The sequence below is a fragment of the Cygnus olor genome, chromosome Z, assembly GCF_009769625.2.
Source record: "Cygnus olor isolate bCygOlo1 chromosome Z, bCygOlo1.pri.v2, whole genome shotgun sequence".
Taxonomy (NCBI): Eukaryota; Metazoa; Chordata; class Aves; order Anseriformes; family Anatidae; genus Cygnus; species Cygnus olor.
Window position 1 is genome coordinate 18,858,761 of NC_049198.1, and position 144,179 is coordinate 19,002,939.

Consider the following 144,179-nt stretch of genomic DNA (forward strand, 5'->3'; position numbering starts at 1 on the left):
GGGCACTGAGTGTGCTCACACAGCTTAACTCACCTCCAAAGGGTGGTCAGAGTCAAGCTGCCCCTGGGACGGTCACCAGCATGGGCTCACCCTGCTACTGGAACTTGTCTGCCACTGCCTGGGCTGTCAAGAGCCAAAATGTTACAGGCTTAGTCTCAGGCCTGCTCTTGTTCTGTTCAGTTTATTCACACAGATGCCCATTTCTGAACAGCTCTAGCCAATACACTGGGATGCTTCTGGCTTTGTTCCAGGCAGTCAGTTAGGGCATGTGCCTGGGAGCACACCACAGGACTGTGGAGAAATATTTTGTCTCAGACCATGTATCTGGCTTTTATACAGACAAAAGCTGGAGATTCACATTTTGATAATTGCAGTGCAGTTGCAGTGCAAGGATGACAGCACTTACAATAGGTCAGCTGTTCCCTCAGTAACCTGCCCATTGTCCTGTGCCTCCAGCCAAGGCTACCACTGCTGCTCTGTGGTGATTTCATCTCTTCATGCATGTGGCCACCTGTGTAGGTCTGGAGGAGAAGCCCTTTGCTAGCCTCCCTACCCTCTCTTCAGCCTTTTTGCAGCTATTCAGGAAAAAAAAAAATCAAGTGTCTGCTTGCTTCTTTGAATCTGCTTCAGTGGAGGGCATTCCTCCCAAGTGTTAAACCCCGAAACCCAGTTTGCAGGGAGGAGAAGAGGTGATATGCCCAAAGATGCCTTTTTGAGGAGGCTGAGGGACATAAAGGAGGGAGAAGAGGAGGAAGGACAACTCGGGACAGTGAGACAGAATTGTTTGTAAAGGTAAAAGAAAAGATATGGTAAAACTTAGAAGTGGAAAATCTGCTGAAAGTCAGGCTAGCCACAGTAGCAACGCTCAGAGAAGGTAAATTAATGGAGGGTAGAGGTTGCTGGAAGGGCAAACAGAACTCTGCTGTTGTTGTTGTTGTTTTTTAATGCAAATATTGTTTTATTATTTAATGGCATGTTCTGCAGCTAGAGCAGGCCACAGTTTTACCAATGAATTCCAACTCCTGGCTTGCAGCAATAGAGGAGAGAGTCAACGTAACCCTCCTTACAGGATGCCCTTGGTCACCTAGCAGAAAGAAAGAGAAAGAGAGCAAAAAATATGTTCTCCAGTGAAGATGATGAGAAAGAGATGTGGTCAGACAAATAGTGTGTGCATTTTTGTTTTAAGATCCTGTCCAGATATAAGGTCAAAAGAGTGATAGAAAGGCAAAGTGTCTGAGGATGCTTGAGGTGGTAAAAAACCACTGCTAAAGAAAAAAAACAGAAGTGAAGAGAGCAGAGCAGAACTGGATGGCTGGAGAGAGAAGAAAAAACAAATGTGAAAGATGCACCTGGGAAATTCACAGCACTTCTGCTTGGCAGAGCACGACCATCAGCAAAGAGAGGGTGGGACTGTTCAAGCACGTGGAAAAACAGCAATGGGGAAGCACGGAAAATGGCTGAGCGTGGAGATCCTGGGGACAGAAGAGAAGCCAGTTTCCTCAATTGAAAGCTGCACAAATGACATGTTTGCACCTGTGCATTAGGCACAGCTCAAGCTCAAGCAACCACGTCTCCGTGCCAGCACTGTTTATTCCTTGTTTCAAGATACAGGGGGTTGTGCAAGGTCGGCATGGGCTGATCTCCATGTTAGGGCCTGGGAGGGTGCCTGTGCTGGAAGTAGGGACAGTGGGCATGGTGTGGGTGCTGCTGCTTCTCCATGGGTTTAGCAGTTTTGCAGGGAAAAGTCTCTGGAGACTGCCAAGGCTGAGGCCAAAAACAAAATTAGGGGAGGTTGCCAAACCGAGCACATAAGTTCTTTGGGAAAAAAAAGTCAGCAGTTCTTAAACAAATATCTTTCATAAACAGAGTGCCGGTTGGACTGCACTGATGGGAGTATGTGTGTGTGCTGCTGCCATTAGCTCACGTATTTGACTTTCACAGATTTGGGGAGATTTGTGCTACATGGGCCTGGACTTGAAGGGTGCTAAATACTCTGATCTTGTGGCTGGCAGCTCCAGCAGGCACCGCGTCGTCTGCAGGGTCTGACCACTGCCTGGGCTGGCCTCACCAGGGCCGGAGCCACACATTTCCAGAGGAATAAAGGACACTGCCTTAAGAGCAGTGTGCTAATGTGGTGAGTGAGAAACGGAGAATTATTACAAGCATTCACAGGTTATGGTTTTGTTATACAGGACCCTAAATCACAAAGCAAGACCCCAAAATCTTAAGTGGCTTAGGCCATGAAGTGGCCTGGCATTTCTAGAATAGCTTGCCTCCACTCCCTCACATACTGAGTGACATACTCCTTGCATGCCCTCAAGTAAATATATCTAGATGCATAAATATTAATACAGCCTCTGTTTTGAGATGGTCTTTGGAGCACATAGTCCCTAGACATATAGTTTGAGCTACTGTAAAAACGATCCCCCTTTGTCAGCTTGCTGTAACCTTTACTGCTATATCACAGTATATACTAAAATGGAATGCAGCTAAGAAGGTTAATGGAACAACCTTTTTTCTTCCATCATTTGGGACATTTCACTCTTACAATCAGATTATCTCTGTTTGCCACTCAGCATATCCTCCCTACCATGTGCTGCTGAACCTCATTCCTGCTCACATTGGCCACAGCCAATTTGGTCACATCACACGAGGTGCCGGAGGCTCTGCACCAAACAGTTCTTCACACCGTGAGTTTCTGCGTCTCGAGGAAGCAGTGCCTTCTCTGTGGGCTGGGATCCTCACTGAGGTGGGTGATCCGGGTGCATTGCTCAAGAATTAGAGGTTCTTCTGGTGAACTAACGCTTTTCCTGGAGGTCTTTATTGCACAACCCACAGTGATTAAGGCTTCCATGTTCTCAAAAGGAAATGAATATTTTGTAGGCTACGTAAGGAAGAATTTGGGAACTTAGAAGGCTAGGAGGGACAAAGTACAAAAGAATGTAATTGGGTGAAAGATGAAACACTTCAAAAATTGCTTCAAAGGAAGGAGAATGAAAGGTGGTGAAACAATTTCAGTTAGCAAATTCACTGAAAGCTGTAGAATGTGGAAGAAACAATTTGCAAATTTTGACTGGAATCAGCCACCATTTAGAAAACAGTTGTTGTTGTTGTTGTTGTTGTTGTTTGTTTTTCAAAAAAGTTTATGTGTTATGAAGACTTTGAATTGTTGTCTTTCATTCAAAAAATGAAAATAAAAAATCAAGGCCTGGTTTTTCAAATCTTGAAAGCTTGTTTTTCCACTTTTTATTTGGTAAAGGTCCTTTTGAAATAGACCTAAACATTAAGAAATAAGATCGAAATATAAACATGCAACTTAAAACTAAAAGAAACATATCAAGTGAAAAGAAACAAAGCATATTTTTTCCAGGAAAAGTGAAAAATTCCATTTCAGGTTGATCTAAGTTACATCAACACCTCTACATCCATCAGTATGATCATCAAGGCAAAAACACTGTAGCTCTAATGAGTTACAATAGTGAGCTCCAATTTGTTCTCAGAAATAGCCTATATAAAAGATGGATCAGTAGTGTGAAACCCCGTTACTAGTGTGAAGTATGCTTAGTACCAAGCCTTTTAGCATACCTTATTACCTTTGGCAGACCTGTTGCACATTGTTGTGTCAATAATGTTATTGAAAACAGAAAGAATGCAACTTGGCCAGTGTTTTAATAGCCAAAACTAATTGCTGAGATTTGACCCCAGTAGTGGGGTATGGCAAAGCTTCCCATAATATTAATGCTTAAGAAAACATTTGTCTCATTCGTTTTCTTAACAAACTATAGTTGAAATACAGCTTCATCTGTTAAGAACACATACAATGCTTACAATCTTTCAACAGATCATTTCTCTTATCACATTAAAAACACATACTGAAAATCCTGTTTTTCTTCCTTTTACAAGCCTTGTAAGGTGGTGGAGTATAGATAGGAACACAGCACATCTAATACAGCTGAGGATTGATCCTGTTATCCTCTTTCTGACTATGGTACAGAGGTAGCTTGGGCACAATAACAGCTCCTTTCTTAAAATAGTCCATAACATATTGGCTAGAAAGATCAAGGAGGAGGAGCTCAAGCTTTTGCTTGAAATTCTTCATAATAAGTACCATTGTACTGCTCAAAGTTTAATGAGGTTTAATAGTATCACTTGAAGGAAGGGTGTTTCCTCCCTCCACAGAAACTGCCTTGTGAATCTGTACAGAAGTGTCCTATTCTTCCTCCAGTGAACTGAGGCTTTGGTTAAGATTGGTTTCAGCAGTGCATTTCAGGGATGAAAAATGCACATTAATTTGCTGCTGAACATGCTGTGAAAATTTTGCTGGAAAATTCCTTCTTTGATGATACTTCTGTAGCTGCACATGAAAATCTTATTAAAGTATGTTTTATTTATTAACTTCCATTTTGAAATAGAGAAGATTTGGGACCAAGAAACTCATCTCATAAGTGATAGAGGGAGGAGGTACTTGATCTTAGATAGGCTCATATTACCTTTAATTGTGATTATAATGCAGATAATGTAATCATGGGGGTGTCACATGATGCAGAAATGGATACACTAAAACTGTATTTAAATGAATATCTAACTCATCACAAATATTAGAGAGGGGGCAGAGACAGCATGTTGAAAACAAAAGAAATCTTCAAAGAGATGTGGGAGTTTAAGGCATGTGAGACATGTCTGAAAGATTACAGACTGTTAATTTTGAGGTGAGAAACTGGAAAATGTATAAATATCTGCCTAGGTTGGAAAGGCATACTACAGGAGTATGTTAACATTTCCTATAATGGAATTCGTATCTAAGAAATGGAAGGGCAACCAATTTTAAATGTAGGAATTGGGAAATTGTCTTTTTCCTTATCTTTGCCTTGTGAAATTCACAGCTGGAAGATATTACTGTAGTCAAAAATTAAGCAGGAATTTAGTTTTCTTCATTTATCTAGGAAAATCACTTAACGAGAGGCAAACTACCTAGGTTCATGCTATAAATCAGCAGATATGAATAAAAGGGGTGGTTAGTTGTCAGACATATTTTTCCTACATAAGTTTTCTTGCTCCTTCCTGTGAAGCACTTATACCTATTCTCTCTTAGAAGCAAGATGCTAGACACGAGAAGACATCCAACTGACTCTGTGTTAGATCCTATTGCCCTTCCCCCTGGAAAGAGACAGTGGATACAGCACACTTTTGGGTGGAATAAAGAGCCAAGATAACTTAGAAAATGTTGGCCTGCTGTACGTGTGAGATATAAATATTCCCTCATCATGGCTGGAGGTTTGGGAGGCTTCAGACTGGCTGGAGACATCATGTTGTCACATGCCAGCCCGTTGGAAAACAGCTGGGAAGTCACCACAGAACAAATTACTATTCACAAGGCAAAACCCCTAAACAAAGCTTGTCCTTCAAATCCTGGTGTCTGAGTAGGACACAGCACGGTTTAGGACACTGAGGCATCAGCTGCACAGCCGGAGGACCTCCGTGGCCTGTCGCCAAGAGCCCGAGGGCCATGTCTCATTTGCATGTGCAGGGTCAGATTTTAATCAGAGCTCAATGCACACAGTTAGAACCCTGCAAGTGAACACAGCACTTCTTCAAATCCAGAGAGAGAAAGGGTATGCACCTTGCTTTAAGAAGCAGGGGGACAGGATGTGTCAAAGGAGAGACAGGCATAGGGCCCACCCTCTGAAACTCAAGTTTTGTTTCTGACACAATGCACAGTGGTTTCAAACTGTCAGGTGAGCGTGTTCTCTGGGCTTGTGCAGACCTGTAATAGGAAATGCCTGCTCACAAATACATAAATATTTCCAAAGAGCCTTGTACAAACAGCAGCACTTATATGTAATCATCACCACCTAGGCAGCTATACAAATTCACCATGCTTTCTTGCCTGTTTGGACTACAGCACCATTATTCGATCAATTTTGCCTCTGTTGCCCAGATTATCTTGGAGAAATCTGGTAGAAGATGCTTCCAAGTCAAGGAGAAAAATTGCCAGAATAACTACTGGGGATAGAAGGAGTGTGACACTGCCCAGTGCTCGCTTTGAGGTCTCATACAGAACACGCTCTTCTGATCTAATTTCTTATGCACTATGGAATAGGTGGAGAAGTCCATTGGGACTGGACATCCCTTTTCTACCCACACTCTAAAGGTGACCCTCAGCCTACTGGGGAGACCAGCAGAACTTGTATTCAGTGATGTTGTTTGGGGATCAGCAGCATGTGGGGTAATTGCAGCTTCTTGTATATCTTCTCCTTGTTTACCCATATTAATCAGTGGGTTTGCAAAGAACTTGAACAGCTGAAAAACTCTCATCTTAAAAGAAAATAAGGAGCTATTTCATTCTCAATCTTGAGTTTACATACTGAGTTAATTTAGATACAGTATCAGGCAAGCTGGTAGGATCAGAGACACCCCTAATGTTCAGAATGCCAACATAATTCTTCTCATATACATATCAAAATACTGAGATATATGATGTACTAGCTAAAACCCAGTGTGTATGGTACATTATTCTACCAGTAACTCATTCAGGGATTGATTGTATTATCTATATACTTCATATCTGTATACTCTTCATATTCTTCACCTTTTGTTAGCTAACTGGAAAAAAATGTGGATGAGGTGACACGTAATTTTGTCTTACCAAAGACAAGGCAAATTACTAGTGTATCTTAGCATGAGATTTGCTAAGATCTGTGTGTGGAATAGTCACTGATTTGTTGCTCCGGTTCAGGACCCTTTCTCACCTGCAGCGACTGATGCATTATTTCACCCAAACTCCAAGCGTGAAGCAATATGGTAACTTGTTCTTGAAGAAGGAAGTTGGCTGGTTATCAATATAAAAACAAAACGAAACAACAACAACAACAACAACAAAAAGCACATAACAATAATCGTTGCTTTGATTAGCTCCAGTTTAAAACAAGACAAGAGATTTTCTTGAGCAAATTTAATTTATGACCTAGCTACACTCATTTTAGGCTTCCTAGACTTCGTTCAAGACAGAGTCACTTACCATTACTGTCACAGGCAGCTGCTTCTTTCCTAAGTGAGTTCACTTGGAAGATTTTATGGAGATTTTTTTCCTACATAATTTAAAACTCTTCAAAAATTAAAAAGATATAGGCTAAAAACAGGACATGGAAAGCTTAGAGAGCATTTCTGTGCATGGAAAGTACTGGGGGTAGCTCGAAAAGACTGCAGGAGTGCCACAGTTAATGCAGAAGTTTAATAAAGGCCTGAGCTTCATACGAGTGAAGGAGGCTCTTGGGACTCTTACTCTGAAGCATGACAGCAACCCATGGAAGCAGGGCTGCAGTGCAGAAAGCCCTAGAAAACCAATAAAATGCTCTGAAATAGCACTTAAGGAGAGCAGGGATTCTGAATGAGGATGTGGAACGACAGATGGGGAATGTGATCTCCTCTTCAGTGACTTGGAAGGAAGGAACTCCTTGAGTGTCTCCCCATGTAGTCCTTGGTCACTCTCAGTGCTCCTCTCTGAGCCATCTTCATGGCTCCAGCATCACTGTGAGAGGTGTATGGCTATTCAGAGAAGCAACCACTCCAAGAAAAGCTACATTAGTACCAAACATAGATAGTGGCACAATCTGCCTTGTGAAGGCAGGTAACATTTTGGCACCCCCTCCCATGGCTTCCTCCAGCCATCATGAATGGCCTGTAGATATGGTCTTCCCCTCCACACAGCCAAGGAACCACCACATTCCTGGTGTGTGGAAGAGGAAAGGAAGGCCACACTCTGCACAGAGGTTGCTGATTTGTTGTCCTTCCCCTGTCTATGGCCATGACTACAAAGCTCATAAATCCTCTTGTTCTAATCAGAGAAGCCCCATGTAGCTGATTGTCTGCAAGACTTTCCAGCACCTCTTCCCAGTGGTTGATTTCTTGTCCTGTAAGCCTAGTTTGCATTTGTGCCCAGACATATCGTCTTAGAGTTGGCTTTTCTGAAATGCACATTGCTTTTCTGTGGCGCAGTGTATCTCCATCCCATCTCTCTTCCGCTTCTCAGTCTTTACGTCAATTGAAAAATTAATTTTTTCAGGCCATTGATCAAATTATAAAATGGAATAGGACTCAGTAGAAGTACCTTTAATGAGTAAATACTCATATGCAATTACATTTTTGACATATTAAGTAGAGTATTTAATCTACTTAATGCTCTGATGGTCTCTTGGCACTTAAATAAAAATATCATATGGCACCAAATAATTTTTTTTTGTTTAATGTCAACTACACTATAAGCACTCAATGAGCAATCTCAAAAAGAACAGCAGCCTACCCTAGGAAGATGGATTTACCACAACCCTTTGTATCTTGGCTTTAGTTATATTACCATCGCACAGTTTTTGTTAATTGAAACCTATAACAAAATTATTTTTCTTAAGGTCATGAACAGGATAAGTCCTAGAGTTACTTATCTATTTTCTTTTTTTAATGTTAGCTCAGCAGTACCTGCCTCCCAGTTCTTTGGAATTTCTCCAGGGCTCCAAAAGGTATTAAAAGTCAACTGTATTGATCTACAAGCCTTTTATAATGTTCAGGTATAAATAGTCTTGATTTACTGACTGACTTAAGACTTTTTTATTAGCTTCACTTCTGTATTATCCTTTAATATCTTTGCAATTAAGAGTGTTTCACTGCTATTATCAAGTATGAATATATATTTTTAATATGTACTGAGCAGTTGTGATAATCCATCATAATTATTAAGTTCCTCTCTTTCAATCCACAATTTTGTGAGTTCTGTCCCTGAATATCTGCTGCTACCCATTTTAGATTTTCTTTTTTTTTTTTTTTTCCATTCACTATTAGTCATTTGCAGCATTTTTCCTCCTAGTTAAATATTCATTGGCATCATTTTTCCTTGTTTCTTTGAATTTTGTATTTTAATCTCTTTCCCTTTTTAAAGTTGTTTTAAATCAATGTAAGTTTCTATTCTGGTTATAGATTGTTGCTTTTAAGCTACGTGTATTTGTGAATAAGTTTCAGCTGTTAGCTACAGTTTCCTATTTATATTCTTTCTTCTCACTGGTTATTTTCAAGTTTGCAAAATAGTTCTTTGAAAAGATTATATATATTTATTATTTGTTTATATATGCAAAACATACCATATACACATACATTTGTTACACATAAAATGGCAAGATCATGTATCCTAATCACTTTATTATTAAAAAACAAACAAAAATTAACTTGCAATTTTATATGCAATTTTTCTTTATCTGATAATAAGAGAGGTCTAATACAGAATTCCCTGAGCTGGATATAACCTGTTTTGAGGCATTCTTAAAATTCCAAGGATACTGAAACACTGTCAACATGAGACCACCAAAAAGTCAACAAAAGTTCACTGATCTGTACGGCACAGGCCAAATGAAAAATTTATCATTGTCATTTTCCTTCTTCAGTGGAATTTGATCAATTCCAGAAATTATCATGCTTGGAAAAGCTAGTAGGTATGTAGTTGAAGTTTAGCACATGCTGAAGAACTTTACAGATGAGCCTGAATTTAAACACATCTTCAAATTATTCCCCAGTACCTTTAGCATCCACCTGAAAAAAGCCAGAAAAATAGAGCAGCTGCAACTGCTATTAGTAGATATAATTCAATTGCTTAAAATTAAGCATATACTTTATATCACTCCTATGCTGCAGTAGGTGACACATGACTGGTTTGGCCTACAGCTTGTTGTATGCTACATTATAGCATCCATGGGTAATTAAGAGGTCAAATATATCTACATCTTACAGACTCACATCTGAGAGTGTGTAGATGAATGTTCATGACCTGCTCTCCAGAGACTTGATCCAGCAATGTACAATGGGATCTTCAGAATGAAAAAAAGCAAATGATCCCACTAAATCACCGGGCTACAGCTATGTTTAAAGGCCTTAATTACCAATTTGGGACTATAAATAGCAGAGTAGCACTGTGAGTTCTAACCTTCCAAATTTCCATCACTAAAACCTGCCATCACTCTTTCTGAGTTAACATCTGTCAGAACTCAACAGTGTCCTGGTTAGCACATCTACAACTGCTTAGCAGTCTTGTACTGAAACATAGTTATGCACTGAAAGTGTGCCCTTGCTGAAATCAAAAATGGCAGCAAATCAAAACATCAGCTGCAGCAATAAATGATCCTTGGCTCCTGAAAGGAGTTTCTGGAGAAAGGGAATGAAAAAGAAAGCACACATGCAAGCCTTGCTGCAGAACCACAGATATGCTGAGCTTCACCTGGAGAGGGAAAACCATGCATGTGTTAGTGCCCAGGGCAAAACTCCTCTTTCTAGCCCAATGAATATTTAATTACTTACACAGTGTGAATGAACTGCAGTGGGAAAAGGTTTCTCCTAAACGAAATCCCAGTATGAATCAGGTGAAGCAGGGATTTGAACCTAACATGTCAGAGTTATAAAAGTTATGTGCTGCAGCCCCTCTGTTGCAGAGTTATAGGAAGGACTGCAAATTAAAAGGATACTGTCTCTATGTGTATCTGAACTTTTGAAGAATGTGAAGATAAGGAGTAGAATGAAGAGCTGATTGAAAAGCAGAAGCAGATGTAGCCCTGACTGAAGTAATGGAACTGTGAGTTTGCAACCACACCACAAAAGTGAGAGCATGTGCAACAGTACCTGTGCTTTGAGGGAAGGGACTAAAACCCCAGACCTCTCCTCTTCCTCAGATCAATTGCACTCTTGCTCAAAGCAAGAAAGGGAAGCAAGAGCTAGCAGTATTTTTGCTTTTGTCTTCTCTTCCTTGGCTTGTTTTAGATAAATAAAACCAGTGGAAGAAGTGGTGAAATGTTTGCGTTCCTGCTGGACTTGTTTGGCCTTGAAAGCAAAATGAAAGTAAGGATCACCTAACCCATGAAGCATGAAGTTTAATGGTACAAGGAGCTGGACCCTGCCTCTCTGTCAGCCACCTTGCAACATTAGTGCTTACAAACACATCTGCTATAACACCACCACCAAGCCCTGCCTCTTTCAGGGATGTTCTGTATCTCCAAATCACTCAAAAAATTCAGCCTAATTTGAGGAATGGTCGGTGAAATTAGTCAGTTCCAAAGGCATGTGAGGTACAAATGCATGGTGAGCCAGGATGCTTATGCAGAAAATAGCAAAAATCTATATCATGTTTAAAAGCAAGCCCGAGTAAAAGTGTTTGCGGGTTTCTCTCTTTAGAAAGTGCAGATAGTTAAGAGCAGTTAATACAGGAATTAAACAATATTTACTGTTGGTTAAGGAAGGACAAAAGTTAAAAACCGATTTGCAGTGTCCTGTTGCAAATACCTAGCAGTACTCCTAGTTGCACCCCTTTGCTCATCAGCCAACCCCTTGAGTAGGGTTGCTCTCCTGAGCTGTGCGCTGGCGCATCCAGGCGCTGCCAGCTCTGGAATGCCGCACTCCCACCGCTCTGTTTTCCCAGTTGTCAGCTCTGTTTATAAATTGTCTCTTTATAGAAAATCCAGCACCTGCTATGGACACCTCAAGCTGCCAAGTGCTTGAGTATATCTCAAAGTGAGCCACTCCACACTTTAACAAATTATGCTCAACCTTTTATTAGTTCTAAAACAGCTCCCCAGGATTTCTGAGAGCAAGTTCAGGCCGTTGTGAATGACCTGAACAAGCCATTAGAGTTGCAGAATTAAGACTGACAGTGTTCCTTCTCAGAATAAAACAGCAGATCTGCTGGGCCTTGAGCATATCATACCATTGTCTGTAAGCCTGGTTACTTTTACCATTACATAGCACTTAAAGATGAATCCAGAATATATTTTTTTAAAAACCCATTGAATCTTGTACTGTTTATTTCAACTGATTTGCAATTTTGGTATTACTGGAATAAGATGATTATTCATGGATTATTACCAGGTGGAAAATATCAGATGCCTGGCTTTGTTCAAACTTGTTCCTGTCTTCCTTTAACCACCCTCCCTCACCCTAGAGGTGTTCAAACAGCAAGAACCAAATGCCCTGTAACACAGTAGCAGAAAATGTAAAGGATATGTGTCAGCCTTGCTGCTCCGCTGCCCCAAGCACAGCCCAAAACACAGGCTGTCTGTGTAGGAGTGAGCAAGACCCAGCTCTGGCTGCAAAATCAAAGCAACCCCAAGGGAACCTCTAGCTGCCAGCCTGCAAAGGCAGAGGTCCCAGAGGCACTAGTAAGCAGCCTAGGAGGGAGCTGGGGCTGGTGCATCTTCATTTGAGGGAGGGATTTGGGGAGGCTGCAGAGGTTCCTCAGTCATGGAATTCACTCCTCCTCCCTTTGTACAGAAATAGCTCCAAATTCTTGACCTTCAGGCGTAGTATAATCAGTCCATTTATTAGTCTGAGCTTTCGGGGAGGCTTCAGATGTGCAAGGGGTTACTGGGCTCACAGATTAATGATTTTCTTGGGGTGGCTGCTTTTCACTGGGGTTAATGATTTGCTTCTGCATTTCTTACATTTTATGGGGCATAACTGGAATAACTCGAGGCTGTCAGGGTATGACATGAGCTTTCTTCATGTAGCCAAGTCAGAACTGATACAAAGGTGAATGAAATGTGTCCTTGAATGTTATAGATTTCTGATTCTCTCTGGACTGTTCATACCATTTGCTCCAGTGCAAAGTGAGCACAAAATGCCAGTGAATAAAAATTCTCCAACAATAATAGCCTTTTACCCAGGTCAGGCTGATTGTACAACTCGCCAGTGACCCTGACCTATGAGCACTGTGGTGCTCACAGCTGGACTACACTCACATAGGAAGGGTCTGCACACCATGAACAAGGTGGTCCTGGTGGTCTCTCTTCAGGAAAGCTGGCACCCAGTGATGCTGAAGAGTGACAGCCTAGAACCACTTTCATAGTCTGGGAAGCTCACTACCCCAGGGTAAAAGGAGGTCAAGTGCTCGATAGTGGTCCAAATAGATTACCTTCTGTGCTGCTCCTGCAAACTTCTAGTTGTACTTGATATTCAAAGATGGTAGCAGAGAAACCATAAGATTTCAAGACATTTTCTAGCCATTCCTGGAGGAGGGAGAGAGAGAGAGACAGACAGACTTTATTTGATTTCTCAGAAGCATCTGGCAAACCTAGTAAAAGAGAAGAAGTCGACCAGAGGGACATCACTACCATATGACCATTTCCAAACACTTCCAAGGAGCTGTGCACCACAACTTGCCAGGAGCTAAGCACAGGGGCAGTAAACACCACTGCAGCTAAACAGAGTCCTCACCATCACTGCTGCTCTTGGGCCTGATCCAGCACAGACGTCCTTACAGGGCAGCTCCAGTCTCCTAGCCATAATCCCTACTGGTCTGAGAGACGCCTTGATTATCTTATGGAGTGCTTCAAAGAAAAAGGATGCACAGGCATATACCCTGAGCTTGGTTAGCCCAGGAGGTGCCAAGTGTGCAAATTATGAGCAAAATATGAAGGCAGAGTTTTGGCTGGATGAGGCTGAGTGCAATGAGGATGTAGTAGGCTGGATCAACTGGCAGCAGTAGCCCCAAACGCTTACACCTCACAGGAGCCAAGAGCTGCATCCCAACCCTTTGCTCTGCTGCTGAGGAAAGGCTAGGAGTCAGGAGCTGCCTCCTGACTTGGTGCATTTCTACCACCACAGCCCTGCCTGCAGCCCCAGGCTCAGACACATACCCTCTGGGGGGCTCTGAGTTTCCCCGAAACATTGTTAAAATGCTTCGAAATCCATTGGTGCAGACTGTTATTACGGGTTTGTTCCTCCCCTCTGAAATCAAATAGATTTGTATATAGTATGGGGAAGGTATGCAAGGAAAACAGTATTTGTCAGGTTTCCCAGATATCACTTTAAATACTGAGATAACATTGTGTTAAGCATATGACCTAGACCTTAACACATAATTTTGAAATATGCTTCTTTCCTCTATATTTATTATGCAGAAGAAATCTAAGAATAAATTCAGAGACTTGAAGCATACATTTAGACCCTTCATGCTCTAAATCGACCCATGTCTAATTTTGTTCCAGTTAATTTGAAGAAGCTTTAAATTGAGCACATTGCCTCTAACTTTAACCTGAGTCACTTTTGCAGTTCTGTTTTCAAACAAAGGTATTGTAAGGACCATAACAAGCTCACTGGCAGTCCAATCCTTCACACCACAGATTTGCTTTTCAGACTTCAAAAGTCATTTTGAAGCACTTAAAGAGGTCTAAAAATGCATTACTTTTTCTGAGTATGGATTAGCAGTGAAGAGAGTTTATGCAGATCTAAATTTGTATACTGCTACCAAATATAGGAAAAAGGGAATCTTTGAAGCCCAAGAACAGCTAAGAATAATTGCCAGTAAAGAGATGGAGTCACGTGGATGGGAAGTAATACTCACATTGCAGCTTAAGGCAACTTTCACACTGAAATAAGAAACCAGAAAATACTCACTTTAAAAAAACACTTAACTTTACTAACATACTTACAGTACTTCTATGCCTGTGGGTCATCTCATATGAACTGCTTTCTTTTCTTTTGTTTTAGCATTGGTAAATAAAATTTCTTCCCCAATGGAATCCTGAAATAATACAATGTATACCCATACAATGTTGTTAAATCCTATTCATCAGTGAAGAATTTCAGAAAATGACCATTGAGGCATACTGATACAGGTAAAAGAGCTAGAGCTTTGAAACCACAATTAAGACTATTTTCAAATCATGAGGTTAGCTCTCATGTGCCCATTAACATTTACTTCCGGATCTTCCAGAGAGCTCAAAAAGTTGTGTGTCAGGAGAGCTTTTTGGAACACAGCCATCAGTTCCACGCAGAGATGGTTGAGTGAATGCTTTTTTAAGTGCTTGAGGGCTGCATGCTGGAAAATGTGACCTACTTTGAAAATCTGGCCTACTGCAATAGGGAGAACAGAAAATATGGTGACTGTCAAAGAGCTCATTTAGTTATCAAGCAATACACTTCTACACAGACTACTGTAAACATTTACTATTCTGAAAGTTATTATATTGGGATGGATTCATAGTAGAAATATATTGAGGAAAGTGTTATATCTGCCTGGATTTTGGCAAATCATGTCCAACAGGTATCCACTGACAGAGAACAAATAACTGTTGCCAGACTTGAGGACATTCAAATTTTCAAGGTTAATCTTTTGGAATGTGTTTGGATATTAGAGACGACAGTTTTACTTGTCACATTGTACTGACATGACAGATACCTGTATTCATGCCACACAGCTTGTGCAGGCATGTAGTCCTTAAAAGAGGCTGCAGCTTTTGGCTCCAATCAATAATACGTGCATCTTGACACGTTGCTTTTGTTTAGGGTCTTGGCTGAAAGCCTAACCTTTGGGTCACTGAGTCAATGCTGCACAGAAGATATTTTCCTGTATTTGGTAACACCAGTTTTCCTCACAAACAAGCCAGTAGTGCTAAGTGCACACTTTATTTTTCTATTTCATATTTTCATACATATGTCTCAGTGGATGGCATTGCATACTGTCTTTGCATGTTGACTTGCAATAGCTCCCACTGACCTCTAGTAGCTGTTCAATGCCACTGGTAAGGAACTAGATGATGAGCATCTATGACTGTCCCATGACGTGCACCCTCCAGTAGTGATGTTCCATGCTGTGCTGCAGAGCATGTTTCAGACCACGCTTTGCAATAGGTAGTTCTGCTCCACAAATCTCCTGGAATTTGCCTGAAACATTTTTATCTGCAAGAATTAATATCCATATCACCATAACTTGGGCTTCCTTTTCTGTTACTATAATCAAATTCTATACTGTATGATATTCTCTCATTCAGGCTACATGGGAACACTACTTCTAATGATATAAGACTACTTTCCTCTACTTTCCTCAAATCCAACAGGGAAAAATCAGGCCTAAGTTTTGCATACAGAATGGAGATAGCCAAACTGTGAGCAGTGTACTATGAACAATACACAACAAATCTTAAAATGCCGCACAAATTGTTCCCATGCAGCTAAATGTCTCTTTTGAAGAAGTAGGGAAATTAAAATTGCAGCAAATGTACAAAATAGAAGTCTTCAGCAGCTTCCCTTCTGTGCAGTGCTCAGTTTGAATACAGAAAGAAACATCACAAGTACAGCACAAGAATTAGTATAACTGTACCAGGCTAAATCCTACCATGTTAATTCACCTTTTCCAGAGTCTATTGTTGGATGCACCTCAAGAAACCTAAGCTTTCTTACATCTGCCTTGGCTAGCACCCTTCTGGGCCACCTCAGACAAAGCACCATACATCCCTGTGTTTCAGTTTCACCATTTCTGCAATAAGACTAGCAATGTTTCCTTGTGGAGCTTGATGATCAGATGTTGAGAAGAGGTATTTTACCAAGATTTAGGAAGAGTCATGTAGCAGCATTGTGGGAGCTTTGCACAAATAAGGAGAAGGTGGGTACTTTCCCTGAAAGGGGATGATATCACAGGATGTGATATTTCGGAGGCAAAGAAATACCATTTTCTCCCTACTACTGTTAGGGAACAAATCACAGGCTCACAATGCTGGCTGAGCATGTATGTCTACCATCCATGACATCCACACACAGCCTCACCAGGCACCTGAATTCCCACCATTGCCCTGCTGTAAAACCACACTGCCTCACAGCAGAGTCTGTGATCAAAGCCTTGAAGGACCAAAGCAAGAGTGAAAATAAACATTCCCTGTTTAGGTGAGCTAAGGGCACAGTCAGGCCAGTGGCTTAACAACTCGTATGGGTGAAAGGTTAGGAGAGATGATGGGCCTCTCAGTCCCTTGGTGTGGCTGCTCTTTTGTCTGACTCACCACGTATTTATTGGTGAGTGTAGATGCTGCGTACCTGAATGGTTATAGGAGCAGGCTGAGATGACAAACATCGATACTAGGGTCCCATCTGAAAGAAAACTACACAGAACTATGCAGTTCAGAAGGAGTCACCAGCCACATTTAGTTTTCCAAAGTAGAACATGGAAAATATGAGGTCAGGCTATCCATCTGAATCAGACAGAAAAAGGACTTGAACTGAAGTCTCTCACATAAGTAACCTACAGCTGCCTATTGTGTCTCAGCCATAGGGTGGAAATACTGGAAGGAAGGAGGGAAGGAGGGAAGGAGGGAAGGAGGGAAGGAGGGAGGGAGGGAGGGAGGGAAGGAGGGAGGGAGGGAGGGAGGGAAGGAAGGAAGAAGGAAGGAAGGAAGGAAGGAAGGAAGGAAGGAAGGAGGGAAGGAAGGAAGGAAGGAAGGAAGGAGGGAGGGAGGGAGGGAGGGAGGGAAGGAAGGAAGACAAGCTTCAGAGAAGGCAGCACTTCCCAGCAGATAACTGGTGCTAGAAACAATGTTCCTCAGTGCTTCTCAAACAAGGACTCACAAATACAGCATGCTGACCTTCATGGGCTTCCTTTTAGGATGACCTCTTGTACTTTGGTCATCCTAAAAGGACGGTCATCCTAAAAGTCACTTGTCCTTCCACTTAACTCAGATTTTCCCATTACCTTGTAGAGTGTTTATGTGGATTTCCCAGCGCACCTGAGGAACACATTCAACAGAAGGATAAGAAGTCATAAGAGATAAAGAGAAAAACTTTTTTTTTTTTCCAAAATTCTTCAGCTTTCTGGCTATTCACAAGTAGTCAGAAGACCATCTTCCAGGAGTAAGATATTATAGTTAAATCCACCGTACAGCTCTAAAAATGCTGTAGATATAAAATCATTCTTGGTGAGTCCTAGTTACTTGGAAAAGGAAAACAATGTTATGCCCCACAGCATGGTAAGCAAAACATATTTCATTTTAAAGTAGACTACTATAAAAGTAAATACTAAAAATTGTTATATAAAGACCTCAAGATAGTCCCCAAAGCATTTTCTGACTTTTTTTTTTTTTTTTAATAAAAATGGTTGTGTTTTTTCCTTTTATATAGAGTCTACACTTTCCTTCCTTAGGGGTGAATCTGTGAATCTTTGCAGGAGGGTTAGAGTTTAATATTAAGCTTATTTATTTATTTATTTATGGCTAGATATACGAATGGAACTTGGTTGTATTATTTCCTCTGACTGTAAGTAATCAACATTTTTGTTTCATATACAGCATTTCAGTCTTCCTTTAGGAGAGTTTGACAATAGTTTAAATGCATCAATATTAGCAGATATAAGCATACCCTGAAATAAATGCACTGAGGTGCAACATACGTCTTGGTCTCCCTTTAATTCTAATTAAAGGTTTAGTAGAAACTCTCCTACAAGGAAACATAACCTCTAGCAAACTATTTTAATGCTGTGAGGACAAACAAACTCTCAGGCAAAGCTAAACACAGCTCACTGTAAATTACAGGGCAGTCCTTCCCCAAGTATGAAGGGGTATAAGTAGACTAAATCGTCTCTTTCCACGCTCACAAATGAGGAAAAACCTGTGGCAGAAAGAGTAGCCATTTGTCTAATCTTAAAATAAAGGTACCCAAGATAATGTTATAATGACAGTTTTGTACATCCTAGGTATTACTTCTCTGTTTTATGCATTAGCCTCTGCCCATCCTTGCAGACTGCTCTCATATGTGCAGGTAAAGGTGACAGGAAGCTCCCTCATAAAAAGATCTGCCAAGACTAGAGAATATGAAAAATTAGAGGAAGAGGAAAAGCTTACCTGCAACAGACCTAAGAGTAGGTAGGGATGTGACAGAGCTGTAGCATGACAAACATCACACCTAGCAGAGAAAGCAGACCCTGTAGGACAAATATTTTTTCCATAAACAGCTACTTTTGCATTCTGACCTCTGGGCCCAAGATTTTCTTGTTTAAGTTCACAGGGCAAATGGAAGAAGTGAACATGGCCTGGCAGGTTTTGAAGGAGAAACGCCTTAAATACATGGAAACAGATTGTTTTTCTGCCAGTGGAAAGCTAACTCTGCTAGTTAGGCTTGATGTAAACCATCCAGCTTCAGAAGAGCTTTCCCGTTTAGTGCTCATGTACAAGACAGTTAACCAAACTGAAATCACGTGTATTTCATTAATAGAAGTTGCTGCTAAAATGAAACAGATTTCCTGCATTCTTTTAAATAAAGCTTCCAAAAATAGTCTCAGACCACTGCCTGAAAAGTGAATGCAGTCCAAATTCCCATGGAAAGCATCAGCATGTGGTATTTTCTTCAGCTGGTATATAATTACTGACAAAATGAAATGTCATGTAACTCACCTGGAGTCCAGGAGCCACTGCTATGGTCCATAAAAAGAAGGCTGTGTAGCATGCTATTCCGTTCTTCATTTAGCTGTTGAAAGGAAAACGATTATAATTACGGGGCATTTGCATCAACATTGTATTAATAGGGTCATTACATATATCAAATAGTAAATATACACTGTCCTGAAAAAATTGGTAATGGCTGTACATCAAGACTAGGAAAAGTTGCAGTAATACATGTAGAAAGCTGAAGTTTGAAGGCCAAGTCTTATGAGATACTCACTTTATGAGTGGTCTCACCTTGCTCAGAGTACTAAGCATTGTTTAGTCTCCATAACTACCCTCAGTAACTCAATGGAGTAACTCACGTTGCCAGGTCAGAAAGTTTAACATAGATTCTCCTTAGCCCTTCCTTCCTTAGGGAAAAAAAAAAAAAAAGTCTTTTTTTTGTGTATTTTTAACTGACCCATACCTTTGGTTTACAGTTAGGGGACATTAGAGGACATTAACTCTCAAAATCCCTCTCCACCTGATTTTCAATATAAGTCATCTTGGGGTCCTTTATATGGACCCAGATGGCCTTGCAAGCTATTCTAAAGATCAGTACTTAAGGTTAAGCTGGTACATTCAGATATCTCTGGTAAGCTGCAGAAGTGTAGCAGTTATTTTCTTTGAAATAGGACATGATCAATACCATTTCAGTTGTGATTTATTTATCTATCTATCTATCTATTCATTTATTTATTTATTGTGCAAGATATGTAAGAAACTTTTATCCTTAAAACTATATTCATGCAACACAACATATTTCATTGTGACAGGAAGCAGGAAACACTATGGAAACTGAGGATGATTAATAATTAGAACAATGTTAATTATGTAGTGAGAAATTAGCTGGAACAATGTTTCTGAATTTCTTTCTGTTTGGAACCCCCTAAAAATCTGTCAGTGGGTGCAAATCACCTTTCCAGGAAAAAAAAAAAGAAAAGCTTCTTGCTAAAGTACTTATGTTTGGGTTGTCTCATGTTAATCCTTTAGAGAAGTAACTGCTAAGCTATGACATTGATATGGAGGCTCCCTTATAAGAAATGCTGTAGGTTCTTTATGATGTATTGTAGAGAGTACCTCAGTTACTAGGATTTTAACCATTGAAAAGATATTTCTCTCAGCAAGAACATGCTCAGGCACCATCTTTGTTTTGAGCTGATGCAAAGAAAAGCAATACTGGTATCTTCTGAATTTATTTGGATTTACCTTGGCTAATTTCTGTAACACTTTAATAATACTTAATTTAATATTTCCTGTGGTCATGGATTGAGATGAAATACTTCAGACAGAGGCATTCTTAATTCCCAGTGTTCCTAGCTTTAGTTCTAGTGCCTAATGGTTACACAACCATGACCTTGCTGAATGATGTAGTATAATGTGACAGTACTTAATGAACGTTTTATATCTTAGAATATTTATTTGTTCAATAAGATATATTTTTTTTTCAAATATATTTGTAAAATATGAGGGGCATATATTGTTGATTTCTACCTTCTGTTTTCTTCTCATAGTTTACCTAGTAAAGGTCCTTTCTACATTTCATCTTTCTGTGCATCTGAAGATGAAGTAGCTAAGGCTTCTCTGGGATATATCACACAGATGATAATCAAAATATCACCTATAATCATTCCCAACTCAAAACATACCCTTGATCAGTTTGCTTCTCTTCTCCTGTGTATTTGGAGGACTAGACTTCTAGGATAATTATCTCACATTTTAGAAGGATTTTAGGCTCCAGTACTATTTAAGAACAAGAAGCATCCACACTGTAGGCATTCTTTCTTCTGCAAATATTCAGTAAAAATTCATTTCTTACATACATACACCAAGCTTGTAAGCTTGAGAAATTGTTATTCCTTCACAAGGTGAATCACAATAAGAAGTTTCTTGCTAGACTGAATTTCAACAGAAGAGCCTCTGGCCTTCAGCATTAGTAATCAAGCATGGTCACTGAAATATTGGTTACTTTTCAGTTAATGAGAAATTTTGAGGTTACATTTGAGTATAAGTTTTTCCATTTCCCTGTATCATCATGTTCTTAGCATGTTTTTATTTGCAGTGTATCAACGTTGGTTAGAGAAATTGCAAGGGAACAAACTGGAAGGCTTTTAGTATGTAGCTACTTTGTTACATAAAACTGTTGCATATAATTCTGTGGATCATTAAAAAATTAAAACACCTAGTGTGGACAAGCTACATACGAATATTTTCTGATGGCCTAAAGTCTGCATCCATTAAACAGCATTTGGTTTTTGCTTGGAAATATAATTTGATTATTTACTGTCATTTTCAGTAGAAAAAGAGTAATTTATATTTCCTGTTTAGCTTCCTCAGCCTCAAAATTTAAAACATTGCCCCAAACAAAGAAAAGAGAAGAGGCAACTTGGCATCACAAATTGACACTTTTTAAAAAGGTGTTACAACATAGAAACATTTTTATGCTCAATTACATATCCCCAGTGTGAGAAACAAAGTTGTGGTTTTGCAATAGAAGGTGTTTTTGCAGTGGAAAATTCCACTAACCTTGCATATTCAAAAGTGATTGTGCGGGGTAGCGATGGGGAGTATGTTAAGCAGATAAAGGGAAGGTCTCACTGTCCCAAAATAAGGAGGATAGCTAAGATAAACAGGATGAGCCATGTGAAATGAGTAAAAACAAAAATCACGGGCCCTCTAGTCACAAGAGAAGAAGGAAAAAAAAAAAAAAAAAAAAGGAAAAGGAGAAATTAAAGGTTGGTCAAATAAAATTGTATATATATGGTATAGAAGGGCATCGAGTAAGTTGTGAACCTGTAGTACTCAGTCAATGAGGAAACAGGAGAGAAATCAGGTGTCAGGTAATAGGGAATATAAGGTTATGATATGTTCTACTATGCGCTCCTATTTGCAGGATGCCCACCATTGCAATCGCAAATAAAATAGCTTCACAAAAGATCCTGTCCAAAGAAAATTATTGAGATTTTTCTCACACCAGGTTTAAATGTGCTTACACAGACTATCCAGTTTTGGTTTGGAAATCAGTTTGCCACAGAAACTGCCCCAGTTTCTCCTTACACCTTGAGACTTCATTGAGGTTATAGAAAGGGATCACGATTCTTCTGCTTCTGAATATTCACATAAGCATGTATCTTGATAGATTTCAGTTTGTAACAGACAGATGCATTTTTATTTGCAATCACCATGGAGTTTGGTTTTCCAGCATGATGACATGCAATAGAGAGGTTGAAGGTAAAAGAGCAATCGGCTAGATTATTTATCACAAAATACAGTGTCCTCCTTTGAACTCAGATTGTGTTGATTTTTTTTTGACAACTGCTAAAAGGCTCCTTTTGATTCACCATGCAGAGGTTTTAGTGTAACCATGTTGATGATCTAGGATATGAACTGAGTGGATACATACAAAGAGAGTAGTTATGAGATCTTTCTTCATGTGGAAAAGGTCACATTTAAAGAAATGGCTCCAGAGAACAGAAACCTAAATCTGAATATCTCCAGAGAAATAACTAACCAACAAAGCAGCTGATGAACTTAATGAGTCATCTGAAGACTTGAGATAAGAAAGGTAATTTCTTAGAGGAAGAAAAGATTAAAGATGGCATGTTTTAGGAAACAAATCATGTTCAGAAAGTTAGTGAGAGAGAAACAATCCCAAACTCTTTAGCCAGTAGCAATCCTGATCTTGGAGTGCTGAACCCAAATTTGTAAAAAAAAAAAAAAAAAAAAAAAAAAAATAGTGAAAGAAGTTGTTTGATTTATATACTTTCTTAAGCCATCTGGTGTGTTATGTGAGTTAGCTGTTGTTTGTCTGAAGAAATAAAGCAGTGAACCAAAGCAGATACTTGACCAGACTCCTAGAAAGCCTGGACTGCAGAGATGAAGGATTAGCACGGCCTCTGAGATGTGAGGCATCCAGACCATGGGGTCCTGTTAACCTGCAGGACAGAGAAGGACATCCAGAAAAACTCAGCTCAACCACCCTGAGATGCAAGGAGCTGAGGATTTAGCAGGGGGAATACAGACAGTCACAGCCCTTGTAGCCTTGCAATTTGAGATTGTGGGTAAGCACATGCAGTGGGGCATTGATTGCCTCATTGGTTTTGGATAGCACAGTGGGACTCGAATCTCAGCTGGAGCTCTCAAGTACCACAATAAAGCAAATAATGACATTCACCACCCATAAAGCTACAGAACCCCTGACTCTCTTTCAAGGAAGGCACCAGGGTTATTAGTTCCTGATTGGGTAACGAGCCTAAACTCTCATAATTTATTTTGCTCTTTTTTTTTTTTTATCCTTCCTTCCTTCCTTCCTTCCTTCCTTCCTTCCTTCCTTTCTTTCTCTTTCTTTCTTTCTTCCTTTCTTCCTTTCTTCCTTTCTTCCTTTCTTCCTTTCTTCCTTTCTTCCTTTCTTCCTTTCTTCCTTTCTTTCTCTTTCTTTTTTCAGCTGATGTTCTCAGTTAACTAAAACTGCATTTTCAGCAGCTAAATACAAAAAGTGTAGTTTTTATTAAGAGTGAATTAACTAATTCTATCTTTACCTCTGTTTTAAATGTACTTGGTCAGAAGGGAGAGGTCTAAATAATGTAACCTTGCAGAGTTTGTCTCTAGGGCAGAGAAATGCAAATTACAGTCTAGTTGTACATGCCTGAATGAGAACTGGGACTGAGCAGACTAGCCTATATTAACATGTTAGGATACTTGAATCAAAGTAGTATTACAGGCTTAAATCTAACCAAAGGTTATCATGGATTTTCATGTTATGCATAATCCCATCTAGTTCTTTAATAATGAGCAAAACATTTGGAAAATAATCTATTGAGAGTTTTGTAACAGAGTGATTTTAAAAAACATTCTCTTTTCCTGTAAGATATGCAGCTTACAGGCTACTGACTGTGAAGACCAAATGAACTCATTTCTAAAATCAGGCTACTTATTTAATTGCTAAGGTTAAGATTTAGGTGCATGAACGTAAATATGTATTTGAAAATCCTAAGTCACACGGCCTTTTCAGATATGGATCAAAATGTGGTCATGCAGTCACATGCCTCAGTTAAATTCAGCAGTACATTTGACACTGAAGAAGGGCTTAAATAGTCCAATACGTACATGGGGAGGGAGAACAGGTACTGCACAGGCTTTCATGCCTTGCGTTGTAATCTTGTTCCCCAGGTTTGACTGAGCTGTGAAACTGCTACTAGTTCAGTGCCTGGATATGCTTGGGGACCATCTGTGGACCCACTTGTCTGACAGTCTAAAGTTTCTGATAAGGGCTGAAAGCTATAGCTGAAAGTCTTCTAGTGGGCTCCAGAGAGTGAATAGCAGGCTTTCACCTGGGATTTACCTGTATTTCCATACTTTATAATGTCTTTCAGTCCTATTTTTTGTGTCTTGCAGTTATTGTGTTTATGTACAAAACCTGGCTTCCCCAAAACTACTTTTAAGGGGACTACAAGTTATTATTTTCACCTGACTGATTACAAGAATGACTAATAAATAATTATCAGAACTTCTTCATGTCCAAGCATTTTAACAGTCCAGCTGTACTGATGTTGGATAGACTTCTCATGTTATTTCTGTTTTGAAGCATGGCCCTGGATCATGTTTGTTGTTGACCCAATTGCTGCTGTGAGGCCACAGGCCCCTGTCAGTTCCAGGGGTCAGACCCTAAGAGGTCCAGCTTCATGTCTAATATCAAGTAAAATAAGAGATGTTTGGGGTTTCCTTAAGGAAATTACAGGTTTGCAGTTTTGGTGTGGTATGTTCTCATGCCATACCTCATTCCTTAGGATCAGGGAATGAGCACTTCAGCAGCTTGTGCTCTTAAATACAGAGAGGTACAAAGTCAGTTTTTCTCAAATCATAAGTCTAAGGGATAGAAATAGATGTCATGCTGTTGGATGCATCTCACTGACAATTTCCAGTTGTCAGAACATTTTCTATCTGTTGTCTGATGAAGTGCCATTAACTAAAAGACAAACATGATGCTTTTCTGAACTAATTTAAAACTTTCATTTTTTTATTGGGTGGAGAATTGAAGATGACATTTTGAAAGACAAACGTCTTTATTTTTCATCCTGTAAAAGCTGGAATGTTGTTTTTTGAAGTGTACAAAATAATAACATATGGTGCCACTTTAACAACATGTCTTTTCTATTATTGGTCATGCAACATTATTTTATTCCATTTACTTTTGAGGCACTTGATTTAAGTACTGACAGCTCAGGATGAGTGTGAACTCATTTCTTTTTTCATAGCACAAAAATATTCTCAGAGAAGTGAAACACAAGGCTGTCTCCATTTTGTGGGGCTGCTTAGCTTCCACATCTTAAAAAAAAAAAAAAAAAAAAAAAGCAAGTTATAGTTTCTACTGTTATAAAATTACTACTACGGTTCTTGTCTCTAATTTAATGTAAAGATGCAGAAGGAATGGCCAGAGGAAACCCAGGTGTGTAGCTAAAATTTCCACTGCCTGTCACAGCAACACGAGAAAATTCCTGCTTGAAATACTTGGACTGTAAAATTTCTCACACTAAGCAGATCATTCTTGTCAAAGAAGCTGACTTAAGTGACTTAAGTGAAAAGAACAAACATAAAAGCTTTAATGTTTTGACATCCCTGGTAGTTTATGTTGTTTTCTCATATAATAAAACATTTATAATTAATCATAAAGGTTGTTCATGTCATGCTTTGTAGCTCTTAGGGCTTTCACTGCAAGCACTCTTATAAGAAAAGATTCTGACAGCACTTACATTTTCTAACAGGCTTTCTGTGAGTTCTGACTACAGTTTAAAATAAAGTATGATGATCGATCTTCCTGCTAAATTCTAGGAGAGGAAATGTTTAACAGTTTTAGCTGCATCCTATGATCAATCAAAGGAAAGCTGTAAATGGGTGTGTGAGTAAGATACAATTTTACACTACCATCACTTTTCTGTTTTGTTAGTATTCAGATTTGTTCTCCAAAATGTGGGCAACAACATCCCATATTTTGTAAACTTATGTTTGTGATCATGGTCCACAGGTTCAAAGCATGCAGAAATAATGTGTGTTCTCTGTAAAAGATAAAAATCAGACTTTTGGTCTGCCTGCTTTCTGTCTCCAATTGTGTATTCTTGTTTATCTCTCTGATATGTTATCACCTCAAAGTCTCCATTATCTGTGCTGTGTTTTCTCCTCATTTTCTTTCTTCCCTCAGTTTTGATTTGGACCTGAATGGCCTTAGGGCATTGAAGGCTCGGAGGTAACTTCTTGTCTAAGGACAGCATAAGATGAATTGCAGAGCACAGCACAGTCACGCAATCCTGCAGCTCAGCATAAGCCCTGGTTTGCAGGGCTATCCTGTCTGTGATCAGTGCACAACATCCTAGTAACTGTGTAAGACGCTCTTGCTGCAACCTTGCATCTTCAGCAGCACACAGGTTTATAATCATGCACATCTTAAATCAGATTTTCCAGTGTTCAGGTTCACAAGCCCACAAGAATATAATCTGAAGTACAATTTTGTAGTAGATATCATGAACTTGCATCCAGATAACTTTTTCGTTGCATATATTGAAATGCAAATGCGTAGGGTTTTACTCCAAGTCAGCTAAAGGATTGATGATATTTCAGCATGCATGTACAGCAAGTAAGTTGGAGTCCCTGAGAGCAGCTCTGCCTCTCTTGGCTCACAATTGCTAGGAGCAGTTTATGCATAGAGACATCTGAAGTACTAAGCAGTGCTTTGAAAAAAGTAGGTTCAACCTGCTGGGAGTGATGTTTCCTGAAAGATAAAATGGCATTGAAATTTCAGCTAATCAGACATCCTTTAAATCATGTTGAAGAAATTCAGATACAATGTGCTCTGTAATCCCTCAGGACATGAAGATGGAAGTCCCATCACCGATTCATAGACAAATTTAAAGATTTTTCGGGGTGGTGTTAAACTCTCCACATGCTTACATGATAAGTACTTCCTTAGTAACTATGATAGGTACTTTCATGGCCAGTCTATCCAATGTTCCCCAAACAACAGGATACCAGGATACCATGAGCACCAGCTAGTTTAACTTGTTCCAACAACACAAGGCAGAGATAAAACTTTCCGTAAGCCATCTTCAATATTTTGCAAAATACATCTTGACCAAGTGGCAGATTCTGAACTGTTTATTCTCTTTTTCAGTCCAGGAAAGTATGTTTCACCTTGAACAATCACATTACTATAAAAAATACTTAGATTAAATACCTCTGCCTTTTCACGTCTATATTCATGTGTTACTTTTTGTTTTTAAAGGAAAAACTGTCTTTAATATAAGTGCCGTAAGTATATGCTTTCACATTTTCTCCAATGTATATCGTATTCCAAACATTGTAATGAGGATGAATGTTCCATAATTCTGTCCCCTTGGCCTCAGCATTATCTGGATATTGTAGAAGAGTGGAGCTGAGGCCAATATGGTCTAACAATAGAGTTCAGAAAAGGCACCCCATGCTGTGCAGCAGCACTGTGCTGTAAGAACAGTCTGATCTTATATAAATTGTAAATTCCTTTCCCTGAACATAATTCTTTCTTGTGCATTAAACTGCCTCAAAAAGAAAGTGCTTTCAAGTGTTTTCTGGAGAGAGAGGTGGGGGCTTTCTTTGATTATTTTAATTTTTTCTAGACATGAAGATAATTATTCCCCCCAATTTTCTGTTGGGGTAATAGGTACAATAAGAAACAAGTTGTGAAGAGTCATGCATTAAGCTTGAAATTTTCCCTGATATGCCAGAAAGCCATACATGGTTCGGCAGAAAATAAACCACTTAACTTAGACTCCAAGTATATTTTTGATAAAGTTGTTTCAGCCTTTAATAAAGTTTTCTGTTGTTATAACCGGAGAAACTATGAAGCTCCCTTATCTAAGTGGCTCATCACAGGTTAAAATACAAATAGTACCAATTTCTGAATACAGTGCTACTGATGCAACCCTTTCCTGCCTTGGGAGTCTCCTGACCTCTCATCTAGAAAGATGATTTATTCTCATGATCATTCTTTTGCCTTCGTTTGTGAGCAATACAGCAGTAGAGACGTGGATATTTAGCTCTTAAGAAATGGAAGAAGTTGGACATATAGAAATCCCATAAAGTAATTACTACTATGATCTACTCCAGAGCTAACTACAAATTCTTCTGACTATTAACCTGATCTAATTGTCCGCAAAATCATCGATACTTTTTACTTTGTATTTTCTGACTTGGTCAATCATCACTGACTTTTGTCTAAAGGTTTAATTTATTGACTATCTCTGTATGAAGCTATAAAAGAAGAACATTAATAGTAATTCAAATGCATTTGTGGAATGCTTTTAAAAATATTTTTCCCTGATCTTCTTATACTAAGTATTAGAAGGCATGTCACCTTGTACTTTCTGAATAAGGCTTAAAATATTACAGAGCTCTGAATGCTGAAAAAAATGAAGTCAGAAAACAATGCAGAACAAAACAAAACAAAACAAAGAAACCTCACCACTTGTGTCAATAATCTTTTATTTACTTTTAGAGGATTTGATAGGGAAATCAAATTAGGGAAATTAGGGAAAATCAATAAGGAAATTGATTTGCTAATTAGGTAGTTTTGAGTGATTTGTGTGAGTAAATCACATATTATCAACCCCCTTGATCATTTCTTTCACACAGTGAAGTTAGTATCTTTTGTAGACATGGTCTTCATTCTCACATGCTTTTAAACATGTGTTTTGCTTTCATTTTACACTTCCAGGAGAGACACAGCACCCAGCTGATGAATGTTGGTACAGATCATATAGATTTTAGCAGACTTTAAAACTAGTTTAATTTTAAGAAGAGCAAACCCAGAGTGTGCATATCATAGAATCATAGAATCATGGAATCATAGAATGGCTCGGGTTGGAAGGGACCTTAAAGATCATCTAACTCCAACCCTCTGCCACAGGTAGGAATGCCACCCACTAGATCAGGTTGGCCAAGGCCCCATCCAGCCTGGCCTTGAACACCTCCAGGGATGGGACATCCACAGCTTCTCTGGGCAGCCTGTGCCAGTGCCTCACCACCCCTACAGTGAAAAATTTCCTCCTAAAGTCTAATCTAAATCTATCCTCTTCTAGTTTAAGAGTATTCCCCCTTGTCCTATCATTATCTACCCAAGAAAAGAGTCCTTCTCCACCCTTTTTATAAGCCCCTTTAGGCACTGGAATGCTGCAGTGAGGTCTCCCCAGAGCCTTCTCTTCTCCAGGCTGAACAACCCCAGCTCTTTCAGCCTGTCTTCATAGGAGAGGTGCTTCAGCAATTTGATCATCCTCGCGGCCCTCCTCTGGACTCACTCTAGCAACCCCACATCCTTCTTGTGTTGGGGGCCCCACAGCTGGATGCAGCACTCCAGGTGGTGCCTCACAAGGGCAGAGCAGAGGGGGACAATCACCTCCCTCCACCTGCTGCCCACCCCTCTGTTGATGCATCCCAGGATGCAGTTGGCCTTCTGGGCTGTATACCTTTAAACCAATTTAATCTTTGTGGAAAGCAGTTATGAGGAGAGGCTGAGGACACTTGTGTTGTCCAGTCTGGAGAAAAGAAGGCTCAGAGGTGGCCTCACTGCTCTCTGTAATTTCCTAAGGAGGGGAAGCTGAGAGGGAAGTGCTGGCCTCTGCTCCCTGGTAACTGATGGCAGGACACAAAGGAATGGCACAAAGCAGCACCAGGGGAGGTACAGACTGGATATCGTGAAAAATTTCTTTACTGCGAGGGTGGCCAAACACTGGAACAGGCTTCCTAGAGAGGTGGTTGATGCCCCATGCCTGTCAGCATTCAAGGGGCATTTGGATAATGTCCCCAGTAACATGATTTATCTTTTCGTAAGCCTTGAAGAGGTCAGGCAGTTGTACTTGATCTTTGAAGGTCCTTTCCAATTGAACTTTCTCCTCTCTCCTCTCCTCTCCTCTCCTCTCCTCTCCTCTCCTCTCCTCTCCTCTCCTCTCCTCTCCTCTCCTCTCCTCTCCTCTCCTCTCCTCTCCTCTCCTCTCCTCTCCTCTCCTCTCCTCTCCTCTCCTCTCCTCTCCTCTCCTCTCCTCTCCTCTCCTCTCCTCTCCTCTCCTCTCCTCTCCTCTCCTCTCCTCTCCTCTCCTCCCACCTTCACTTGAGCTTGCCTACACGAGATGTTACCTTCACACATTACTTTCAAGATACTTATTGTTCTAGGGAACTGTAATACATATTTCCTGTCAGAACTTTGAATTCTGATCTCCAAAAATGTCTCTGGTAGAACCACTTTTACTTTACAGGTTCTGATAATATTCAAATGTATTGTAACTGAAAGAAGAATGAAATTTGGCATGGCCAGTCTGCATTTACAAAATACACAGCTTTCACAGCTAAATACGTGCAGTGCTGTATCTGTATGATCATGATTCATCTTCTCTGTCTTCCTCAGAGAAGTCCCTGCCAAGTTTCACTGCTGGCAGTTTTGTAAAATAAAAAGATTTGAAATCAGTATGTGGTTGGCAATAACTACAGAAATAAGTTAAAAGATCCCAGTGTGTTATTTATTTTTAAAGTGTCTGGACAGTTTTCTTTCTCAAGTCAGTAGCACAGATCACCCTTTTTGTGTCTTGGGCTAGGCTTCTTCCAATTGCTGTTTCACAACTACAGTTTCACAACACTGAGGCAACAGACAAACTTGTCTGCCTTGGAGACAGTCATTGCTACCAGTTTACATTTCCTTTCAAATACTGCTGGAAAATTAGGGTACAGGGGGGTTGCTACAAAAATACTTGTCAGTATCATTAGTGTTTAGTTAGAGATGAGACTAAACCTTTGACTGCATTGCAAGAATTTTGTATGAAGCATCATGGATAAATCTTGATTCTGCTTCAAATGTCTCACCATTTTTTAGCAAGTACAGCAAACTTGGGTTTAGCCACTTTGTGGGAGGCTGACAGGATAGCTCAGGTAATGAGGACAAGCTTAGCTGACAGTGGGCATATCATTAAGTTGAAATCTCAAAGAAAGACAGACACTGCTGCAAAACACATGTCCTCTGCCTGGTGTATCTGCCCTGCCAAGAGGCTGCATTTTCCTCATGGCTTCCCGGAATAAAAGAATGGCTGCTGTGCTGTGCTGTGGTACTGGTGTCACAGGCTTGCAGTGGGAGGTGGCTTGGGATGTCTGTTGCTGTCAGTATATTTATAGAAAAGACTTGCCCATCCTTTGCCTGTGCCCTGCTGTGCTGTGCTGGCCCATATGGTCCTGCTTCTCTTAAGGACAGAGGATTTCCTGTTTCCTCAAAGCAGGCAGGTACGGTGATCTGTCTGCAGACATTAAATTGGCTGTTTTCTCATTCCTTTTGTTTACAAACGGCAGCATTTAAAGTCACAAATATGAACAGAATTGTGGTGACAGTCATCTGTACTGCCTTCTTCAAGGTCTTTGATGTTGCAGTCCCAGATAAATTAATTTCCTCTGTGCATCATGTCTTCAAGTCAGTAAGACTTTGAACTATATTTAAATACATGTAGTCACAAAATTTATTTACGTGGTTCAGATCACAGGGAAGAAATGCTTCTGGTTTTGAAGACTCTGCCACTGTTCTATTGCATATACGATATGCTTGTATGCGACTGGTTCATAAAATGCAAGCAAATTCTGATTCTGTTTCTTACTCCTGTTTACTGGTTCTTGTGGTAGGGTAGAAGGAGGCTTAGAAGAGGCTTGGAGAGAAATGAGAGTGACGCCTCAGTGTGTCCCGCAGCTCTCTTGCAGGATAAGCTGGGCTGGGTCCAGCCCTTCTGCCAGCCTGTGTTGGCTCAATTCTCTTCAGAGGCAAGGGACCTGGCTACTTAACATGCTCCATGCCAGCACACCCTGCTCTCAGCTGCCTTCAAACCCTGCCCATCCAAATTTTCCTAGCCAGGCAGCCACGGCAGGCAGAGCTGGGTGTCAACATTTGCAGGGACAGTCTGGACGATTTGCCCTGGAGAGCATATTGGTGTGGGGTGAGGAAGGTTATACAGAACGACCAGAAAAATCAGAGGTCCCCCAGGCCTCATCCCAATGGTTTCCTACTGGACTCCACTGGGGCTCAGTTGTGCCAGGGTCTCCTGTATTTGCTATCTTTTGCACACACATGCTGTGGACAGCAATGAGGTTTTCATTGGGAAGATCTGCAGAGGATGGGAATGCTTGTAGAACCCATCTGACAGAAGGTGACATTATTACGGTTGGGACAGCAAGGCAGATCTTCCTGTAGATAGCAATGACTGAGTACATATATAGGCAATAAATAGACCAAATGTCATTGTTGTATTAGACTCGGGCTGTGGCTGTACATCAGGACCTTGTCAAGAGATAATGCAGCTTTAAAGGTTATCAGCCAACTCCCCTTGTTGCTGCCTCCTGGGCTAGATTCAGCTGCCTCCTCTGTTGTGCCAGTAGCTGTAGCTGTGGCTGTTCCTTAAATTCAATGTGTTTACAATCTGACTCAAAAATCAAACAAACAAAAAGAGTGACCTTTAAAAAAGGTTCTGATTCACCAGGGGAAATAGCATACTTCAGGATAGCTGACAAGGCACTTATTGACAATTTTATTGGCCCACTCCCCAGCTGTAGGGATGGCTGAGATGCACATGAACGAGCTGCTGAACCAGTGCAGTATACAGCAAGATTTGAAGGTAGATGCCACTTTGTAATCTGCAGTTCTTGCGCAGCTGACCTGTGAGCAGCTCAGCAACCCGTGTCTGGAGAGCAGTGGCTTGAGTTGCCATCCTCAGCCATGCCTCATCTGCTTGGGAATGAGCACTCTTGGCAGAGGTTGCTGGGATTTTAAGCAGGGTCATTGCCTAACTTCAATTTAGACAAGCCATAGAAGAGACAGAATAGGCACAACTGTGGGGACAGAAACTTTTGAGATCCTGAGACTAAGCTGCTGGGCTCAGACGTTTGGTAATGTTTTGAACAGATCTGCTCCCAACAGATTAGTCATGTGCAATGGGAATCCATTTGGACACAGCGATAACCCAGATCAGAGTGCAGGATATGAGTATGACACAGCTTGTGATTCAGAAAGCTAAAAAAGGAGAATATATGTATTCTCCAGTGCCAATGTTTGGAGGTTTATTCTTCCAAATCTTTCTGGACTTTATGCAGTGGAAAAACAAAACAAACAAAAAAAACCAACCACCGCTGTGCATGGAAAAGAAACAAACACAAAAACAAGAACAAAACAACACAAACTAACTAAATAACTAAGTAAAAGAGACTAATAAGAAACATTAGTTTCTTAAATTTAGAATGAAAAAAAAATAGCTTTCTTCATGGACCAACACTTAAGGAAACATTAAATGTGAACAGTTATAAATCCATGGCCTATTCCTGCAAATACTTATTTGTGGTAAGTCCTTCCTCATGTATATCTGCATTTCCTGTACTGCATTCTTCTTTAAATATACATTATCACAAAGCCTGCACTTCCTTATCCCTTCCGAAATAATTTCAAAGTATTTTTCGGATATATCAAGCCATGTCAAATTCATGAGCTGACAGTTTCCAAAGTGTTCTTCATTTGAGGTTACTATGTGCAGTTACTTAAAAAGATTAAATTTTATTTTTGTAGTGACAAAAAGTCTTTGACTTACAGTCTTGAAAAAATGCATAATATCTATCTGTTGCTACGTATATCATTTTATTTTTCAGCACAAAAATCCCAGAATTTTCAATATGTCTTCTTCTTAGCATCTTGCTACTTTTTTATGTCTGAGGTGATGACTTCTAGAGCTGTAAAATAACCACAATGAATCCATGCTTAAGGAGAATTCCGAAGAATGCATGTTAAAGTTGTCTGCTCCTAACTTTTTGTTGATGCACACATATTTCTTCTAGTAAGATATTTTTCTGTGAATGAGCTTATAAGGAGACACTGAATAAATACCATTTTCTTTCACTCTAAGCAAAATAACTTTGATAGCTTTGATAAATGTCCGTCCTAATTTGGATTTATTTTTGCTCCAACAACTGTTCATCATGCTGAGTAACTGCTCTGGGAAAACAGAGCAATACACAAAGATTGGTCGCAGTTGTATGGAGATAGATAGAAATGTTTGAAACTGAGTATATTTTAGGTGCTTCCAAATAAGCACCTCATCTGGTTTAAAATGATTTTGCCCAAAGGTTACTGCTGTGGTCAGAGTAAAAAATCCCTGTGACTTAAAGGGAGCCAAGACTTCACTTGTCTGTAAGTGATCTCCAGAACCTTGTGAACATGACAAGTAACAGAACTGAGCAAAGGTATTCCGCCTGCAGAAGGATTTTCTCATTTCAAAATTGGGCTCACTTTTGAATTTGATTTTCTTTTTTACACTTCATGTGAAAAATCTGAGCAAAAATTCACCTGAAATCAAAACAAGTATTTTGTGTGGATGAGATGTTTCATTTCAGGTTTAATTGCTATGTGATTAATTTACATATTATAATATAAAATAAATAACTTAAAATACACAGAAAAAATAATTTAGAAGACAGAACAGGACATTTACACCTTATCAGAATCCTTAAAGGCCTCCTTTACTCAAATGAAATTCAGACAAACAACCGTGCCAAACACTATTTTGGATGTGATTAGACTTCCGGTTAGAAAATGGTTCCCTTAACTCTTTCTGCTGGCTCTAACTAGCAGTAATGCATGGTATGTATGTAAAAATGGTGTGGTAGCTTCATGTTAGCTATGCCCCACATAGCATATAATATCTTCTTTTGTTCTTGCTTTTTCCCTCGGACCAAAAAAAAGTGTCTTCCCAGTTCCGGTAAGGTATTGATAATAAAATGAGACTGTGGTTCCTTACCCATCTTAGGCTCCTTCTGGCAACTTGGTAGCCTTTAAATGTACTGGACAAAGGGTAAGACAAAGAAAAAGGTTACAGATCACAGTGCCTGTGCTGATCTTCAATTTCCCCACATTTTTTTTTCCCAAGGGGAAATAAGAATACCAGAATCCAGAAAAGGATGAAGTATTATTTGTAACAAGAACTCAGAAGAACTCAACCTGTTCATCTGTAAAACTGTGCTAATGACTGTGACCTATTCATAAATTGCTTCAGCATGTCCTTCTATATAATATTGGCGTTAGCTAATCCCCCCCTCCAAAAAAAAAAAAAAAGACACTGAATATTTTTTCTCCTACTATAACAGACAGTAAACTGTAACAAATCAAGCATTTCTATTTTTCTTAGATCATGACTTTTACTAACTTGGCAGTTATGCAAGATCATCCATTCTCAGGCTTTTTCAGATGTTACAAGCCAACCCAAATGCAAGACCCATTGCATTCACACCAAGTATAAAATTGCAGGACTGCTGAACTGTTGTTTGGAAGGACTCTCTTGAGGTTATCTAGTCCAACCTCCTGCTCAGAGCAGGACTATTGCCAGCATTAAATCAGGGTCAGCTACGGTGCGGTCTAACTGAGCCTTGGGAACCTCCAAGGATGGAGATTTCACTGCACCCCTGTATTCTGTTCCAGTGATAGAGGAAGATGGTTTAGCATCAAACAAACAAACAAACAAACAAACAACAAAAAAACCCTGCTAGCAGTCCAGTACCTGATAGCTCAGTGTTAGTACAGCCTCGCTGAAAATGTAAGCTAAATTTATCTCTGTATCCTGAAGGAAGGATGGAAAGTGGGGTGATGTTTCTATACTTGCTATGCGATCAATCATTTTTATTGCTTTTTGTTAAATGTGTTGTGTGCTCTTACTTTGGCTTATTTCTATTCTGCTATAGTGCTATATTTTGGCTGCTGGATGGTATATTGATCATTTGAACGAAACTTCGGGTTGAATTTTCTATGGCCTTAATGCGATGGGGGAGAGAGCCTCAAGGCATTTTACAGATGCTTCCAATACCAATTTCACAGGCAAAAAGTAAGTTCTTAGAGATAGAGACTCTATTAGAAGCTATCATTGTATAAAAACATTTAAAAGTGAATCAAATAAAACTTTTTTTTTTTTTTTCTCCAAGTTGATTCTGATTACTCTGTAATCAGTGTAAATCACTGGTACATCATTACAAGGTTAGAAGAAATGTGATCCTCAAAGCACATCCACAGCAGGACAACTTGGAAAACCCATGCGGCTTTGTGGCTAAAACACTGAATTGGGCAGACACAGATTTTTATTCCCAGCTTTCTATTTGCCCACAGTAGGCAGACCATTTCATCTGTTCTCCATCTGTGAAACAGAGTAAATGGCAGTGACCTACTTTATAAAATGCTGAGATCTATTGATGAAAAAAAAATAAATAAACAAGAGACTTTGATGATACTAAATGAAAGTGTTTTGTGTTATCTTTTTTTACTTCCTTTTTTTTTTCCCCTGGGAATTACTCAGTGATGCTCTGAGTGTTCATAAAAGACATTGCTCTGATTTAAAAATCCTTTAGAAGCTGATTCAGTTAAATCAGTACAACTTCTGTGGTACAGGCAAAACCAAAGCAAAAGCCTGAAGCAATAAATACAGGGGAAAGGGGATGTATTTGTAGCTAGGTCAGGCAGTGCAAAGCAAAATTATCTGAAGCAAGCACTTCAGTCACAACCAGTTCTCACTGGCTTTGACCACCTCTCAGTTTAATGTGGGATCATTCTATATAAGTGACTGTAATGGCAAATGAGATCCATTTTTTTCACCTGAAGTTCACCCATGTGTCATCCTGTGCAGCAATATAAACCATATTTGCAACTTTCAATAGATTGTGCAGGAGGACAAATAAAAAGAACTAGGGAACAACCTGTGCCAGACATGGACTTCCTAGTATATTTTAAAGTGGGGATGATTCATTTTGGCAGCAGTCCAAAGCCTGGGGGGAACTCAGCCTGAAGGATAGATGGTGTTGTCGCTGTCATCCTTCCTCATAGTTTTGTCTGGAACAGCTTAAGAGCCTTTTCAGCAGTGCATGCTGAATCAACTCATTCTTGGCCAGCTCAGTTTGCTTTTTGCTGAGCCCAGTGCCAACAAAGAGGAGGGTGTGACCACCGCAGCCTCTTTATTCTGCAGACTTCCTGCTCCCTTTGTCATGGTTTCTACTACCTGGACCCAGCGAAAATTCAACTCTTTCCATTGTCCAATGTCTATTGTGACTGGAGTTGCAGTTTCTGTGGATGTTCCCAAAGTGCAAAAAAGCTATGTGATTCACTGTGACATGGTCACAAAACTCCTTCTCTAATCACGTTATCAAAAATTATTAGGGCTAAAAAATATCAATGTCTTTCTTTTCTGACTGTAACAAGAACAGGAAGAAAGTAAAGTAGAACACAATAGCCTGGATGAATTAATTCAATCCTGGATGATTTTCTATTAATTTTAAGGGGAAGAGCACGTGCTTGCAACAAAGAGAGTTAAACATATTCTGCATTAGATGAGTTTGTAAGGATTCCAGTAAGATTATTCAAATGCATGAATCCAAGAGAAACAGTGTCTAGCCAACCTATCTTAACTGTAATCAATGGCATTTCAACTAAGAAGCACTGAACAAAACATTAGACCTTTCTCTTCAAAATACTTATTGCTGAGGCAAAGAGGCAGCCAAAGCCATGACATGGAAGCCCCATGATTCGATCATTTCTCCAAGAGGAGATGTGCTTGTGCCTGATGACTAGAGCAGATGGTCTCATCCTATACCCAGCTTAGGCCATGAGTTTTCTATGTTGGCAAGTTGTTACGCTCGATTGTGCTTTAGAAAGTACTGTCATCCACATAAAGTTTGGATGTTCAAAGAATGGCAGTGTAAAAGTTGCAGGTCAACCTTAACAGTTTTCCTCAAAATGAACAATTTGGTTAAGTAGATAGACATCCACACCAACGTTAATGCAAAATGCCACATGCTGTCCATTAGACACATGGTACAAAACACAGTATTTTGATTGTATCTTTGCCCGATTTGGAAAAATACCTTTAATTTTTTTAAGAGCTTCTTCCAAACTTGAACTTCTTACAGGGATGAGATCCAGAACCCATAATTTTGGGGTCCAGGCAATAGAGGTCTTTGGGAAGATGTTGCTTTCCTGAGCCCTGAGATGGACTCAGGAACCTTAGCAGGAAAGGTAACATCAACATCCTTCCCCAGGCACCAGACCACAACTGGTGCCCTACAAAAGCTTAGCTGAAGATTGCAGTGCTAAGGGGAAGTGGGCAGATTTTGTCTCTTCTCTGCAATTTCAAAACTTCCTCTTTCCTCTTCTAGACCAATGAACGCCAAAATAAATCATATAGTAAGCTTGGACTTACTACCAAAATTTTCATTCATACTTTCCCATCTTCTGCAGCTAGACTAGAATGTGAGACATCAGTGGAATTCAGACCTACGACCTTCTGAACATTCACAACAAACCCGCTTTGAAAGCATCGTACACTTCAGACTCAGGACAGCTTTTGTTGTCTTTGGTGTGGTACCATTACTAAAATAAGATGGCAGGAATGTCTTTCCATGTACCAACACAGACAACAAACACCCTCAACATAGTTCTGTAACATGCATCTGACATCAAATCTACTTTTGGCTACGGTTTTAAACAAATTAATGGCTTGTAAAGGTAGTCTAAGTCTCACATATGAACCCTTATTATGCCAAATAGCAGCTATTTATCTCATGCCTTGTTGGGGGCAAGGGAAATAGAAATGTTTGCTTTTCATAGCTGCAACTTCGGCTTTCATGACATCATCAAAATGCATCGGAATTTAGCTTCTCTTCTTTCAGTACTTTATAAAAAGAGGGAAAGAGGAAGGAGACAGGAGTTTATGTTACATGCCTTTCTAATATGCTGTCATTAACAATAGTTTTAAAATGAAAAGTAAGACCCAAAGATAATTTTCAGGAAAAAAATATGCAAAGATTTTTGCTTTTATTGACCAATTAACAGACCTGCTCACAGAAGTTAGAGGAATACCTTTGTTTTATGTTAGAGATAAATGAGTTGCTTTAACCACCCATTTTAGGGGAAATGCTGGATTTAAAAAGTAAGATTTTTGTCTTTCTACAGGTACTACAAATTGGCCACATTCTTCCTTCATAATTTTTCAGAAGTGATAATTTTCTTCAACTTCCTTCAAAGACTGGATAGATTAGGATGATGAAAAGATGTGCTGTGATGTTCTTTAATTTTTAGGCTTTGGTATAGCACTTTACTCACAACTCAAATCTTTTAAAATTTAAATGGGAAGCTTCTGGTGGACAAACAGTTCGCTACAGAAATATATACCTGACTGTTGTCTTGAAGCTGAAGATTCCTCAAACCCCAAAACCAAAGCTGAGCATTGAAAATCTCAGGAGATTTTTGGAAATGGGGAAAAGAATAGGGACTCTACTACTCAGGGAGAGGAACGTCTACTGACTAATGATGCAGTCGATGACTATCTATTAAAAACTGATCTGTAGAATAAAAGAATAAAGGAACCATTAAACAGAACTATGAGGCTGTTCTAACATATGAAGATAAAAGTATCTTTTCTTAGGATTTAAGTACATTTTTTATGGCTCAAGGTCTTTAATGTCTCCCTGTAGCTTAACTGACATGGAGAACTGAGCTTTCCTGATACTTAAAATAAAATATTGCAGCAATTATATGTGGGTGCTTTCACTGGATTAAAACCAAATAAGTCTGAATTCACTGAAAAAAAAGGGGGGCGGGGGGGCAAGAAGGAGTATATACTGCCACAATTCATAGTAAACATAGAGGGCTATAATATGTAAAGGAAATTGAGAATAAATCAAGAAGTTTTTGTTTCAGGAAGCTGAAAATAAAAGGAGGCATTATTTTCTTTTTTTAGCTTCTTCATCCCATGTTTTATTTTTACATTTGTTATCTTTCCATAATTAAAATACACATGGTATGATCCACAGGGTGCAAGAAGTTATTTGAAAAAGGACTCCAGTAGTTCTTACTGTAGACTGAAAGGTCCGTTACCACCCTAAGAAGGATCCTTTGTTCTGGTTAAATAAAGCAAACAAAAATAATCTCACAACTTCTGTGCCTAATATGTATATGTCAATACAAGTTCTTATCTTGGATAGAAATTAAAAGATTGTTCTTTTTAACATAAAGCAGATAGTTCACACAGCTTTATGATTAAGATGTTAGAGACTACCTAATGAAGCTAATATAATGAAATTGGCATTAACATCTGTAAATAAAAGCACCTCCAAATCTTGTGTCATGGATGAGAAGCTAGGAGTGGCAGCTCAGTTGTGTTCATTTGCTAACAAAACTCAAGGGAAAATAGTGACATGTGTATTTGAAATGATCTGACTTGCAGTGTTAATACTGAGCATGATAAACTCAATTAAGGCACTGTTATTGAAAAGCTGTTACACAACTCACAGAAAGTGGTTTACATGGTCAATATATTCAACAGCAGGCGGTCAGCTATGTTCTTGAGACTTGCACGCTTTTGTTCAAAATTTGAAGTTTTGGCCTAAACCACAAAGAAAGAGGCAGATAGGCAATCTGTCAAAATAAATGATGTATCCTACCTCAGCAAGAGCTATATTAATTCTCTCCCCCAAATCCACACAAACAGCATCTTCTAGGTCATTCTTAGATTTTCAAGGCTTTTCGGAGAGAAAACATAGAGCAAGTACAGTCAGCTCAGTTTCATATCCTGACAATGTTTCTAGATTTAATCAGCTAGGTGAAATGAAATCATAAACATTAAAATTGCAAAGTATATATAATATATAAAATCTATTACAGAAGAAGCACATATATATTATACATATATTTACAGTATATACACAAATTTATGTTACATGCAAATTAACTTTGTGGATGTCAAAGATGATCATCTAGTACATCTATTTTCTGTGATTTCAGTATCTAACAGATGGAAGGTAAGTATGTAGAAACCAGTGGATTTATTTACTTATGATTTATTGATAGGTGAGATTCATTAGTCTTTACAAACATCATAAAAAATGTAAATGAACTGGGTGCAACAAAGGAAGCTACGGTATAGGGCAGTAAGAGCTCTATGAATGATAAATGAACCCCAGGAACAGCAAACAAATTGAAGAAGTAAGTTTATACTGTGAAATACATAGCATATTTTTTGTAAAATCTTTTTATCAATAAACCAGATCTCATGTCCACATCATCTTTGACTTTAAAGGGTGTTTAATATAGACAGTAGCTTGGGACTCCGTGATCAAGTGGTTCTGGAAGCACTACTCTCAGGGATTGCCGCTTGCACACAAGCAAGAAAGTAGTGTTGGTCTTACTGTAACTGCTGGAGGGAATAACTTACTTAAGAGCTTAGGAAAAATACCAAGCGACCTTTTCTAAAAGGTGGCTATAATAAAGATTTGGGTGTTTAGACATAAAAGATCCCATAACTAGTTTAAGGTCTGTAGACTCCTTGCCACCATTACAGCAAAAAGAAATTTGATTTATTTCCACCATGGTGCCAGAAAATTGACGGGCTTGTCGTGAAAGGATCATATGATGAACCAGGCACTAATGTCACTGCTGAGTTTTGTTGTTCCCTCTGACAGCTGTGAGGGCCTTGGCAAAGTGTGCTTGCTGGATTTATGAAGAGGAACAGCACTGCCACCACTGCTAGCCATCATGAATGAAAGCATACAGACAGCATTACTAGAGGGGCCGGGTGGAATGAACAGAAATAAAAAGGCAGGAGAAAATGTGTCAGGCAGGATGCCATTCCCGTACCCAGAAATGATTATTCAGTTATGCCCTGGCTCTGGAGAAAGCAAGCAGGGTACTCTATGGAGGGTGTTCTTGCCAGTTCCTTCCCTGTCTGGTCATTATTAAGGGAGGCAATTAACCAGAGAGGCAGCTGCCAAGCTGTGTCCCTCTAGTCTGCCTTCTTCTACAGGATCCTCATACAGCTTGTGTGGCATGTGCTGAATATACCCATCATGCAAGACTGTTGGTTCACAGCCCACAGCCATGCTGTGACACACCAAGAAAACTTGGCCTCACTTCTGTGTTTGCTGTTGGTTGGATGTTTATGCTGTTGTCATGTTACTGTCCTCCAGTAACTGCAGTTTATTGTTGGTACTGTATGATTTGCTGCTGAAAGAGTAGCAGGCAAAGCAAAAGAATAACTGCAGGGTCCTCTTTGGTGTGAATGAGGAAGTGGTCCTTCTTCCATCCTGACCTTTCTTGCTCCCTTTCAGTAGGTACCCATATTGACCTTAGAGACAAAATTATCATTAAAACTCTTGCATTTGTTCTGTAATAATTTGGAAATCTGTAGCTTCCAACACAGGACAGCTTCTACGGTGTATTAACAGCTGTGCTTATTCCCTGTGCCTTTGCCTCACAGAACAGAATAAGTGCCTAAACTGAAAGGGATGTGACCACCAGTAGTAGCTTTAGAGTTAGGGAAAATGAAGCTATTGCTAGAATCCATAGTCTGAAATAATGTAGTTGTTTTCCACAGGAGAGGGAACTGATAGTGGTGCTTAAAACAGAGGTAAGTGCTGATCAGGGTGAGAGCTAGGTTGTCAAATCAGTAGTCTGGAAGAATATAAGAAAAAGAGTTGATGGCTGCAATAATTTTGGTAGCTGTTCCCAAGTGTTTTATGAGAAGAGGTTTAACAGGTCTTGCCTACTTCATTGTACGCTTCCTGTAAGCAAGGGATCACCTGGAAGCTCAATAATATCAAATCCATCAGCCTTTTGTCACGCCTGAGGCAAGGAAATATTTTAGCCTGTTACAGCTGGGGAAATTTGGGCCATTAAAGGACAGTGACTTATCTGAGGTCAGAAAAATCCTCTATAGCACAGCCAGCAAGAATATCCAAGTCAGATGTCAAATTATTAATACTATAAAAAATATCTGAGATGACAAATAGAACTGATTTTAGTAGTTTATGCAAAATGTACTAAATAGCAAGAAAAAAGTTTAAGGCAGCGGATAGACTTTTGTTGTACAAGGACTGTAGTCTAGCTTTGTTCCATTTCTTGCCTGTCTGTCATACTTAGATTGCAAACTCTTTAGGAACAGTTCACCTCTTTACTTTGGATCACGTAGTGCATAGACCAAAAGGTTTGCCAGTTCATGACTAGATCATAGAATCACGTAAAGGTTTGGGTTAGAAGGGACCTTAAAGATCACACAGTTCCAACCCACTGCCATGGGCAGGGATACCTCCCACTAGAAGGTGCAGTAGATGTTATAGCCAGAGATCTGACAACTCTGATGAACATGGCTAGACAGCACAGGACTGTTAGGAGAAATATTAATTCTCATTCAGAAACAGAGAACTGTCCTTTGGCAGAAAAGGGAGGTTGTATATACAGCTATTTTCTTATATAATGTGTTCGACACCTAGGTCAAGATGTAATCTTACGTTTTGTGGGCCCAAACTATATTTTCAACAGTTCAGTTGTGTGTGAGCGGAAATGTGAGGGAAGAAACCTTTAAATGCACTTTGCATAGAAATCAACGCTGAAATCGATAGGTAAACTAAAAAGAAAAATAAGTAACAGTAAGACTAGACATTCCCAGTGTCTGAAATGAAGCCAGAAACATCCCTGTAACAGATTCTGTTTCTCCCTGGCTTTCTCTCTCTTGAAAAGTGATATAGCATCCTGATTTTCTTAAGCGGAATAGCTTCTAAAAGGCACACCTGTTACATTAGGAAGTGAGCATCAGCAAGATGGCAAAGCATTTCTAAAGGCAAGAGAGATGCCAGCATATTCTCAGCAGGTCTGTGGAAACACGAATGAAAAGGACCTCAGGCTCTATGTCCTCATTTAGTTGCTTGACTTCTCCATTACACAGAGGAATAAACAGGAAAGGATTATGGCTCAGGAGCAGGTCTGCTTTCCCTTTCTCACAATGGAAAGAATGAATGGAAGATCAAGGTGGGGATAAGTATTTCTACACAGAAGAATAAGGCAGGGAGAATCTAGTCTGTATACGGTATTATAGCACTTTTTGCATGTTTAGTCAAGACCAGAAGCTATGGACTGTGTAATCTCTCATATTTATTCTGTTTGTGGATGATGATGCCTACTTTATGTATTCAGAGGCATGGCAGATTCCTATCTCTAGCGTGTTGAAAATTGTTGGTTATTCATGACACTGTTACAGGTTTTATGCAACAAGGAAACTCCTTGGCTTGCAAAAACTTAGTGTGTTCCCAAACAGAACTTTCTTTGTGTACAACAGTTGATGTTCCAAATGTTGCACGATGCTAATTTGAGGCCAAAGGCTTCTGTTTCATAACAAACCCTGAGTGCTGCTACTTAAGACTTAGGGGAAACTGGCCCACTGAAAACTGCTAAAAGTCTCATGTTACCCTCCACAACTGTATTCTAAATTGGAACTTTGGAACTCAGCACTGTGACAGACTGAGAAAGAATATGTGCAAGAGGTAACTCAATATCTTTCTGGGTTCTTTAGTAAGTTTTATGGTGGTTTGTTTTTGTTGTTTTGTTTTGTTTTATTTTCTACAATCAAGTCAACTCCTTCATTAAATGCAAAAAAAGGGTATTTTAGAGCAGATCACAAGAAAACACAGACCTCTGAATATTCAATTAATGATTTCAGAATTTAGTACTTCTAACAGAGCACCTGACACACAGTATCTCTCTATTGTACATAAATCTATGTTGCATACAGGCATAACATTATCTAGCATTCTGGAGTGAGGCATGGCAGGTGTCTTCTTATTTGCCACTGTGTTCCCCGAATCAAGGCAGAGGGGAGAGACATCCATTCGAAACAATGGGACAAATATAAGTATCACAGCCAAATGTAATTTATTAGTTGGATTTTAGTCAAAAATCAGGGGATAACCAGCCCTTATAAGGCATGCCTTATATCAATACATAAATAGTGAGGTTTGCTTGTTACCCAAAAAGTAGCTCAAAATCTTGCTAGTGCAGGCCTTACTCAGATGGCAAAGCCATGTCTTAAGACAAATGGTGACTGCATTCGTCTGCATGCAGGTGCCTCACACTACCCCTGGATTTCACATTTTGTCCTGTTTTTCTCAGCTGCTTTCCAGAAACCATTTCACCTCAGTGCACATGTACATTCCTCAGTACCCAAGTCCACTCTGACATTTCGCCTCAAATTTCCTGAGTTTCCTTCTCCTGCAGGCTTTTTTGGAGCCTTGGCACCTTGGAGAGCTGTGCCCTGTGATTCTGTCAGACCAAAGGATCTCCCAGATCTAGTTTTATTAGAGATTTGCTCTTTTGTTCTTCTCTCTATCCCTTTCTAACGAAGTGATTGCTATTCAAAGCTGCTATTCTCCATGTGACCTGCATTTAGTACATTTGTAAAGTTGTTTTATTTCTTTTCAGAATACTTCAAAAATGCAGCGTGTTTGTTTTTCCGTGCATGTGATTTTATGGCACAAAGGAATATACAAAAAAGGTATAATTGTGCACTGTTGTTTTTTTCCTGTTGAAAACTACTGCACATGCAAGTTACACTGCCAACAACTGGTAATAATTTGAGTTCATTTCAACCATCTGCCTCAGAATTTGCATGCAACTAATCGCCTCCTGCTTCTACAAAACAAATACTTTTCTCTGCTCTTCCCACACTTACTAATATACTCACTGTGACAATAAGGCCTGCTTTAGGAATCCTGCAGAAAACTGTCCCTAATTTACTTACAGTTGAGACTCTAAACAAGAAAACTGTCGAATACTGTATTTATGAAACTCAGAATGACTCTTTCTTTAACTGTACAACCCTGAGCTGCACATTACAGGAGGATATTTAGATGACCCGTTTATCCCAGAGGTACCTTACTTACAAGATGACAATGAACGCAGCTGACTTTTGCACGGCATCCTTCACTGGGAAAACTTTCTTAAGGACAACTGCAATGTGGCATCTCGACAGACCATCTGGGTGATCCACTTAGCGTGACCTTGAGGCCACGACCGTGCTGATATTAATCGACAATTATATGGAGCAGCATTTGAAACACTCTCCTTGGGCTTTTTGTCTTGCACGTTTGGAGGGAAATAACTCTTCTAATATGCTTGTGGCATCCTCCAGAGAGGATGCTATGTTTAGGTCAGCATCTGATCATGAACGTTAAGAAAGATTGTGCTTCTGTTATGAGGTACTTCTCGTCCTGGTAGTTCTTCAGATCAAAGCGGTGATCCCAGCAAATCGACCTGACTACAAATCACGGTCAAGCTGCGTAGTGTTGTACTGGGGGGACACACAGCAAATTCTGCAAAGTAAACGTAAGATACTCTAAAGAAGCGTGGTTTAGGTTGTGCTGAGGGCACAACCACCCCGACTGCGGCTGAGGGGAAAGCCGAGGAAAGCCTGGAGCCCAGAAGGGCTCATGGCCGCGAGCAGGTACCCTACCCCCCCTCCGCCTCCCCTCACGGGGCGCGGCCCGCCAACGGCCGACACCTGCGCGGGGGCGGGCGGGGCGGAGCTACGTGCGGCCCCGCCCCTCCGCACCTACCGGCGGCCGCCCCGCCCCTCGGGGCCAATCGGCGCCCGCTCCCCGCTACGCCGTTTGCGCAGACAGCGCCGTTTCCGCAGCGGAGGGGAGCGTTGGCTCCCCCCCCTCTCCGCCCCCCCCCCGCCGCCCCCCCGCCCCGACCCGATCCCCGTGAGCCCGATGTGACCCGCCAGAGAAAATGGCGGCGGCGGCGGGCAATCGCGCCTCGCCGTCGGGACTGTCCACCGAAGCGGCCGCCGCCGCCGCCGCCGCCTGCGGGAGCCCGAAGGGCGGCAGGGGAGCGGGGAGCGCGGCCGCCAGCGGCAGCGGCGGCGGCGGCGGGCCCCTGCGTGAGGCGGGCGGCGGCCGGGAGCAGCGCTCCGACTGGCGGCGGAAGCAGCTGCGCAAAGTGCGGAGCGTGGAGCTCGACCGGCTGCCCGAGGCGCCCCTCTTCCTCGCCGCCGCCCCGGCCGCCGCCGCCTCCTCCTCCTCGTCTTCCTCCTCCTCCTCCTCCTCCTCCTCCTCGCCGGAGCCCCCCGACGCGCTGCTGCTCCACTACCTGCCCGGGCCGCGCTCCGGCCCCGCCAGCCCGGCCGCCTCCCCCAGCCGCTGCGCCGAGCCGCCCGAGCCGCCGCCGGCCGCCGAGCCCGCCGCCGAGAGGAGGAGGAGGAGGGTGATGATGGAGCCTCCCCTCGCCGCGAGGTGAGGTGACAGCGGCGGCGGGATGGGGATGGGGGGTGGTGGTGGGGAAAAGGCTGGGGGACGCGGAGGTGCGGGGCAGGAGGGAGAGGAGGGAGGCTGTGAGGAGGAGGAGGCTGTGAGGAGGGAGGCTGCGAGGCAGTGCCCCCGCGGGCCGCCCGGAGCTGTCAGCGCCCGGTGCCGTCCTCCCGGTGCCCCGCGGCTTGCCCGGCAGCTGGCTGCGCAGCACTGCTACTGCTGGTTCTCCTTTTCCTTTTTTTCTTTTTTTTTTTTTTTTTAAAGGGACTTCTGGAAAGTCTTGAGGCCGGTTCGCGGCATCGCGATACTGCAGGACTCGTGGTTTTTGTTTTTTTGTTTTTTTTGTTTTTCTTTTTTATCTGAGGCTTAGCGGTAGAAGGGAAAGCCCGTCGGACTATCCGTCCGTTCTCCTTTCGGAGAGGGAAATGAAGTGATAACGAAGTGGTTTCGCAGCACAGCCTGGGCACTGCCTTCATTCAGTGCCCGGGCTCGCCGGGTGCCCGCCTGTTGGTAGCCCTCGCTCGCCTTCCGTGCTCTGCAGCCGATAAGTCCCGTGCCCCGAGGCTTTGCACAAACTGCTCGTGGTTCGTCAGCGTACGGGGAAGCCTTGGGGAAGGAGGCGAGCATGCCCACGGTGCAGCCGTCAGCGTACTTCGGAGCACATCTTGGCTGTGATGTGCCCTGGCGAGGTCTAGCTGGAAGGCGTGCAGGACGGCACTGCGGTGGTGACGGTGTGAGGTTGATGTGGGGCTGGGGATTTCTTACGGGTTTCTTGTAAGGCGCTACATGATGCGGGCTGGGTAGTTTCAGGACTCGCGGTTAACATCAAGAGACCTGTTTTAATGAGAGGCCTTACTGTTCGTTGGGCTAATTATTTAAACCTCATAAGAAATGTATTCCCGGTTTAACAGATGATGGGTATTCTTTATGGCTGTGTCTTATACCAGTTAAACCTCAAGGGTATATTTTGAAGGTTAACTTGCGTGGGAAAAACTGTAGCAAGAGTTGGATTCTAGACCGATGTCCTATTTATATGAATTCTGAGCTACTCCAATGAATTTTGGTCAGTGCTTAGGACGGTGAGAAAATACTTGATGTGGTGGAGTCCTAACAGATAAGAAGTCCCTCTGCGGTTATAGAAGGATTAGTGGAAACCTGAAGTGTTTCAGGAAGGTAAAAAATCGTGTATGAATTTTAGCAAGTAACTTAATTCTGACACTTTAGCACCATCTTTTCCTCTGTGAAGTCATGAAAGTGTAATGAACTGTATCTTGTAATACAAATTGTTGTCTTATGGCAATATTAAGAGAGAGTTAGGCTGAATATTAGAGATTCGGGAAGGTCAATGTATGTCACATCAGTGCAGGAATATTGACTCCATCCTTGCTAGTCAGTCCCAGGGCAGCAATGACAGAGCAGCCGTGGAATTTTTCCTTTCGCATGGACAGTTTTGCTTACTTTAAATTACCTACATTTGGACGAGTTAGTGTTTTGAGTATGCGTGCAAGTTATAACCCTTCTCCCCCACCCAAATGCTCTGACTAGGAATGTTCACAAATCACAGAAAATGGTAAACGGCAACTGCTTGTCTCTTATTTATTTATATGTCTCTTCAGAGATGGGCTACTTTGAATTTATCATGAGTATGGTTGAAAATACATGACAGCGTTAATTGTAAGTGTCCTTCAGAAATACTCTACACAAGGATTTAAAGAATATCTCAGTAATTCTGTATGTCCTGTTACCAGTAAACAGATGTTAGATAAGTACTACTTTGTCAGGCTATATTGAGAATTTAAAACGTCTCTGCCCTTGTTGTGATTTCAATAACTTGTCCTAGCCAAAGGAGGGGGTTATTTGTTTGTGAGTTATGTGAGTATGCAGTTAGCATATTACACATTAAATAAGTCAGTACATGCAGTTATTACCCAGACATTTATTAAGAGGCAAGCTGAAGGACGTGATCAAAATAATGTGTGACAGTCTTCTGTTCTGGTTTTAAATGGAGCAGTTATGCTCTTCCATAAGGATCTACTGCTCGTTAAAAGATACTGTACTTGCTCCAAAGTCCCCTTGTCAGTCTTTTTGGTTTTACAGTCACTTACTTTCTAAATAGATTTTCTGTTTGTGCGGGAAGACCTGCATGAGCCTTAGAATGAAGCTGAAAAGGGAAACTGGCTCTGCTGTTAAGTCATAAATGTAAATATTACCCTTTTTCTTCAGTCTCTCAAGCTCTCTGTTTGTCACAAGAGCAGATCACATTTTCACTAAAAGCTGTGACATTGTAAGCTATCTCTTTATACCACTGTAGGAGGAGAAGGGAGTTGTTTTACTAGGAAATGCAGCTTCCACATAAAACACTTAGGACCTTTTATTCCATGGCAGTGTATTGATTTGGTTTATATAAATAGGTCCTAACAATGAGTTCAGTGGTAACTGTACTAAGATTTCTTGTAACTTAAGCTATAACTTCTGATTTGGGGGGAAATCCATGAAGGTAAAATGTACCTCCTCCTGTGTGATCTTAACAATGTTCTTTTAAAACGTTCAGACAGTTTAAGTGATGTTTATTTGTGTCTAAAATTGATGTAGGTAACTTAATGCATTCCTGAGTGCAGTATTGGTTATGCTGCCATAACCTCATCTTTATAGAAACAAAAAGCAGGAAATGCTGTGATTTGTCTTCTCTTTATACAGTAACTATGCACTGTGTGACTTGCATGAAAATTTAGTGTTCCAATTTCAAAATGTATGTGCTAGATACAGCAAGCTTGTGAGTTCAGCTGCAAGAAAACCTGTGTAGATATTTATGCTCTATTATTATCTGCAATTCCTGTTTGATGCCTGCTAGAGACAGTAAAAACACAGTGAAAGCAAAGTTTTGACAACAGGTACAGGACTACTGGTAAAAGCTTGCTGGTCTGGGATTTGGTTACAAATTGCAGCACCTTTAAAGGAGTGCGTGAATGCATTAACAGAGCACTGGTTTGGGCAGTGAGGTGGCAACAGGGTGAGCAAGTTCCATCAGAGCACAGCCTAGTGAAGGTTTGATTTTTCTTTTCTTTTATTTCCACTGAAATGATACTAGTCTTGGCTCACGTTCTCAGATTGTACTTATAGTTAAAATATATAGGCTATTTACCATAGCTATTTTCAGCTAAGATAAAATATAATCGTGTGTTTTATTACTTTTCATAGCTCTTGATATTTTTCACTGGCTGCTTAAATAAGCTGCCACATTTTCTGCTTCCAATTTAAGCTGAATCCTCCTGTGAGAGAAATTCCACCTCCTACCTCTTCAGTGCTCTGTGGCTTGAAAGTATTTTTGGAAGAGGGTCACCCTCTCCTATGTCTGATTTTTATCACTCTTAGTTATTGCAAGTGGTAGGGTTCTGCTTAAATGGCTTGATCTGCTATGGCAGTTTCTTTGTTCCTATGCAAAGTAAATAGATTGTAACTAACTAATCTGGAGCTTTCTGTCTGGTTGGATTTAGTGATACTAAAGATTCAGTCTTCGCTGTCACTGAGGGAAGTCTAGGTGCTGTTATTGAGGTGGATACCTGGGGGCAGACGTGGAACCGGGCCTTTCCCAAAGCTGCAAGATATTCTGTCAATTACAACATATCTTTGGCGATCAGTTTGTCCTTCTGTAGATGGATTTGAACCTCACGAGATCTTTTAGAGCGCCAATGCATTTGTTATTGTTTGAAGTCAGAGTAAAGGTAATGGTGCAGCTGTGCAAGAGTTTATCCTGGTGCGTGAGAGGATGAGGTGGGAGTGGAAGCAAGCAGCTAGGGGTGGGGTGACTGTGGGAATGCCGCTGTTGGCTTTTGCTGGCTTCCAGTATTCGTGAAACTTGGCTCTAGTTTGCTTAAAATAGAAATTATGCGCTGCCACGTAATTGTTCTTCAAACAAGCTTCCAGAGGTAGTTCTTAGCAGCGGCCGTGATAAGAGAACGGAACTGTCGTGAGCTCTGGATTTTCTAATGCTAATCTCGGTGTTCTCGGAGAGCTCTGTCAAAACCCCAGGGTCGTCTTGTTTTACTGTCTTATCTGCTCTGCTCTCACTTAAAACTCTAGAATTACAGCTCATTCTTTTGCTTGAGACAAAGTGGACAGAAACCTTGTAAGAGGGCTTCGTTACTTGTCCCTGGGTGACTAGGCGAATGTTGTTAAATGGTATGTTGCTTTCTGTTGCTTCCCTCCCTTTTTATCTTTACCATGCTGCCTCCAAAAATCTTCCTAGTTCCTGCTTGACCACTATGCAGAACTTCAGAATCCTGCTCAGTGGTGAATCTTCTTGATTTTTTTTCTTTTAACCCTGTAAGATAAAATGGGGGGGGGGGGGGGGGGGGCGAATGAGGGGAGGTGGGAGGAGTTGTTTGCATGGAGTTTTTTGTTTGTGGTTTGGGGATTTTATTGAAGATTGATTTTTGTTGGATGTTGACTGAAAATTGTCCGGGGGGGGGGGAACAGCTCTTTTGACTTGATGCTTAAGAATCATCTGAAATTGGGAATTGTTTACCTTCTGCCTGGAGACAGACTTGACTTTGGAAATGTATTAATACAACAGTAATTCTCCCTCACCCCCCTTAATTTTGCTCAGAAGTATTTCCTAATTTTTTGATGGTGCTTGGCATCCAATGATGATGGACTTGAAGGTGTTTGCAAAAAGGGTTTTCACTCTTTTTCTGTGACCTTAGAATGTCATTGAGTATTCCTGTTTCTCTGCTATGAGATGAGACAGGAACTGAAGTCACAACCTCAGTTTCACACTTTCTCAGTATATTTCTTTTGTATCCCTGAAGTGTAAACTATTTGTGTCATTTGTGAAAATTTTACATAGTCCTGCTTGTTCTCGTCTCCCTTGTCCTAATATTCTGGGTTGTAATGGAATAGCCACTAATGTACGTATTACACCAGGGAACTTATGGTGTATTATTACACCAGGGGACTTATGTCCTCCCATAGTGTTTCTCATCAATATATTGCATATCATTTATTGCTGACGCGTTGCTGTTGATATTTGACTGCCTTGTAACTTATCCAGGGTCACTGTGGAAGATGGGAGTGGAGCACTGGAGAAATGGACTGTGTCTGCTAGTCCACACTGACATCTAACCACATCTGATGTCTTGTTTTCTGTGCTCTTTTTCTTTTTCAGAGCATCCTGTCATCTTGCTTTTGAGCAAATTGAAATGAGCTTTTGCTCAGTTGTCAGCAGTGATGATCAGGTCACTTTGTGAGCTGTTAGTTAACCCTCAGAGGTGTGCAACTAATACTCCTTGTTTTAACCCACAAACACGTATTGCATTTCACTAGTTATTTCTGTCAAATAACACTCTTATATCCTGAGGATTTTTTTGTATATCCTAATGACCACTTTTTTGTATATTGACCAACTTTTTTGTATATCCTAATGACCGCTATGCTTGTATCTTCAGAATTGTTCCTCTTGGATACTGTTGAATGTATGAAAATACTCATTTGAGAAACAAATTTATTTTCTAAGCAAATTCAGTTTTACCATGCTACTACCAGTCAATGTCTGCAGACTTTTATTTTAGTAATTCTTTAAATAGGCAGCTTCAAAGGTTAGTGGATAATCAGGTCTCCCGATTACCTACAGGTAACATTTACCTGTATTTGAAGAGGCACATGAAATGCAAATATCTGAATTGTGTGATGAATCTTGCTATGACCTCCCATTTGCAGTTCACGTAGAGTTTACTGACCTTGTCAGATTAATACACTCTAGCAGGCAAGTGTTTGTTTATTGTCATGGTTAAGACAATATTCTAATTGTTTTGAATCATGACAGAGTCCTTTAATTTCTGGTTGCTAAATGTGTTCTTTGAAAACTCATTTGTAGTCAGGGACAGTTCTTTCAGTCTATCAACGTCTTGCACTATTTTTTTTAATTTTGTCATGTTTGTAGACTGATGAGTTGTTTGGTATGATACTAATATTCCTTTCAATTTTTTTCCTCTTGTTGTAGGTTAACATTACAATACTGGTTACATATCTGATGGCAAATGTTCCCTTAAAATGCATCTGAAATGTTTGTTTTTTCACTAAAGTAAATATCCCTACAGATGCCTAGCCTATGACTAAAAACTTGTTTGCCTAATCTACAAAAATATTGAAGTTGTGATTAGTACAGAAACTCACTGAAATATTGTTCTTTAAAAAAATGGAAAGCATCTGCCATATTAAGGATCCATAGTGCTTATTAATTTTGCTGATTTGTTCATAAAGTAAAACATATGTGATGGTTCATGGAGTTGTATAAAGTTCTTTCTGAGGAATTTCAAACCCGAAATGGAAATGTGAACAGCTGGGTTTTAAACAGAGGGGCTGGATGGAGTTTTTCGTAAAACTCCAATGTAAATATCAGTAGGCAGAAGTTTATTTTCAAAAAGTTATTTCAATAAGATCTTGTATTTCCAGCAAATGAGCACTTCCATAAATATAGAACAGACATTATTTTGTTGTGTGGGGTTTTTTGTTTTGTTTGTTGTGTTGTTGGTTTTGTTTTTAAGCTGTAAGTTCTGCATTTATTTGTAATGAGCATTTCAACACAGTAGGCTTCCTGTGCTCTGCAGGCACATCAGATGCCCCAGCCGGTCAGGAGGGCAGGGGCAGTGTGCTTTCTGTGAGGGTTTCCTTCACAAGCGTGGAAAGTAGTTCGTCCATGCTGCAGAGCAAAGTGCAGCCACTCTTCCACGCCTGCCCTGCAGTTGTGGCCGCAGGCTTCTGGCGAGGCTGCTGGGCAAGCAGAGCTGTCTTTGCCTTCCAGCCTCCAAGGGCAGGGCTGGAATCTCCTGCACCGGTACCTTCTGCTCCATGTGGGCCTGTTCGCGCCCTCAGACGTCTTCCTGAAGTTAACTCAGTTCCCATTTGGTGCCCTGGCAAGAACTTGTTCTGAGTCAGAGCTGCGTGCTTCTTATTCCTCCCAGAGGTGCTTGGGAGGAATAGCAAGGGAAGAGGTGGTGGAGCAATGCAGGTTGCTCTCTGTGTTTGTTTTAAATCAGCGTTACAGGAAGAGGGAGGGGAAGGATCTCCCTCCCTGCCTTCTGTACGAGAGCACGATATGACTCTCCTTAGGCCACGCGGATCTCAGGCAGAAACCAACGCAGATAATCTTCAGGGCTGTCATTGTGGGAATGCGTCGTGCCAAACCGATTCAGAAAAGGTTGGATGACTGATGTTTTATGGTTCCTCTCCCTGGGAAAACTGTTATGCAGACTGACACTAAAACTGCCTCTTTTGTGGAAAGCAGGCAGACAATCCCCATGAAGGAACTGAGTAATGAAACATTTCGGATTAAGCTAAGAAGCCTTCCATCTGTTAAAAGTTGGAAGGTGCTTTCATGTAAGGATGTTTTAAGTATTATAAACTGACATATGCTGATATCTTCAACAAGCTGAGGGAGGAGAACTATTAAGGACTGGCAGAGTGTTTAGTTCAGGCAATACAAGGCAATTTAGAACTGGTGTAGTGCCTGGCCATTGCTTTTGCTTTCTGTTGGAGGTCAGCGTGCCTTTCTGTTGTCACTGACCCTAGCAGAGCTCTGTGAAGTGATGGGGGAACAGCAGGTCCAATAAGAGAGGATCAGCAGGCATTAAGGAAGCTCTGTCTTCTACCCCTGCTTGGAAACACCATCATCTGGCTGCCTTTTCAGAAGCCAAAGGACTTCAGGTCCATTCAAAAGTGTCCGTGTTGTCAGTAATTTCAGCTTTATTGTTGGTAGTGAAGGGTTCAGTTCATAACAGAAATAAAGCTTTTTCCTTTTTCATATATTTTAAAGGCAGGTGGGTCAAGTGACTTTCCTCGAAATGGAAAACATGGAGGAAGGGTTCAAAAGCAGCAGATCAGTAGAATAAACAAACAGAAACTGTTTCCTTGTACCTGAGATACACATTACTTCACACACTACTTCAGCCCAAAAGAATTTCTCAGATGAAGCTTTTTTTTTTTTTTTAATTAGAGATAAAAGTAAAATCAGGGCTTGCAGACTGCAGTCCTAACATATCGTATGAATCCTGTTTCACCTCTGCAGTTGAAGCTAGATGTGCCCTTCTGAAGGGGAAACAAATGTTGGAAGGCTTTGAGCTGAAAGCTTCCCTATGAGATGTCCATGAGAAAGGTCTTGATGCCATCTCATTCAAGTACTTTCTGTACCATCAAATGTTGGTGCTGGTAACTTTCCCTGACTGTTCCTGAAATACTGTATATGATGCAATTTTGCTAATAACATCGCAAGACTTTAGGAAGACTCTGGCATTTCTCAGAAAGGTACTGTCTTTACCCAAAACGCTTCCCTGTTTTCTCTAATTAATGATGGTAAACTAATTAAATTGTTTAATGTTCATTTTCCTGAACTCGTTTAGAGAATAATTATATTTGGTCTTGAAGTTGCCAAGTATAATTGGTAACTTACATTGGAAAATTTTGAAGTATAGATGAGATCTTTAAAAGTTATGTGTACATACTGTAAGAGAAACAGCAGTAATGTTTCTTCAGTCTCTTAAGCATGTGTTCCTGCATGTTCAGGTACAATGGTAAGCCATCTTGTCCCAGAAAATATGCTGAAGCATATAATTCCCCTCAATACCTCTGCAGAAAATGAGTATGCTGAAATGTTTGCTTGTTATGACTTGCTCAGCACCATGCATGTGTGTGGCAGTATTTTAGTTCTGCTACCAGCAGTGGGGGTGCCCGATGAAGCAAATTGGAGAAGGACAATGGTTTCAGTATTTTGAAATCAGCTACGTATGAATTGCATTCCTATATTTTAAAATGTACTGCAAAAGGGAATAGCTATTCAGTGCCAGGGCAGGCCACTTGGAGACCCTGGGAATCTAGTTTGCCAGGAAGAGTGCAGCCAGACAGTTTAGGCTTTTGGCTTCCCTTCAGCCCACAATGTGGACTGCTGAGGAGCTAAGAAGAAGAACCAGTAGGAAATCTGCCAGCCTTTACCATGTAGACTGAGTTCCATAGGGACTTCATCAAATTGTGTCTTTGACTTTTTTTTGATTTGACAAATGATTTTTAAAAAATTTAGAATTTCTTTCCAGGCTGCAACTTGTCTGTGCTCATAAGTAGTTCCATTACCTTTAACAATACTCACAAATGTAGAAACAATTGAGAACTAAATGACCATAAATAGCTGGGACCCAGAGGAAAACAGAGGTTTTAATCCTGTGATTGAATCTCTAGTAAAACCTCTATGTAATTATGGTGCCTTATAGGCTTAATTGTTGTTCTTTGTAAGCAAGTGTCCACTTTTCATGTATTTATCTGATTTGTGGTATTGGTGCCTCAGGCTGAGATAAAGCAATGTGTATCACTAAGTAAGTGACCCTTTGCTAATCTGTGTTTCACGCAAAGCCTGAATCCCAACTCAGAGGGAAATCAGAACCAAATTAACACTGTTCACCTTAGAGTTGCATGTGACTCTTGCAGTGTTCTGGATGAAGCTTCTATGCTCATCAGCCCCACAAAGCTACTGGCAGCAGGGTTATGCTAGCACAAAGACTGCTGTGCTCACAGTAAGTGCTGCGCATCTTGCAGCCCTCAGCTACATAAAAGCTTGGTATGGGGCTTATAAGATATGGGGGCTTATCAGAAAAGACAGACCTTCTGTGATGCTTCAGGTGACTGTTGCATGTAGCCTGAGCTTTCATGGAAGAACCTCAAGCACTGTATTTGTGGTTCAGGCAAGAAAACAGCTGTGAAGAGTAGGGAAACAAAGGCTTGAGGACAGAAGTGTACCTGGAAGAAGATGAAAGGAAGTGGAAGAGGTAACACATTAGATGAAGGGATACCAACATGAGGAAAACATGGGGCTGGGTGTGGAAGAAGAGAAGCTGGTAATTGAAAGACAGAGAATAAGTAGATGAATGAGTAAGCTGGAGGACTGGAAGGCAATTAGTTGGAGAGTGTGCAGTAGGAGAAGCAGTTGTCCTGAGAGGAGCTGAAAGTGGAACAAGGGAGCTAAAGAAGATGGAGCGAAGGCTTAGAGAGAGAAAGAAAGAGAGAGAGAATACCAATCCACAGAATTTCAGAGAGGGAGGTGGGAGTACACACAGAGACACATGCATATATGGCAAAAAAGCTGGAAGAGATTTCAAAGGGTGACTGAAATAAGAAAATTTGGGAGGAAAGCACATGTAGAGCTTGGTGGAAGGAAGGGTGTAAGATCTGTTAGCGTAGCATGTGTTAAAAAGTGCAAGACCCTATGCTTTAACAGAATCTCTGCAACTAAATGTGTTTAAATTTAGGTGTATTTATCACTCTAAGGCTGCTTCTGCTAGGCTGTGCTGATAGTGTTTTGATACATGCTGATTTGAGAACTTTAAAATTATGTTTCTGCCACACTTAAAACCCTGATTGAAAAGACACAACAGTGAAAGTTGTCAAATGAAGAATAGGATTGTTCTTTCTTTTTTCTTTTTCTCGTTCTTTTTTTTGTTGTTGTATAATGCACTTAGTACCTCTTCAACTATAAATAGCTATGCTTTGGAAGCCCTACAGTTTTTGAAAAAATACTCACTTGCGTTTTTTTTGCTTAGTGGGAAATAACTCTACTCTGTTCCTATACAAGTTTATAAGGGAAAGACCACTGTACAAATTTATTCTTCTATTACCATTTGTACAAGCTCAAATCAAGTTTCTCTGATCTTAAAGCTGAAATGTCTACACATCTCCATGATTTGCACAACTGATAAGTAGGTAAATTGGCTTGGAACAAAGCCAAGAATAGATGAAGACCAGACTTATGCAACTGCTGCGTTTTGAGATCTGTGAAACCATCTATGCAAAAGAGCTGTACTGGTTATACTAGTGGGACCTGCTATGCTTTGTCTCCCCTCTGTGGGGAGTATATAGCTTGTGATATAGGAGCTGGTACCTTAAGCGTGACATGCTTTTTTTTTTTTTTTAACCTAAATATTTCCAGTAAATCTTGTGGGGAGAAGATACCATTGCCTCTAGATTTCAAAACACTTTCTTGTGCAGCCAACGTGATGACAAATTTATGGTTTGGTGGAGGCACAAAGCAGGCCTATGGATCTTGCCCTAAAGAAATGCTTAAAACTAGTTTTTCTTGCTTGAAACCACAAATATCAAGTGGGTAAGCATAATTACAGTTGAATTTCTCATTGTAGTTAGGATTATTAGCCAAGGGTTTTAGCATTTGTCAGTAATAATCAGCCTATCCAATCTTTCTTCACATTTCTTTACAATCAGTTTCAGAAAATAAAGCAATTATATGGAACTTGTTCTTTTTTACTTGTAAGCTCACTTGCAAGAAGCAACATCACACTTCCCCTCCTGAAGGTCCCGCATCTGCTTCATTGGATTTCTGAGCCTTATTGTGGTGAGGCTTGCATTTTGATACCTAAAAGGAAGTGGGAAATGATGCAATCTGGGTCTAGCACTGTTACTCCCTTTCCATGTTCAAATAAATGGCATGTTTTTATAACTGGGAGTGGAAAAAGCTGGCTCTCGTGAGGGAAACAGTCAGTATAGCTAGTTCTTACTATGGCAACTTTTGATAAGGATTTGTCGGTTTACTGTATACTTCTTTGCAGTTGTTAAAATAATCTATAATTACATGAGTAAGAATGTTTAACTCTTTCAGTTTAGCTACGTTAGTATTTCAGAAGCTGTGAATGAGCAGTCGGTATAAGTTGTGAGAACCGTGCTCTTCCATAATCATACAGCAGTTTTTCTGGTTTTGTGTAGATGAGTGGCTCTCTGGCTAATGCTTAACCCAGACATGCTATGCAAGTAGGTGGAAAGGCTCTCCTTAGAACACATTGACCACTGCAGACAGGAAAGGTCAAAGAGATGTAGCTTGAGTCCTTTATTTGAATGTTCACATAGTATTTGTTGTTAGAAGTGTAACTTAAACCAACTGTGCCAATGTCTTTGGTTTTCCAGGACAGAATTGTTTGACAGTACATTCTTCATTTTTCCTGCACAGTCTGGACTGAAATCAGCCCTGTTCCAATTTTATTTCAAAGGCTGCATCTTCTGACATCCAAGTGGACTTGGGGCTCAGTCACCGTAGTGATGGATTCTGCAGCCCATTGCCTGTAAGTTTAGTGTAGCAATTAATCCACTGAGGGATGTTGGTCTTAGTGACTAGTTCACAGCCAGGCCAATTCCAGTACCTGGTCTAAGATTAACCTGTTGAGAAAAGTATTTCCATAAACAGTCCATTAGCACGGCACAAGGGCATGATTTGTTTCATGCACAGACTTCCCCAGCTAAGGTTCCATCAGTATTTCCTGGAAACTAGCTTTTATTTTTGCTTTCTTATATATGTGGTGTATTTTTGTAGTGGTTTGAAAAGCGCATAATGCACCTATTCAAAGAAATGAGACTGCTGCCTTCTCAGTTAAGTTATTGTCCCATTTCTGAGAGACTGTTATTGTGATATAAGTCCTCGTGGTAAGAAGTAAAATGAGTCTAAGCCATCTTTAGTCATCACAAATATTTGTTTTAGCTTTGAATATTTTGCTAAAACTTAATAAGGAACTTACCTCTGTGTTAAAGAAAATGCTTTTTTGTCTTTTTTTTAGACAGTTTTCTCATGTAAAGGTCTTCCAGAATAGTGTGCTTTTCAGTGACTTTAAAATCAACATATTTCAAATATTTCAGTGACAGTAGTTAAACTTTTGTACTTTCTATTGATGCATTGATTTGACAAGATTCCTCTTGTACTTGCTTGTACGTGGCAATGCCATTAAACTAAAGTAAACCTCCAAAGTTCTAAGGTATGGATTCTTTGCACCTTTTCTTTCATGGTAGAACTTACATTCTGGAGCAAAGTAGGAAAAATGAAACTGGGTTATGAATTTTTAATAAGAGCTGTAGACAAATTACTGTGTCATATTAAGATGAGCTGTTTTTAACTCTAAGGTTGGAAGTCTAATCAGAAGAGTCCTAACACAGCGGGGTGGTCAGAAATGGGACCATAAACTAGTACAGTTGCCAAGCTTGCCAGACTGCTTGGTAATCGTCTGTTTAATTTGTTGCTTCTTTATCCTTTGATACATTGCAGCACAGCTGATGAGTAAAAGCTGTCTTAGTGGCGCCTCTGGGAATAAGTTCAGATTCGGTTGTTGGTATTGATCTCGTTTGATTGAAGGAGGTTTTCTCAGTAATGAGGGGTATCTTTTCCCCTTTTTTGAGCTGGTGTGCTTCTATTTTCCCACGTTTTTATGGGTATTATCTTGCTATAGTAAGTATTACTGCTTCAAGTCACAATCCTTCTTTGTAGAGAGAAAGAAATGTGACTGAAGGAGATCGTCAGTAGTCCTTAGTTTGTGTGTATGCATATATACTTAAATTATACAACATATACACGCTGCTCCCCCCCCCCATCATACATTAATTGTAATGGCAGAGAGGGAACATCTGCATTATATCTCAGAGGGTTCTATAGAATTATAGAGTGGTTTGGGTTGGAAGGGGCCTTAAGATCACCCTATTCCAACCCCCCTGCCGTGGGCAGGGACACCTCCCACCAGACCAGGTTGCCCAAAGCCCCATCCAGCCTGGCCTTGAACACCTCCAGGGATGGGGCAACCTGTGACACTGCCTCACCACCCTCACAGTAATTAATTTCTTCCAAATGTGTTCTAACTCTCCCCTCTTTTAGTTTAAACCATTCTCCCTTGTCCTATCACTCCACTCCCAAAGAGTCCCTCCCCAAGTTTCCTGTAGGCCTCGTTTAGGTACTGGAAGGCCACTATAAGGTGTCCCTGGTGCCTTATCTTCTCCAGGCTGAACAACCCCAGCTTTCATACCGGGGGTATGTAACCCCAGGTTTCACACTGTTTCAACAGTTAATCAACTCTTCATGTTAAAAAATCGGGTTGTCTGATTCCAAAGATAAAATTTTAAGTACTTGTTTGAACCTCACTTTAAAGTTATGCATTGTATGTTATTTTTTTAAACAAAATGCTAAGTTGTCTTATGCTCCATCAAAATCAAACTAGCTGATAGTACTTAATACTGCTCTTTGAGAAAAGATTTCTGAAGGGAGAGAGCTCATAAGTGGTTTTGCCGTGATTGTTACCGTTACCAGTGGAGTGTACTTCTTTCTCAAACCATATGTCTTTTTGAAGTATAATGAACACCACTGGCTGTACACATCAGAGTTTGGCAGCTCCTTGCCTAGTGTGTTCTGTAGGAGTTCAGTAGCATGAAAGAATCTAGAACGTTAACATGACAAGGTGGAAACTAACATTTCATTTAAGAAATTATTTAAGGTGTTGATAAGATTACTATAATTAAATTATGTTCTCAGTTTCAGAAGACTTTTTCCTGACCTTTTTCATACCCTACACAAATACCTTAAAAATATTTTTGTTGATGTCCTAATCAGGTGTATTGTTAACTGAGGGCATTAGAAGGCTGTCTTTTCACGTGAGATTGTGTTGAACAAGAAAATTTTGGGGAAGCCAGAACAGCTCTAGCTGTACTTTACAGAGAATGAAATGAGCTACAAAAGCCTCGGGTGCCACTTCTGTGAATGTACAAACTGCAGTAGTCATGAAATACTGTCCAACTTTCTCAAAGGTATGTGCCAAGTGCTTCTTGTTCTGGTAACAGGTACTCAGCTTCTTCTGCCTTTGAAAGAAGGGGTAGTGGGAAACGTGGGTTGCAGGTCTTCCATAAAGTTTCACCGTACATTAGGCTCTCAATTTAATTCAGCAGGACAGATACCTTATTTAAAGGTAGGGTGGAATATTTTGCATATCGATTCTGGTTCATTCTGGTTATATAATGAGTACAAAAGGTTAGAAAGTTAAGACAAGTGACCTTAGGGCTCTTTTATGGCTGTGGTCTGTCCTTAAGCTATGCATTTGTCTTTCAGTTAAAGTTAGCAGATCTAGTTTTAATATACGATTTGAATGAGAGGAATAATAATCATTAGCTTTGTTCTTTTTCTAAGTTCCAGTTCCTTACATTAATATGGCGAAGCTACATTACAGTCTAGTTCAGTACTGTTTGGATATTGGTAGCTACAACACTTTTTTCATCTGTTTTGTTTTTTTCGGTGGTGAGGCACAGAAATTAGTTTCAGGTTTTAGTTGGTATTTGTTAAAGGCAATTTAATAAGTAACCACTTCAGTAGTCTTCTGTATTGTTGAAATGTCTGTGTTGGAGGTGTTGTGTAAGAGAGACTTTCTTGCCTGTTTCTTATCTTTTAATGCATTGTTTTAAAAAAAAAAAAAATCCTTCTTTGGGGTACTGCTGATTTCAGTATGGATTCTATTTTTAAATCCTCACAGATTGTCAAAGGGTGGACAACCAGCAATTTAGTGAAGTGTTTTACTTACGGCTATTCTTGCATAAAATGCCTGTGAAATTTTTGGAGGAAGGCTTATAAGGCAGATCTGAAAACCCTATCTTTCCAAATAAGAGTGCGTCGTCTTGAAGATAATCAGTTCTTCATTTTCATTTCACTAAAGTAAAGCAGCTATGGCTGTTTGCCACTAATCGCTAAAACTTAGGTGTTGACTTAAGGGGATAGTGAGTTAAATGTAGTGAAAATAATGTATGTAACAGTAAATTGTCATTTTATTAATGGAGGAGATGTATAGTTTTTTCTCCGTCTCAGCAAGTAGCAACTGATGAAAATGTTTTGCTTTCATATTACAACTTAATAGATGTAACTGCTTTGAATTCGTGCTCCTTGTTTAATTTTTCTCATATTCAGTTGAATTTTCATTCATTGTAGTCTCATTTTCCCAGTAGTTAGGCTTTTTTCAAAGTAACTGTCATATTTACTTTTCATTTTTTTTTGTTGAAAAGTTGAAGTTGGAAGTGGTTAATGGTCTTCCAAGCGTAATGCCAAAATTTTACTCATCTCGAAATATATGACTTTCTTGAGGGCTTTTTGTTAAACTCCTGTTTCTGAAGAGAAACTCTGTGGCTTTATTCACCAATTCAAGAACTAGTGAGGCTTTTTTGAATGCACATTAATGGACCAAAATTTATTACTGCATGAAGAAATGATAACGTGACTTTGAAAAGACGTAGAAGATTCAGCCGTTATTAGTTTAATTTCCCTTAGACTGTTAAGTTAAAATTAACTAGAGAAGTTCTGGGAACGAGAGTAAGACATGCTGGGAAGCACAGATGCACATATTCTTTCTGGCTTTAGGACATCATGGTATTTAAAATTACTAGAGAATTTTTCATGAGAAACTGTTAATAAATGGAAGTAAAAATCTACTGCAGGAATAGGAGGTTGACTGGCGTACGCTTGGTTGGGTTAAAAACTGGCTGGATGGCTGGGCCCAAAGAGTTGTGGTGAATGGAGCCAAATCCAGTTGGAGGCCAGTCGCTAGTGGAGTCCCCCAGGGCTCAGTGCTGGGGCCGGTCCTCTTTAATATCTTCATCGATGACCTGGACGAGGGGATCGAGTGCACCCTCAGTAAGTTTGCAGACGACACCAAGTTAGGTGCGTGTGTCGATCTGCTCGAGGGTAGGAAGGCTCTGCAGGAGGATCTGGATAGGCTGGACCGATGGGCTGAGGCCAACTGGATGAAGTTCAGCAAGGCCACGTGCCGGGTCCTGCACCTGGGGCGCAACAACCCCAAGCAGCGCTACAGGCTGGGAGATGAGTGGTTGGAAAGCTGCCTGGCAGAGAAGGACCTGGGAGTACTGGTTGATAGTCGGCTGAATATGAGCCAGCAGTGTGCTCAGGTGGCCAAGAAGGCCAACAGCATCCCGGCTTACATAAGAAGCAGTGTGGCCAGCAGGTCTAGGGAAGTGATTGTCCCCCTGTACTCGGCTCTGGTGAGGCCGCACCTCGAGTACTGTGTTCAGTTTTGGGCCCCTCACTACAAGAAGGACGTCGAGGTGCTCGAGAGAGTCCAGAGAAGGGCGACAAGGCTGGTGAGGGGTCTGGAGAACAAGTCTTACGAGGAGCGGCTGAGGGAGCTGGGATTGTTCAGTCTGGAGAAGAGGAGGCTCAGGGGCGACCTTATTGCTCTCTACAGGTACCTTAAAGGAGGCTGTAGCGAGGTGGGGGTTGGTCTATTCTCCCACGTGCCTGGTGACAGGACGAGGGGGAATGGGCTAAAGTTGTGCCAGGGGAGGTTTAGGTTGGATATTAGGAAGAACTTCTTTACTGAAAGGGTTGTTAGGCATTGGAATGGGCTGCCCAGGGAAGTGGTTGAGTCACCATCCCTGGAGGTCTTTAAAAGACGTTTAGATGTAGCCCTTAGTGATATGGTTTAGTGGAGGACTTGTTAGTGTTAGGTCAGAGGTTGGACTAGATGATCTTGGAGGTCTCTTCCAACCTAGACAATTCTGTGATTCTGTGAATGCATGTGTTAGTTTCAGAAATGCCCGCTAAAACTGTGGTACAAGAAGAGTATCTCACTTAGTATACTCACTTTGTGTTTTGAAGTAGATAAGGAGCTCTGTTCTAGCAAAGTCCCGAAGTGAAATGTCAAAATCTGCAAATTATCAGGCTTTTGGACTCCTTATAAGAGAACTCCCTGGAAAAACAGGGCTTCAGTCTCCTATCTCAACTTATTTTATTGCTTGTTAGTGAACAAGTTTACCAGTGAGCTTGGGCACGCATCCCTGTGGAACAAGTGACAGTTATAAGATACATGAAAAATGTGAAAACAACTTGCTGTATGTTTTTTTCCAGATTCAGTGTTAATTGTTTGTTCATTTAGATAGAATTGCTTAATTGATTTGTGGGGCTACCATTAACACCAGCATAGCTCTAATATCTTTAGGTCTGATTGCAAGTTGTTGGTATGTTTTACACTAGAAGCCTTGCTTAATGATAAAAATTTTTTTGAAGCACTGAAGTGCATATATATATATATGCAGTGGAATATCATCTTTGCTTTTAATTATGTTAATTGCTGAATATACAAAGCTAGAAAAAGATGCAGACAAGATAGCTGCTCCCTACCGCCCCAAACACTAGTGGCATTTGTTCATTGTGATGAATTAGATCTAGAAATTTTTAAATTTTTTCTCTCATACATTCGAATCCTACTGTCCTTATAAGGAAGAAAAACTACAGATCGCTTAATTCAGTAAACTAAAAGAAAACCTCCAGATAACTAACTAGCTTAACATGTAATTGTAATTTTTGTTAGCGACTTTTTCACACATTGGCTAGGTTTTATATCAGTGAGAAAGTTGCTTGTAAGTTAATGTTGTTACGTAGATGTGAATACCTTTTTTTTGCTTATGGGGTCCTGGAACAAGGAGAGAGAACAGTACGCTGTCTTATGGATCACTTTAGGTAGTTTGCTCTGTGTGCAATGTCTTGTGAACCTGAAGGTGGTAGTTAGTAAGTGGAATAGTCTGCTGCTACTTGCATAGTAACTCACACCTCCCAGATTAGGTAATATTTTCCTTTACCTCTTCAAACTAGCTTCATTATATGCAAACGACACAAGATTTCTTTTGTAAAGAGGATAACTATAAGATAAATATTTGCATTTTGTGAACAGTAGAATAACTCCACTCCCCCCCTCCTGAAATAGGTCTGAATTTCTTGCTCCTAGATGAACTGTTTAAAAAAAAAATACTGCTGTAGAAGGCTCATGAGCCAAACTGTAGATAACAAGTGCCTTGTGCTTTTAGCTTAGCTTATGCATCTGTTTCTTTAGTTGATACTGAGATTGCTACAGACTTGATACAAGGGGGCTTACTGCAAGAACAGTTCGCCATGAACGTGTTCTCTGGTGCAAGAAAACAAAGTACTGATCTCCGAGTTAATGTTTCCTGTTGTGTTCTTAATGTGTCTGTCATAGTAAGCTGTTTACCATTTAAGCAAATCTTCTAAAGAATACTACAGATCATATGGTATAGCAAAATTCATTTCTGTGCCGATCATGTGTGTCAACTTTATTAACTATTATGTACTTCAAATTGAGCCAGCTGTGTACCATGCTATTCATAACCAGTTCAGTGCAAAAGTCACGTAATACTGTTTGTCACACACATTTCCCTTCTTATAATTGTTAAAACAAACAGCTGTATTTCTACATTGTCCAAACCAACTGCTTTGTTTTGTTTGGTTGGGTTTTTTTGTTTGTTTGTTTTTAATCTAAGGATCCATAGAAAAGGAATTGCTGCACAAAATGTGCTCAGGCATTAGGACAGAACTTGAAAATAACCTCTGTTTCCCAGATTTCTGCCTTCCATTAACTTAGTAACAAAGATTTGATGTGTTACACAGGAGGGAGAAGGAGCTTTTCTTAGTCAGGAGTAACTGAATACATGCAGCTAACTTCTGCAGAATGGATTTTCATTTCCCACTTTTGCAAGAGAAGGATTCCTTCTGAAGCCGCCTTTAGCTTCCCCTAATAGCTGTTTTTGTCTTTGTACTACATGTTGTCAGATACAACTTTCCCAAGTGTATTGAAACTTAAGTATTTGTTCTTTTTGTTTCAGAGAGAATAAAATGCATCTTTCTGGATGAATGTCTAATTCTCCTCTGTTCAGGCCTTGGAGAGAGATTGCATTTTGCTATTAATGCCTTCAGGAGTTTGGGTTTGTTTTTGTTTATCTTTAATTCTGATGTAAGCTTTCCTTCATAGCTGAGATACCATTTTCAGTGTGATAATGAAACAGTATCAACATCCAGCTATGTTAATCTATTCCTGCCGGCCTATTAAATGTTAAGAAAGTGACTTAATAGTTTAGATAGTTTTGCAAAGCAGGAAATTACAGACTTCTTACACTTTGTCACTAACTTCAATGCCTAGAGCAGGAAGAACTGCTAAGATCCCTAAGAACGTGTTCCAAGATGCAAACACGTGGTGTTTCTGTTTTAGTTTCAACACTTATAAGGAAATTGGTCAAAGTGCCTTAAAAATGCAGAAAAGTTAATTTTGACAGAAGATGCTTATCAACTCTTAGTTAAGATATGACTTACAAGTGATTTTTTTCACAATCTGGGGATCAATCAGACCTTATTTCTAAGAATTCATTGCTATAGTATAGTTGCCGTAGAGAAAGCCTTAACGAAATAAAGCTTGCCTTGCTTCCTCTGCTGTTTTGGGCTGTATGCATGTGATACACTGACAGATCTGTTGTTTTTGTTGTTGTTTGTTTTCTAAATGTCTTCTTGGATGTACAGCTTCTTTTGGAGTTTTAACATAAACCATAGGTGCATAGTGTCTCCCTTTTCCCTCCCCAGAAGGTGAAGAAGGGAGTTCAGAATTCCCCATCTGCCAGTTTGGTCTGTTGAGTGAAGCATCCATTGAATTCTGAAAGTGTTTTACTATCAGATGTCCTAATCTCAAGTAGTATTTCTCTGTCTCCATGCACCATCCACCCTTACCCCTAAAGGAGAAAAAGTTTTAGGGAAAGCTAAGGTGATAAATTACATGTATTGCTAGGAAATGCTGACTGTAAAACTGCTGGTAATATACTGATAATATGTAACTCTGTAGTTCTCCACACTGAGAGAACAGTGGTGTTTTGTTTTCTTTTCTCTTGTAGTTTAAATGCATTTGTATATAATGGCTTTTCTGGCATAAGTTTGTCTCAACATTGAAACAGTGGCATTTTTTATCAGTATTCTTGCGTATTCATGCTGATAGTGTCATGTGTAATCAAGAACATGTAATCTCTTTTACCTAGGGCAGCTAAGTACCTTCTTAAATTATTAATAGCAAAAATAAGGAAAGCAAAGCCCATGCTCTTATGGACCAATTAGTTTTACTTAGTACTCAGGGGGAGCTCGAGGTGCTTGTGTCTTTACAGGAATTCTTCAAGTTACTGTGTCCCCAGACCTTCCTTTTTCTGTTTATGTCTGTGTGGTTGTTCTCCAACCTTCATTTGTACACAAAATCAGTGTAAAAGCTGACTGGAATACACAGTATGCATTTACTTCCGTGTTCCTTGCATACCCTCCTGTAACTACGGTTAATCTTGGCTAACAGCAATCTTTGCTCTTTTCTCGCATTGTGGTGTGGTAAGTAAACTTTCTTTCCCCTGAGGTCAGCTGAAATTTTTTAAATATCTTGGGTCACTTCATGTGACATCCCTTGGTTTCCAGTATGCAGCCTACATGCAAACCAGAAGGTAAAAGTTTACAGCAGATCAAAAACTGATCAGGCAAACACATGCAGGGACATCCTCCTCCAATTCCTCTCTGAGGCTGCAAATTGTAGGTGATTGTGAGGAAGAATTTGAGTAGAGGAGTTGCTCCAAAGATGTTCTTGTAGTTTTACCGTGCTATCCACAGGTAGTTGCCATTTGATGTAGGATACTAGGCTAGATAGACTTTGGGTTTGATTTTATAAAAATGATCTTAATAAAGATGCTCTTATGGGAGGTTCTGTGGAGTCACAGACTGCAGCTGGAAGCCTAATGAATGTGCAGTAGCTGTAGTTAGTTGCCTGTAAGCTGATTCCTACGTTTGTCTTCAAATAGTCCTATCACACTTTCTTTCTGTCCTGAAAATGTTTTTCTTCCTACCGTAAGTAGTGAACAAAGGAAGTAGTTATTTTGGGGAGTAACCTCTTGAACAGAAAAATCAAAAAGTAACATTAATCGCTTTCAGAGCGTTAAGTCCTCCAATACAAATAACCTCGTGGCTGCAGGTTCTAGCCCTGATATCTTGCTGAGCAAATTCAGATTGAAAGAAAACAAACTTCAGATTTTGGTAGGGCTGTAATTCCTACTTCTTCAGCTTCATTTTAGTAATAAAACTTTCTCCATCCTATGAAACAGTGTTCATCAGTTTGTTAAATTCCATTGCTGTGTTTGGGACATCTTCTCTACTGGAAAGTGTATTACAGTGTATATATACATGCTGTGTGCATATGGAAGACTTAAGTACTGTGTCTGCAGAGAACGACTGAAGTTTGTTGCTAAGAAATGCCATCCTGTCTGTTTTCCAGGGAAACTGTTGTGGGACCGTGCTAGGAATTGCATTGCAGAGCAAATCGAGCTCAATGCTTTTCCATTTTTCCTTCTTCCTCTCCATCTTCAAGTTTCAAAAATGCTTTTTAAAGTCAGATCTACAGCAGTGGGAAGGAATAGAAGTGAATAACATAGGTAGGGAGGAGGAACTCCTTAAACTGACAATGCTGCTGAGAAGATGGAATATGGAACTGTTTCAGCGAGTCACCTACCAAGATTAGGGTAGCTTCTGACCCTTTCTTCCTCTGTAGTGGCATATGTAGCTGTTTATTCAGGGCCTAGGTATTTAAATTACCTAACATGTTTCTGTGCTCGCTGTCACTCCAGTTCTAATGTTAGTACTTGATCTAAGATTATTTTAGTGGCAAATTCAAGATCCTACTTGCATATAATCTTTTATGGACTCTTTGCTGTTTGACTTTAAAAAAAAAAATAAAAAAAATCAATGTAGTTTTTCATGTTTAAAAGCATCTTAAACACTTTAGAGTTTTGTAGATTATGGCTAAGAGTTAGATTTCTAACCAAACTGAAAATCTTGGAGTAATCACAGCATGTGAAGCTGAAAGTCAAAGCTGATACTTTACTGCATAAAAATAAAACCATGCAGGGATAATTTGAATAAAATCTCTGTAACACAGAATTTAAGTTTCTTCATCGCTGTTCTAAATAAAATGCAAAAATCTGGTTAATTCCACTGCTTCATGAATCACTCTCACTATTTCCTAGTAATGATTATTCTTTTAATCACGCACTAGTGGCATTGGCATCTAAGAAGCTGAAGAAGATAAACAACCTATCTGTACTTCTACATCTGTTCAGGTGGCTTCAGGAGGATATCACTTGAGGATGTTATTTTTGAGGGAGTCGCTTTTAGAAATGTAGGAAAATATCAGTTAAGCCAAGAAAGTGTTCCCAGTTGAGTGTGTTTGTTGGTAGTAAACTTCTGTGCTAAAGGTTTCAAGAGTCGAATACAAATGAATAAAATACAGCCACAGAAGCAAAAGTCATGCTGTTAGTCTCCAAATCTACTTATTGATAGAGGACAACTTTTTTCTTTTTTTTTAAAGGTGGGGGGAACAGAGGTGAGGTGTTTGAGGGAGCAATTTAAAAAGCTGAAAGCATGCTTATGTGTTCATGCTTTTTCTTTGAAGCTGTGGACTTCACTGAATGTTGCTATCTCAGCTGAAGCAACGTTTGAGGATACTGTGCAAATGGTTAATAACCATTAATAACCTATCTGTACCTTTCTGGGTCCTATAGCATGGGTTGACTGCGTGCCCATTCTTAAAACCGTGCTTTCCCTGGTGATATCACTGGTCTTAAATGGTAATTAATGACTGATTGGCAACATATAAGAAATCGGAACCTACTAGCTTGAATGCTGGCAGTCAACGTCTGACAATGTAAGTCTTAATAATTTTGAAATATATTCTTTCAACATGAACATTTTTCTCAATTAAATGTGAAGCCTGGAGAGTACATTTACGGAAGTGAACTCTTGGACTGTATGCATAAAGCCTGGGACGTAATAAATCCACTGGATATCTCTGTTTCAGAATGAACAAATAAATTAGCTTCTGGAAATTGACGTGTACTGTGAAGATGCCAACAGAATTTTGAGAAACTCTGAACAGGGAGGTTTGGTTTTGTTGCCGTATCAGAGGTTTGGGGTTTGCTTCTTTCCACTTCTGTGAGAGTCTGTGTTGTTTGACTGTGGGCTCTGGTAGGCAAATTCTTGTAGAGTTTGACTGCAGCAGCTTAAAATGGTACTGTCCATGTGCACAGCCATGGCAGTGTGGATGGAAAGGGAAGCACATTTGTTTGCATTGTCCCAGTTTACCACAGTCTAAATAATACCTGTGTAACCTTTACCTGGCAAGTAAAATTGATTTAGTATTGTTACTTGTCCAAAACCAAGTTGCTGTTCTTTTTGAAGTTATGTGAATGTATCGTGTGTGTATATATATGTGATTTATTTATGATATATCTATATATAAAAACAGCAAATGCTACGAGGAGAGAAGGTAGATGTAATAAGAAGCTGACAAAGACGATTATAAAGAAAGTTTTGATGTGTTTCTAATGGAAACTAAAGATAAGTACTAGGATAGTAGGAAAATGGAAAACAAGTAATATGGTCACCACTTGCCCTGAGCATCTTTTCCAGCACTAATGAATGAGGATCTCCTGTTACTTAAAGCATGAGGTTTCATTCTAAGATGGAGCTCATTCTGTTGCTGTGCGAACCTGCTAAAATATGGGTTTGCTTTTAGAATGTTCAAAAATAGTCTAAGGCATTTTATATAAGAAACTTATGGGCAGATAATTCATGAGAAGAATCTGGAGTCACACACTTTTAAATATTTAATACTGACAAACATCCAAGATGGAATAAATACTGATACTGAGTATTTTAAAACAAGCCCCAGAGAAACACAAACATGAATTTTAAGTGTATCACAATATTTCTATATAAGTTCATTTTCTAAGAGAACATGATGATAGAGAGATCATTGCCATTGAAAATGTCTCCTCTGCCTGAAGTAAACAAATATATGCCAATGCTCTAGATAATTCTTGTTTGTTTGGCACGCATCTCACTGAAAATACCTTAGGAGCTTATCCTATAACCAGTGCTGTTTAATGCAGTTCTCTCAATAAGCAACTAAATGCTTTTTTTAATAATACTTGTAGTTTCAGCTGCGTGAGACTACTTCCTTTTCTAAGACAGAGAGGTCATTTCTTTTTGTGCTTGTAGGTTAGCATGAATTAAAAAGCTTTCGTATGAGGCACTGTATCAAAGTATCAAATTAAATATCAAATTAAAGAAAATTACCTGAGGGCTGCAGTTGAAGTAAGTGTTTTTGAAGTTCCAATCAAAAATATAAGTGTCCGTAGAACTTGTGTTCTTGATCTGTGCTTATTCCTGTTTACAAATTTCATGCTTTTCACAAGTTTATTTTTTTCATTCCCCGATTCTTTTAGATCAATAAAAAGATAACATTGGTAAATTCAGCTGCTCTGATTTTGTTTTAATGATAGTATGTCTGAAAGTTTGAGTTGTAACTTTATCCTGGTCGAAACCAATACTATTACTTTGGGGAGGAGATTTCATAGAAAACTTTGAGGAATGCAGAAAAGAGATTTTTTGGGGTACTTCATAGTTCGGCCAAACATAGCTGCAGTTGGCATGATCTGAAGTGTATTACTTGCATTAAAATAATATCACCACTTATTTTCAATGTATTTTATGGCCTTAAAGTCCCAGATGGACCAAATCTGTCTCTACTCTAATTTCAACTACCATGTAGGTATATACACCAGAATACTTGGGTAATGTAATAGTGGGAAGCAGCTGAAAATCAGGGCAGATTTTTTGTTCCATGCTGTGGTTTATGTTGTCATGTTGGTCATTTCTTTCTGTACTTCCTTAGATACAAAACTGCTTTCAGTGTTCAAAATAGCTTGGTGGCTTAATCAGTAGAGTGATGATACTTTACAAAATCTTGCAAAATGATTGCTCTACACAGCCTTGATGGAAGGAAAAGATTTCTTGTAGCTGGGAAGCATGGTAGTCCTAAAAAGTGCTACCCTTAGGTCAGAAGTTGCTGTTAATTTCAAAAAGAAATTCGAGAAGTGAGAAGCCGATAGACTGCTGGAAGGCAGAAGTGAAATCACCACCCCCAAATTCTGATCATTTCCTTGATTTGAATCCAAAACATTATCTGACTTTTTGCAATACATGCGGGTTTGCTTTATTATTATTTTTCCCCTGTGCAACTTTCCCTGTACTGGTTACTGAAGCTGTTGATCTAGAGAGTCGTGGGTGTAGTCCAAGTGGGATGCAGGAGCCAGCATGAAGAACTGCACGTACTCAGGAGAGGGTTCAGGAAGCAAAGGGTTGACAGAGTTCTTGATGGCCCATGAAACCTGATGGAGGCTGGCAGCTGTACATTGGAAGTCACTGTCTTAACCCAAGTCTGAAGGTAACGGGGGCATCTCTATTTATACAAATCAGACCAATGTCGTCTTCAAAGCAAGGCATTGCACTTTTATATCAAGTACTGATGCTTTGTCATGAATCTGGACTTAGTAGGACCACATATGTTCTGCTAGATAAAAAGAAATTTTGCTTGCTGTATTTATTAGTATTGTTTCACAGGGAGGAAAAAAAAATGATATCCAGCTGACTGAATAGCTCTTACTTGTTGCATCTTCCCTCAAAAACTGTATAAATGTCTAATACTATTTCTAGTTACTGATGCACAGTATGTCTTAAGGGAATTTGACTATTCTTGTATGAGTGTGCTTTGGTAAGTAATATATGCCTGTGCTCACACATCTTTCTAGATTTACGTAATGCTATTTGTATCTTTTATGGCAGGGTGCCCATCATTTTTTGAAACTTTTTTTTCCTAGGTGCTTGCTTGCAGGAGAATGTATTGTCTGGCATCCTGGGAGAGGATGGCTCTCCTGAAACCTGGATGCGAGGACTTTTTAATCAAATTCTGTTTCCTTCATGGATCACTGTATCCTTTCTCAAATTACTGGTGACAAAATGGAGCTGTTGTAAAATGATGTTTCTTTACTGGTATGCATTCACACTACTTACTATATGAATGTGTTTGCAGTTTTTGTGTCAAGTTGTAAGCAAATGCTGAAGATATCCCTTTTCCTTTATCCAGACACACAAGAAAGAGGTGTGAATTCACTGCTTTTTCTCTGACAATATGCAATTTAGTATCGAGAATTATATTTCTAAAGTGTGCATGCTATAAGTTAAAAAACTTGAGAACATTGTTAAAAATGGCATAGGAATGTAGCGAAGTTCCTCTCTCAGGAATAGACTGAGGATAATAACAAAAAAAGTATATATATATATATATATATATGTTTTTTTAAGGAGTAGTCCATATGCTTGCTGTCCCATAGTCAGCTTCCTTGCCTTGTTGTCACAGGTGTATTTGTTTATTACTCTTTTTTGTATTGCAATTGCTTGAGTTACCTTACTAAATATTCTCCTCATCAGTTAAGATAAGTGCATGAATCTTTATATTCTGTGGATTTTAAAGAAACTGAGATAGGAGATGCTGAGACCATAACCATTTTTAGCCATATGCTTGCAGAATTTTTGAATGCCTTTTCCTGCCATTTGTTTTGTCATGCTAGCTTGTTATTATCTTACAAAAATAAACATTTAATAGCAGCAGCCATTGTTAAGAGTGGGTGTAGTTACTGTATGCTTGGCCTGCGTCTAGACTAGTTGATGGACATCCCCAGGTATTCGCTCCCAGTTGCACAGAGAGGTAGTGCTCTTCCCATACAGCACACAGAATTTTGTATGGCATGCAAGAGCACTATATGTGCCAGAGCTTAGGAACTGAAGATCCTCAGTCTGTCTGGAAGGCACAAGCAGAGATAACCTCTGACTTTCTGCTGATCAGAAATAACCCGTCCATGATGGATCTACCATGAGTGTGTGAAGGGGTTTAGTATGTCTGTATAGGTTTCTTCACCCAGCAGTTACTCAAAATAGATTGGCAAGGTTTTGTTTTTTTTTTTTACTTTATTTCTGCAGCCTAGGAAAGATTTTTATGCCAGAGTCAGAAATATATGCAAAACTGTCTAGTCCTGTTTGGCTATTGGAGCAAAGTTCAGCGTATGCATGAGTATTTGCAGGACAAGGACATTTGAATAGTGTCTGGTGATCAGTGTCAGTGAGTGAGACAGACCTCTCTTTAGCATGGTTTAGTGCTTCTTTAATACAGCTTATTGAATCTCTGTATCATAAAGAATCAAATCAATGATACTAATTCCAGTGTAACTCATTTTTTTTCTTCTCATTTTATATAGCTTGTACATATACTTAACAAATTAGAGTATAAGATTCCAAAAGTTGAATACCAAATAACAAAACCAGACACAGGCAAGATACATAAGAAAATAAATTGAAATGATTAGCATACTAGGGTCCTGCTTCGTGCATCCTTAAATGCTGCTTTTGTCCAACTAGTAGATGACAATTTGTTACAATGCCATGAAACATAACCCTGGGGAGAAATCTGATTTTTACCCTGGATGCATGGCATTCAAATCATTCTTCAGAAACAACCAGAGCGAACTTGTTAAAAGCCTTTCTGTGTCTCTGGGCTCCTTCTGTAGGGCTGTGGATTGGTGGGTTTTATAACTTTTTGAACTTAGCTCTAAGTCACTTACAGATTTATTATTTGTTTCGAAAAGAATAAGTTTGGTTATCCATTTGCCTTGCATACCATTTGCAGTCTAACCAGTTATTTAAACTTAAAAATTTTAGACTGTTATGTTTGTTTGCTAGAAATAATATGTTTGTAATGTCATATTTTTTTATTTGCCATCTTATGTGGCTTACTTCTATGATCTTTTGCTGAGTGTACTTTAAAATTCTCATTCTAGGAGCAATCTTGGAACAGCTAATATCTGCTGATAATTCTACAGTTTTGAGCAGTGCCAGAATGGTCCAAATTTTTTTTCTTTTAAGTCCTCCAGAAATTATTTAATAGGTTGTAGCTTTGGAAAATCTGTGTAGCTGGTCCTGTCCAAGTTACTTCTTTGTACACTTTCTTATTTACCCCATCCGTTTTGAAGTGGGATTGTATTGTGCATGGTTTTGTCTTCTCATCCCTATGGTCTTTAGCTGATTCAGAGTATAACTTTTGTTTTAAATGTCTGATGTTCTTATCTGTTGAGGCAAGGGGAGTCAAATTGTCTAAGAAAGTTTATCACATGCTTTATGGGTGGAGACAGTCATCCAACATGCAGTAGGCAATTTCAGCTTTGAAGCAGGACAGACATGAACTCAAAACAGCTTGAATGTTCTTATACACTTAATATATGGGTACGCAATAAACCGTCTGCATTGGGAACTTTGCTTTATGGCTTCTGTTTTGGGTTTTATCACACCTTTTATCCCATTTTTCTGCTAATGATTTTAGATTTCTACATCAGCAAGGATCACACGTATTTTGACCTGACCTCTTCTGAATCTAGGCCAATTACATTTCACCTAATACTCTTGTTTTGGGGTATGACAGACTTAAACTGAAGCTGAAGTTCAGTTTGGTGCTTAAGAGATTAAACTGGGTAACACCAGTGAAGAATTTGATTGTTAAAAGAGGAGTTGAGTTAGGTGATGCATGACCAAGCAAGTACTTGGTTTTGTACTTCAGCGCGAGAGAGCAGAGGGCTCAGATGGACTAACCTATGGAAAAGTCCCTTTCTGATACTCTATGCATGCAATCCTGTGACTTTGTATAGATGAATTAATTGCGTAGTTGACTGTCAGTGGGCATTCGTATTGCAATCTTTGTTTTTAATGACATTACTGCAGTTCTTGGAGTAGTGCCCAGTAGTGTGTCACACAGGGATGGGCACAGGACACTCACATTTCCTTCCGTTGCCCCAACATGAACTGGGCATGAACTGGATCCTTTTCTCTGGGTATCTGGAGTTTGTCGTATAGTAATAAACTTATTGAATCCTTGTGTAAGCTCTGTTATCACACTTAGATATGTTCAAATACATTGTTATGAGAAAAGAATTAAGCTGCATAACTGTTAGTGGCCTTGGGTCTCCATCAATATAAACAGTTGTGTATTTCTCATGAGACTGTTCTTCCAGAAATTCTACTCAATAATGGAATAATCTTTTAACTGTATAGAGATAAAATACTAATCTCCCTCTGCAAACCTTCTGGTATGAAAGCAAAGTGTTTGATAGATCCTGTAAAGGAACTGCTGTTTTTATCTCTTGAAAATAGCACATGGATACCTTGGTGCATTTGAGTTAGTATTGAAAGATTAAGTAACAGCAGGAGGGATTAGAGAGACCTAGGAGCTTCTGTCATATTCACTTCAGATGTCTGACTGCTTTCCTAGGAAGCCAGCAGAACAGAATTGCATGTCACTGCTTTTCTGGTAAGCATCTGTTGCAGATAGAGGCCAGCATTTCTAGTCCTGCTTCGTAGGAGAGCTTATTTTCAGTGGTACCGAATAGTCCCTATGACTAGGTGGCTTCAGAGCAAGCAATCCAGCTAACTTTTTTTTAATACTTGAGATAAGTAGATTTGACTTCTTAGGGGTTAGAAAATGCAGGCAGATGGTATACCTTCATAACTTTAGACATCTGTCTTCTGAAGGTCTGAGTCTTTGAGTGGTCCTTCATCACCAGGGCTTATGAGGTTCTGCTGGAGCTGGTGGCTCAGTTTGTACATTTCTTCTGTGTCCTGTTACTGGTGAAATGTTTTCTTTGACAAATGTACCTTTTGACATGTCAGTCAGATATGCTTGGCTGTAGTGGCCTTTGAGGGCAAATGACTTTATAGGGAGAGAAGATGAGGGATTTAACCAAACTGAGTAAGTAATGAATATTACTAAACTAGCGGAGGCTCAGCAGCTTTGGGTTTACAATCAAATAACAATTTTTTTCTGCTATATTTTCATATTCTATGGATTTTTTTCCCTTTTACAGAAAAATCATGGAAGAAATAGCATAGGCTCTAGCTATTAAAATTAATTTGCCATGAAAATGCAATGGCTGTCACCTAACGGTGTTTTCCACAATGGGTTCTCACACTGTTGTCTGGAATCCAGAGATCAGTGGAGGTTCCACAGAAGCCTTCCTGGTATTTAGTTTTGTCTGTTTCGTTACTTCACAGGCCCCGTTTATTCTTTTTCTGTGTTTTTTCTAGCATGTAAATGTATATATAATTAGTAAGTATGCTTCAAAATGTATGTAGAAGATGCATGTTAATATGCTTGAGGTAAATAGAAAGGTGTTTCTAACACAAAACATTTTGCAGTGATTCATCAAAGTGACAGTCTTGTTGGTGTGAGGGAAAGGCAAACCATAAATGCAGAGCACCACTCAATACATTCTCCTTGTGAGCTTCAGGGGACAGTGTGTTGGCCAAATGTAACGGTCTGTGTTGTTCTCAAGGGAAGATGATGAAGAGCTATTGGAGAAGCCAAGGGAGCTAGGAAAAAGGGAATACTATTTATTGTTTCCCCTTTTGTATTTGTCAGCTACTCTAATAGAAGAATGGAACTTAATTTCACACTTACATAACTTCTGGCTGAAATCCCTGTAACTATTTTAGGAAGCCAGATTCATTAGTCTCTGTGAAGTAGTGTGTTTAGTACTGTCTTTTTGTGGCAGTTGTTGCCATTTAGAGTTAGGTCGAGAGAGTTTCCTAGTTTTTCATTGTAAAGGAAGGTGTCATACTTCATCTTTTGCTTTGTTAGGATGGACACAGATGGTTAGGCAATGGGTGCCTGCAGTAGTTGTTCAGGAAGAAAAGGAGCAGAAGACCGGCAGGAGGTCAGACTGTGTCTTGCCTGCCCATCCTGATCTGATTTTAATGATCTTGATAACAGTACAAATATTTAATTGCAAAAGAAACTCTAAGCACTACTGCAAATGTTAGTGGCCAGAAGTTATCTAAAACACTTGTAGCTGACCACCTTAGTCGAGCGAATTTGCACTAAGAATATAGGATTCCTCCCATACTCTTTCCTTCTCATTCACTGCTTTTCCCATCTAACTCCAGGCTCTCCTCCTCACAACCTGCTGTTAAATGCATCAATTGTTCCCTGATAGAGCTCCTGTGTGACCACTTTTCTTCATCAGTATTTTACTATAGCTGTGGTTATCATTTGACTGCTGCTGGTATGCAAGTCACCTTTACAAACGTGTTTCAGACAAGTATTTGAAAAAGAGTTACTCAGCAGTTAATTTTCCTCCCTACAATTAGGTATTTGTGGATATGGCAGACAGAGCTTCCCTTTTACTGGTGAATTGATTCTTTCCTATTTCAGAACTTTTAGACCTCTTTCCTGTTTTCCTACTGCTAACAAGAAAATCTGGTCCAATGTGTTTTTTGGATAAAGCTGTTCACCCAAATAAGATAGCAGAGAAGCCAAGACATTTAACTAACAGTTTCTAAGCATTGAGAAGCTCAGGAAAATGTACTGGAGCTACCATTCAGCTTTTTTACTACTGTTATATGACATTTGTAAGAAAAATACTTGCAAAGAATTAGTATTAAATTCAGTGAGCTGTTCAGAAGTAAAGTTTGTTTGTATCTTTCACAATAGTTCACTGATTAATTTGTGTATTGCATACCTTGTATTAAAATATTGAATCATTGATCCATACAAATCCAGTTGTTAGTAGTCTAACTAGTTCAATTACTGTTTGCAAGACTTCAAAATTAGGACAGAAGCAAAGGACAAAGTTTTGTCTTGTGTATTTCACAAGATTTCATTAGACATGTATGTTCCCATACAATGCATTAATCTTAGCTTTGTAGTTCATGAAGCAATTAATTCACAGTGAAAAATGCAGTTATTAAGATGCATACCACTGAAATTCATTAAAAAACAGTATTTATCAGCTGTGTAGCTGTAAAACTGCTACAAGAATTTAAAGGATGCTTAATGCTGTCTTTTTGGTTTGACAGGGCAATGACTTCAAAAGTTACTGTTTTCTTTTTCCTAGAAAAAGCCTTGTATTCTTTTTGGTTGATCCATGAAAAGCTGAAAGATTTAAGAGCAAAGTCTTTGATTCCTGATGAAGCAGGAGGTGGTATGTCAAGTAATGTCAGGCTCCCTAGCCCAAGCTAGCACATTAACCGAGATTTGTGACCTGCTCTTTAGCTTTGAATTGCTGTTCAAATCGAGTACCACCTGACAGTCACTTACATCATTACCTTGACTCAAGAATAGCTTTTGCTGAATCAAGATCAGGATGCCCTGTATCTTGCAGGGTCAAGTCCTCTGTGGTGTGCCCTGTGGGTTTTTTACTGTTTTTATTTAGTACTAAGTTACAGAAATACAGGGACTGGCAGCCCATGGGCAAACCTAAGTTTGACTAGAATAATTTTTTGTTGTTTTAGATTAAAAATAAATGAATAAAAATAAAGAAACAAAACCTTTGTAGGTTCAGGACACAAAATGATGGTGTCTGGCAGTATACAGGAGACTTAATGGAAAAAATATTTTTCCTGTCAATGCACAGACTCAACAGCATAAGAATACATAACAAATTATAATTTTAGCCAAGTTTGAGTTAAAATATGAAGCTTTCTGGAACGTTTTGGAAACTGTTCTATGAAAACTCACACGTTACTTAAAATCTGCAAAAAAAATAGATTAGTTTTGCTAAGCAAAAGCTTTCAGACTTGGTCTTTCCACCTGCATGTAAGAAAAGCACAAGAGTTCTTTGTGCAGGCAAGAGCAGATTGGTTTAACTGTCACATGAGAGGAAGATAGTTGCTTCTAGTTTCTAGAGAACAAGTACAAATTGTGAAGCCTTTGCTGTTGTATTACATTGTTCATGAATTTGAGTCCAAGGGCCTCTAAAAGACTTCTTAATATCTGTTGGAAACTCTAATCAGGCTTATATAAGAAATGACATACTGTGTCATTCTTTCACTGCTAGGATAGTGTTTTCTCTCTTGTATACAAAGCCACTGAATATCTTGTATTCATGCAATTGAAATGGTTTGTGTCATGGAATATCTAATACAAAAAACAAACTAACCTATATTTTTAATTTGCACTTGTATTTTTTGGAGCTTTGTTTTTCTTATGCCGATGAAGATTTTTGTCTTGGGACTTTATTTTTTTTCCCCAGACAAAAAAAAAATAATAATCAAACCTGTATAAGAATAGACAACAGGTCTGCCTCTCCCCCTTCCCCCCATTTTAAGCTTCTGGCATGTTTGAACTCTTCCTGTTGTTGTAATGTCTTTTCTGTGAATGAAGAATCACTAGTTCTTGTGTCTCTTTCTAGAAAGTAACAGTATAATTTCAGTGCCAGAACAAAAATAATTTCTATGTCACTTGCTTTAGTTTTGAAGTTAAGGCTTACCACTTAACATTTGAAAAAAAATTCTTTGGTCAATTGTTTTTCTATTTTTAAACTTTTTTTTGAGTCTTTAATGATTAAACACGGTTCTGAGTATCTAAAATAGGTTATTAATGATAGGTTTAAATGTTGCTTGAAAGAAAATGTATTTTGTTTACAGTATCCATCTGCTTATTACATTTCAGCACTGAACAGGAAGAGTTATTTCCTGTCTCAGAATACTTTGTTTCCTTTGTCTCTACAATAAGAGAAGAAAAAACATCATGCATTCTCTTTCTGATCTGTGAAATCCTCTCATTATTCCAAGTCCAGATTTGTAATAAATGAACGTCAGTAATGTAGTGCTGGTGAAGAAAAATGTTGTAATTTTAACATCTTTTTGTTCCAGGGAATGTTGTAGGCAAAGTTGTAGGTCACGCTGTCATGCAGTCATCCAGTACATAAATGCAGTTGTGACTGCATAGCTAAACATTTTAGATGTTGAAGACTGCAGGCATGAAAGCTGCAGCTGTAAATATGTAGTTGCTTCTTGTTGTAACTAAGTTATTATCTAGCAGTTATCACCTTCCACTTAAGAGTTGTGACTTTATTTTTTTGAAATAAAACTTCATCGTGAGAGTTGGCTTAATTAGGCTTGCTTATTTTTAAAGACAGCCAACATCAAGAAGGTGGGCAGGGATCATGTGCTACTGCTTAAGAATGTGGTTTTCTTGGTGATTTAGCAGATAGCTCAACAGAATCAGGAAATCTTCCAGACTGCTCATATTTCTTTTTCAGTGTCTGAGAAGGCTTTTTTTCTTTATTTCCTGTTGTTGCCAGCAATCACAGGCAGCTACGTTGCTGTAGGTCAAAAAAGTACAAGCCAGATGGATTACACTTTCATTTTACAGATGTGAACTTGCTGTGAATTTTGATATAACTGTAGCTGACTGGGAGTGCTTTTGGAGTCATCAGTCACTCAAAGCAACTCTCAAGGACACTTGCATTACTTTCGTGACTTCTGTGCCTGGTTTAAACGTACTCTGTGTATTAGTTTACAAGCTCTCTTTTTTTTTGAGGAGTTCATGTATGGGAATAGGCACTACATAGTTGCATGCTTTTGCATCGAATGAAGATGTGAGTTTTTCATTTATACTCATTTTGCAAATTGTTTTTGAAATAGAGGTGGCAAGCTTTGAACTGCCAATGCATACATGAACAACACTTCTGAAACTTTTGGAGAATGGCCTAACATATAGGGTAATTTTTGTATTGGTTTAATATTTGCCAATTCCATTTTTATTCCAATAATTGACATTATAATTGACATTCCAATTATTCCATTTTTAGTGGTTGTCCAATACAAGCAATAAATACATCTTAAAGAAATACTCCTCAAAAAATGTATGCTACAGAGTGAAGAATAGCAAATTAGTTGCAGCAATTCTTAAGAGAGTTGCTGCAATCAGTTGGAATTAATGTTTTTTTAGTAGCTTCATTGTAATGAGAGGGAGAATAGGTTGGTACAAAGATTAAGAATGCTATAGTATTATACTTAACTAAAAATAACTGTATATTTTTTTTTCTTTGCTCTAGTCGTGACATGGAGAATAAAGAAACCTTGAGGGGGCTGCAGAAAATGGATGACCGCCCAGAAGAGCGCATGATCAGGGAGAAACTCAAGGCAACGTGTATGCCAGCTTGGAAACATGAATGGCTGGAAAGAAGAAGCAGGAGAGGCCCTGTGGTAAGTAACATTGAAGGGTGTTATCTGTAACAACTGTTACAAATAAAAGTTCCTTAAGATTTTCTTTTAGAAACCTATTTATCTTAACAGTTTGCAGGCTCTTAACTGTGATCCTCTTGTTCATTTTTTTTAGTCTGTTTAACAGGAAACTGTGGTTCACTTTCTTAAATGTACACTTTCAGAAACAAACGTATAGCTGCTCTGCTGGTTTTGTAGTATGGAATACTGCTGTGGCAATACTGCCCTCTAATGTCAACAACAGAAGTAACTGTTTTTCATTAGGTAAAAAACTGAGTGCAAAACTGCACTCTAGTATTCTGTACTGCCTTCATTCTTAAAGGTTTTATGGCTTTATTTCCATAGTTTGAGAAAGTTAAATTGAGGTTTTCAGCATGTTGTAATGTAAGCATATGGAATTTTTGTTAGATAGGAAAAATGAAACAAACAGCAAACAAACAAACAAAAAAAAACACCTGCAAGCATACTAGAAACAGAGAAAAGCAAATCTGAGTACCTCCTTCACATAAATCTTAACTCTGATAAACTCTGGATGCCAGAGAACCTCATTAGCCTTTTTCAGTGTTTTGTTTTTTTTTTGTATAAATGGCTCAGAAATAATTTTAGAATCATAGAATATTCTGAGCCGGCAGGCACCTACAAAGATCATTGTGTCCAACTCCTGGCTCCACACAGCACCACCTGAAAATAAAATCAGATGTCTGAGAGCATTGTCCAAACCCTCCTTGACCTCCAGCAGGCTCAGTGACCACTGCCCTGGGGAGCCTGTCCCAGAGCCTGACCACCCTCTGGGTGAAGAACCTTTCCCTAACACCCAGTGTGAGCTTTCCCACTGCAGCCCCCATGCTCTTCCCTCAGGTTCTTTCTTAAGTAATTTTATTTTTAAGAAATTGCAGACAGATAACCCCCGAACTTATTAAACAATTCTTACACCAACGTTAAGTATAATGCTAGTTAATCAATAGCAATTAGTTGCATGCAAGTGTGGTTGCACTCGTCAATGTGACTCCCAGTGTCACTTGATGGGAGCACTAATTTAAAGCTAAGATCATCTGACATAGTACACAAGTGTACTGAAATAAAAGAAAAATGGTCTATTGGTAAGTTTCTGTAATAAAAAAGAATGCTGAAAATATGTAACAGTGCACAAAAAAAACAATACCTCAAAACCTCTAACACAAAACAGTTCCTAATTTTTTGAACGTATCTTGGTTATTGCATAGCTTGAAATTGTTTCTCTGTTTAGCTCACTTTCTTTGAGGTGTCTGGGTTTTTACTGTAACTTTCTATGCTCCAGATTCTCATTTGCTAGTATTTTAATATTCAATGTCTGTCAAGCAATAGCAGCTGGTAACTGTGACTTGTCTATATGTCCAAACTCCTCATTGTCGTATTTTCCCTCCAGCCTGCTGAAACTCAATGCATTTCTGGACAACAGCATTGCTACGGTTAGATCAGTTAAATCCTGTTTAAAAAATAGCATCACTACCTTGTGGTTGCAGTCCAATACAGGAGGAAAGGAAATTGGTCTAGATGTTTTGTCTTATATGCCCTAAGCAGGGAGAACCCCTTCCCCCTGACCTTTTTGGTTTTGGGAAAAAAGAAAAAAAAAGATTGTCAGACAAAAGAAAAGAGACCTCTGCAACTTCACGAGAGAGGTCTGTTCTTCTAATCTGAAACATTGTTTGGAGTTCCCTTCAGCTTTGAGTCAAGCCTCTGAGTCACAGAGAAACGTAGAATTAAAACTGACTCTTAATTGGTGGGATTGCTTTCAATTACACTCTGCTTTTAAGTATATAATTTTTAATTCAGTTATTATTATTTAATTATATTTTCCCATAGATTACGTAGGTCTTAGGGCCAGACATCTGAAAGCTATGCTGAAATATTCCATATCTCAGTGCCGAAATTTGGTGTCAACGCAACCTGTATTAGGAGTGTAAATGCTCACTCTGGTTGAGCACATACCTGTGCAGGTAGTGTGGCACTGAGCACAATGATTAGCTCACTTATCAGATGTGATGTAGCTGTTCCAGTTGTATTGCAGGGTTCTCAAGGGGCACAGCACACCTTAATTTTCGTGTACTTGGTTCCAGGTTTAAAGTAATCTTATTTTGCAACAAGTGGTCATATTGTTCTGTAAAAATAGTAACCCTGATATTTCTCAACTGATACTTAGAGTAGTTGGTAGATAACTCTCATATAGGCAGTCAGTGTCTGGAGGAAAATATTCCTTTCGATCTTACTGTCCCAATGGGGAAACTGTTGTCCTTTGATATACCATGAATGACAGAGAAACACTTCAAGAATAAATCAGTTGCTGCAACAATTAACAGAAGTGGCACAAAAGGACAGTAAAAATGTTCTTTCTTTTCTTAGACTAATAAGATATAATGCCTATGAGATGTTAATAATGAAGCTTAGGAAATGTGCAAAATTCATATGTCTGAATAATGGCTTAGTTATATAATGCTAGCAAAGCAAGTTTTGATGGATTTGTATTGCTTTAATATAAAATGATTAATTTATAATTCTAACATTCATGGTTTAATTCCTGCAAGGTGGTGAAACCTATCCCTGTGAAGGGAGATGGATCTGAAATGAACAAGCTATCACTAGAACCTCAAGCTGAAGGACAAAGCACTGCTTCTTCACCTACGCAGAAAGGAAGGCGTAGTCCTTCTCCTAGTAGCTCTTCTTCATCATCTTCTAGGACTGTTAAATCTGAATCACCAGGTGTTAGAAGAAAAAGGGTATCTCCAGTACCTGTAAGTTGCAAGCTGTGATGTAATTACTGATCTGGATATATTCTACAATCTTTTGCTTAAATAGAGAGGCAATAAATATGTAATTGTCACTGGGTAAAGCAAGATGCTGATGTAGAGGTGTTACGACACAGAGTGTCTCACTTGAGAGTGAGATATGCAGAGCATATCTCATGTTACATTTTTCTCGCGTGGAATTTTATTCTATGCTCTTAGGTGTTTCTTCCTTTTAATTCAGTCTTGCTATCGATTTTTATATTTTTTTTTAGGAAATAAATGAGGAAGAATAGATATGAATGTTCTCCTACCTTGATTTGCACAAGGAGATGCCAGGAGTTTGGTTTTACTGTAGTTTTGCATGTCAGTTCTCCAAGCCGATATACTCTCTTGAGGACAGGATTGATGATTAGAGTAACATTAGAGAATTACATACCTGGTTCTGGCTACATAACCCGTAACCAGAACAGTTAGTAGTATGCTATTTGTGATCCTCTGTTTCAGGACTGAGATTTATGTACAGATTCGGGAAGTTTTAGTACATGCATTCTTAGAAGGTAAAATGTGTACCATTATGTTTGAGAAGATCAGGAATGGAATGGAATATTTTGAACATTAAGAACTAGGTTCATCAGACAAGTTTGGGAATATAACAGTTTGAGCAATAGTGTGTAACAGATTTGTTACTGCAAACGTACTCATCCTCATTTGACTCATCTACAATTTCACAGTGCAATTACAGTAAGAATAAAATCTAATAGCCTTCACTGTCCCATTGTTCTAAACAAGGTTTCCAAAATCACTAAAATATGTACTGCTGTTCCACTGAACTAGGGATGAATATCACACAGCACAGCATTGTGGAACTCCTTTCCTCCTGATGAGAGAAATGAAAATGTTAAAAATAATAATAACAATAAAATTGTTCAGCTTTTTAAAAATTGTTCATAATTGTTCGTTTTTTGTTTTATATCTACCTTTCACTTGAGAAACCCTGAAGTTTAGGATATCCTTTACTTAACTGATGGACAGTAAGTCAGTTACAACCTCCTGCATCATAACTTAAAATTCCAAGTAGATGCAAATCAAAGCAGAAGATTTGAAATTGGATAGTCATTAAAGTATTTCATAACATTAGAAATGTGAAAAATTTAAATGAAAACAATTTTAATAAAAAAGGGCCACTTTCTTGTTGTTGTTTCTCATCATCAAAAATAACAACCTGAGCCAATAGTTGCTCTAATTGTGTAAAGGAGAGGGAGCTGTATCCTTCTTCTTTTTCTCTGGAATTTCTTAAAGTCAATTCTTATTTCCTTTTGTAAACTCTAGGCATAGGATTTCTTCACTTGTATTAACGTTACAAATTTAATTTAATATTTCATAACTTGATCTATTGAGTCATGAGCAAATGATGATCTGGTTGAATTATGCGTCCTAATTCAGTAGTAATATGGTAAGTTTATCAATGAAGATTTGAAAATTTAAGCAACTTAAGACTCTTTCCCTCATAATGTCAGACTATTTTAGTTACAAAATTGCAGTTTTTCTTCTGTCTTCTATTTCTGATCATAGAAGTGAAAATGAATCCCTTTAAATTCATGAAGTCTAAGCAGGTCGTAGTTTCAGGTCTGGGGGATGCATACTGTATGTCATTCTGAACAAAATACATAGCTGAACTGATGGAACTGGAAATGATAGAACCACTTCTGTAGTTTCAGAGTGGACGTATAACACCACCTCGAAGAGCCCCATCTCCAGATGGCTTCTCTCCATACAGCCCTGAGGAAACAAATCGTCGTGTCAACAAAGTTATGAGAGCCAGGCTGTACCTGCTGCAGCAGATAGGACCAAACTCTTTCTTAATCGGAGGAGACAGCCCTGATAATAAATACAGAGTCTTTATTGGGCCTCAGGTAATGAACATGTTTGTGTTATCTATAGCTTTTATTAATTCATATTTAATCTTGGAAAATTGTGTACAAAAACAAAACGGATTCAGTCACCAACCTATGCTAATGGTTCTGCAAAGATACCTAATTGCTTAAAAGATGCAGTCTGTGCTTAGCTTGTATTTTTGTCAGATATGTCAGGTATTTATAGCAAGTACTATTTTTGTCCAGAGCTTCTCTTATGACTTTTTTAACTAGAGTCTTTTTCTTTGTAAATTTCTTATTCCTACAAGTGGCTCCTAAGCATGTCTTATTAAACATTTTTGGCTAAAATTTGGCAGCTTTCCTAGTTTCTCACCCTGAAATACTTCCTTTCCTTTTTTTTTTTAATGGAGTATATATAAATGACAAGCAATGTCACAATTACTCTAATGGAGTGATAATACCATTAATACCCATAATTATATCATTTTCAGAGACTTTGATAGTAGTGTCTTGATTCTGTATTGGAGAACATACGACTTTTGTGTAAACAGAAGCATCTCATTTAAGTTTGCTGTTATGGTAGAGATATTTTTTAAGATTAAATGCATAAATTTCTTTTAGTATAGAGAATAGCTATAGCTTTCAGTTGACTTTTAAAAATGAAAGGAGAAAACTGGTATTATAATTGTCTGATTTTTTTATACATATTCCTGAATAATGTTTTGGGAATTCACTTTATGTAGGGCCATGTAAGAAGATATTTATACACATATATAAAATACTATTTTGCTTTTTTTTGAAAAATAGGAGGGCCTAGTATATATCTCTTTAATGCACCTCAGTGTGGAAAACTGATCCATGTAATTAACTAGTCAGTAGAGCCCTAGCATATATTTTTCTTTGCAGACTTGTAGCTGTGGTCGTGGAACATTTTGTATTCATCTATTGTTTGTTATGCTGCGAGTGTTCCAGCTTGAACCCTCAGACCCAATGCTATGGAGAAAGACACTGAAGAACTTTGAGGTAATCAATCTCATAAAGATCTAATGGCAATCTAAAATCTGTCAGGTAAAAGCCTTCAGGGCACTATTTTAAAAATGCTGAAAACTGCTGTATTTCAAAGCAATGAGAATTAGTTTTTAATTGTTTTTCATTTAATCTTAAGAGATATGTAGGTAGAAAAAAACCTGCAAATAAAAGGTGTAACTAAAAGAATTAGTAGAGAGTTGCAGTGTGGTGAATGATTCAAATCTTGGATTTTCTAGTCAAACCTATTTATTTGCATCTCTGATTAGCTGAAAGTTAAATAAAATGTGAGTCTTCAGAAGGTTGTGTGTATACTTAAAACGATTAGTTTTTCTTAATAAATAGGTTTTTGATGTAAATGGTGTTTCTTGTGATCTGTTTATTAGTAAAACTTCTGAAATTCCTGGTAGTTCTGCTGCTAATATATTATTTAGAAGGTCAACAGATTTCTTCTAGTAATAGTTAAGCTTCAGCAATGTTGTCTTTAAATACAAGTTATTCATAGCATAAATGCTACTGTTGCTATCTTTTTCTGATGTTAGGTTGAGAGTTTGTTCCAGAAATATCACAGTAGGCGTAGCTCGAGGATCAAAGCTCCATCTCGTAACACCATCCAGAAGTTTGTCTCACGCATGTCAAATTCTCATACATTGTCATCATCTAGTACTTCTACATCTAGTTCAGAACACAGGTTAGTATTTTTCTAAAGGAATTAAAAGCTTTATTATGTAGTTTTTATATAATTTTGGAGGTTTAGAATCACCTACATTCTTTTTGTTTAAAGCTGCTTTCATTTCAAACCACGTTAAATCTCTATATTTGCAAACAATCAAGACTCAAACGTGTGTTAGTCATTGTGGTAAGAAGTGGGCATCTTTGCTTTATACCTTCCATTTGAAAAATGTTAACTAGAATTGGGAAAATAATTTTTAGTATTTATTAATTTGGGAAACAAGTTTTAGAAATGTGATTATATGCAAGACTGAAGCATATATTAACTTTAGAAACAGTTATTTATGTGCATTTGTTCAATTGCACAACTGCTGTATATGTTGACAAATGAAGAAACAGGGTTTCATTTTTTCTCATGTCCTAGTAAATTTGTACTACTTTGGAAATATGCTTGTACATATGAGAATACACTGAAAATTTTCTGGGTAAACACACTGCGTGCTTATAAACATATACTAAAATATGTGAGCATATGTTTAGGTAAATTTTTAAAAGCCTTTTTCATGTAAAATGAATGATTAAAATATTTCGAAGGGAGTTATTGAACTAATGTGATTTTTCTAGTTTATACCATATTAAAAGATGTCTTTTTTCAGTTTTAAGTGATATTTGATTATTTGATAGCTTTCTTTTTTTTCTACTAACCTCTACTACTCGTGCTCTTGCATGTTCTTTTCCTGATATTAAAGATCCTGTTTCTTAAACAAATGATTTGTGCATGAATTAGTGGGCTGAGTGAACTAGGCATCCTCTAGAGAGGCCAAACCACAGAAGGCAACCAGAACTGAGACTTTTTCTGTAAAGTGAAACTCTAATATAAGGACTACCTTGGTGTATTATTTTTTGATTATAATCATATGGCTAGATGACTATATTCAGACAGGTTTATAATTTTGATGTACAGATTGTGACCTTAATTTCCCATTGTCTTTCCATTGTCTGTTTTTTTTTCAAATTGTCACTATAAATAAACTATGCTTAAAAAAAAAAGATAAATACATAATCTACTCTGAAATCACTTATGTGGCCAGTTCTTTTAATTAGATATCTTGTCTAGAATTATTTTTTTCATCAGGATGGCTTCACTGGATTGTGAACTTCATTGTAGTGCTTATCATTTTTGGCAGGATAAAAGATATTTCCGTTGTTTGCCAGTACACCTCATGGCTATTTTCAAGCATTACTGGTTCAATGGGAGAGGTTACTATTTTGTGCAAGTCTGTGTTTGCATTATATAAGTATTGGAGAACACTGAGCATCAGATTCATTTGAGATAAAAGTTTACTCAGTTCTGATATTTACTGTGATTTGCAGTTATTTTTGGTTTATTACTAATTCTTCAAAAATAAGTTTTACAGTGGAAAAATCATATCAACAGTTTGCAAGGAAATAGTAATGAATATATATGTAGAGAAACAAATGTATATACAAAATATTTTTATTTTAAAAACTACTGTTGCTGAACAAATACAAGATTCCTTAAAACTTCTAGACGTGCCAACTATAACTTAAGATTTTAATATGAATAATAAATTTTGCACATTTAAGGAATATTGCAGAAGATTATATCAGTTTTTCTTTAAATGCTGTTTAATTTTTATTTTTTTTCCTGTTGAAATCACCAGTTACATGAATTTAAAACTTAAGGTATGGGGTTGATAAAATGGAAGCAACGTGCAAAATAGGCAAATGGTGTTTTTTTAAATCTACATGAGATATGTAGGTATATTCACTTTATTAGTGAATCCATTACATCTGTTTCTGTCAATGACAGAAAACTTGAGTGTCTGTTATCTTTTGTTAATTCTTGAGTTTACTTACGTTCATCAAATAGTATTTACAGTTTTCTGTAATGCTCTAAAGACTCACTCATGACTCAGTACTCTGAAAGGAGTATGATGGGGAAAAAAAAAGTATGTAGCTTTCAAAATCTGAAAAGCTCCTAGCTTTTCAAGACTAAACAATAAGTAAAAAAGCAAAGCTTGGTTTGTTAAAGAAGCCTTGGGGGAGAGTGGAGGGGGGGGTGAATCTAAGTGCCCTAGGCTGGGCCTTTCAGTCTCTAATTGGTATCTGACCTAGTTTGAAAAGATGTCATGCATTTTGTGACTTTCATTTCAACAAAATGTTGTCTATCCTCAGTGCTTCTAAAAATTTGGTTGCTTGCTTATGCAGGCCAAGTTTTAAGGAAAATTATTCCTGAATAGCACATAGTCATTTAGAAGTGATTGTTCCAAACTGGAACTAAATTTTTTTATGGTTAAAGCCTGTTCTGAATTCTGATATGCTGTTTTAATAGTCACAATTACCTTTTTTTTTGTAGTATGAAGGATGAAGAAGAACAGATGTGCCCCATTTGTTTGTTAGGCATGCTGGATGAAGAAAGCCTGACTGTGTGTGAAGATGGATGCAGGAACAAATTACATCACCACTGCATGTCAATATGTATGTTGTCATCTTTGTCTCATTAAACTGTGGTGACTCTAAATATGCAAAAGTATTATAACATAGTGAGTTTCATTATGTTGTTTGTTCGTTTTAAAAGATAAAAGTTAACAAACAAAAAAATGCCCTTACATGGTAATTGCAACTCTGTGAGACTTTGGTACCATTCTAGGTACTACTGATAGGCTGTGTTATATCAGTTATTCACAATCAAGCTTGTAATTTTGTGTTTTGAGAAGAAGTTAACTGCAATGATAGAAATTTGAATCTCTTTTAACTTAAAGAGTATGTCCAATCAGAGTAAGGTTAGGAACAGACTTTTACTCCTCTGTGACTTGCCATTAGAATGCATGAAAGTCATCCACTGTCAGCTTGAATTATGTAATGAATTACGGAGTATTCTTGCATACTACATTAAATGAAGTATACAAGTAGTTTGTTTTAACAAATAAAATTCAGCCCTATGTATGTTTATACTTTTTTAAAAAATGTTGCTTATGTTTGAGACCCATATTTCAGTTTATTACTTGTAATATTACAGTACTCAAATGAAGCACTTCTTGAAGCAGAAAAGTTTAACTACATATTTATTAGGCTGCTGGAGATGGCTCAGTTCAGAAGTGTGCATCCTGAAACTGACATTCTTCAGTAAATCTTGAACATACTAATGCCATCTTCCAGTTATATACACAGTAATACTGGAATATATATTATCCTGTTGCTTTTTTCCAGGGGCAGAAGAATGTAGAAGAAACAGAGAGCCACTTATATGTCCTCTTTGCAGATCTAAATGGAGATCTCATGATTTCTATAGGTAAGTGGTCAGTCTGAATATAACTGTTTCTGGATCTCTGTTTATGTTCTTAAATATGGTAAAGTGTTTACTTTGTTTAATGTTTCATTCATTAATCTGTGCTGCTTGTTGTTAATCTGTAGTCATGAATTGCCTAGCCCTGTGGAGTCATCTGTTCTCCGTGTGGTTCAGCAACAAACTCAACAGCAATCTACAGTTGGATCACAGAGAAGAACCCAAGAGAGCAATTTTAACCTTACTCATTATGGGGTCCAGCAGATTCCTTCTGCTTATAAAGATTTAGCTGAGCCATGGATTCAGGTAATTTTTCTTTTTATATCTGAAGCTTCTTTTACAAAAACATTTTGAACAGATTTGCTGCTCTTAGTGAATATTACGTTTGCACAGCACTAATGCAAAACTACTCGCGTTTCCTTCAGAAGAAGCTATGATCATTGTGTCTTCTGGAAAGCAAGAAACATGCTTGTGTATTCACTTGTTCTGCTATTCTTAATTACTAAAGGATTTTTTGAAAGAGCTTGGAATAAGAGGAGTAGCGTTTTGTTTTATACCTCCAACTTTGTTTCACATTTAAATTTTGCATTGTTGATGCTATCTGTGGATGAAAATGTGGAGAAAAGAGGAAAAAGTGAGTTTCTTAATACTATTGATTCTGAAAAAGGTTACGATGGTGGTTGTGGTGGTATCTAGTGAATCGGCCAGGTATAAGAGAACATTAACACAAAGATCATAGGGATCATTGGTTTGAGTTGGAAGGAACCTTAAAGGTCACTCAGTTCCACCCCCGCCCCTGCCACGGGCAGGGACACCTCCCACCAGACCAAGTTGCTTAAAGCCCCATCCAGCCTGGCCTTGAGCACCTCCAGGGATGGGGCATCCATAGCTTCTCTGGGCAGCCTGGGCCTCATAGTGAAGAATTTCTTCCTAATATCCAATCTAAATCTAAGTTTTTTAGTTTAAAACCATTACCCCTTGTTCTGTTACTACACTCCCTGATAAAAGAGTCTCTCCCCATGTCTCCCGTAGGCCCATTTTACATATTGAATGGCTGCAATAAAGCTCTCCCCAGAGCCATGTCTTCTCTAGGCTAAATGACCCCAGCTCTCTCAGCCTGTCTTTGCAGGAGAGGTGCTCCAACCCTGTGATCATCTTTGTGGCCCTCCTCTGGACCTTCTGTAACAGGTGCATGTCCACCTTAACGCTGGGGGCATCAGAGCTGAATGCCAGGACTCCAGGTGGGGTCCCACAAGAGCAGAACAGGGGGCGAGAATCACCTCCCTCACCCTGCTAGTCACTCTTCTTTTGATGCAGCCCAGGATACAGTTGGCTTTCTGGGCTGGAGGTGGTCTTCGCCAGATCATGTTAAGCTTATCATCCACTGGTACCCCCAAGTCCCTCTGTGCAGGGCTGCTCTCTATCAGGTGTCACCTAGCCTGTATTCGTGTTTGGGATTGTTCCAAGCCAGATGCAGGATCTGGCACTTGTGAACATAAATCACATGTTGTTTGCACAGGGTCTTCTCTCTTTGCTTAAAGTGGACTATTTGAGGTAGAGCTACAATAGGATTCTATTGTATGAGTGTCTAATTCTAGAGCACTTGTAACAATTCAAAAACTTACTCTGAATCCCATCAGTTTTATGATTGGCTGTTATTGGAAATAATTATATTCAATTTGCGCAAAGAAAGAAAGGTTTCCCAGTCATGTTTTCACTTTTTTCCTTTTTTAGTTTCAGACTTAATCTCAGGCCTATTATTAAAGGTCCATGTAATAAGATGTAATATTCCTAATTCTCATCTTGACTGTGCAGGTATCACATAAATACAAAGTTGTCAATTACTGTTACCTACAATGGGTTGCTGGAGCCAGATAAGATAAATACTCTCCAACCTAGAGGTGGGCTCAACTGAGCAAGGATCACACTCTTTAAAGAAGAATGGTGGAACTTGTTTCACCTTTATTTCTGTTGCAACTTTTGCCTAGTATAGCTAGAACTTGGCTTTAGGGTTGTTTATACCAAGGTATATGAAGAGACTGCATAGTGAGTGATTGAAACACAGTGAATGAAACTGGCCACACCATCATCTCCCAACTTGTCCTAGCAGAGTTTCTGGAGAACTGATGACACATCATTTATGAGAGTTCATTTCTATCATAGAATTTTTTTTAAGAAATACTGTATACCCTCTGACACATTCTTGCTATTAGACTTATTTAGATGGTATTTCAACAGAAACATTTTTCTCTTTTCTGATTGCTGCTCTTAAGTTGTAGTGTTATTCAATTTGACTCATGCAAAGTTGCTTCTTCCTTGGCAGGTGTTTGGGATGGAGTTAGTTGGCTGCTTGTTTTCTCGAAACTGGAATATAAGAGAGATGGCACTTAGACGTCTTTCACATGATGTTAGTGGTGCTCTACTACTGGCTAATGGTGAAAGCACTGGAAATTCTGGAAGTAGCAATGGAAACAACACAAGTGCTGGAGCTCTGGGAGCAGCTAGCGGGTCGTCTCAGACCAGTATCTCAGGAGATGTGGTGGTGGAATCCTGCTGCAGTGTGCTGTCCATGGTCTGTGCTGACCCTGTCTACAAAGTGTATGTTGCTGCTTTAGTAAGTAGTTGTTTACTGTTTGTATTCGGGTAATTTCAAAGTTACTTCACTTCTGAAAGGGGAGAGAGAAGGAGTGGGTGTATGAAGTCAGGAATTGTAAATATTGTTAAGCATCACTGATGACTCGACTATTAAGTATCTGAAAGCAGGATGAATAAAATCCACAGAAAGAATGAATTGGCATGACTCTACTGGATAAAAATAAGGAAATGCTTGCTACAGTGCTTAGTATTAACAGTGACTATATCGCTGACTTCTTGCCAGTCTCAAAGGATACATGACTAATTCTAACAGCTAGTACATATTAAGCTATTTATCTTTTCAAAATTTCACTGATATTTTTAATTTATATAAAACTATTTGCAACTTTAATTTAAAAAGCAAACAAAATGTATAACTAATTTCATATATATTGTTTTTTCTCCTTTCTCTTAGAAAACCTTAAGAGCCATGCTGGTATATACCCCTTGTCATACTTTGGCAGAAAGGACTAAACTACAGCGCCTTCTCAAGCCAGTTGTAGAGACAATATTAGTTAAATGTGCAGATGCCAACAGGTATGGTGTCCCATGAACATCATACCCATTGTTACTGAAATGCCTCGAAGCTTAATTTATTGATATTTTATGTGAAACTAGAAGACCATTTACAGGTGATGGTAAACTATATACGGATCATAAGTATAAACATACCATGGTATGTTTTTGTTAAAGGGTAGTTGCTACAGCCAACTTCAGTCTTGAAAGACATAGGTTTTGAACACATCTGATAATATTTTTCCAGTATTTACAGATCTTATATGATGCTTTGCTTTCATAAAGACTTTTTCCCATAAAACGAAAGAAAATGTCAGGTGCAGTCTTCAGCCTTTCAGCATCCTTTTCAACTGGTTGGATTGCTTTAGTGTAATTATCCTGACTCCCCATTAAAACTCTATAGCAAGAACCAATTACCAGGTTTTGTGTTTAATATATTTGCATGTTTCCTACTAAAGTAAAGTCTGTTATAGATCTATTTCCTTAAGTGTTAATATAATACTGTTAGTTCTTACTTCGTAGCATAATGATAGAAGATGGCTATTCTTGAATGAATGTCTTCTGGCAGTTCTGGCTTGAGCAGGCTTTGTCCTCCTGTCCCAAGCCACCCTGTCTGCTCTGCCAGACCAAGCATTTCTTCAGCTGTGTTTTGTACTAGATGCAGAAGACCATCAGCATGATTTGTCTCTTTCGGTTTAGCTCCTAATAAGCAGCATTGCTTCTAAAACCAGCTGGAGATGTTCCCTACCCCCACCAGCAATAGTCTAGCAATAGAGCATCTAAAATAAAAGAAAAAGTGAAATAAAGCTGTTGTTGGATTTCTGAATTTGTCCTGTTTTTACAAGAGACAATTCTAACGCACTGTTGAATGATTTCTTTAATAAGAGATTATTGCCTAAAAGCATCTCTCTAAGAATTTGCGAAATGGGGATGTACTGAGAGATGGGGAAGCTGACTGCTATTTGTTTTATTTATTTGTTAGTGATAGATACTAAGTTTCTGGAAATGTCCTTGTAAAAATCTCACGGCTAGTGGTAGCTTACAAGATAGAGCATTATACAAGGCGATTGGAATAAAATGATGTGAAGTTGATTTCCAAGCAGAGTTCCAAGCTAATGGTTATTAAAATGTTTTAATGTTTTCCCTTGAAATCATCAGCTAAAAGAGATAATTTTGTTTTTAATTTCTTGTAGTCGAACGAGTCAACTTTCAGTCTCAACACTACTGGAGATGTGTAAAGGCCAAGCAGGAGAGCTGGCGGTTGGGAGAGAAATACTTAAGTCTGGTAATAATAGCTCTTCATATGTAAATGAATTATAATTACAAGCAAACATACTGAAGTGTTTTAAATTAAATACAAAATTTATCCAAAATCAGCAACAGCATTGGTCTTTGGAGTTTAGAGATGGGGTTAGTACCCCATAGAGAGACGGGGTTAGAGATGCGCACAGGTGTATTTCTGTGTGACACAGTTCTGATCCCTATGGAATTTAAACAGTGAAGGTATGTATCTAATCCTTATTTTTAACTACTTTTTTTTTTAGGGTCCATTGGTATTGGTGGTGTTGATTATGTCTTAAATTGTATTCTTGGAACCCAAACTGAATCTAGCAACTGGCAAGCGCTACTGGGACGACTTTGTCTTATAGACAGACTTCTGTTGGAATTTCCTGGTGAATTTTATCCTCACATTGTCTGTGGAGATGTTTTACAGGCCGATACTGTAGTAGACAGGTACTTGCTTACACTATTTGACTACTACTCTTTGTAGTTGAGCATATTGTTGGTGATCTGTCAAAAAATGGCAGGTTTAATTCCTGTAGACAAATAGTGTATACTACAGGAAACAGTGAACCAACTTTAGAGCAAATGATTGCCATTTTTAAATTTCTGATCTGTTAAATAATTCTGAAGCATCAGTGCAGCAGTAAGTCTTTTTGCTACTGCAGAACTGATAGCTAAATACTTTGTCTTGAAATGGCTTTCTTAGCGCAAGTTAACTAGAGCATATCATTGTATAAAACACTATCTTTTTTTTTGTCAGGTATAAGAAACTTCTCTCCCTCTTAAATTTCGCCTTGCAGTCAATTGACAATTCCCACTCAATGGTTGGTAAACTGTCGCGGAGAGTATTTTTGAGTGCCGCAAGAATGGTGGCAAGAGTGCCTCATGTTTTTGTAAAGCTTTTAGAAATGTTGAGTGTGACAAGCTCAACTCATTATGCAAGAATGCGTCGACGTTTGATGGCAATAGCAGATGAAATGGAAATTGCAGAAGCTATCCAGCTAGGGATGGAAGAAATGCAGTCCGGGGATTGTCGACATGAAGACTTTTTGCAGCTACCTGTACCAGATAACTCTCCAGAAGCTACAGAAAATAATACACCTAACAATACTGTCCAGTTATCAGGGAAAAGTGGGAAAGGTTTAAGTGACAAAAAAATGAGTGCCAGTCCAGAGGACATTTCTGAGACACTGGCTGGCCTTGCTGTGGGACTTCCTGTTTCATCAGTAACCACTGAGCAACCAAAGCCAGCTGTTCAAACAAAAGGAAAACCCCACAGTCAGTGTTTGAACTCTTCTTCCTCATCCAATCATTCCCAGTCACTATTCCCAACGCTTCTCTCTCCTTCAAACCCATCTGTACCAGCTGGCACTGTAACAGATGTCTCTAAACTCAGACCTCAGGGATTCATTCCCTGCAAAATCCCCTCACCTTCTCCTCAAACACAGCGGAAACTCTCTCTCCAGTTTCAGAGAAACTGTTCTGAAAATAAAGAAGCAGAGAAACTTTCTCCAGTCTTCACCCAAGCCAGGCCATTGCCATCCAGTCACATACACAGGCCAAAGCCATCACGACCCACTCCATGTGATATGAACAAGCAGGGGGAAACGTCAAAAAATGGTATGACGCTTGACCTGAACGATATTTCACAGTGTGACAGCAATAGTAGTAATAGCAGCGCGGTTATTCCAAGTGAAGAGACGGTGTTCACACCGGTAGATGAGAAGTGTCGGTTGGATGTTAATGCAGAGCTCAACTCCAGTATTGAGGACCTACTTGAGGCTTCCATGCCAACAAGTGATGGCACAGTTACGTTCAAGTCCGAAGTTGCAGTTCTTTCTCCTGAGCGGGCGGAAAATGATGATACTTACAAAGATGATGTAAATCATAATCAAAAATGCAAGGAAAAGATGGAAGCTGAAGAAGAGGAAGCTTTAGCTATTGCTATGGCAATGTCAGCGTCTCAAGATGCCCTGCCAATAATTCCCCAACTACAGGTTGAAAATGGTGAAGATATCATAATTATCCAGCAGGATGTAAGTATACACATGGAAATTTAGCATAAATTGAGATTCATAGAATTTAAAGCAGTGTTGGTATGTTTGAAGAGTTACAGAAACACAGACTCAGTATCCTCTCCTAGAAGTTGGAATATAAACATACACCATCGGTATGCACATTGCATGTGCAAATAGAAACCTTCTGTGGTTATTAACAAATTTAGAGAAGGTGTTTGGAAGAGAGACATTCAATGTGCCAACCTTTAAAAAAGCAAATAAGGAAGTGTAAAAGTGAGGAAGCAGAATATGAGAGAGTTTTCAGGAAGGAGTAGAACCGAACTGGGTCTTAGTGCTGATTTACTGTGAAGGCTATCATGTAATACTAAATTAGTTTCTGTAAGAAAAAGAGGAGTAGGAAGAGATTATGCTGTCAGCACGTGTTGAGACAGAAGCTGCGAGATATTTAGAAGCCAGAAAAACAATGATTGCAAGTGAACAGAAGCACAAGAAATAACAATAGAGAGAGAAAGGAGTGTTTTATGAAAGTTCACCAAAATGTTTGAGTGTATTGACTTGATGGAGTAAGAAAGGTGCTGAAAGCTTTTGAGGCTACATGCCTAGGAAAGGTGGCAGAATTGGTAGTGTTGCTGGGAAGAAGAAAGAAATCTTACATTGTTTTTTGCGATCATTTGCATGAGGTAACAACATGTGAAGCACAAATTGCCAGTAGTAAATTAAGTAGAAAACATGATTTTGGTTCTTTAGAGTAGACGATTAAGTAAAAACCTGACTAGAAATTAGTTCAGAAATAGAAAAAAGCCCTGCTCCTATTCGTGTCTTTATATCTTGCCTTTCACCTTTGGTCACTAACATAGAGGAAGCACTCTGTTATTAGATATTGTAGGAATGTGTGGATTATGGAAAATGAGTGTTCTGATCTCATCTGAAACATGTCTAACATGCAATATAAATAAATGTATGGGCAAAGAGAGGCATATAAACATGGAAATTTCATAGCTTTCCAGAACATCTACATTTTAGATGCATGCTAAACAAGTAATTGATTCCGAATTTAACTTTTAGACACCAGAAACCCTGCCTGGACATACCAAAGCAAAACACCATTACAGAGAAGATGCAGAATGGCTTAAAGGTCAGCAAATTGGTCTTGGAGCTTTCTCTTCCTGCTACCAAGCTCAAGATGTAGGAACAGGGACATTAATGGCTGTAAAACAGGTAAATATTTCACTTCCTTCAATGTATTCTGCTTGTTCTTCGATATTTTGGGGGGAATATTTTATATAAAAACCTTCTGCTCTCAGACTGTTCCCTAGTTCTTTTGCTCCCTGTCATATGTACTCACATAACACATAATACAAAATCTTTATATTCATGTTATTAACATAATATTTTCAGTTTCTTTCACTTTTTAATAAAATAAAAAATACTGTACTTTCTAATATACATTTTGAAATATATTTTTATATGGTCCTTTTTTTGTAGTTTTTCAAATGCATTTTTGCTTTTATCAAGTTTACACGTCAGTGACAGTTAGGAATGGAGCACAGATTTCTTGGTTCCAAAGTGATGCCCTATTTTCCTAGTTTAAGCACAGCAAAGTGAAAAGGAAAGGTTCTCTACTCCAGAGATTCTGTTAGTGTTTCCTCCAGAAGATCACTCTTACAAGATCACTCTTACTTTTCTATGACTGTCTTGCATGGAGATGAATTCTCAGCTGAAGGGACTTGAGATTAAAAGAACAATTGAAGTTTTTGGATGGTGAACAGAGATGGAAAGCCATCCATTCTTGTTGCTGTACTGAAAAGGTTTGGGGAGGGGGCACAGTTACAGAACAGATAATTATGTAAAGTTAATATGAATATCATATTTCAAAACAGGTGACGTATGTCAGGAACACATCATCTGAGCAAGAAGAGGTAGTTGAAGCGCTGAGGGAGGAGATACGTATGATGAGTCATCTGAACCATCCTAATATTATTCGCATGTTAGGTGCTACATGTGAGAAGAGCAATTATAACCTCTTTATTGAATGGATGGCAGGTAAACAACTGCATGTGGAAGAAAATGAAAGTATCAGTTGTCTTGGAACTGTAGTTTCCGCAAAAATATATAGCAAAATATTCCCTGTGTTGCTTAAGTTTGCAAACTTCTTTTCGTTGCTGATTTAAAGATTTGTGCTGATTAAAGAATAAAGATTTACTTGCTTACAAAACAGTTCAAGCAGTCATAGCGGTTTTCTTACTGCGATTCTTTTTTGGCTTGAAATTTTCCGTGTCTGATTTGTTATACAGTTAATGCAGTTGAAAGCCCTGAACAGAAATTTTAGTACTTTACTCATATTCTGCATCTAAAGAAGGTGCCAAACTTTGAGACAGACACCTTCAGCTTTATATTTTTCCAGAGTTTTCTATGTAGCTCTGTTTAAATAATTTAATAATGTAAATAAGTTTAAATAATTATTTAAAATAACTTTGCTAGAAATTTTGCAATACCCGTCACTTGTTTCTGTCCCAAGTATTTTCTTAAAAACTGTCAGAAGACACACAAAGGCATTTGAGAATTTAAAGTAACTTTCTAATAATATATAGTAAGTAGGATGCTTCAAGGAAAAAAAAAGGTAGTTCAAAATCTATTAATTTGTAATTTAGTAATATTTTTTTCATTATTTTGTACAGCAGGGACAAGAAAGTGTTTTTCTTTAGGAAGGAGCTTTATTTTATGAATGTTGTTGTGGTCTAGTTATCAAGACTAGATTTGGTGGTTTAGACATTCTATTGCATGTTTCCTATTAAAGAAAGCATTGCACTTTATGGTCTCTGGCAGAAACTACTTGGTAATACCAGGGTGCTAACAAGCAAAGCTAAAGTAGGTGTTTTTACAACCAGTAGTGCAGAAAATCTTTTTTCTTTATTTTTCTGAAAAGTAATATTACTTAAGTAATAAAATGTCAGGAGATGTCTTTACATCACTCGAGCCCAAGATATATTACTGTACTTTGATAAGCACAGTGTAAAATCCAGATCCTTGAAGATCTATATACCAGTACTTGGTACGTTAAAGTATTTGTATTTTTTTTTGTAAGGAAGGTTGATGCTTCTAGGAAGCATAAACATCTATGTCATTATAATATGTACAGTTCCTGGCAGAAAGTAATCAAGTAATCAACTATATTTCTGTTTACCTAGAGAACTGCAATTTTAGGAGGCAATGCTACATTCCATTGTATGAAATATGAGTGTTGATAAATTCTGTTTTTATTTTCTAGGGGGATCAGTTGCTCATTTGTTAAGTAAATACGGAGCTTTCAAAGAATCAGTTATTATTAATTACACAGAACAACTGTTACGTGGCCTTTCTTACCTCCACGAAAATCAGATAATCCACAGAGATGTTAAAGGTAAGAATTATTTAAAAGGTCTCCTAAAACTTAATGTTTGGAAAGCAGCATCTATTGTGGCTTGAGAGCTGGTGTTTCTCTTGGATACCATCTCTAGAGTGGTGTCTGCTGAGTACATCTGATCAACTTAGGAACCTTTGTTCTACAGAAATTAATCAAAACATTCATAGCATGCTTGGGGATGTTTCCTACCTATGCCAGAGATATAGAAAAATTTGTTTTCTGGATTGCTAAATTGAAATATAAAGTCACCATGTAGCTTTAAATGTTAATTAGTTAAATTCATGTAAATATTTACTGTGGAGTGATAATAAAATCTGAACAAGACAAAACAAGGAGGTCAGGTTTCTAATGTATGGCAATATTGTGATTTCTTCTTTTATCCTGATCAAATGTAAACACAGTTGTGCTGTTTGACAAAAACAAAATTTGGACTTCACTGGGAAGTTCAAGCCTTATTAAACTTCTGCCTTTAATATCACTATATCTGTCCACAAACAAGAGAGAGATCCAGATAAGTATCAACCTAATAATGGCAAATACTTGTCTTAATATTTCTCCTTAAAATAGGAAAACTTTCATTTGCTATGTAATTCTTTTTAAAACATCTCAAAGCTACCAAAGGATGAAATAAGTTTAAATTTCATAGGGAGCTGCAGACAATGAAAACCTCCAGGGTTTTTCTTTCATTGTTTGAGCTCCAGGCATTGTTCCAGAATCCTGTGTTTGCCCTACTTAGAAAGTTTGATTCCTTCTCTAAATCTCTCAGACGGCCTAAACCTATGTGCAGCATCATTTGGGCATAACAAAAAAGTGACGTTATTAGACTTGTCCTTGACTTTTTAGATTTCCTTGATAGTGGGGGTGGAATGTGAACATATAGTTTTGAAATGGAGGGAGGAAAATTGTCTGTTCATCCATTTGCCTTTAATAGAAACCCAACTAGCAGTATTTTTATTATGCTGTTGACAGGTGCCAATTTGCTAATTGACAGCACAGGTCATAGATTAAGAATTGCTGATTTTGGAGCTGCAGCCAGGTTGGCATCAAAAGGAACTGGTGCTGGGGAGTTTCAGGGACAGTTGTTGGGAACTATTGCATTTATGGCACCGGAGGTAAGAAAGCAGTTTTGGAAGTTACTTGAAAAATTGTTTGAACTCTGTAAGCTAAATCATACAGCTAAATAACAGAAGACTGCTATAAATGCTTCTAATGTATTTTAAATTTAGTTGCTCTAAAGAATAGGAGTGATACCAACATAGGAATAATGACATTTCTCTCTTGTTGTCAAAGTTGATATATGTAGTTTTTTTGCAAGATATATCATGAGTATTGTTACAAAAGCCCAAGTGACCATTTGGTCAAAAGAGTGCAATATTATTTGATTCGTCCCTTAATCAGGCACTTCACTAGCTCTCCTCTATGGCTTTCTAGTGGCATTTACATCACTGATCACTCTGTTAACTAGAAATGTTGATCAGAATGCACTTGATTATTTTTTTTGACAGAATTTAACTTAGAGTTAAACTTTGAAGTGGATAATCTGAGCTTTGTTTTGTCTATCTGTTCAGGTTCTGAGAGGTCAGCAGTATGGTAGGAGCTGCGATGTGTGGAGTGTTGGATGTGTTGTTATAGAAATGGCTTGTGCTAAACCTCCCTGGAATGCAGAGAAACACTCCAATCACCTTGCTCTAATATTTAAGGTGAGGTATTTGTTGCTACAAATATGCTACAAAAGACGCCAACCAGTTTCATATATATAGCAGTGTGAATTTTAGAAAAGCATACAGGTTGTAGGAGTTGTTGCAATGGCCCTTCTTAATATGCAGAAAAAGCTCTGTTCTGAGATACATAATGTATCAGGCCAAAAAAGAAATTAGGAATAGAGATGATCAAATCATCTTTCTCTAGTCAAGGATTTGAACTCTTACTTACAGATCTGTAAAGTATGGGAGCAAAAGAAAAGTGTTTCTACCGTAAAACATTTGTGTATTCATATTTCATAGTGGGGAATATCCTTTGGTAAAACCTGATGTTCCACGACCAGATTTCACCAAAAGATTATCTATCATTATGTCATGCTGTATATAAATATTGTCCCTCCCTTTTCTAGGTCATCAATTTCAGCATTCGTGCTTCTTACTAAAATTAATTAGATACATTTAATTCTAAAAATCTAGATGAACTGTAGGCATGAATGAAGAAAATACTGTCACGGGTAAAGAAAGTGATAATCGTCTTAACTAGCATGACTGAAGAAAGTGTTTCCACACTTTCCACACTAAATAAAATTAGCACAGTAGTATTCAAATAAGAAATGTAATTGTCTTAATGATTTGATGTCTGTGTGAATCTGGTGGTGTCACCCTAGTGTTCTCAATCCTCTTGTCTAGCGAAGGTGAAAATGAATTTGGGGAGTAATCTTCTTCCATCTGAAAAAAGATTGTCTTGTGGGGTGGTAGCAGAAACACAGTAAAGACAAAGCAAGAGAGCAAACCTAGATTTAACTGAGCAATGTTGCATAACGGTATGTCAAGTTGTGTCCATGCTTTCTTCCATCATGGCAGTTAACACCAATGGCAAGTAGTAGACTAAAGAATACCCACAAGTTTGACGTAAAACCTCTTTCTTATGGCATGTCCTGCAGCTGGTCACTGAAGAATTAATCCTCAAACTGCAGTGGGAAATGTGCTAAGTGGATAAAAGTATGCGGTATAACTTGACAGCTGAAAATGATCAGCTTGTTGAAGGTTTTTGGGGTAGAAGAGGGGGCTTAAGAGTCACTGACTTCTAAAAATTTTTTCTCTTTGTTCAGATTGCTAGTGCAACTACTGCTCCATCAATCCCTTCACATCTATCTCCTGGTTTGAGGGATGTGACTCTTCGATGTTTAGAACTTCAACCTCAGGACAGACCCCCATCGAGAGAGCTGCTGAAACACCCAGTCTTCCGTACTACATGGTAGTTAATTATGTGTAAGGCTGATATACTGAAGAAGATGCTACTGAATATGTAATAACTGTCTTTCAGTGCAGTTAAGCACAGCAGCTTGTGTTATTCTGATGGCCTTAATGACAGATACATCAAGGACTTAAGGCCAGTGGAGGACCCTACTTAAGTATGTGATTGACAAATCGAGATCTTTACCTAAGCTTAGTATTCAACATTTCACAATATGTGCAGAGATTTGTAAACTGTGCCTTTTCAAACATCTGGCTCTGTGTCAACACAAAAGCATTTTGCTTTAAGTCTGCATGATTATTTAGCAGATAAGTCATTTTTACTTTATTTGGAGCACTTTTTCAGCAACATTAGCGGCTGAGGGGCTCAGGATCTATTTTAATATAGCAATCACTGTTCCATCTTACATCACATACATGTAAGCAGAGGATTCTGCAATTACAGTCAGTTTTCAGCACTGGTTAAAAGGAAGTTATGTATCTGTCCCTTTTGATTATACAAAGTTCTCTGTGTAAGAAATCCAAATGTTGATGGATACTTTAAAAAAAAAAAGAAAAAATTGCCTTCCTTAAAGTAAGAGCAGGCAGTTGAGGTTCACTGTGCATTTACTGCTGGCTGTGTAATTTCTTTTGAAATTAAAGTTTTGTGCTTTCATTGTATTTTTAACTTTCAGGGAAAGGTGATCTTTTAAAATAGTCTTTAGAAAAAGATGCAAACTGTGTCACTGAATATCTTGCTGACACAAGTTTTAAAAACAGATTTGCTGGAAATATGGAATGAAATAAAATGCCACCTTCAACAAGTCAGTGTTTCAGGCTCTCATAGTATAGTTTACTATAAAAAAAAAAATGTTCTGCGTAAAACAATTCAGAGTCTGAATCACGCAAAAAGTTGTTGAGCCTTCTTTTCATATAGCTTTTTGTACAATCTGTTCTGGCAAATTAAGTAGAGAAACTTCAAGTCAAAGGCCTCAAACCCAGTTCACATTGAAGTTTATGGGAGACTTTGTCCTGTGCTTCTGTGGGAGCAGGTGTCAACTATGAGTAAATCTCATTCTTTCTGTAGCAAAACTGAGGTCGCATACGTTACTGATGATAAGTTTTACCTGCTGTTTTCCTTCTGCCATACATCATCTATTTACTGTAGCTGTTAGTGATAAGTTAATTTCTAAGTGTTTAAAAAAATTTACCATAAGAAAGGTATTTATTTTAACAAGAAACAAACTTGGACTTGAAAAGCAAGATAAAATGTGAAGTAAAGCTTCACCTATATATAGTGCAAAACTTTTGTTTTTAGCAGGTGTGTTTTTAAAACATGTTTTTAAAATGATTCTAAAGGCAGGTTTTTAGATTCTGATGCATGTAATTCTGAAGGAAAATGGCAGCTTTTCTTTTGCTTTTTTTAATGGGGATATTTTTAAATCATATACTGATTGTGTTTAATCCATTTGATAAAAATACTGTTTGTGTTTTAACTCTTCAGAAGCCAGTTGAATTGTGGGACTGAAATAGAATTGGTTATTTTCAAAGACTCAGGACAAACTAAATAAGCTATAGTACGTTTAAAAATGTACAATACAAATTGGAAGTAAAACATCTTAAAGATAAGTTTACAGTAATGATAGTGCTCATACTAATAAAAAAAAGCAGTGTCATTAGTTGTGAATGTGTTTCTTTTGGAAATTTTACATTCCTTTGTCTTGGCAGATTGGTGGACTTTGAAGAGTTAAAAAGATAATACCGAAATGTGAAGTTTGGTAGCTCTAACTGTTTTGTACTTGACTTTTTTTTGACCACTTTAGAATTTCTCATTCTAATAAGATTGTTTCCATGTCTTTCTTATGTGCAAGCTTTAAAGGATGCACTCTTGCCAATTCATGTACTGGAAGATCAGTTGTCAGATTAATACTGTTTCTGGCAGAAATGTAAACTGTATAAACTGATGAACCTCAGCTAATCAGTATTACTTTGTAGATCACCATGCCTACCACATTTCAAACTCAAACTGCCTCTAGATGTCCAAATGCATTTTGTTTGAGTTTGTTTGCGTTTCCCTCAGCTTGCTGGTAACTGTGGTGTTTTTAAAATGCAGATGTGATGTAATATTCTTATTCTTTGGATCAAAGCTGGACTGAAAATTGTATTGTGTAATTATTTTTTGTGTTCTTAATGTTATTTGGTACTTAAGTTGTAAATAACGTCTACTGCTGTTTATTCCAGTTTCTACTACCTCAGGTGTCCTATAGAGTTTCTTCTACCAAAGTTCACTTTCACAATGAAATTATATTTGCTATGTGACTGATTCCTAAGATTTCCAGGGCTTAAGGGCTAACTTCTATTAGCACCTTACTGTGCAAGCAAATTTTACAGAAATCTCTGGGTTAAGAAATTTGGCTTCATTATATCCTTTGTTATTTTAAATATATCAAGATATTTTAATTAAAAGTTTTTACCCCATTGAACCAATTTTATATAGTATAATTTGTACCTATTTTGGTGTTTTTGTCTTTATAGTAAATAAAAGTTTTTGAACAAATATTGTCCTTTGCTTATTATCAATACGTTCAGTTTACCAATGTGTTCCAGTGCCTCACAACCCTTATCATGATGAATTCCTTATATCTAATCTAAACCCTCCCCATTTTTAGTTTGAGTTACTATATACCTTGGAAGTTAATCCACTCTTTTATGATTTTCAGTGAAGTGGTTCTGCTGCTTCTGATTTAAGTAGCAAACAAACTCTTTTTTTTCCCTCCAAACAGCCTGAATATGTATTGTAAAGCTAGGGCATGTGTTTCTGGTGATTGCCTCTCTTTTTTTTTTTTTTTTTTTGGGGGGGGGATGAAGGGGGAATATTTTTATTTAAAAAATGATTGATTTTAAAGTGTTGTTTTGTCACTACTAAATTCCACATGTTAAAGAATCAACCTCTTTATTTCCTTCATTACTTACATGGCTCTCTGAAAATAGAGGTTAATGCATAAGTTTAACAACAAAACTTGGCAGCAGCAATCAGCAGTTAAATTATGATTTTTAAAAGATGGAAAACACACTGTAATGTCAAGAAGGCAAATACATGACAGAACTTAGATAAATTGAGTATAAATGTTCCTGTTTAAGAACAAGGGATGGCAAAGAGCACCTATCACCAGCATTGGGGAGTAAAAGTCAAGACACCTGTTTTAGGAAATACCTTTTCAAATGAAGACACATTCAGTTCTTCCACAGGCAAATAGTAAGTTATCCTCATTTTGATTCCCTTTGGTGGGAACAATACTAAATTTCTATTTCTAACTAAAGTTCTACGTGATGGTCATAGGTTGAGGTTTGACAGTGTTTCAGCTTTGCAAGATCTCACTGAAAGTTAACAATCGCTTTCAGAGCACATGGGAATGTCAGGAGGATTGTGTGTCTATCAAAGTGGCTGTTCTGTCCTTCCTGTGCCTACCTTGCAGGACATCCCCTTGAATTCTTTTATATCCATCCCCTGATTAATTTTTCTCATGGCTTAGTGTTCCTTGCTGAGCTGAGTCATGAATGTGACAGTCGTCTTTTTAAGAGCAGCAATATACTGTGGCAAACCTGTATGTTATTTTCCAATTACGGCACACTGCTGTTTGAATTCAGAATTTCAGTTGTCAATGTTTCTTCAGTGTCATTACCCAGAAAGTCCAGAAGAGGGCAGGAAAGCACTTTGATGGAGCCAAAGACTAAGGCTTACCCTGACACACTGTGCTGTTGTCATTTCCCTAGGTTATTTCAGTTTGCATCATTCAGTTCCTGCACTTTGAAGAAATTTACAATAGAATTAAAGCAAATACGGAACAAATCGAGAGGCGATTTATATGCATTTGCAAGGCTCTGAGGTGGGAAGGGAATTCTGTTCATATCAGCACTGGTGGGCCTGGCTCACAGAATCCCAAACTGTTGTCAAGAGCTCAGGTGCGCAGTTAGGAGTACAATAAGCCTTGACAATTTGTTTTCTTTGCTCGACCAAAAGCAATTCCCAAATGCTATTTCTTTACGGTTATTTTTACAACCGGTTTCCTAAGAAAGCAAGATCTGTGCTGTCATGTTCCATCTTGTCTTCCCAGTAACTTTTTACTTCAGCAGAAGACGTTGAGTAAAATGGGAGGTCAAGATCAGCATCCAGAGACAAAGCTTTATGAAAGGAGGTACCGAAGGAGAGAGGGGAGCCTCAGCCAGCGCTCCAGTGGGACAGGTAGCTGCTGCATGAGAGAATACAAGGGAAGTGAGCTGCTGGGAGCACCCCCGGTTACAGGGGAGTAACTTTATAGTGCTTTTGAGGGACATCCTTTGTGTTTTGTGAGGCACCAAAGAGCTTAGGGACCGCACTTGTGCAGACCACAAGAGTGACCGAGCAGCTCACAGAGCTGTGCTTTCCACACACACGGCTTGGCTTTCACACCACTGTGTGTTTGCATTCTCCTATTTCACCCCCAAGCCGTGAGCAAGGAGAAGCCGTTATCTGTCGGTCTTCCCAAGCCTCCGGAAGCACCAGCCACGGACATTTGGCCTTCAAAGCGACGGGCAGCGTGAGCACGGCTGCATTTAACGCTGCCTGGGCGGGTGCAGACACCGCCCCCTCACACACACACCCCACAGCCATGCTGCCGCCACCTCCCCCGTCCACCTCCCTCTTCCGCCCCCCGGCCCCGTACCCACCAATAGCATCTCCGTATGCAAATAGCGGCGCGCTGCCCGGGCGCGGATTGGCTGCGACGCACGGCGGCGGCCATGTCGCGGTGCTGCGCGGCGCCATGCTGCGCGGGCTGCGGCGGCGCTGGGCTGCCTACCGGTACCGCTTCGTGCCCTGGCTGGCCCTCAACCTCCGCCGCCAGCGGAGGTGAGGCGGCGGCGGGGGGGGAAGGGGGTTAACGCGCCGGCGTCGTGTTCAAATGCTCCTCTTCCTTTCCAGGACCCTCCGGTACGTCCCTGAGAGCTCCCAGGACAAAATTATCCCCGACGAAGACGTCTTAGAAACGCTGCTGAAAGTGTTCGCGGCGTTGTTCGCGAACGACCTCGGCAGGCAGACGCCTGTCCTGGCCGTGCGCCCGGAAATCAGGCGTAAATACGAGGAGCCGGCATCCGCGGAGCCGAGGCGGTCAGAGGAGGGTGCCCGGAGCCAGCGGGCCCTCGGTCCCCAGGAGGTCCTTTTCCAGGCGCTGGGCTTCGGCCTCGCCCGCGGCAGGAGCTCCCTGCCCGCCGCCGGCACCGGGGTCTTCGTCAGCAGGGGCGGCGCGCGGCGAGGGGCGGTGGTGGCCATGTACCCCGGTAACGGCGCGCCGCCTCCCCACCGGGCTCGGGCAGGACGACAGAGTGCTGCGCTGAGGGTTTTGTTTGCGTCGTGTCGTATCGTCACCTCACAGGCTGTGGTGAACGAGAGTGTTTCTGTGTATAAACCAACCCGAGTTATTGCGCAAATGAGCAAAGCGGTATTGGGGGGGAGGAGGGGATTTTACCCCAAAATCAAACAGCCTCTTAGTCTGAAGGCCTGATTTTTCATCTGCTAGAGAAGTTGTTCCAGATTCTGTAAACACAGATGTGTGGGAGCAACTTGAAGCAAGTGAACAGCACAGTGTAGTTCTTTGGGGTTTCTGTTTTGGACGCATGTCTGAAGAAATGGGGATTTGAGCTGTCCACACAGATGAGGGGATCCACACACTTTCTTCTTCAAAGCACAAAAATATATATTGGAGAATGAAACTAAACCCTTTATTTAGTGGAACTCTTCTCCATAAAGCATGTTTGGAAAGATGCTTCCTCTTTCTCATTTCTTGGAACTGTATTTCGGTACGTTTTTTAAAAGATTCATAATTGTATAGGTATGGTCAAGCTAGGGCAGCTCTGTTGAAGAGCTGGGATTTGTTTCTGTTTCATCCGTCAACAGAAGCATCCCCTGCACGTGATCTCTGCAGCTTCTGCCAGTGGTACCAGAGTGGGTCCAGTCCAAGAACTGGGCCATGCAGGTTATTTTGCCATGCCAAAGTAGGGCTGTCTGGCTATTGCCATTGACCTGTAAACTGAGTAAATGTCCCATGAAAATCATGAGGAACAAGCCTGCAACCTTGCAGCTCACTTTGGATTTCAGGTATGTGTTAAACACGTAGACTCACTGAGGGTCTTGTGTAGCAGCTCATCCAGCAAAATGAGGATGAGCTGTTGAAATGCCTTTTTCATAGGTGACAGGGAAACCAGAGGGCTGCTGGCTGGGGAAGGGACCAGTGGCGAGACCAGGTCATTCAGTGCTCTCCTGGCTGTTGTTTGGCAGTGAATTCAGCCCGCCAGAGGGGTTCCTTGCCTATTAGCCCACAAGATGTCACTGGAGGTTTTCTGCAGGGGGTTGCTGAAGATGTAGTGGCTGTGAGGGATGCACAACTGCAATGTCAGGAAAAATGACAAGCCAGTCAGCTCTCACTTGTCTATGTTTGAAGTGTAGGGCATAGATCTGGGAAATGTTGTGCTAAAATGATTTGTCCTTGGCGTGGCAGCATGGAATTTTCCCCTCTCTTGTATCAAGCAAAACCTCTGATCAGGGTGATGGAGGGGGGGATTTCATGTTTTTTGCTTGTATGTGTGCTTTTCAGACTTCTGGCACAGTAGTAACAAAGCAGCTGGGTATCTTCACGGGTGCTTTCCTGAGTAGACATCACCTTTTCCTCTAAAAATTCAATCGTCACTTTTTCCTTTCTGATCACTTTTTCTCTCTCAGACCAGTTGGTCGTGATGTTTCCATGTTTCATCTACCTCTCACATGGGTTCTTCTTTTTAACAATTTCCTTCCATGGCTTCTCTTTGGAATATCTCAGCTGACGTAGATTTTTTGTATCCCACAAAGATGCATCTAAAAGCTTGCAGACATTTACAAGAGTCAAGGTCGTGAGCTGAGAGAAGAGATCTTGCTTACTCCTTCTGTCACTTCAGGTTCTGTGTAGAGGAGGCTGGATGATGTTGTAAGCCTATTCTCAAAGTTAACGTATTTTCTTCTGAAATAATCGTATCTATCTTGCAACAGGTACAGTATACAGAAAGCACGAGCCCATCTTTTTCCAGTCCCTTGGCAATCCTTTTATTTTTAGGTGCATAGATGGTGTCCTTATTGATGGGAATGATAAAGGACTATCAAAAGCAGTGTACAGGTAAGCAACCGTAAGAAATAGCGGAATGATACTCAGCTGGTATTTCAGAAGCTAGTACTAATATTGTCAGGTCTCTCTTGTCTTACCCTAATTTTATTTTTGTTTGAAATATCATCCACTTCTGTGTATGTCATGCTGTAAAACAGCACAAGGGTAAGAGCTGCTGGACATGATCTACTATGTACTTGTGTCTCTGTAACACCAGTGAGAAGCATTTTGATGAAAGTTGTGTACAGGGACTGTTTCTTGTAAAGAAAATAGTTTTAGTAGGAACAGGACATAGCATATTTTTTAACGTGCTTCAGAACTCTTTAATCAAATCTGCTTTGTGAACGGGGAAGAAAAAAAACCTCCATATGGACCTGCTAATAGCAGAAGGGCGAATCTGTCAGCTCTGTCTCTAGTCTGCAGATGGGCAGCACTTAAGAAGGGAGCTGCAGCCCTTAGCAGTAAGCACAGAGCTGACATGAAGTGGACTGTTCTAACTTACCTTAAAATACAAGTTGTAGGAACTTTTGTGGAGCAGTTTCTGTGTTTGAAAATAAGATGACTAACAAGCAAAAAGGATCTAAAATAAGGGCCAACTAATACCAGGTTTGAATTCTGGAAATGAGTTTGATGATGATGCTGTAATGAGCCTTCACATCTTTAGAGGTGAACAAGGCTCTTCTGTGATCGTAAAGTTTGATGCAGATTTCTGGAATTGTACATGGCGTTTTCATGCTGGTTCTCTTGGAGTGTCAGAGACAACCACTTCCTGATAGGAGTTTTAAATGTACTTTTTAAACAGTCGTCAAGGTATTGTTCCTTCCAAATGTTGTCCTGGCTATTTCTCCAGATGGAAGTACGTACCACTTGGTAAGTGAAGGAGCAGTGATATATGTTAACACTGTGGGTCATTTCAGGTCTTGCAGCAGGAGGGATCAGCTCGGCCCGTTCCAGATGAGTGATGTGAGCTGGCTCACGGCTGCTCCACAAAACCCACTGGCAGTGGGACAGTATGTTAACAACTGCTCGTATGGTAAGTTGCCAGGTAAATTTTCAAAGGTTGAGTTTGTCTGTGTGGATATAATTTATTTTGCAAGTGACAAGGAGAATCAAATATTGATGGGGGATGAAGGGCAAAACTGTTTAAAGCTAGATAAACAAGGAGCAAGGAGTTTCGGAGGCTCTTTGTGAAAACCGAGTGTTAACATCTCTCATCACAGCAACTCTCAGAACATCCTTAAGCTTTTCTCACCAGCTCCCCCAGATGTCTCCTTGCTGGTATGTGGTACAGAAGGCACACGTCCCAGAGTGCAAGTATTTGGGAATAGATACCTGGCAAAGGAGTTGTGGATTGAGGCAGTACAGACTGAGATTCCCAGTACAGTTCCAGCAGACTTCTTGAGAAAACCACGTGCGAAGTGGCATGTACCAAAAGATTCTGTCACTCTTCATTATGGACTATAATACTTCTTTAAACTTAAGAAATAAAAGTGCACAAAATGCAGGAAGTTGTTAGTATGACAACTGTGGGACATGATGAGAACAATTTATTTCTTTTGCCTCACAGTGTGTGTTGGTCTTATGGTTTGGGGGAAAAAGTGGGACTTACGCAGATGGTTGTGAGATACAGAAAGTTTAATGGCTACCACAGGTAGCCTGTAAGTGGCTTTCATAGCCTGCATTACACCGATACTATCCTGCTTCCAGGTAGCATCTGGAAAGGTAGAGTAATGAAACACGTATTGACGGGCATGTGGACAAAACTCTGTCCCATCAAACCGCTCATTCCAGGTCCAGAACCCATGTAAAGAAAATTCCGGTGTTTCTGCTGGACAGATGGTGATTTTCTCCCTGTCTGTTTTTGTGACATATCTTGCTAACGTGGAAATTGACACCAATTGACAACATTTACTTGTTAACTGTACAAGTAAATGTTGTCCTAGATATTAGCAATGCTGTAAGCTGTCTCTGGTGCACTGCAAGTTGTGCCCCTTCATATCCATGCTGATAATCAGGTCATCTTTTTTAATGTAATAAGGATAAATTAACCTCCAACAGCTGGTTACGTTGTTTATAGCTGCTTGTGTAAATTCACAATAGGACTTCAGGGGAGTGTGGTAGCTCTCAGCAGAGGCATGGTTTTCAGGCTTGATGAAGCATCTGCTACTTTTGCAGCAGTACTTTTTTTACACATCTCTAACCCCTACCTGAGAATTTCTCAGCATCATAGGATTTTTTTTCTTATTTGTAGAAAAAGCAGCCAACGTGTGTTATCAGGAATTTGATGTGCCAAGATGCTTTCCAGTAGAGCTGAAACAGTACCTGCCAAACATCGTCTACAGCCATGACATACAGAGGTTAGCAGTGACTCAAAGAGCTCAAAGATTTGTGTGACACAAAGCCTGCTGTATTTGTGAAAAGGGCAAACATGGTCGAGGAGAATATTATTCCATATGAAGATGAGTTACATAGAAGTGTGTACCTGTAAGGATAATTTATCTCTTTGAATAGGTCCATTATAAATGGCTTACAGGATGGTGTCTTTTTGTTCCTTTCCCGCATATTTGGACATGAGATAAGCATGCCTCTGATGACATGGAGCATAAAGGCATATGATGTTCGGTTAAACAATTAAAGCATGCTTGTTATGAACTGGATTTCCACCTCTTTTAGAACTTAAAACATTTGGAAGGCTTCTTTAGGTTTCTCACTGGAGGTGTGTGGAAACTGACAGTATTTATATGGAGCTGACTGGAAATGTGAAGAAGTAAGTTGTATGTCCTGAAGTACGTCCTGAATATAATACACCAAAGAATTTGAGTTTCTGGTCCAGTTGCTACCCCAGGAAACAAATAATTCTCTTAATCTAGAGGATGCATAAGGATTTTAGAGAAAACCATCTAGACTTTGAATCTATTTCTGGAGCTATTCTAAAACTGAATCTTGATTGGAGAGAGTTACGGTACATGTTGGAAAAGTGGCTTTTCTGATTGACCTTAGGCTTTATAGAGGCAAAGTTAAAGATGCACTTTTAAACTTCAGATAACTAAAGAAATGCTAGTTAAAGAAGAGGTAAGACTGAACTTTAAGAAAACCTGGATGCTGTGCTTGAAGTGTGAAAGCACAGTGAGTAAAGATGGAACTGTTTCAGAAAGGGCTGTAGCTTCTTATCCTGTCTTTATTAGTGTCTTTTCCTCTGTCGTGATTAGTCCATTTAATTTCTGAGTCACTGTGTGCATGGAACCACTATTTGCATACCACATGGGCTGCACTTTTTTTGGTAATGATACCAGTTCTGAATCTGTTTACTCTCGCTATTTCAGTGTTCTTTTCACAGGCTTCCTGACATCTTAGTTGTTTGCTTACACGTTTTGCTTTTCATTTTTTACAGCCCCCTGAGGTGTGTAGTGCTTGTCGCTCTCAGAGACATCAAGCAAGGAGAAGAACTTTTTTCTAATTACTACACTGTCATCAATTGAATTAATAGATTCAGGACTGAAGAAGTCTGTACCATTACAATACTTCTTGTGTGTACGTCAAGCTTCATGAGCATTTTTACACAATGAAGAGCTGTAACTTCAGCCTTTAGAAATAAAGTTGTGGGCTTATATTTCCCTGAGATTACGCCACATGTGGTGCAGTGGTTAAGGTTTAACTGTTTACATCACAGGGTTTTCAGCTACCTCCTATCGTGGGTATTATTGCTTAGTGCTTTTCAGCTGTCCATACAGCTCATAAAATAAAAATTTAAGTTCTTCTATTTAATCTTTTTAATCTTTTAATAATTTAATCTTCTAGTTTACACAGTTTTCTGTAACTGGGACTCAGTATTTTGCCACTTCATTGCTCGTGCTTATGATGGACACAGTTTGTAAAAAGTATTCCTCTCATGAAGTGTTTCTCAGGCAATGCTCAGTAGTTTGTGGTGATTACTGGTTCTTATCCTGGTTTTCTTGGAGTCAGTTCCACTCCCGTTGGTATCTCTTTCCTTACAGAAAGAATTTCAGTGTAGGCAGTTGAGCACATCTTTTATGAAGCCTTTTGGAAGCAGCAGGGTCAGCATGTACTTAGGATGTGCCTGCAGGGTGCGCTGTCACAAAAAGTACAACTTCAGCTGCTCACTTTTAAAGCAGGAGGCAAACTAGTCTGATACATCAAGGTACCGTCCAACTCCAGTGTCTGTGGTACTGTGGGTTTTGTGGCATGTGGCAGGAGCTTTCATAGGGCCTGTTCTCAAACAGAGAACTTTGAGTTGTGGAGTAGCTTTAGGAAGCGATGCCAACTGAGTGTGCTGTGTATTTTTTTGATGAGTTACTGGCATACGTAGAACCAGTCATTCCCACGTTAATTCTTGGTGCTGTCTGCAAACTGCTTTCACAAAGTAAACAGGAGACAGCTTGTCAGTCTTTGGATCTGGCTAAACAGCTTTCTTGAAACGAGAAAAAATCATCCAGGTACTTACTGCAAAGGTCCAAGCAAGCCTCCTGGTGAATCTGTGGTTGGCATAAGCTCATGAGAAATGAGGAGCCGGGAAGTGATGTCTGTCAAGTCTGGTAGTGGTTGGGGCAGCCAAGGTGCCTTGCTTAGCTGCAGAAGCATCTAGTCTCTTTTTCAGAATTCATAGCTTTTCAGTGTGTTTTACTTGTTCTCCTTCCAAGCCTGAAGCTTGCCTTTCGTATTCATCTAGAAGCCCTCAGTCAGAAAAGGCTGGGAGTTTGAGGAAGACATAAGGAACAGAGCTACAGGACAGCGGCGTATGGCTCAGCACGGGTCATGCGAGGCTGATGAAGCTGCTGGGAACAGCTCCTAGGGACTGACCTTACCGCGTCTGCACTGTGTGGTAACAGGTTAGAGCAGGGGGTGGTCTCCAGCCTACGGAAGAGAACAACTCATCCCCCATCACTGTGAAGATCCCTTCTCTCCTGGGCTGGGCCTTTTCCCCCAGCTCTCTCGGAGGAAGTTACTGGGCATCTCTTGGTCTGTGAACAGGTCAGGGTTTATGGTTGGGGGGGAGCGCCAGTCTGAGCCTGCCAGGAAAGGCAGGTGCTGTTCATGTCTCCAGGCTGAGGTGCTGTTTATGCAAGGGCACAGGTTACTTCAGCTGTCTCGCTACACACTTGCTAGTGATTTTTAAATGACCAGGTTTGAAAATAAACTCCTGTCTAACAACTGTGGAACTTATTTTACAGCTATTTTGTTAGGAAAGCATTTCTTTACTGCAGTGGCTGTCTCCTGGGTCTGAATGTACCTGGTAGTGGAGGACTGCAGTGCTGAAGTGCAGGCTGCTTGTCTCATAACAAGACAGGTAGCGCTGGTTTCATCCTGCTCAAACACTGAAACCTGACAGTCTGCGTCGGTGACTTATGGTACATGAAGGAAAGCAGGACCTGGCCTGCAACCGGCAGCAGCGATTGGTGTCTGTCTGCTGGTGGCTACAGAACAGAATACAACAGTTCAGTTGGAAGGGATCTTTAAAGACCATCTCGTCCAGCTGCCTCACCACTTCAGGGCTAACCAAAAGTTAGAGAATGTCAGTGAAGGCATTGTACAAACATCTAAAACTGGTGCTGCAGTAGATACTCTGGACAACATCTGCTCTGCTGTCCATCCCCTTAATCCTCACCCAGAGGCTCTACCGTGTCATCCCTAACAGCAAGGGCTGTACAGCCTCATCTCTCCCTTAGGTACGGCACCTCCACATCCACCTGCCCTGCCCGTCTCTCCTGAACCACCGAAGGGCCTGCATGCCAGTCCTGTCTCAATACTGCCAATGATAACAGCTTGGGGGAAGGACCAAGGCTTCCCATTCATCCCGTTTGCTCCTCCTGTTGGAACAAACGTGTGTTGGTGTACAAGAATTTCAGACGTGTTCCTGAATCTGCAGCACCCCCTTAGCTTTGCCACCCTCAGATGGTGCTGTGCCATCCCTCAGCTTAATCTCAGTGTTCCTGATGGTGTCCTCCTCCCACGCTGATCCTAGTTTAAAGCCCTCTCAATCAGTCTCGACGAATTACAGACCAGGAAACGTTACCCCTCTGAGCCAGGTGGGTCCAGTCTGTCGAAAACCAAAAGCCAGCAGGGGGAAGAGGTGCAGCCAGGTGGTACTCAATAGCAAGGCGTAAAACAACATGGGGATGGAGCAGGAGAGAAGAAAATGGAAGGGTTAAAATAACAGTTCAGTGACATGGTACAGTCTGTGGAATGGCTTCAGGTCTATCGAGTGTTTCCTTGTCTTCTTAGGATCCGTTTCATCATTAAAGAAAGGTGACAGTCATTCCAATTCTCTGTGTCCACTCCTACCAAATAGACACCCGTAGAGGCAAAGAGCAGGATATGTTATGACACTACTTCAGATGTAATGTGCACTCTGATAATACCCCCGTAGTTCTCAACGTAATCTGTTGTTTGTTTGTTAATAATAATAATTTATTTATAGAATGGAACAGAACAGAACAGTTCAGTTGGAAGGGATCTTCAAAGAGCATCAAGTCCAACTGCCTGACTGCTTCAGGGCTAACCAAAAGTTAAAGAATATTGGTGAGGGTATTGTCCAAACACGTCCTGAACACGGACAGGCGTGGGGCATCAGCCACCTCTCTAGGAAGCCTGTGTTTGACCACCCTCATGGTAAAGAAATTTTTCACAATATCCAGTCTGCACCTCTCCTGGTGCAGCTTTGTGCTGTTCCCTCATGTCCTGCCATCGGTTCCCAGGGAGCAGAGACCAGCACCTCCCTCTCCGCTTCCCCTCTTCAGGAAGTTGCAGAGGGCAATGAGGCCACCTCTGAGCCTTCTCTTCTCCAGACTGAACAACCCCAGTTCCCTCAGCCTCTCCTCACAGGACATGCTCTTCTCACAAGAGCAGAGCAGAGGGGGACAATCACCTCCCCAGCCCTGCTGGCGACACTGCTTTTGATGCAGCCCAGGACACGGTTGGCTTTCTGGACTGCAAGTGCACATTGCTGGCACATGTTGAGCTCCTCACCAACCAACACCCCCAGGTCCTTCTCCTCAGGGCTGCTCTCAATCCATTCTCCTCCCAGCCTGTATTGGTGCTTGGGATTGCCCTGACCCAGCTGCAGGACCTTGCACTCAGCCTTGTTGAACCTCATGAGGTTCGCACAGGCCCACCTCTCAGGCCTGCCCAGGTCCCTCTGGATGGCATGCCTGCCCTCCAGCATGTTGACTGCACCGCACAGCTTGGTGTCATCGGCAAACTTGGTGACGGTGCACTCGATCCCACTGTCCATGTCACCTACAAAGATGTTAAACAGCTCTGGTCCCAGTACTGACCCCTGAGGAACACCGCTCGTTACTGATCTCCACCTGAACATTGAGTTCATTGACCACAACTCTTTGAGTGCTCCCACCCAGCCAATTCCTTACCCACCCAGGAATGGTCCATCTGTCAAATCCACATCTCTCCCATTTAGAGACAAGGATGTCATGGTGGACGGTGTCAAATGCTTAGCACAAGTCCAGGTAGATGATGTCCATTGCTCTTCCCCTATCCACTATAGTACTGTAAGATTTATTTTTACATCTCTTCATCTTAGCTCCATGAGAAGGGGAAGGAAAGCTCATTGAATTACTTGGCAAATTACTTCTTGCTGGTTAGATTTATATCAGCTTGTGCTCCTAGCTAATTTAATCACCATCATCTTTTCTTTACATGAATCTTTATTGTGCCAGTCATTTCAGAAACAAGCACCCTGGACCTAGGAAAGCACAGCACAAATTCTGGTCTCTGATGGAATTGTTACGTGAGGTCTCAGAAGTAATGCAGTGCTTTTCAGGGTTCAAGATCAGTAATCCTTTTTCATGAGGGAAAAGAAAATTATAAATAACATTTTAAATAGTACAATTTAAGTACTAAGACTAAGCAGAGTCAATTTTTTCCTATCCACACCTGTGATTGAGCCTGATGTGTGGATCTATGCTGTGGCTTTATGGATTTGGGCATGGAATGAAGGAACAGAGACATATTCCCCACAGCTTACTATGTAGTTTGAATAACGGGTTATGCTGTTGTGCTGTTACTTGGAAGCCATGTTCAAGTCCTATCTAAGATTTTGCTGTGCTTAAGCCCTAATGTTTGAGGAAAACCATTGCTTATTATTTTACTTGTATATCTGCATGTTACATTTGTCACGCTTCGCATTACATGAGGTAGAGCAGGAGCATGTACTTTAGTGTTACCCAGAATGTTAAAACATGGTCAGTTAGTGCTAAATAATTCTGAAAATGAAGTAACAAGCATGGTGCAGATGCATGAAAAGCTTTACAAGTAAAGAAGGGTTTCCAGACATTTATTTCTGGAACTGTACACCAGATATTAAAATACAACAAATACAAAATAATGCTCAAAAAAATCAGTGTTTATGTACAAATATTAAAACCAATGCAATAGCGACTTCCTCTTGAACATCTGATACTAAAACATGTTCCGATTGTCACTAAATTTATTGTTATGCACAGGGTACTTACTCTGAACTGAGAATAACTGGAATCTCTGTTTTATTAAGAGGACTATAACCATATGTACTTATTTTACAGTTGATAGTATTTTCCTTTTTTCAATTAAAAATAGGAATAAAAGAAAAAAATAGTAACCTGGTCATTATTTTATAAATTACTGTATTTAGTTTTCCCATCTGTAGACAATGTGCTTGTAATGCTGGGCAAATAATGTCCCCATTGGTCAGTTTATCCATTAGTTTACATTCAAAGTTAAAATATTCACTAGAGACTTTGGTTAAGTTACGTAATATCACTATGTTCTACTGGATCTGATTTTTTCATTCATTTTTGACCCTCAGTTTTAAAAATTAAAAACAGGAAACAATTGTACAATTCATTGACCTAATTGTACACAATTTAGTATTCTTCAAACAGTATTGTACATCCTTCAAGTAAATTCAGCAGTTTGACTATGACAAGAGGAAAACTAAACATTTAAAAATCTAGCATGAGAAGATGATGTATGACTAACAAAAGTAAAAGTATTGCTATAATCACAGCACCAGTTACACTTCTAAATGAATCAGCTATCCTCTTCAGATTCCCTGTACATAAAAAGGATACATTTACTAACACTGCAATTGCCCATTATGGATTTTTGGTTTGTTTTTATGAAGAAAAAGCGTGGCAAAGAACAAAGAATTCATCACAGTTTTTTATAAGAATTGTGCTTCACCATCTAAGAACCAAGGCAAGGTAATTTCTTCATATGCTTGCAATTCAGTTATCTTCGTGCTGACTTTCAAAACGCAATTCTTTTAATAAACAGTAACAAGTTCTCCATTTAAATGTTTAAACTGAGAGAAAAATATGTAAGTCCAGCTTTTAAAAGAAAAATTCAATAAATAGCTATTTTACATGGATAAAGTCATAGTGGTACAAATTTATGAATGTCACATCAAGCATGCACAAAAATGTTCCTATACACAGAAGTAGTCAGAAAATATTGAAATAGATATCTAAAAAGATATGAAGAATTTACATATTTACAAAATCTTGCAAATTATTGCCTCATTTTAACAAGGAATTAAAAGTAAACGATACCAGCTAGCTAGCCAACAGGCTAAATAAGATCAACATTTAAAAATCTACTAGACTAGCCGGAATTCATTTTTCTCTCATATCATTTTCTGAATTTTGGTCAAAAGTCTTTATTAAATAACTAAAGTGTCCATTCAACTTGCTGACAATCCAAACCTTAGACAAGTCTCTGTCTACATTAAGATCTCAGCAATGCATAGATAAACTGAATATATTACTGCATCAGCTAATGAGAATGGGCATGTTCATTTAAGTGCAACTGGTATAAGCATTCAGTCATCTTTGTATAACGATTTTTATACACACCAGCCACTCACTGTAAACCCATAGATAAAATTGAATGTATAACAATGAAGGATTATGGCAAGTATTTTACAAAATTACATAAAAATGTGTTGATTCATAAACAAAAGAAACAAGATACAAAGTTCAGCACAAAACACAGCAACAAGAAGCTGACAACTTGGCTAAAAAATGTCAGAGTACAACACAGGGCCAAGGCTACCCGTTGTTTACTGTGTACTTACCAAAATTACACATTCCGGATGTATAAATTAAGAACTGATTACAAATTATCTCTACTTTTGTCCACTGTGCTAAACTGATCTGCATTTAATATGGTAAATGTGCTATTGTGTAAACAATTCAAAGCAATCTTCATTACAATGCCATAAACTCCATACTCTGCATCCAAAAGTCAGGATGACAATGCAGTTCACAGTATGCATAATAAATACCCTCTTCCCTTTCAAATATTAGTCACTACTTTCTAATTATTCAGAATGACCTTGAAGCAACTATTACATATATCAACAACGCAAATCACTTGAATAATGAAATCACTTGAATAATGAAAACAAGTTAGTGGCAATTAAGTTTATAATATGAACAGTGCAAAGAAAAGTATGGAGGGAAAGCAGTAATCTTACTGAAATAAGGTTTGGATTCCTATTAAAAAAAATCCTATTAAAAAACCTGCAAGTTGTATGCTACAACATGCTACACACCAATACTATGTTTGATTTGACTCTCCCACAAGAATCAGAACAAGCGTTTGCAAGACAAACTTTCTGGATGGCTGAACTGGACCCACTGTACAGAACAAAAATTCACTGAAGTAAAATAGTTACTTTTATGGGAAACATTTTTACTTGTCCTTTCCTATATGACCAAGCTAGCAAAATGCCATTTTTCAGCCAATGACTTTGACAAAACAAATAAATGCAATCCACACTAAAGAAAAGCTTTTAAATACATACTTCAAGGTTCTACTACTTCTGTATAAACTAGACAGTCCCTCAAAACTGTAACACTTTGAACTGCAGTGCTCCAAACAATTTAAGATGTCTTCCAAAACATAGACTGCTTAGTGGTAAATCCTAAACTGTGCAGACTGTAGGTTTATGCAACAACAGCTTAGGAAAGTTAAGTTACACAATTATGTTACTCTTCAAGTTGTGGACAAACCCCATCAGAATACAACAGCCTAAAATGCATCTGTTTAAGCCAGTCAGTTTAAAGTACACAGACACCTCTGGCAGTAATTACTTCTTGTAAGATAGCCATGGCCTATAACTTTGCAACAGCATCCAAGTGTAGGTCTTCATACTTTACTCGTGTTAAGTCCCTTGTGCTAGCTTCCACCAAGATGAACTTGCTGTTTTGTAAACTGAAGTGCTCTAGTTTAGTATCACATGAGAGAAGGTTCCATTTAAAAAACATCCTTGTATGTTTGTGCAGTTTAAATTAAAGAAGCCCATCCCTGCCTTTATAAGAAAAAAAATGCTACATTGGGCAGGGATCAGGATAGGTACCTGTAAACATTGTTATTCCACTGCAATTGTTACAGCAAAAGTAACTTAGACTAAAAAGCCACTCCAATCAGTTCAGAACTTCTGTGCTGGTTTTGAAATGGTGGCCTCTGTCTACAGGCTTTAAAAAAAAATTGAAGCAGAGCTTAAAGCTGCACCACAGAGTTCTCTTAGTCCCAAACTCTGCCAAACATCCTATGACATTTCCACATTTATGGACTGAAAAAAGAAATTACTCTTGATAAATCAAGATATAGTTCTATACATACAAAGACATCACTGATGTCATAATGTTCAAACTTCCAGTGAAAGACTAGGCAAACCTGATAGCTCCCATCAAGTTTACTACTACTGCATAAAGTACCCACTGTTTGTTTCATTTTCCACAGTCATTCTGAGTGAAGGGCAGTATGTTGGTGAAGAGTGTGGGTGTTGATAAAACCGTTTGTCTCATTTGAAGATAGACTACTGAAGTCAGCCACTGAAACAGCCATTTTGGCACTGGTAATATGGTGCGTATGGTTCTCAAAGTCCACACCAAGGTTATTTACAGAGACATCATTCATGAAGGATTCTGGGACAGCAATTCCCATTTTCAATCTCTTTGCGGGTCTTTCTGTATCCTCACTGCACATGTTCATTGGGTTTAGCTCTGAATGATAAAAGCCAGTCTCAAATAAATTAAAACAATCACTTTCACCATTGCTTGGCAAGTTAAGCAACTCTTCTGTTCCAACAGGCACATGATTAACTGGTGCTCGGGGTAAGCTGTCCATAGGAGGAAAAGCATCATCCAGGCAGTTCACATCTGAAGCATGGCAGACTGTAGTTACACTATTTGTCAATGCTGGAAAAACAGATGGACACAAATGTAAATGAAATAGTAGTTTATGTAGCCACAACAGTTAAAAGTTTCGTTTTCTTTGATTTACCTGTCAACTCATTGGCAGTGATAGAGTTCAGAATGCTTAGCTGTTGATCAGGAATGGTTTCTGTTCGACTATTAGATGTTAAGGCTGAAGCATGTACTGCTCCACCAAGGGCTTCTGCTTCATCTACCAAACGATCCATGTAGTCCCTAAAAGAATATTACAACCACAATGGGTTACTTAACATGAAATCAGAGCATAGAATGATGACAAAATTTAATTTTAGTTGCCATAGCCACAGCAGCATTACACTGCAATGATGGGAGAAAAAAATCTTCTACATTTAGGATTTGCAACAGTAAACATATTCTAGCATTGTACTTACGTAACTCCTGGATGATGGTTATATCTCTTCTTTCCAAATCTTGTTTGCTGAGCAAAATAATCATAACGTTCTGACTTCTTCCACATGTAATAGAAAGCCACACACTCAGCAACTGTTCTGGTTCTTACCTAAAAAAAGGCAAGAAGGACTGACAAGATTAATGCACAGACGTTTTGTCATCTCTGCGGTTCCCATATCCCTGCAATACTGTTAGATTTACTACTCCAGGATCTGGAACAAACCAATTCAATTAACAGATTTTAAAGAGATCTAAAGTTTCATGTAACTGTTATGTCTGTTCTACTGTATTACATGTTGTATGTTCTTTTTAATAGATTGAAACTGTATCTATATCTGAAACATTTCAGTTCATAAACTATGTAACAGTTTTTAAATTGTAAGACAGGCTCTTAGAATGGAAAAAACTCATCAGATCAATAACCCAACAGTAGTGAACTAGAAAAGACACTCGGTACTGATTTCTTTTAGTAAAGTCAGGAACTGTTGACGCTTGAAAACAGATATGCGCAGCAGTATGTTTAAACAAAACAAAATTGTTGTCTTGTTGAGAAGGTATTAAGGACTCCTAAGATTCATTTTAATCTATGTTAACCGTTCCTTTTCTCCAAAGTGGATGACAAGTCAGATTCTTGGAGAAAAAAAATGTTACTTCTGCCTATATTCTTATAAAATATATCAATTTTTGGATGCAGAAACATTTCAAATCATCATCAGCTCACAGTTCCAGTTTAAGTTTTACTATATGCTAGGATATACAAACATATCCTGATATAGTATGGTAGTAAACTGTAATTGAGCTTGATCAAACTTACAAAAGCATCAGAGGCAAATCCAAACTGCCTTGGGTGCAGTAATAAGCCTCACTATTTCAGGCACCAACATAGCAAGAAGGGAAGGAGATGAACAGATGTCTATACGCACCACCTAGTATCTGAAGTCCCAGCCAACGCTTTGTAGTAGAGTGATAAGGAAATATATTTCATAAAAGTTCTCCGTGCACTAACTCTTGACTAGCTGATACTTTCAATACACAAGTGACATCAGTTTATGCTGGGTCCCAGAACTTTTCCCAAACTTTCTGACATTCTACCTATTTGAATAAAAACTAGTGGTTTTCTTAGACAAATTCCAGTCCATAGTGACATATACTTCAAATCATGTGCTTTGTTGCATGTTGAAAAAAATACTAAAAATAAATTTAAAAATTACTTCTTCGAATCTCTGGTGAACTACTGTTTATTGGTAAGGTCCATCTATAATTTGAACTACCCAAATATTTATCATAAGGCAGGTTAAGCCAGGTATAGAGCAGGACTAATTGACAATAATTGTTCAATAGCAACCAGAACACTGTAAAGTTTACCTGAAATATGACAAACACATCAGTCTCATAAAGAAAAAAAAACTCAAGATGGTATCAAAACATAAACGAAGTACACAGAAAGTTTGGAAGTGTCCATATTGATATATATTTTTGATCAAAAAATATCCAATCCTTATTCTTCAACCACAAATGAGTTAATCAGAAGCAATCCAGATCAAGATTACAATTCCTTCAATTAGCCAGGAAACACAATCCTGATGGATGAGTACAGTATCTTCTGAAAACACAAAGAGCTAAGCCTGCTTTTGTACAATTACACCTTTCTTGTGATAAAAAGAAAGTTGTGTTTTCCCTTCCCACAGCCACAGTATGCAAGTTTTATACTTAGAGGAGAGACAAGCATTTTAACTAAAACATAATATAAATGCATAAATAGAAGTGATGTCAGTGTAAGTCAATTTCAGAGACAGTACATCAACTCATTTAGCTTTTTCAATGACATCTGAGGTAAACTTAGCACAAAAACGCCAAACTGGTTGTAGTATGTTGGTTGTTATCTCACACTTCTACATGACTTCGGACAAACGTACTGCTCTGAGAGATTTCCAGCATCGTATCATCTACCAGTTCTTCCATTTAACTGTAAAACACTCACCTTGTTTTTCTGTATGAGATGGAAGTCTTTTCCATAAATCAGAAGTGCATGTTCAAAGTTTCTGCATTCTTCTTCTGTCCATGCTGTCATCTCTTCTAGCCAATAACAAAAACAGCATATTATTTGTGCTCAAGAAACTTTTACAGAGAATAAAATGTGTTGCTAATGCATGAATATGCAAACACACTCTTTAAGAACAATAGGTTATTCAGACCTAGTTCTTTCCTCTACTGTATAGATACTCTACCCCAAATCTAACACTCTTATTTATAAAGACTCATAGAAGAGTTTGATTTCTAAAATCTTTTATCCTTGAGGGCAAAGGATATTCAAAAACTGATTATTTCCTATGAAATTTGTCACAAAAAAAGACTTAAAACATCATGAAAGTATCAGATTAATTTTCTGACATACTTCTTGCATAGGTCACTGATCAGTATCAACTGAGTATCAACTTACAGCAGCACTCATAGCCCATTTCTGCTTTATGCAGTATGTATGTTAAGACCCCAGAACTTTTTTTGCTAAATCACAGAATGGTTTAGGTTGGAAGGGACCTTAAAGATCACCCAGTTCCAATCCCCTGCCGTGGGCATGGACACCTCCCACCAGACCAGGTTGCCCAAAGCCCCATCCAGCCTGGCCTTGAGCACCTCCAGGGACGGGGCATCCACAGCTTCTCTGGGCAGCCTGTGCCAGTGCCTCACCATGCTCGCAGTAAATAACCTCTTCCTTTTATCTCATCTAAACCTACCCTTTTTTAGTTTAAAGCCATTACTTCTTGTCCTATCACTCCACTCACTGACAGAGTCCCTCCCCAGCTTTCCTGCAGGCCCCCTTTAAGTACTGGAAGGCTGCTGCAAGGTCTCCCCGGAGCCTTCTCTTCTCCAGCCTGAACAACCCCAACTCCCTCAGCCTGTCTTCATAGGAGAGCTGCTCCAGCCCTCTGAGCACCTTTGTGGCCCTCCTCTAGACTCTCTCTAATACGCCCATGCCCTTCTTGTGCTGTGGAACCCAGAGCTGAACAGGACTGCAAGAATACATTGCCAGCTCACGATAAACTTTGATTTTCATGTAAGGGAGTAATAAAACTAGGGGCAAGCAAGGCAGAAGTCCATTTTCCACTTAACTCAAACAAAGCTTTCCAAATTCTACCAAAGGCCTACAGAACAATACGGTGGAATCAGATTAGGGTTGACATAACACAATGTTGATGCAGTGAAGAAGAGAGCGGGGCTCATTTATGTAGCCAGCTATGTTTTCCTCATTCTGGTATAAATGCCATCAAATTATTGTTGTGTGTGCCCCGTCACTGGAGGTGTTCAAGACCAGGTTGGACAACCTGGGCAACCTGGTCTAGTGGTGGCATTCCTGGCAGGGGGGGTGAAACTGGGTGATCTTTAAGGTCCCATTCAACCCAAGACATTCTATGATTGCTGACCATGAACTCAAAAAGATACTGCAACAAGGGTGAGAAGTGCCTTACAAGAGCAAAATCACAGCTTCTTTCCCATCCCTCAGTCTGTGCCATTCTTACAGCTGCAGTGGAGGACAGAAGGGAAGAAAAGGTGTAAAAGCTGATCTTGTAAACTTGCATAAATTTGCAAACTTCTCTAGCAGAAATTTCCAACAGATTATACTTAATCTGTGCTAAAGACATGACAGAAAGGGAAATGCTTGTCAATCTGATTCTTACTCAAGGTTTTTCTAAGCAACTTTATGATTTTTTTTCCAATGCATTTCTAAAAAATCACATACTAATTCTTACCCTGAGATGCCTTTCCATTTGAACAGTATCTCTCAATTGCTTCTTTAACGTTATGGCTACTCTTGAGAAGTTCATACAGAGCCTATAAAATAAAAGAAGATTTAGATCGCATATTTGCAAATGTATGCAAAGATTGTATATTTGCAAACTTTATAAAGAAGAATCTTCTTTATAAAAAGAGTTAAAGTTTGTAAATATATAATCTAAGTTTATGAAACTAGCCTTTCAGTGAGCATGCCTCATGTCCAAAAAAGAGAATTTGTCTTTATTCGTGATAAAAATATTTAAAAAATCAGTCAAAACTAAAACTGTCAAAACGTTGAGGCAAGGTTTAAACAAGCAAATGTAAAATATGCAGTTATTTAAAAAACACCTGGATTTGTCAAGAGTATGGCAATTAGAAGATCAAACACTGCCAACATTCAAATACATTAATTTGCCTAAATAAGCACATGCTTAAGATTACAAATAAGATCCTGACCCCAATAACATCTAAACTAAAAAAAAAAAAAGAAGAAACAATGAAATTGAGTATTGCTGCCTTTATAATACAAGCAAAGAAAGAGAACACCTTAATTACAAAGCAATGTGTCACAAATGGAACAGGATATAAAACATACTTGTTCATTGTCCCGTGTATGTAGTCCTTCAGGAATTCTGCCAATCATTTTTTCATTTCCTGTTCTTAAGAAGGTTTCAAAAAGGTATTCTTTAACTTTATTTTCTGAGATCACATCAGGTTTCCAAAGTAAATGGTCTTCGTTTTCATAGGCTGTTAAAACAGAAATCCATTAACACCAGGTGTGACATTTTAAAGACTGTAACATAAAAGCTACTTTACAAAGACAGAGAACAGGAACACAAAAGAAATCAAATCGAATACCATCATGCCACTTATAAATTGCAGGTCACTTTTTGCACAAATGCCTCAGTTAAAAGACAGACTCTGCAGTATGGCGTGGTGAAGAGATTCAGGTTCCATGAGGGAGAGATAAGGGACTGAACTCTTCCGACAGAGTCTTTCCATAGGAATGGTTTGTACACTGCTAGATGATTCAATCAAATTATGCATATATACACATCATCTTCATACGAACAAACTAGCAAACCACTCTGTTTTATTCAGATGTGTATCAGGTTTACATGGCAAGGTTTTTGTAGCAGGGGGACTGCAGGGGTGGCCTCTGTGAGCAGAGCCCAGCAGCTGCCCCATGTCAGAGCAGAGCCAGCTCCAAAAGGGACCTGCTGCTGGCCAGAGCCGGGCCAGGGAGCAGCGCTGGTTGGGCCTCTGGGAGAGAAGATTGAAGAAAGGGGGAAAAAAACAACTGCTGCGCAACAGCAGCTGGGACAGAGGAGTGAGAAGCAGCCCTGCAGCTCCCCAGGTCAGTGCAGCAGGAGGGCAGGAGGTGCTCCAGGCATGCAGCAGCAGTTCCCCTGTGGCCTGTGGAGAGGCCCCTGGTGGAGCAGGCTGTCCCCCTGCAGCCCATGGGTCCCACATGGAGCAGTCTCCACGCTGCAGCCCCCCGTGGAGGAGCCCCCGCTGGAGCAGGTGGATGTGGCCTGGAGGAGGCTGCGGCCCATGGAGAGTCCCCGCAGGAGCAGGCCCCGGGCCGGAGCTGCAGCCCGTGGAGAGGAGCCCACGCAGGAGCAGGGGGTCTGGGGGGAGCTGCCGCCCACATGTGGGGGACCCGTGCTGGAGCAGTTTGCTCCTGGGGGATGGATGGACCCCGTGGTACGGAGCCGTGTGGGAGCAGGTCTTGAAGAGCTGCTGCCTGTGGGCAGCCCCCACAGGCTCAGTTCGGGAAGGACGGCATCCCATGGGAGGGCCCTGCGTGGAGCAGGGGCACAGAGTGACCGTGAGGGAGCGGCAGAGACGAAGCCTCAGGGACTGACCGCAGCCCCCATTCCCTGTTCCCCTGTGCTGCTCAGTGTGAGGAGGTAGGAAAGGGTGGATGGGGGGAAGGTGTTTATGCTTTGTCTTTAGTTTCTCCCTGTTTTACGTCTGCTAGTGATAGGCAATAAATTATATCAATCTCCCTCTGATGAGGCTGTTTTGCCCATGATGATAACTGTTGAGTGATCTCCCTGTCTTTATCTCAACCCTTGAGCCCTTTCCATGGTATTTTCTGCCCCTTATCCTTTCAGGAGGGGGAGTGAGAAAGCAGCGTTATGGAATTTAGCTAGCCATCACTGCCAAACCACTGCAAACTGTTTTCAACAAATAACCTATAGTTTACTATAACATTGTAGAAAAATACTTTAATATTTCAAATATTATACATCTGGGAAGAAAAAAATAAGAAGAGGACGTGACTAACTGATCATTTTCAACCATAAATTGCCAAAACTTACTTAACTGAATAGAATTTAGGTCTTAATGTTATTTCTTTTTGCGTTCATTAACAACCAAATTTTGTAAACTTGTACACTGCATGTTTTACAAACAATAAGGATGGATAATCCTTCATAGTAGACTGAAATCATGTATGTACCTCTTAAGTAGCTTGACAGACAACATATCAGTCCTATAAAAGATGGCTTGAACCTTTGCCAGTCTGTGCAAACATTATAAGATCTATAATCTAGAATTTAACTCTGACCAATAGGTGTGATTAACATTGCACATAATGTTTCATGTAATCTCTTCGTAATGCAAAATTTAGAGTTTTTCACACACAAGCGTAATGGATGTTACAGTGGAGAGGCAAAGAGTTTCCTCAAACCTCTCATAAAACTGCAGGAAACAGTACTAAGCAAAGGTGAGGAATAATGTTACATCTTCTCAGGAAGTGCTGCTATGGCATAAGAACATAGAAAGATTTCGAACGGATATGTTACAAGCGTAAGGTGTATAGAAGAACTGAACTGCCATCTATGACAGTTCCAGCAGCTGGGACTACACAGCAGAAATGTAAGCCTGTCTGCCATCACCACCTCTTCAGCTAGTACAGAAGAGGCTATTGCAGGATCACCTTTATGTAGAGGGGGATGATTCTGGAATTGCTGCAGTGTAATTCCAGAACTCTGAAGCCTGTTTATTCCAGTACATGCAGTGTTTCAGAGTACCTCCACCTTATACCTCTGAGTGCTGCTGACACTCAGGTTCTACCTCCTTTATTTTTTTCCTCTTTCATTAATCAAGACAATCCAGCACTTCTTGCTGGAGTCCATGCCTGACATTCTCAAGAGGAGCTCCATGGGCTCTCCAGTCCTGACAGCTACCAAATTGCTGGCAAGGCCAGCAGACATGACTCTCACCAGTTCTCTCTAGCATCAGCTCATTCCATTGAAAGTTGTTAGATTAAGTTGTTAGTTGTTAGATTAACTCCCTCCTGGTCATCCTCTGGTTATTCTCTAGTTCTTGGTTGATAAAAAGTCAAGACGTATAAATAGTAAAAGGGCTATCCAGAAAAATCTTGGTTTTATTCCTCCATTTCTTGCAACTGGTAAGCATCGTGCCTGAATCTTCGAAAACAGGAAGCTGCCCTAGGGCTCTTAGGCAGCACTCACTAATGCTTCCAGCTCTGTAGTTAACAGCCTTCTTCTCTATTACAAACAATCATTGGCAATGGTGAAAAGACTTGATATGCTTCATTAGAATAATATTCCCACAAAATGTGTCGTTTTGAAAGCAAGTAACTGACAGAATTTTGAAAACTTACAGAAAAAAATTTAAGGTATCTCCCAAACTGTTCCTTAATTTCACAGCTGTTCTAGCCATGAGAAAATTTCTCTCATTTGTTTTTTAATATCAAAGCCAACTGTGTTACACTTTTCTCATAGTGAAAACCTTTAAAGACACCAAATAAAACACTTAGATTATTTTTTCCATTCAAGCACAACCGCAGTTTTTAATCCAAATTTACACAGGAATAACATCGTACTTAAAATGTGTTTTGTAAAAGACAAAATGTATCAGGACCTATATCTCCTTCTCATACCATGGAAATTGAAAATAGTTTATTATGCTTTCTATATCCATTTTGTAGCCCACACAGTTTTGCTTGCCAAAAAAAAAAAAAAGCAATTAAAGAAAAATACTGTTTTGAATATCTTCATTGTAAACTAAGTTACAAACTCATGGCCCAGTTATGATTCTCTGAGAAAAGTATTTCCTTCTTGACCCAGTGTTTGCTTCCTCCTAAGATCACTAGCTACTTCTGAATTAACGTTGTAATCCACACTCATATGTCTTCTTGAGAATGTCTTCTCGAAGTTGTAGAATCACATTTCTGAGCAGTAATTATGTGGTTGCATCACTTCACATTTTTAGTATTTTTAAAGCCCCTGAGATTTTAACTATGTCGTTGACTTTACAATAAAAGATTTAATTAATATTTTTCCATCAGTTGCTACATAAAAGCATAAGATAAAAAGTAAAATAGGCAGAAGAACTTACCCTTTTCTTCATCACTGTACCTGCCAAGGTAAGGTGGAATTTCAGCCTGATACTGTGAACCAACCATTATTTCCTGAAGATGTAAAAAAAAAAAAAAAAAAAAAAGGAGAAAAATATGATCAATATTTTTTTTCACACGGAAGCATTAAAAAATGCCATTTACTTGGCATTCAGCAGGGAATTTCAGAACTAAGGTATTATTTTAAATACGTACTGAAAATCATAAAATCAAAACTGTACTATTAAAAATATGTTAACTTTCTGTTTGTTTGTTTTAAGAAATAGTAATTACCTTTCTCAAATCTTCAGATGAATTACCATTGTCTGCTTCTACATCTTCACCATCTGATTCTTTATCTCCATCACACGTAGTGTTTGCTTCAGACACAAAAAAGTTTTGTTTTAGCTGGGAAGCATTTTCAGTTTAAACACAACTACAAGAAATTTGTTATCTTTTGCTTTTGAAAGGAACACCTGCTTTTATTCAGGAAGACACTGATCATGATCCTGTTGATCTACCCTTCTATAGCAAACTATAACATTAAGTCAGAAAGCACTGGCACTTGTATGCTACAGAACTGAAACATTCATCCTCCCTGCAACTGAAACAATTTGCTAACAGATAAAGGAAATAAAATCATTTTTTTCATCTTTTTTTTTTTTTTCAATTAAAGCTTGTAACTTACTGAAAAGGTATGAGAAAATAATAAACTTCCAGGGCTAAAACTTAGCCCCAGTTAATCAAAACAAAAGTAATGTATAAGGCAAGTCTTTTTTACCTAGCAAAGACCTTAATCAGAAGTTTTAATGGGTATTCAAAACATTATTTTAAACAAGGCTGCTTCAACATGAAGATACAGCAGCAGTATACAAAACAGAATAAGCAAAAGACAGCTCACTGATTGCTCTTTTTTACTCCTTTTTTTTTCTCCTCTCCTTGGGAAGGCAGACAGCAGAGCGCTCTATGTAATTCAAATAGAGTACTTCACAGAATAACACATATTTTAGAATCTGGAACAGTCTGCTACTGTATTCTGAAGTAATTCTATTTTTATAGATGTATAATCCCTGGTAGAACGGCATCTACCATTATAATAAGATTAAAGCTATTTTGTATTCTCAAACTACAACATGCTCAAAAATAGGGTTGCATTTTTAACTTTGTCACACCTTACTAGAACTGTCAACATCACAGACAAAATCCAAGAATATATTGACAGAGGGTCCTCTTCTGTCATTATTAGAATCACTAGTCTCTCTCTTTTTGCTGCTAGAAGAAGCAGACAAGAAGCTAATGTGAATTTATGAAATAACGTTATACCTGGATAATCACTTGCAATTATTTATTTCCAATTAATCCAATGTTTAACTTAACTTTACCTTAGTATTAGAGAAATGAAAAGGGAACACAAAAAAAGATAAGACTGCCAACAGGACAGACACAGTAAAATGGTGTCAATAATTAGTAAATATTTGATTTAAAATGACCAACCAAAAGTTCTAATAGAGAAAGAGGAACATTCTAATAGAAAAAACATGGTAGCTGAAAACAAAGATGACTGTTTCTTAATCCTAAGCAAGATGAGGGTTTTTCCATAAAGCTGCCTCATTTTCAGTGTCATATTTGTTAACGGTTCATGAGTAACATTTAAGTGCCACCAAATTTGGTGTTTGCTTAATTTAAAGAGTGCACTGTAATTTTTAAGGTTTTAGAATAGGGATTTAGGATATAAGGTTTAGAATATCTCTTTCAATATGAATGTCTTAGACTACACCTTAGAAACATGTGAAGAACTACAACTGCAGGTGACTGAGGCAGCACCTTTACCATCCTTCATCTCTAGAAGGCTGAACTCCCCCAGAAATAGCTTAAGACACTTGCCAAATTAAAACCATGATAAAAATCCTTTGGCTCACCCCATTAAGTCCTATAGAAAAGTGCTGTATGTGTGAAAGAAAAAATCACAAAGAAATCACAGCCCTGTTCACATCCTCAGGGTGAATGGAGGACTCACTGGCTTAAAAATGGCAGCGAAGTTTTAGTAGAAAAACACTAACTTAAAAGAATATTCATGTCATTCACTAAAATACTGAAAATCATAAAAGTGTTCCTCAACACAGCACTAAATAGTAATTACAAAAAGTTATTGTATTTGTAGCGAAATTAATTGATTTTATTTTATTTCTTCGAGCATGGTACCAAGTATAGGTCTTTCAGGTAATTAGTAATAATGACCAAAGACAACATTCATGTCCAACATCCCCCAAAGCACTATTTCTTAGCTCCCAGTAAAGTAAGCAGTCTGCAAATTTGACAGTTAAGGTAGGAAGCTGTACATAATGCCAGGACTGTTTAGAATACTGTTACAAAATTAGTTTTCCTACATCTTAATGGCCGAGGAAAGAAGTCTGTAGCCTCATGTGAAGTAACTGATGGTGTCAAGTCATCAGCAGACGACTGTGTTTCTTCATCATCACCCGACAAGAGGTCTTTAGCTATTTCCTCCTGTATCATGAAAATAATAACAAAATAATATTAAAAAACAACAATAAAAAAACTCAGAATATCTATTAAGTACAAAACAGTAAGGATTCAGATTCATCACATTTTGATAATTTAATTAAAATGAATTATTTTACCCTAAGTATCACAGGACGGTTGAGGCTCAAAGAGACCTACGGAGATCATCTGGTCCAAGCCCCTGCTCAGGCAGGATCACCTAGCACACACTGCACAGGATCACATCCAGGCGGGTTTTCCCTATCTCCAGAGGAGACTCCACAGCCTCTCTGAGCAACCTGTTCCAGTGCTCTGTCACCCTCACAGTAAAGAAGTGCCCTCTCATATTCAGAAGGAAATCATTTAGTAGATTGTATTCCCTTCATTAAAAAGCTGCTTTGCTCTTCCTAAATCCAAGAACAAATATAACTGTTTATTTCAGAGTTGACATAGGGGCTCATTTCCCTTTTGTCCTCTATTAAAGTAAAGGTACTAGAAAAAACCTCTGCAACCATCAATCTCAGACATTCCTCCAACTGCTTCCACTGAAACACACTAATGACAAAATTCTAAAGTTTTGAGACAATTTCCATGTTTTACATCACAGATACATTGAAACTTTAAGAACCTGCTACTCTCTAAACTCTGAAAAAAAATTGCCAGGAACTTTGGTATGCTTTTGCTGAAAAGACAGTTACAGAAAATGGACAACCCAGTATCTTACCAAAATACACAAAAAATTGAATTTTCCATGGGTTAAACAAGAGAAAAGGAAGAAGATGGAAAGAAAGAAAAGAAAGAAAAAGCTCACTTCCTCAACTAGCAGACGTGTGAACCCCTCTGAATGGAGGTTAGGGAGGAGAAGAACGGTATTAGACAACAAGCTGACTACATATTTGTAGCCTCAACACAATCATGAATCCTAATGAGAATCAGATGTGCAGAGCCATCATTATACTCCACTTTCTGTGGAGTTTACCATTACATCATACTTTCAGAAAGCATTAAAAAAAAAAAAGCATATACTTACTACCTATAGACTTTATAATCCAAATTACTGTCTGACTACTCCTTACAACGAAAAATCAGCTTAAAATCTCAGAATTCAATGTTAGCCTGCAAATCACATAAGCTTAAGTTTTTACATCAGCAATGCAATGTATATAGTCATTGTAGGTAAATACAGTCTCTCTCACTCCCTGAAGTTGAGACCTTCCCAAATGATACATATCTGAAAGGAACATTCCAAACATCCAGGAGAGCATTTTCAAGTTATCCACATAAATTTTGATATGCAACATGTATGCTGGAACCCAGAATTATTATTTCCGGATGTTGCATATATTAAAATAAAATATAGAGCTTTTGGGAAAAATCCCACTTCTCTTTAAAAACAAACAAACAAAACCCTACAGTTCTTTGGATGTGTTTTAGAAAAACTTAATAATTTCTCATTTGTTGTTAGAAATTGCCATTGAAACTGCCATGCATTTTTACGTGCAATACATGTACCTAGAATCAGATCTTCGATGTCCTTGAAAATTAATGAATTCAAAATAATACAGTAATTATCAATTGCATATTGAAATTGACAAAGATACACATTGTGTAACATAAAGAGGTAGTCAAACATAATTTGAGGTCATTTGGATTTCTGCTTTTAAATTGTAATACCGGTAAAGATGGCTCTCCAACTTACTTTATCTAGAGTCATATCTGGAAGTTCATCTGCAAGTTCACTTGGAGAGCTATCCGCACTGGAACCTGCTATAACTGGAATTGTGGGTTCATAGCCATAGAATGCCAGTAAATCTTCCAATGGCATGTTTCCTTCCTAATACAAGAGGATTTACAAACACTTTAACATATTGCCAAATACTTGTGAACAGTTCAGGCCTAAATGGTAAGATGTATTTTGAAAAACAAAAGTAAGAACAAACAAAGAAATACTTAATTGAAAGCAGAAAACTTGAATCAAGATTTTAAATATTTTCAGGCACAGGATTGAAATAATTCATCACCACCTCTATTGGCATATAGTGAAGAAAAATCTTTACTAGATGAAACTAAATAGTAATTGATTATTAAACATTGATCCTTATCTGATGATTTGCCTGTATTTCTTCAAGAGAAGATACACTAGGAATACAACCCCCCTACAAGAGAGAACTGCAGAAAAACTTGAAGATTTTAGTCCTACATAGTTACAGCTGCATGTGTAAGTTCAAAAACCCACAAAAGTAAACCAAAATAGTAACTCTTTATTCCTCATTTCCAATTTCTGCACAACATATTTGGTAGTGACTGCTGAGCAGCTAATATGAGAAAGACAGCTAACGATTTAGAATGAAAAAAAAAAATCGAGAGAAAGGCTGGATTTATAATTTTTTCATACAGTTTTTGATCAAATGGTTCTACTAAATACCATATTTGCAACCTAAGACAATTAATAAAACAACAAACCATGGAGATTAATTTACCTGATTCAAGCCATCAAAGAATAAGAAATATTTTCCAATATTTATACCTTTAAAAGTTATATTACCTTTAAAAATTTCTTGTTGAACTCATACACTGATTAAATTACTTGTTTTCTTTAGTCAGCTAAGGTGTTAGTCCTGCAAAGACTTTTCACAATGGGTAAACGTAAACACATGTCCAAGTCTTTCCAGGATCGGGACCTAAAGTAATAAAGTGTTTAAGATGAGTGGCTCTCAGTTCTATTTCCTTCTATTATAGAGGCAATAAGATCATTTTGTGGAGTAATAACTCCATTTTAACCACTAGACTTGGCAAGCTCCTTTGTTATTGTAACTACAAGTTCATAATCAGCAAAAAAGTAATTGTACATGTAGAAGGACAAAAAATCAGGAGTTCATTGAATTCACTGTCAATTCAGTATTTAATTTTTTTTATACGGGCTACACAGATACAACTTCATATCTGATGCCAGAAATTACACTTTCCTGAAACTCGACCAAAATCTGCAGTTATGTTGAGCAATATAAGTGGGTCACTGAATGGTAATTCAAGCAGCGTCAATTTGTGGGTGTTCAGCATTCAACAGACATTTAAAATGGGTGATGCACTGACATGGATCAACAAGAGGTGTAAACAGGAAAAGCATGTAATTAAACAGTGTAAAATACACAATATGAAAAGCCAAGGAGCATGTTGGTCATTCTGTACACCCACCGACTGCCAAACTGATAAAACAGAGACAGAAAACTACAATTTACATAGCAAATGAATGTGATCCATCACGCCTAAAACATAAATGTTTGTTTCCAGATTGGAAAAGCAAAAAATAACCAACAGAATGAAATACAGCTAGTTGTCACTTAAGAGCACTCACAATGTATAATTTCTACTTACGTCCAACTTCTAAAACTCAGGAGTGATAAGAAGTGGTATTTGATAATAGGACTTTTAAAGCCAGCTTCAGTGGTTTCTCCTCCAAAGTAAGAGCGTTCTTAAACGAAGGAGAGTCTGAACTTAACCTATCACTAATTCCTTTGAAAAGTCAAATTCAGTCTTTTTGTGCGAACGCAGTGCTATCTCCTAACTAAACCTGATTTTCTTTTCCTCTTTTTAAACAAGCTGCAAAGGCGTTTTTTAGGAAATTGCATTATACAATGCAAACTAAAGAACAGGTTGAGTGTTCTTTAGAGTAAAAAGGGTACAACACATATGGACATTTAGAAGAGGGTTAGTCACTCTTACCTTTTCTAAATCTTCAATTTCAGAGCTGAAATTTTTGCTTTCTTCCATCATTTCCTCTTCTTCAAGAGTACGTTCATCGTCATAATCATGTACCAGCATTTCAGCAGAAGGGTCAAAGTCATGATCCTCAGATGATAAAGAGCCAACTATAAAAAAAACCCTAATCTGAGTTATTTTTTCTACATCAACACATGAAGTTACAACACACAAAAAAAAAAAGGTTGCATGTATTCTTTTACATACAGGGTCAAAACTTTCAATGGAATACTGGAACAAACACCTAGCTACCTGACAAATTCAGCTGTTTTAGCTGGCCTTCCTTTTTCATACTTCTAAGTAATAGGTATAGTCTTGTCTCTTGCAGAACTTGGAAGAACTATCTGAACTACTGAAACAGTTTCAGAAGTACAATCCCAAATGAGTATTCTGCTGGATAGAAGACCATTCAAATCACCCTTGAAAACACTGTTGAAGCATAAAGCATGTATATCACAAGATATCAGGTGCTGCAGGCATGCCAGTTGTACCTTGCAAATCCAGAGGATGTGATTTATAGTCTCTGATTCTATTTATAATGATTTATATGGTAACTAGCCTAGTTTTTCACTGGTAAATGGCTACCTTAGCTTATGAACCACCTTTCTGCTAACAGCAAAATACACAGTGAGACTCACTTCAGCTTAGTTTAGCCTCACACTTAGTTTAGCTCAAGTCTTGGCGCTTGATCTAGAAAGAAAGAACAAACTCTGCAGAGTCTCAAGAAATAGGAAAATATACGGGAAATAACAAAATGCTTCTAATGGATCACATTTAGTTAACCAGCCATTGTGACAGCTCTGTGGTGGTCCGACAGAGACTTTTTCATTACTCAAGGAGGTAAGTCACCCAAAAGTACTGTTATTATTTTAAGTGCATTTTGTCAACTCTAAGAAACCTTACCATTAGATTTGACAAGTTTTTCAGATGTAAATAATTCTGCACTGCAAAGTCAAATAAAACTACAGAAATACAGGGTTGTTTTATACTTTAATGTGGACTTGCTTATGGCTTTCAGGATGGAAAAAGTAAGCAGATTAGGATATTTCTTTCACTTCTGGTTTCGCCTTCTAGTTATTACATACTAGTGCTCTGTTGCAATCCTTGGCTGATGAGAAGCAAAGAAAAGGTTTATTAGGAATTATTTCCTCAGAAGAACTTCTTTTGAGCATCAAGAAAATACCTACAAATTTTCAATCCTTTTCTTCAAAAAAAATAAAGCAGTAGCCCTCACTGCACTGATTCTAGCCTTCAAAGAGACACTCATATATACTAACACTGCTGAGTCTTACAGAATCTAATTAATTTTCAGCAATTACGATAAGTGTTTGTTCCTTACATGCAGGTAATTAAAGTAAACTTTGTCCATTTAGCGTGCTTAAGACAATACCGTGCAAGTTCATAATACCATACAATAAGGAAACATTCACGCCAAAAATGCTTTTTATTCACATGCTGTTCGTATTGTGGTCTCATGGATCTCCCAGCATAGCTGATACTACTACTCCAATTACGGTAACTACATTATGTGTTGAATTTTCCCACTGTGAGCTATTACATCCTGATCCCATAGCTTTTCAAGAACTGAGAAACATCTTAATCTAGTATATATACATACGTCTATATATATACACATGCATATATACTCATATGCTCAAGAGTGTTGTTTCTAATCACTGCTGTAACTAATTTTACATTTGAATAACTGAATTGGAAGGTCTACACAACTCATATACTTTAGGCAAAAAAAAGCCCCCCCTCAGCGTCTTTGAACACTCAATATCCTACCCATACTCAAGTAACACAAGCTTGCCAAATTCAGTAAGAGCAGTTAAAATGAAGAAAAGTAGCTAATGCAGAATAGAAGTAGGATGGAAGCAAAGGCACTCCCCAATATACTTATTCATGAGTAGCCCTGATGAAGTTAAATAAGCTTGCTTGTGTAAAGGGAAGGTATTCCAAAGAACCTTAACAGTGGTTCAAGCCTTAACAGTTGGATATAATTACGCTTTTAAGTGCCTTCTGGTAATATCAAGAAGTCAAATATTCACACAGGCCTGTAGTTATCAGCAAGAAGAGGAACAGTCTCTCTACCCAGACTAAATGGCTTTCCCGAGATGCTGACTTAAAAGCACTGTAAAACTTTGTGTTCATTTGGGGCTCCCAGCTGCCAATTACTAACTGCACCGGGAGTTAGGGGATGAACTCTCGGCACGCATCCCTTTCTTTGGAAATCATGCAGGCGATTAGTTACGTGAAGGCGCCGCGCTAGAAAAGCTACGAGGCAAGAGAAGATAACTGCGGGGAGGATCAGGAGGGAGAGCGCGGCGTGCGGCAGGCAGGCAGGCAGGGTGCCGGGCAGAAGCTGGCGAGGACGAACCTGGGCTCGAACTCCCAAAGGAAGCCTGCGGGGAGAGGAGAGAGAGGGGTGAGGCGCGGGTTCCCGCCGCAGGTACCGTTCCCCATCTCGCGGCCGCCCGTCCCTCCCCTCCGCCGCCGGGGCTCCCCCCGCTCCCCTCCATCCCACTCACCCCGCCGCAGGCCCCGCACCGGCCCCGCCGCTCCCGCTCCTTCCCTCCCACCCCGGCCGGGGCGGGACGTGACAGGGGCCGGCGGCGACGGGAGGCAGCCGGGAGCGGCCGCCGCCTCTCCCCGCCTGGCAGCCCGGGGCTGGCTCCCGCTCCCCCCCCGCCGCCCGTTCCCCCGTCCCGGCCCGCCGGGGGGCCCCGTTCCGCGGGCTGCGCACCGGCACCCGCCGTGCGGCCTAGTCGCGCAGGCTCCCGCTGCCCCGGCGGCGCCGGAGGCTCGTCCGCCCGCCCCGCCGCCCCGCCAGCCCCGCCGCCCCGCCGGGCCGGCCCGCAGGCTCCTCACGGCGGCGGCGATGCGGGCGCGGGGGGCGCTGCGGCGGCGGGGGGCGGCGGGGAGCCGGCCGAACCCCGGCGCCCCGGCCCGCTTTCCCCGCTCACCTCCGCCATATTGGGACGATCGGGGCCGAGCGGCGGCGCTGCGCCGAGTGCCCGGATGGGGCCGCTAAGCCAATGGCAGCCGCCGAGCCCCAGCCGGAGCCGGCCGGGGAGGGCGCCGAGGGGACGGCGGCACCGGGATGGGGCGGAGGAGGCGGCGCCGGGACCCCGCCTCCGCCGCCGGCAGCGCCGCCACAGAGCCCCGGCAGCGGCCCGCCGGGTCTGCCCCGACCGGAGGGGGCGCCCCGCCGCCGCCGCGCAGCCGGGGCCGAGGGAGGGGCGCGGCCCCCGCTGGGCTCTCCCCGCCCAGCGCTGGGAGACTCGGTGGTGGTCCCGTGTGCCGGGTCCCGTGTGCCGGGTCCCGTAACTTACAGCCCCGTCCCCGGGCAGCAGGGCTGCGCCGAAGTGTCAGCCCGCGGAGGAGGGGTGCTTGTTAGTTACCTGTGCGTTAACCCCGAGTTTGGTCCGGCCCCTGGTGCCCGTGTAGGAGAGCTGAGTTGTTACCAGCAGCACTTCAACTGCCACCAGTGTCGAGGCAGGAAACAAAATGCCAGGAACCGTGCTGTTCTTGATTGTGCAGTGTGGCTTAAACAGAGAAAGGGGTATTTACTTCGCAGTGCATTTTTACTACTTAAAAACGGGTGCATTGTATGTACAAAGTAATCCCACTTTGTGGTGCTTTTACCCTGCTGGGCAGCAGAACTCCACCACAACCGCTCTCACTCCCCCTCCTCAAAGGATAACTGGGGAGAAAATACCATGGAAAGGGCTCAAGGGTTGAGATAAAGACAGGGAGATCACTCAACAACTATGGTCACGGGCAAAACAGACTCAGCATAAGAAGATTGATGTAATTTATTCCCTATGACTAGTGGAATAGAACAGTGAGAAACGAAAACCATATTAAAAACACTTTACCCTCATCCACCCTCACCTACCTCCTTGTCCCGAGCAGCACAGGGGAACAGGGAATGGGGGCTGCGGTCAGTCCCTGAGGCTTCGTCTCCGCCGCTCCTTCTCGATCACTCTCTGCCCCTGCTCCACGCGGGGTCCCTCCCACGGGATGCCGTCCTTCCCGAACTGAGCCTGCGGGGGCTGCCCACAGGCAGCAGCTCTTCAAGAACTGCTCCCACATAGAGCACGGGTCCCCCACGGGCAGCAGCTCCCCCCAGACCCCCTGCTCCTGCGTGGGCTCCTCTCCACGGGCTGCAGCTCCGGCCCGGGGCCTGCTCCTGCGGGGGCTCTCCATGGGCCGCAGCCTCCTCCAGGCCACATCCACCTGCTCCACCGGGGGCTCCTCCACGGGGGGGCTGCAGCGTGGAGATCTGCTCCATGTGGGACCCATGGGCTGCAGGGGGACAGCCTGCTCCACCAGGGGCCTCTCCACAGGCTGCCGGGGAACTGCTGCTGCATGCCTGGAGCACCTCCTGCCCTCCTGCTGCACTGACCTTGGTCTCTCCAGGGCTGGTTATCACTCCTCTGTCCCAGCTGCTGTTGCGCAGCAGTTGTTTTTTTCCCCCTTTCTTCAATCTTCTCTCCCAGAGGCCCAACCAGCGCTGCTCCCTGGCCCGGCTCTGGCCAGCAGCAGGTCCCTTTTGGAGCTGGCTCTGCTCTGACATGGGGCAGCTGCTG

At 39.5% G+C, this 144,179-nt stretch overlaps 3 protein-coding genes and 1 long non-coding RNA gene across 18 annotated transcripts; 2 read left to right on the forward strand and 2 right to left on the reverse strand.

The window, feature by feature from the left end:
• Window positions 1-30,293: 30,293 nt before the first annotated feature.
• Window positions 30,294-46,592, reverse strand: LOC121061515. The gene is made up of 3 exons (XR_005815133.1): window positions 45,972-46,592; window positions 40,707-40,784; window positions 30,294-32,668 (listed from the first exon to the last, which is right to left on the reverse strand). It is a non-coding gene; the product is annotated as an uncharacterized LOC121061515 (long non-coding RNA).
• Window positions 46,593-47,401: 809 nt separating this feature from the next.
• On the forward strand, window positions 47,402-107,916 carry MAP3K1 (mitogen-activated protein kinase kinase kinase 1). Of its 7 annotated transcripts, none has more exons than XM_040540464.1 (20): window positions 47,402-48,061; window positions 82,761-82,911; window positions 85,491-85,697; window positions 87,404-87,604; window positions 88,472-88,588; window positions 89,134-89,282; window positions 91,644-91,765; window positions 92,498-92,579; window positions 92,702-92,879; window positions 94,897-95,187; window positions 95,623-95,744; window positions 96,917-97,008; window positions 97,268-97,457; window positions 97,768-99,043; window positions 100,091-100,243; window positions 100,906-101,068; window positions 102,294-102,425; window positions 103,398-103,540; window positions 103,997-104,128; window positions 105,241-107,916. In XM_040540464.1, exons 2-20 carry the CDS (start codon window positions 82,768-82,770, stop codon window positions 105,388-105,390), a joined length of 4,044 nt encoding a protein of 1,347 aa, XP_040396398.1. In that variant the 5' UTR covers window positions 47,402-48,061; window positions 82,761-82,767; the 3' UTR covers window positions 105,391-107,916. The 7 variants fall into 7 exon arrangements, with proteins under 7 accessions (XP_040396398.1, XP_040396399.1, XP_040396393.1 ...); XM_040540465.1 differs by having other exon boundaries at window positions 47,402-48,028; XM_040540459.1 differs by lacking the exon at window positions 47,402-48,061 and adding an exon at window positions 51,106-51,265.
• Window positions 107,917-109,998: 2,082 nt separating this feature from the next.
• On the forward strand, window positions 109,999-116,289 carry SETD9 (SET domain containing 9). 2 transcript variants are annotated; one of them, XM_040539863.1, is made up of 6 exons: window positions 109,999-110,252; window positions 110,325-110,680; window positions 112,422-112,545; window positions 113,451-113,566; window positions 114,785-114,890; window positions 115,925-116,289. In XM_040539863.1, exons 1-6 carry the CDS (start codon window positions 110,014-110,016, stop codon window positions 116,010-116,012), a joined length of 1,029 nt encoding a protein of 342 aa, XP_040395797.1. In that variant the 5' UTR covers window positions 109,999-110,013; the 3' UTR covers window positions 116,013-116,289. The 2 variants fall into 2 exon arrangements, with proteins under 2 accessions (XP_040395797.1, XP_040395798.1); XM_040539864.1 differs by lacking the exon at window positions 114,785-114,890.
• Window positions 116,290-120,827: 4,538 nt separating this feature from the next.
• On the reverse strand, window positions 120,828-143,501 carry MIER3 (MIER family member 3). 8 transcript variants are annotated; one of them, XM_040539871.1, is made up of 14 exons: window positions 143,486-143,501; window positions 142,989-143,132; window positions 141,965-141,989; window positions 139,549-139,694; window positions 137,525-137,659; window positions 135,711-135,831; window positions 133,618-133,703; window positions 133,326-133,398; window positions 129,547-129,698; window positions 128,927-129,008; window positions 127,159-127,253; window positions 125,159-125,286; window positions 124,837-124,982; window positions 120,828-124,751 (listed from the first exon to the last, which is right to left on the reverse strand). In XM_040539871.1, the coding sequence occupies exons 4-14, from the start codon at window positions 139,645-139,647 to the stop codon at window positions 124,294-124,296; spliced, it is 1,575 nt and encodes a 524-aa protein (XP_040395805.1). In that variant the 5' UTR covers window positions 139,648-139,694; window positions 141,965-141,989; window positions 142,989-143,132; window positions 143,486-143,501; the 3' UTR covers window positions 120,828-124,293. The 8 variants fall into 8 exon arrangements, with proteins under 8 accessions (XP_040395805.1, XP_040395803.1, XP_040395799.1 ...); XM_040539869.1 differs by lacking the exon at window positions 143,486-143,501 and having other exon boundaries at window positions 127,159-127,250; window positions 142,989-143,070; XM_040539865.1 differs by lacking the exon at window positions 143,486-143,501 and having other exon boundaries at window positions 141,636-141,989; window positions 142,989-143,033.
• Between the last annotated feature and the right edge of the window lie 678 nt (window positions 143,502-144,179).

Excerpts from the sequence above, each read along its gene's own strand:
- SETD9 (XM_040539863.1), top strand. The coding sequence starts at position 110,014 with ATGCTGCCGCCACCTCCCCCGTCCACCTCCCTCTTCCGCCCCCCGGCC. Across the intron at positions 110,253-110,324 it reads AACCTCCGCCGCCAGCGGAG|GACCCTCCGGTACGTCCCTG; the intron begins GTGAGGCGGCGG and ends CTTCCTTTCCAG. Across the intron at positions 112,546-113,450 it reads CTATCAAAAGCAGTGTACAG|GTCTTGCAGCAGGAGGGATC; the intron begins GTAAGCAACCGT and ends GGGTCATTTCAG.
- MAP3K1 (XM_040540459.1), top strand. The coding sequence starts at position 51,225 with ATGCGCTGCCACGTAATTGTTCTTCAAACAAGCTTCCAGAG. Across the intron at positions 89,283-91,643 it reads ACATCTAGTTCAGAACACAG|TATGAAGGATGAAGAAGAAC; the intron begins GTTAGTATTTTT and ends TTTTTTTTGTAG. Across the intron at positions 102,426-103,397 it reads AATCCACAGAGATGTTAAAG|GTGCCAATTTGCTAATTGAC; the intron begins GTAAGAATTATT and ends TGCTGTTGACAG.
- MIER3 (XM_040539865.1), bottom strand. The coding sequence starts at position 141,738 with ATGAACACAAAGTTTTACAGTGCTTTTAAGTCAGCATCTCGGGAAAGC. Across the intron at positions 133,704-135,710 it reads CTTTCCTCGGCCATTAAGAT|CAAACACTACGTGTGATGGA; the intron begins GTAGGAAAACTA and ends TTGTGTCTGAAG. Across the intron at positions 125,287-127,158 it reads ATCTCATACAGAAAAACAAG|GTAAGAACCAGAACAGTTGC; the intron begins GTGAGTGTTTTA and ends GCCTTTTTTTAG.